At 38.8% G+C, this 113121-nt stretch overlaps 5 protein-coding genes across 10 annotated transcripts; 1 reads left to right on the plus strand and 4 right to left on the minus strand.

The window, feature by feature from the left end:
- Positions 1-25455: 25455 nt before the first annotated feature.
- LOC135468886 (CB1 cannabinoid receptor-interacting protein 1-like) lies at positions 25456-43199 on the minus strand. The gene is made up of 3 exons (XM_064747348.1): positions 42247-43199; positions 26976-27120; positions 25456-26038 (listed from the first exon to the last, which is right to left on the minus strand). The coding sequence occupies exons 1-3, from the start codon at positions 42411-42413 to the stop codon at positions 25874-25876; spliced, it is 477 nt and encodes a 158-aa protein (XP_064603418.1). The 5' UTR covers positions 42414-43199; the 3' UTR covers positions 25456-25873.
- Positions 43200-48114: 4915 nt separating this feature from the next.
- LOC135468403 (kelch domain-containing protein 4-like) lies at positions 48115-54636 on the minus strand. 2 transcript variants are annotated; one of them, XM_064746648.1, is made up of 3 exons: positions 54531-54636; positions 52153-52290; positions 48115-50697 (listed from the first exon to the last, which is right to left on the minus strand). In XM_064746648.1, the coding sequence occupies exons 2-3, from the start codon at positions 52229-52231 to the stop codon at positions 49424-49426; spliced, it is 1353 nt and encodes a 450-aa protein (XP_064602718.1). In that variant the 5' UTR covers positions 52232-52290; positions 54531-54636; the 3' UTR covers positions 48115-49423. The 2 variants fall into 2 exon arrangements, with proteins under 2 accessions (XP_064602718.1, XP_064602719.1); XM_064746649.1 differs by having other exon boundaries at positions 52153-52938; positions 54531-54577.
- A 70-nt stretch (positions 54637-54706) lies between these two features.
- On the plus strand, positions 54707-73107 carry LOC135466816 (zinc finger FYVE domain-containing protein 21-like). 2 transcript variants are annotated; one of them, XM_064744519.1, is made up of 7 exons: positions 54707-54833; positions 55947-56003; positions 57580-57748; positions 59642-59723; positions 60424-60521; positions 64646-64776; positions 66436-73107. In XM_064744519.1, the coding sequence occupies exons 1-7, from the start codon at positions 54714-54716 to the stop codon at positions 66466-66468; spliced, it is 690 nt and encodes a 229-aa protein (XP_064600589.1). In that variant the 5' UTR covers positions 54707-54713; the 3' UTR covers positions 66469-73107. The 2 variants fall into 2 exon arrangements, with proteins under 2 accessions (XP_064600589.1, XP_064600590.1); XM_064744520.1 differs by lacking the exon at positions 54707-54833 and adding an exon at positions 55025-55127 and having other exon boundaries at positions 66436-73106.
- A 7505-nt stretch (positions 73108-80612) lies between these two features.
- LOC135468547 (ectonucleoside triphosphate diphosphohydrolase 8-like) lies at positions 80613-97834 on the minus strand. 4 transcript variants are annotated; one of them, XM_064746863.1, is made up of 7 exons: positions 97742-97828; positions 95824-95960; positions 85724-85897; positions 84616-84958; positions 83582-83771; positions 82058-82299; positions 80613-80772 (listed from the first exon to the last, which is right to left on the minus strand). In XM_064746863.1, the coding sequence occupies exons 3-7, from the start codon at positions 85748-85750 to the stop codon at positions 80747-80749; spliced, it is 828 nt and encodes a 275-aa protein (XP_064602933.1). In that variant the 5' UTR covers positions 85751-85897; positions 95824-95960; positions 97742-97828; the 3' UTR covers positions 80613-80746. The 4 variants fall into 4 exon arrangements, with proteins under 4 accessions (XP_064602933.1, XP_064602934.1, XP_064602932.1 ...); XM_064746864.1 differs by lacking the exon at positions 95824-95960 and having other exon boundaries at positions 97742-97834; XM_064746862.1 differs by lacking the exon at positions 97742-97828 and having other exon boundaries at positions 95824-96337.
- Positions 97835-101364: 3530 nt separating this feature from the next.
- On the minus strand, positions 101365-109500 carry LOC135467818 (uncharacterized). Its single transcript, XM_064745694.1, has 5 exons — positions 109202-109500; positions 107132-107278; positions 106575-106732; positions 104866-105047; positions 101365-102200 (listed from the first exon to the last, which is right to left on the minus strand). The coding sequence occupies exons 2-5, from the start codon at positions 107200-107202 to the stop codon at positions 101577-101579; spliced, it is 1035 nt and encodes a 344-aa protein (XP_064601764.1). The 5' UTR covers positions 107203-107278; positions 109202-109500; the 3' UTR covers positions 101365-101576.
- Between the last annotated feature and the right edge of the window lie 3621 nt (positions 109501-113121).

The raw sequence follows: 113121 nt of genomic DNA on the forward strand, positions 1-113121 counted from the left end.
TATGTAAGTTTGTTTTGATCGGTCTGTGAACTCTCTCTTAACATAAACCTGTCACCTAACAACATGCCTGAATTCAGGACGACCTCCACCCTTCTGGATGTCATACATCAATTTAAGGTGTGGGCATATCACCTTTTTCATGACCAATATCTAAAAGAAACGACTTCTTAACGTCCACTTAGTAAGGAGGTAACAGTAGATTTAATATGATGCTGAATAACAGTGATAACAACCCGGAAATAAACTGACAACGAGTCTGACAATCTCTTAATGGTAAATGTTGCCACTTTAGGCACCCTCATAACTCCAGCTTAATAAACAATTTCACGAGTAGAAACACAGTCATAAGCATGTTATCGCCTTGACAATGAGCCATTTCACGTAAATGATTGCCCATTTAGTGGATTATGTTATTTTTGAGGTTACATTTCGACTATCTACTGATGGTTACTTGATGGACATTCAGGCAATCATTTTCTTTGACCAGGACACGGATTCCCTAAGCCTTGGAGAATAGCTTTAATAAAGGATTCTGCCCGGAAACAATCAATCAAAAACCTTTATTGTTGTCATTGTTATCTGCTGTCATGAATCAGGATGTATAGGAACAGTTCTTTTGGGGATAATTTGGTATGTATAATTCATGTCAAGGATGTAGTATGATAGGTTATTGATTGATCTCAGTTTATAAACGCCTTGTTGTTCTATATGTCGATATACCCGTGACGCTTTCATTTTCCATACAACCAGGGACCGCTTGTACAAAAGTGTATTAAAAGTTTAGCCAGGCTTAAGATTTAATTCTTGTTGTTCTCTTGTTACAAAACTAATTGACTAAACCCAATTCCATACTAAAGCTAATACCAGACTTAACTGCTAGTATGCCATTGAACATCTGGGCCCAGGTCGTTGATGTATACGTTTCATTAACTAAATGAGTACTGTGTACACGAGCATTTATAATGCATGGATATCCTTTCTTGGAAAGAGGAACATTTCCCAGCTTATGTAATTCGGGTACTAGCTGTGTGGTTTATTATTCATTCTACCCTTTGCGATGAGCATTTATGGTTGAGCTAATTAGGTAGTGTACTCATGTATAACTCTAACAAGAGAACAATGGTCACTCCGGCTTCGGCCCAAGTCGTCATTACTGGTGAATCGGAGTTGACCCGCATATATAGTAAATTCTAAGATGCAGTAAGAAAGACACGGGATTTCCCTGGACGCCACTGTGCGTCCTTCCAACCAATGGCCACCACGTCCCGCCAGTTCCATTTCCTGTGGTATAAAGGATCCTTTTCAGACTTGTTCGTCACGTTGGGACTTGTTAGCCGCTTAGATAACAGGGCGTCTCACTGTAAAGTGTGACCTTCACAGGACAATGGAAAAGACAGCTAAGGAAAGGTGGCGTTAACTGGGCCTATCAGGGATATCCTATAGAAAATGCAAATCGATTGGCTTAATCAATCACGTTCTGTCAGCAGAATGGACGTTCATTGGCAGATAGGATCACCGGAAACAGAGTCTAGTTCGCAGGTTAACTGTTTCCCGGCGAGGTTTCGTGTATACCAGATATACTAACCTTTTTGCACACCTCGTCCAAATGGCATGTTCTCCATATTTCTCGCCTGAAGTTACACACGCAGGCTTTAATTTAATATATACGTGAATGGTTGGAAAATACATACACAGATGATGGCCGATTTTGAGGCGAAATAATGACTAATCACATCTTAATCATTTTCAGCACATGCTTGACAAATGCCGATAAAGGCAGGCAATAAAAGCATTCGTTTGCAGACTGTCAATTATTGCAATGAACAAACGTTCTCCAAAAGGCGAAAACAATGTGTATTTCTATGACTATGTTTGCAGCTATTGTAGGGGAGTCCACTGATGCGGATCCGACGCTGTGGCGTTACTAAACCGCAGATACCGAAGCCAGTTTTGTCTGCGTATATGGTGTGTACATATCCGGCCTTGTAGTATTTGTTAGATCTGGTGCGTTATACGTGACGAATTCAACCAAAGTCACAAGTTATTACTGCAAACATTAGTGTGTCACGGTTATTCCATCAAACGCCTTCACTCTATATAAGCTTTTACAAAAAGTAAAATTCATTTGTAAGTAAATATGGACAGTGTTCAGAATCTCTGTGTCGAATTCCGCTTGAACAAGGACTAGGGGCCATTTTGGGTTTTTTGTTTATACTCGTTATCCATATAACGGACATCCCCTGTCCCTGATCACCCTCGGTACTGGTTAGCTATGACGCGCGTGGGATACGTCAAGTTATAATGCTGTTTGTATAATGTCACTGCTTGCCACTCCGTCTGCAGCTATCCTGAAAGGTATCCTGGGCTGGATACGCCGTGTATCTCCTTGTGTGTTCCTGGTCAACAGGGGGTTATTCACGGGACCAGTGAATAAAATTATACACATGAAGACCTCGCCACCACAAATGTGCGAGTTTCGTTCATTTTCCACGCCACAACAGGAAAACGTCAAATATTCAAAGTCACTCACACAATATATAAACTATCATAGTGCATAATTTGCACGCGTATTTAATTCATTCGCTTAGAACATTCTTTGCGCCTTTGTAATAACATTGGAATCTGTTTCTCTTTGCATGAACCCGTCTTATTTTGTACTTTCTTAGACCTTTGGTAGTTTGTGTTGTACGTCGTTTTAGGAATTTTCCATACGATTATTAACCTCGAACGTCCATTTCGGTTGACACCAGGTACGCGAATGTTTAGAAGGTATACGAGTGTCTGTCTGAATTAGACACAGAAATTCTGAACACTGACTAAATAGTCAATTAATTCCCGCAACATGTCATTTAATATGGAATTCAAAGAATGACATAGACAGAAAGAATAATAGACACGAAGAATGACAGCCGGCGACGACTGAAATTATCTGTACCATGAGTAGAGTGGCCCGAAGTAGCGAGTATTCACGGAACACGCCGCCATCATTAAACGCTTTGTTGACGTTACCGGGCATGACTAAACACATGTCTGAAGCCATACTAGGCTCTGATTGTTGCCAAACCTGGAGTAAGTCATTTATGTTACACTATAAGATTTATAGGCAATATCTGGCGCTATAGATTATGGAATCTTATTTTTATAGGAATGGCAAATATAAACATCGAACAAAATTTGTTTTAAGCTCTACTAAAATGTATTATGATAGACTGACGATCCATTAAGCTTAGTACAAGATGTATTAAGTTATATTGAAAGAGTATTTATTACAAAACTGAAAGAAATAAAATGTAATATATAAATAGTATAAATATTCAACCGCTTCAAATGTTTAAATTGCTTATGCTTTTGCAATGAAGAAAAGTCTCACCCACATGGCCCAATGTATCCCTCAAACCATGCGAAAGGCGATAATAATGGGTAATTCACAACTTAACTACTTGTGCATTTGACATTTAAGTTCCATCTAGGGCTCACTACATACTGATTAATACGGACACAATATTCATCTGGAAATACAGTTCCATTTTATCGATCTCATATTTTATTGTACAACTCTCTGTTATTAATCATGTATACACTTGGGTTTCTCAAAAGAGCGTTCAAGACTATGACGTTTACAACCACAAAGTGTAAGCCTATAATTCGTCTTCCATAGAAGAACCAAGAAGGACTTGATTAATTCTTGTTCACACAGACCTGTACAGACTTGATTAGAATATCTCGATCGTATATGAACCTAGGCCATTGTATAACTAACACAGAAACTACCATAATGTGTAGTTCATATCTACTTTGGCACAACTGTTTATATAATATACGGTCCATTGGGAAATGTAGAGCTAATACCGCATGCTGCCTCTGTATAACATTGTTCCTTGATAACTTTCCCAAGTTGTTTAACAACTTTCCTGTGTGGACACATGGTGATATTCTTGGCCAGGGATTTTCTTAATTAAACCTTGCATGCTTCAGCATTAACATCTGTTTACGTTAATAATTTTAGCTCCTTTGATCATTATGTACGTCCTTACACACAAAACCTTCCTATATTGCAACATTCATGGTTAGGTCCAGTTTATATGCCTTCGTCGTTTATCTATACATTAAAACATGTTTCACATAAAGAATGATGACGATCGTGGATGGTTACAAACACATTTACATGGCGATCAGTCATTGCCAGGATCGACCTTGACGACAAAGGGATAACGGTGTGATTGAGGAATATTGAAATTACAAATGAAGAAGGTTGTCCACAACGTAAGTACCCTTCCCAGAGGATCGAACGAGAATCCGAGGGAAGACTTTACCCAGAGGATTATGACAGGATAAAATATCGAACCGAGAGATTCCAAAAAGACTCGGGGAAATGTCTGGGACTGAGTGTTTCGAGGGTGCTCAATGTGCCAACCGACCTTGAGACGCCTGTATGTGGTGTTCACGGCGGGCGCCAATATGGTTTTTGGATCATGTAGAGTGACCAAATGGCGGCTGAGAAATTATTTCAATCTATAGGAGGCGTGCTCAGGGTAAACCACCGATTCAAGTAACTGACAAGCTTTTCCACGTGTGACATAAGGACATGCAGTTCATACTGATGGACGGCAGGAAGCTTCGTGGTGTACTTATTGTCACCGAGGTTCCTAAAAACAGGGTAGGGAAATGGACAAACATCTTGTGGACAGCAGTTTTGGAGTTTTCGCTTTGTGCCAAAAGACGACACCAGAGACACGTTTGTGATGGAGTAAGATAGCGAATAAAAACATGATTACGTGACACAGTAGGGTGTTGGCGTTCATATATAGCCTTATGTATGTCACTGCCGAAGTTAATCATTTATTCAATTGGAAGACATTTAGTTTGATATGTGGAAGAAACCGGAGTGCATAGACTGCACTACTTTCGGCAGTTAAACTGACGATCTTTCGAACATGTGATGCGCAGAATTTTACCCGAAGAATGAGGTCAGTTATGCTGTGTGAAGGTCCCGATATGTGCACGGCATGCGACTCAATAAAAGTGAGTGTTTTACAAATACAGGGGTTGGTCGGTTTCAAGACTAACGGTTAGTCAAATATTAATCATTTTAGGCACATGGGGACGAATGCTGGTAGCATTTGTCGATTAATACGGGCAACAAACCATTTACAAGCTGTCAAGTGTTCTAGTAAACACGTGTTTTCCAAATGGCGAGTAAACGCCTGTCTCACACAAAACTGGTGAATTTTTACCTACAAGGCCTCAGATATGCGTAGATGGCAAATCAAGACATAATTAACTATATTTAATTATTTGATTGCTTTCTGACGCCGTTCTCAAGAATCTTAATTAGCTATACCAAACACGTGATTAATTAAGTACTCAGTTTCAGTGAAATTCCAGTCTTGATGAATTTGTATGATTCTTTACGGCTGGTACGCGAATGTCTGTTTTATAAGAGAAGCCATTGACACAGTTATTTTACCGGCGTTACTGAAACGTAGATACCGAAACTAGTTTTAATTTCAGTGTAGAAAGTACCACTGACTACACAGTCAATGAATTCCCGCAACTAGTCACTGAATGTGGAATTCAAACAACGAAAAAGACATGAAGAATGACAGCCGGTGACAAGTGGGTTACTCGTCACGGCCATTCCGTTGGTAATGTGTCTATTAGAGCCGCGCGATGTAATCGTGGACTTTAAACCGAACTTTCAGGCTAATTACTACGATAATACACGTTCTAATTAAAACAAATCTGTTTTCCATCCTTGAGTAACTCAGTGCTGAAGGATGTTACAGCTATGAGATTCAGTGATTTCTTTTTGCGCCAGAGATTGTGGGATCGGATACGTTAATTATACATGTAGTTTACCATATTGTTGTAATCAATAAACATACGAAGTGAAAATTGCACTTAACTGTATTAAATGTATTAACCTCTATGGGCTAAAGTTTATTTATTTGTTTATTGTAATTCATTGGTGTTTTTCGACGTAGTCAAGAATAGTTTACGTGTGCGACGGCGGCCAGCATCATGATGGGAGGAAACCCGACAGAGCCCGGGGAAAACACCACGACCATCCGCAGGACAATGCCAGACCTGAATAAAATGTATTAAGGTTCGCTAAAAAGGTCACTATTAAGCTTTTCCTTAAAGCCTGTGTCTGAATGAAAACAGGTATAACTCACCATCGTTTTGGATTTTTTTGACTGCTAACATATGTATTTAAAACAAAGGGAATTCTAATTCGTGATCGAAATTGTAACAAACTTTTTTTTACTGAGGTTTAACTCATACTTAGGATTCATAATACATATCATATGGCCACAGACACAATCCAAATCTCAAAGCACATTTCCATTTATCGATTGCACAGTTCATTGTACAACTCCGTGTTTCTCGACATACCCAGCTGGGTCTCTTGAAAGAGCTGGCAAGAATGTGACTTTTTACAACCACAAAGCGTATAATTGGCCTCCCAGAGGACGACTTTGAGGGATTATTAATTCCTGCAAACACAGACCCGTGGACTTAATTATGGAATGTGATGGTCTTCTCCTTACATGATTCTGGGAGAAACTATAACTGTCACGTGACATAATGTGTAATTCATGAATATCCTTCATAAATGTTAGTCGTAGCACAACTATTTTTATAACATGAGTAGATTTCCATGGGATAATTGATCACATCAATATTGCTCATGTAAAACACAACTGATTCATATCTCAAACAGTTTAACACTTTAATTTCAAGCACACATTACCAGCAGTACAGTACAGCCCGATTTCCTCCCACCATAATGCTGGGGGTAGTCATTTAAGTGAAATATTCTTGTATACGGCGTAAAACACCAATCAAATAAATGAATGAATATTTAAGACATATTCCTGTGAATAGGTCTTCCATATTTGTTTATTTGATTTTCCTAGATCTAATGGAAATGTATTTCAAAATTGTCATTTTCTATAAACTTTACCAAACATTTCTTGCTTCTTCTTTAAATTTTTATTCACATTAATAGTTTGAACTGTTCGTTTTTATGTGCTTACTTACAAAACTTCAGTTTAGTGCAGCACCGTGGTCATGGCCAGGTTATTTCACATTGGCTTTGTCCCAAAAGACGGCGTCTCGAAAATACCAACCTAAAAAGTATATTTTTAACATGAAAACTACGGCCTTAAGCATTTTAATGAAGCTAGGAAGTTTTGTGAATCCGGGCCCAGATGGTTTTTGTACACTTTGGATTAGCTATCTGTAAAGGAACATATTAATCCTATGAGTTACGGAGTACGTCAATGTATTCTCTTCGGATAGAGGAACGTTTAGGCACTAAAGTAGTTCGAGTCCAAATTGTGTGGTGTATTATGCATTCCTGTTTTTGGGATATCCAAATTATTTAAAAAGCACCCGTGTATTACATGAGGACAATACTTAACAGTGGTCAGTCCAGCTTGGGCTCGGGTGGCCATTACTCGCCTATTTGACCCATATATACAGTAGCAATCAAAAATTAAGAAGATGCGGTAAAACTGCTACGGGGTTTCCCTGGGCACCCCTGTTCTTTCGACCAATGGCCATCAACTCAGGCCAGTTGGATGTCCTGTAGTATAAAGGATCCTTGTCAGACTCGTTCGTTACGGTGGGACTTGTTAGTCGCTTAGATAACAGATAAGGAGCGTCTCACCATAAAGTGTGACCTTCACCACACAACGGACAAGACATCCAAGGAACGATCCCGCTAACATGACCCTTGTAGGGATATCCTATAGAAATGGAAATCGAGTCACTTAATCAATCACTTTGTGTTAGCCAAGTAGACGTTTCTCGGCAGATCGGAACACCGGAAACACGGTAGTCTGGCTCGAAGGTTAACTGTTTCCCCGGTAAGATTTCGTCTGTATCGTACCAGATATACTAACTCTGTGCATACCGCGTTCAAATTAAGGTTTCACAGGCTTTAATTGATTGAATAAATACGTGAATGTTCTGAGCATACATAATAAACAGGTGTTGGCCGATTTCGAGACGAAATAACGGGTAATCACAAATGCTGATATACGAGCAATGAAAACATTCATCTGCAAACTTCTATTAAACAGGTCTACCCTAGAAGACGAGAAAAAAAATACATAAAAAATAAAAACTTGTGCTTGTACAACAATTACGACAACATAGGACATACAGGCCTTCATCAGCTCTGCAGACAATCAAGAGATAATTATATATAGTTATATATAAAAATGTTTTATTAAAATCTCGATTTCATTTAAGCCATAATCTCTTTGAAACTTATGTATCTGTATGTAGCTATTGTAGGAGAATCCATCGGCACGGCTCTGTTACTGGTGTTGATATACCGCAGATACTGAAGCCAATTTTGGTTTGCCGATAGGAAATACCATTGACTATATAGTCAATACACTCCCGCAACTGGTCATTTAACACGCAATCCGAACAAAGAATGAGACAGGAAGAATGACAGGCCGAGACCATTGGGTGATTCGTCACGGCCATTCAGCCAGTAATTGTATATACAGTGTAGTATTAGAGCGGCCTGATGTGGCCTGTAGCCAGGAAACACCCCAACGTCATTAAACACTATGTTGGAGTTACTAGACACGACTAAACATTTATCTCAAGGTATACGAAATCTTTGTTATGAAAACCTTGAGTAACTCAGTGTTGAAGGGTGTTGCAATGTGGGATTAAGCAGTCTGTTGTGCCAGATTGTGAAATGTTATAGTCCTACCACAGTAATACGCTCATATAAATATGTAGGTGCCCATGGTATAAACGAAGAAACGAAAATTGTATTGGTGATCTAAAGATGTATAGATTATGACTAAAATGAATTATGCTGGACTAATTTGTGTAAAGGTAGGCTAAAATGTGATTATCTATATCACTAATGATTAGACAATGAAAAAGTGTGTGCGAATGAAAATAAAATAGAAATATTCAACCACCTTGAATTTTTTTTACAACTGCTTGTACTTTTACAACGAACGCATTATTCACTCGGCCACATTATGGTTACCAAATTTGCATCTGATGTTTCAAGTTTCACCCAGGGCTCCTTACATATTGATGACTATATAGATACAATCGCCGACATGTTTCCATTTTATCAATCGCGTATAGTTCATTGTACAACCCTCTGTTTTTGGCTGTTACCACTTGGGTCTTCTAAAAAAGCTAGCAAGGATGTGACGTTATACAACCCCCAAAAAACATATCCCCCTGATGTGTGTATAAACTTGTATCTTTTTATTTCTAGATCTTTCTAGATTGAAATGTATCAAAAAATTTTTCATTTCCTATAGATATTCTACCATTTTATCATTAATTTTATTTGCATTAATAATTTTAACTCCATAATCGTTTATTTGCTTATGTACAAATCTCAGTTTATTGTAACATCCATGGTCAGGTTATTTCAATATTCACTGTGCCCCAGACGACACCAGATAGGCGTAAGTCGGAGAGCTGGAGGTCCAGGGTTCAAACCCGAGTCGGGTCACACCTCAGGCGCTGTAATTGACCGCAATCGTGGTACGTTTTGGTGTTAGTGCTCGTGCATCATGAGGTAATAAGTCCCGCAGGTGTCACTGACTCTAACTGTGATGCATGGTATCAAGTCGGCAATAGTACAGATGGAAATAATGTCCAAATCGACGTTGAATTGACCAACAATCTAACCAATTGGCAGCTGCCAGGTATATGGATGAAGGTAAATTAGGAAAATTCGAAAGAAATCCATTTTCCAACATACCTGACAAACCTCCACACGAAACACCAATCTGGAGACTCAAACTGGATTAGACCTCGCAACTTCTTTGATCGCATGCTTGTGGATCGGATCGAGTGAGGCGTCGAACTTACCTAATGAATTATCCGGGGCACTTCGTTTCAAGATTCCCGCTTAATAGGCCTTTCCAAGAGTAGAACTAGATTTTTTGTTATCTTGACAGTGGACCATGTCACATAAATGATTGCACATTATGGGAATAATGTTGTTTTTGAGGTTAAATTTCGACATTTTTTCAACCGATGTTTGCGGTTGCTCAGAAACAATGAATCAATCACAAGCCAATCCGAAAAGTAAATTTTTAACATGCTTACATTGAACAATTGTGCATGCAATACGGCAATCCGTTATTTACAATCAAGAATCAGGATATAGGGATGTTCTATATACAAACAAACTACGTAGTACTCATGAGAACAGTGGTCAATCCAGCTTGGGTCCCGGTGGCCATTACTCGTCTATTCGACGCATACAATAAAAACAGTAGCAATCAAGAGTTAAGAAGATACGGTAAAACTGCCACGGGTTTTCCCCGAACGCTGCTGCTCTTTCGACAAATGACCATAAGGATATCCTATAGAAACGGAAATCGAGTGACTTAATCAGTCACTTTGTGTAAGTCAAGTAGACGTTTCTTGGCAGATCGGAACATCTGGTTCGCAGGTTAACTGCTTTCCCGGAAAGATTTCATCTGGATCGTACCAGGTATACTAAGTCTTTGCATGACTTACTCAGATTAAGGTTTCACGGTCGTTGATGGGTTGAATATATGCGTGAATATTCTGCGCATGTGTTGGCCGATTTCAAGGCGAAATAACGGGTTATCACAAATGCTGATATACGAGCAATGAAAACATTCCTTTACAAACTTCCATTAATCAGATCTTCTCCAGAAGACAAGAAAGAAAAAGTAAAAACTTGTGCTTTGTACAGCAATTACGACAACATATGCCCTTCATCAATTGTGCAAATGATCAAGGGATATCACACCCATTTATATACATAGCTATACATAAGAATATTTCATTAAAATCTCGATTTCATTGAAGCCATAATCTCGTTGAAAGTCCTGTATCTGTTTAAAGCTATTGTAGGAGAATCCACCGGGACGACTCCATCGCTGGTGTTACGACACCGCAGCCAATTTCGGTTTGTCATTGACTATATAGTCAATAAATTCCCAACTAGTCATTTGATGTGGAATGGGAACAATGAAAGAGACATGATGAATGACAGCCGGTGACCATTGGGTGATTCGTCAAGGCCATTCAGGCCGTAACTGTGAGTAGTGCGTGGTAGTGGAGAGGCTGACGTAGCAAGTAGTCTGGGTATACGCCAACATCATTAAACACTATGTTGACTTTACTGGACACGACCAAAGATTTATCTCAAGCTACATGAAATCTTTATTGTGAAACCTTGAAGAGTGTTACAATATGAGATTTAGCAGTCTATGTTGTACCAGATTGTGAAGTGCTATAGTTCTACCACAGCAGTATGGCACTACAAACACGTATAGGTTTCAAACTGTATTGAGATCATCTAAAAATGTACAAATTTAGACTAAACCGATTAAGCGGGACTAAAACTGTGCAAAGCTAGACTATGATGTCATTAGCTATATAACTAATAAGTAGACGAATAAAACGTTTGACTGATATATGGATATATTCAACCGCCTTTATTTATTAAAACTGTTTGTAGTTTTTCACCGAACGAAGTTTCAATCCACCCTAACGTGATTACCAAATTTGCATTTGATGTTTTAAGTAATGGCCCAGGAATCTCTGACCAATGCGAGTTCAAGTCCAGCTCATGCTGGCTTCCTCTCCTTCCATACGCAGGAAGGTCTGACAGCAACCTGCGGATGGTCTTGGGTTTCCCCTGGGCCCTGCCCGGTTTCCACCCACCATAATGCTGAACGCCGTCGTATAAGTGAAATATTCTTGAGTACGGCGTAAAACACCAATCAAATAAATAAATAAATAACTATATAGATACAATCGCCAACATATTTCAATTTCATCAATCGCATGTAGGTCATTAAACAACTCTCTGTTTTTGGATACATCCACGTTGGTCTCCTAAAAGAGCTGTCAATATATTTTATAACCACAAAATGCGTAAATTGGTCTCCCAGAGGTCGACTTCAAGGGATGTTCACACAAACTTGTGAATTTTATTATTGAATGTGATTGACCTCTCCTGTACGCACGATCTGACCAAAAGTCCCATAATGTGTAGTTCATGAATACATTTCATAAATGTCAATCGTGGCATAACTGTTTTTATAACATACAACCCAATGGGATAAATAATGCCTTGCAGTGTTACAGATTGTTTGGACAAAAACGGCCATAATGTTATCAAAATTGGGCGCATGGGTCCGAAACTCGGACAATCTGTAACTTGCTAAGGTAAAGGCGTTTTCCAAGTTCCAGTTCAGTACTATGATCCGTTTTGAAAAAAAGCTGGAAAACTGTGATGAGAATTGTTCATTTTGGTCATAGGTGTACGAACTTGATCTATAACTTGTGATGGTTAAGCCATGTACCGTACAAACTTTCACTTCTGTATGATGAACCGTTTAAAAAAATGCAAAGCATCTCTGACGGACTGACATATAATCTCCCGGGTCTTGGGACTGATAACTAAAGTGCAAAGCACTACAAATACACACAAATACATCAAGTCAATGCATTCAGAAAACCACAGGGAAAGTGAAATAAAATGAAATTATGCATGCAAAACTTCATCACGCAGTAATTTCCGTTCTCTGAGCATCTTGGAATGATTGAACATGGTTAAATAAACCTGTTTTTTTTTTTAATTCTAAAATATTTGAATTATTGTCAATGTGACTTATAAACCTGCCTTAGTTAAACAAAATCCGCAACATTTTAATAATGGCTTTCATTGCAACGCGTGTGGAAATAATTATTTCATTAAGAGTTACAATACAAGCTTATTGAAACAATTATTTCAATAAGGGCAATTCATTTCATTAAGAGTTGCAACTGTCGCAACTGGCGTAAAACATCGAACAGTTCAATAACTTTCGTTGGTATAACACATTTCCATGCTTGAGACCTGTGTACAAACATCTCTCTTTTTCTCCTAAATGTTGATTTTTGCTACTTCAAAAACTTTCGAAAAACGACTTCATACTTCAGTGCCTGGAATATTAGAGTAAATATTATTCCGAGACTAAAGGGGAAATTGGTCTCAAATTCGTCACTTCCAAAATTTGATTAAGCTTTGCTTGTTTCCGGATTAATATTTCTTTGCGTTAATACTTCGAACGCTGTCGATCCTTTACATACTTACACGCGAAACCTTCCTTTATTTCATCATACATGGCCAGATCCAGTGTCCCAGTTCCATTTGTCTACATTATAATGTGTTTCACATAAAAGTGATGACGGCTGTGGATGGCTATATACACATTTACATGACAATCAGTCATTGCCAGGGACGACCTTTTCGGCACCGAGATAATGGTCTTATTGAGGAATACTGAAGTGACAGGTGAAGGACACCTCAGCTGTCCACAACGAAAGAGCCGCACTGAGCGAGACCTCGAGGGGAAAGTTTACCCAGCGGATTATGAGAGAGCAAAATATCGAACCGGTGGATTCCAAGAAGATTCGGAGAAAAGGCTAGGGCTCCGGAGAAATGCACCAACTGACTTTGAGACATGCCGGTATGAGGAATTCACGGCTGAAGCCCTATATGACTCATGGATAACATGTACTTGTGATATGCTAACGAGGACGGTACAGTGCACAATTTGCTTCAGTGTAGCGACAGTGCTCACGGAGATTTTATATTGGATAAACACCGTTATTGCATGGGCACCTGCAGGAACAATACAAGAGCAGGGAGTGCTCATGATCATAGACAATACTGCTGTTTAATTGGCTTTTAACGACGCAGTTAAGAATGTTTTCAGTTTTACTCGTGGATGAGGTCGGAGAGCCCGAAGAGAACCTCCATTGAATGGCAAAAAACCAATGAACTGTTAAACATGTGACGCACTGATGTTTACGAGATTATGTATGCTATATTTGTGGATGACGAGTAATCTCCACTTAACATCACTTTAGCTATGGAGAACTTTTTAAGAGATGCAAGTTAAAGATTGATCCACGGGAAAAGACGACACCGGTATTTTAATTCAGAGTATAGGCTTCTATTGGTTCTACACACAGAACACTGAATATATTGTTGGACGATATTTTGCATTTCTAACACTGGCCACAGTTTTACTGGAAACACATGGACAGACACCGGAGGTGGCAACTTCATACACACATAAGTATTACATTCTTTCAAACTACAAAGCTGAACTTCTCTGAGTAGGCCAATAATATACTTGTAGTTCGAGGAATGTTAATATAACTATAAAGGAAATAATCCCTGCCTTTCGCTTTTCTTCAAAACCGTTCATCCGATCGTCTTCTCATTTGCCGGGTGTTCTGCCGAGGACTTAAGGCCGAGGACTACAGTGAACAGTATTCCGGAAATTGCGCATTGTGCATGCAAATTATAGGCAATTATGGCACCATAAACGGGCACTGAACTGGTTTGAATAATACTAGTCACGATTACTTAGCTTTGTTTTCAATGTTAAGTTTAGAAAGAGCTATTCGTCTAGTCTATAGCTATTAGGTGTTCCGCAGTTTGATCTTTGAATTTATAAATGTCTCCCAGGCAGCAGAATGACTTAGGAGCCTCTCACCAGTACGATCGTTGCGAGTTCAGGTCTCTCCGGTCGTACGCTGGAAGGCCTTCCAGCAATCTGCGGATGGTCGGGGGTTTCCCCCGTTCTTTGCTCGGTTTCCTCCCACAATAATGCTGACCGCCGTCATGGATCAATGTTCTGGAGTATCACGTAAAACACCAATCAAATAAATGAATTGAAATGTCGTGAAATAGAACGACTGTTTCATCTAATACCAGCAAATCAGTAGACGTTTAAGTTTTTTATGAGGCTGTATGTTTCTGGATCAGGAAAATAATGTTCTCTTCCATTAACGGCAAATGCATGGCACAACTCTACCTCGTGTGGAAATGAGAAGCATCAATACTGAGCGCCAAAGATAAAGCCGCACAATCTACAGAAGATCATGTACATGAGAATTTGAGCTTCTCTTGATCTCTGTTACCAATCGCTGCTATGTATTAGCATTTCAGACGTTCTCAGACTGGTGCGTGATCTAATCACGGCCAGCTATGCCAGCCTAACCTCCATTAACACAGCCTTTACACATTGCCACCTCAGCCTAATACGTAACTTCGTCTGAGTCTGCGGTCAAAAAAAATATGGCACGAGCGTGGCATAAATAAATGTCATATCACGGTCTCCATGGCAATTCTATTTATTTTACCCTGGCATAGCCGTGGAGAAAAGGAAAAACTACGCTGACTCAGACATTGGAAATGAAAATCGGCATAACTCGATTATACTACATGCCGTTCCAAATTCCGGTTTATAACAAATCATATTTTAAAGCTCCGCTGAGCATTACCACTGAAGGGAGAAACTTGACATGTAAAGGAGTCCGGTTGCTACATGAGGGATAGCTGTTAAAAGAAATCTAACTGTACAAGCGGCAGATTCACACACACACAAGGATTCTTTCAGGTGAAAAACACGACTTGGTGTAAATTTAAGTGATCTCTTTAGTGTTTTTGTTTGCTTGAATTAGCATTCATTGTATTTTACCACCCATCGAGAATTTGGAGTACTGAATAATTAAACATGACGAAACACGCGTGGATATTTTCTGTTTTGCAGCTTACGTGAGACCAATCTATTCAGCTGTGATGTGTTTTTTGAAACTTTCTTGTTGTAATTTTTTTTACAAGAAAAGGAAACAATGATTACAAATATACGGGTGTACAGAAACTTATTAATGCTTTGAATGAGGATCATGTTACAACCAATTAAGCCAAATGGCAAGCTATATAAACGTGATTATGGCTTCTGAAACATACTGCTTACAGCGCATCTTGACGTTCGTTTTATATCACTGACTCGACCAGCAAAATTTGTATAGAAATCTTGAACAATGCCAAGGACACTGGGCCGGTCGGGTCAAGGTAATGAGGCAGGAAGTGGTGTCAGAAAGCAGAAACCTCTGTCTCAACGGTTGTCTCTGTTTATACTTGATATAGACATGCATTCTCTTTATCTAAAGTAAGCCCAACATGATTCTAACGGACACCTGAAACACTTTTATTGACGAATGCTGATTGTGCGGGAGGGCATAAGTGATGAGGCTATAAGTCTAAACAAGCCCAAGGGTAAATCAAAAAGATTGGTCCAATACATTTAAAACAGGACACAGTCGACTTGTGATATCGTGCAGAACACTGACATCTGGGGAAATATTACTGGCAAAAAAGATTACATCAACATATTTTCTGTATACGACTCTTGAGTTCTCAAATTTGATGTCATACCCATGTCCCTACAGCGCATGTGCCGCTCTCCACGCTAGCTTTACATCACCCCCACAACTAGGCAAGTTTGACTTTTGAGCCTGTATAATGCACGTAGGGCTTGTTTAGGCTTAACCTCACTACTGGTGTCCTCGTGCGGAACTATTTAATCAGCATTTATCGGTAAAAAATGACTCAGGTGTTGGTTAGGATCATGTTGTGAATACTTCAGATAAAGAGAATGCATGTGTATGTATTGTTATATCCAAAGATTGAGTTTTAGTGGTTTCTGACTGTCTTCCTTTCATAACAGAAAACTGTTGATTTCTTCTCTTTTACATATTATCAGCTTTTTAACTATTTATGTATTATTTCTTACATATTCTTCTAGGAATTTGTGTTATAAGTTGTTTTGCAAATGGGTCTTACGATTTTCGACTTGCAACGCCCTGTATACTATATAGGGTATACGAATGTCAGGCTTGACGTATATATCCCGTATTTTTACCTAATTTTATCATTGCAAAAACTTGTTACTAGTAGCTTTAAGATCCCGTTTGAACTTTTGACAATTAGAAGTGACCAAAATGTTTTTGTATGAAACATGAGAAATTCATCTAGATTTAGTTGTCTTCCTTTAAAGTGAACACAAAGTCTGTCACTATATGTACATAGAAAAAAGGATGTAGGACACAGTTATCACAGAAAAATGTGTATGAATTCTATGAAGTTTTGAAAGTCCAGAAGACGAAGTTCAGGACTGGGGATATGGCACTGCCGGACAATTCACTCCAAGTTCCCCTAGCCCTATGTTGTAGAAACCCTTATAAACTTGGTCAATCACTAGCGTTGATAGCGCCACGTGATAATTGGCTGTCACGTCAAAAAAGCTATTAACTCTCGATTGTCAGTGTAATTTCTTATATTGGATAGACAGATTTCAAGGCAATAAACTGGATTTTGCGGTTTGTTTAAGTATTAAACTCATGTATTTTGAACCCACACATTTATGAGCAGGGAACTGGGAACGGCTGCCCGTGTCACAATGCGTACATGTTGATTAGAATACTACAGTACTTGTCAGGGTGAGCTGGCAAGAAAACCGCCTCGGGAGAGTCATTGCTTGAAGAAAAATATTGTGACTTTGTATTATTTTTCCATAGCAATGTCAGATTTATTACGAAAATATATTCCTAAAGTCTGAATGAAAGGGTCTATTGTCAATCAGAAGGTCCTGCAATGTTGGGTAAATTCCCTGAAGTTGGCACAGCCAGCTAGGCCAAATACTTACACCTAAGGAGGACCAGGACGACTAGGGCCGCTAAACACAACGCTTGTGTCCACCAATAGCGCCCTGACCGAGCGCCAAACTAAAAGAAACTTCGGCCCTTTGAACATGGAACAGAGATGATACTCTTTAGCTGGGTATCAGGAGTTTTTGTTTGTATTTTCTCATTGTCACATTGTTTAATACTGATGGTACGGTAGAGCCCCTAGGTTTTGTGACGTCACTCTAGATAGCTATAACATGGCAAAATGGCGTCACCAAATGAGTGACTTGGTACTGACGATTGTTTACTATTTCCATTGTTGATAAGCAATGTAGAATTTTCGAAATAATTTTAGAACATTTCTGGAATACTACTTTATTAATCAATTCAGATTTCGTGGCTGACTTTATGTTCACTTTAACCACTGAAGTCCAAACGTCTGGGATCATTTCAGGGTTATATTCCCTTCATCACCGTTATGTTCCTGGATAGTCTTCTTACTGGTAACTTATTTACATATGTACATGAAACAGATAAGGCCTTTTTTTATTTTCATCACTTTGCTGCTGATTATTAGTGTTCAAAGACTCGCATGTCGTCATTTGCTTGTACACTCCACAACATGTAGGATTCCATTACACGGCTTTTTTACAGTCCACAGCATGTATCCGTTAGATACCCTGCTTTTTAAACTATAGTATCTTAAGTCTAATCCTATATCCAATGCCTTTCCAATACTCTAATGTTAATGTATACCTTTGTTTAAGTACCTGATCTTGGCCATGTGTATGAAATGCCCTAAACTGCCTAAATTCCGGACTTAGTCTAGACAAACCGAAAGTGGTCAGTACAAGGTTCGTATTGATTTCACTGGGCTCAGAGATCTTTAGGGTATTAGACCAGCAATTCTAGAAAGGCTTAGTTTTGCCTCTGTACCTAGTCTTTTTTCTAGACGTACATGGCCTTTCAGATGAAGAATCTTTTTTCAATCTAACCCAAATTACTTTTAAAGCACCACAGTAGAAATTTCCTCCCTCGTGAAACAGAATGATAAGTATAAGGTTGATCACGGCCAACCGTGAGGTACCTAACTCTCACGATTGCATGCAAACGTTATATTTCGGGTGTCCCAAAAGAAGTGAACCGCTTTTCAACAAGTATTTTCTCAGTGATAAATAAACTGAATTCATTGTAAAATTTTCACACAGTAACCATAGGGTATCATCAACAAGTCTGCAAAAATATCTAAATGATCGGACGCACATTATGTCAAAAAATCCAATATGAAAAGAAAACTCAGTTATTTTAATTTACGCTCAATGTGGCCTCCATCTTCCTCCACGACTAAACGAAGCCGTTTCTTCTAAGCAGAAATGCTTTTAAGTATTTCGTCCACCGATATCTCCGCCCATGACATAATTATCCTGTCCTTTAACGCCTGCTCGGTCAATTTGTCTGTCACTCCTCGGTAAACTTTCTCCCTCAGAGAGTCCCATATGGCATCCTCCATTTGGTTACAGTCAGGACTTTGTGGAGGCCATTTATCGTTCTTGATGAATTCTGGTGTAGCCTCTTCCAGATGAGCCTGGGTTACCGTCCTTGTATGTGAAGGAGCCCCATCTTGCTGAAACACCTAATTATTTCTAAGATAAAGGCGCCTACAATCCGGGAAAAGATTGTTATCCAATAACTGAATGTAGCTTTCAGTATTAACCTTGGTCCTCTGTCTGTGTCAATAAAACGAATATTTGTTTTTCCTTTCCAGTGTACTCCAGCTGAAAACATTATCCTGATGATAGAGGCAAGGTGGCTGAATTTATCGTTTCCATTTCCCAAAAAACGCTTTCGTTTTGGCGATTTTTATCTATCTTTAACGTAAAGTCTTTCTCGTCTGTGAAAATAATCTTCTCCACATCAGTGGCCGAGTAGCAGTCATTTAAGTTGCGCCAGAGAGTTTATCTTTTTTCTCTAACATTTGGCCCCTCATTGATATCCATATCCTCTTGAAGGGCTTCAGCTCCAGTCCTTTCGCCATTCTTTGCACAGAAGACTTGCTCATTTGTAACTCGCTTGCAACTTCGCTAAGAGACTTGTGGGTCCCTGGGTTCTCCTGATGTGATTGAATCAGTTCCTCAACACGGTCTAGTTCTCCGACGAACATGCGGTCTTAGGTCTACGAATACGAATTTTACGTGCTACTGACCCTGTGGTGCCTACTTTTAGCAATAAGTTTATAGTTACATGACTCCACCCTTTGCGTGGAAATTCCTTTACAATCCTTCTTCCGCCCCAGCCTTTCTCCTTGAAACAGTTTTCAATGGTAACTTTATCACTTTCACTCAAAGGCATGGTTGATTCTTCCAAACTGAGACTTTTGACAGAATTGACAGACGACAATAAAAAAAAAAATCAATAGAGTTGACAGCCAGACATGCTAATTTTAGACTGACATTGACTGACAGACTATCACCCGGCAGGTGGCGTGAACATAATGAAGGCCACATTGCACAGGTCTGATACTGGATTTTCCACATGCTGTATTGAATTTGACAATACTCACACAATTAGTTTCCGATCTCTTGAGATATTTTGCAAAGTTGTTGATGATACCCTAACGTTCATTTGTTTTTTTCAATGGATTCGTTTATCTATCACTGAGAAAATACTTGTCAAAAAGCAGGTTCACTCTTTGGGGGAACAGCCGATATATTGTGTTTTCTTAATAAAAAATGTTACATATAAATATATTTTCAGTATTCTTTTAGTTTCTTTTAACAACTTATATGTCACCTAATTATTAAGCACAAAATAACACGATTCCATTAGGCTTGTATGATAAAGTCAGGAGTATCGTCATGTACCCAGCGAGGTACTGTGGACTCTCCCGCGCTGTGTTATGTTTCCTTCGCGCTGTGCCAGATAGATCAAAGTATGATTTTACCTGGTGTGTGACCATTTTGGTTGGGTATATATTTATAGTTTGCCATGTGTCCATAAATTTCAGTTTTAAACAAAATCGTCTTTAGACAGGTAGTCAGCTTGTACCCCGTCCAATTAATAGGTGTATCCAGTTATACTGTTAGTTGATAACAACTCACGACTGGCGTGTGTTACGAGTAATCAGGCGTTTTGGACAAGGCAGATGTCAATTTTTTCCATTAATGTCTGGAATGATAAAATTTGGCTTTTCTCTCATATTCTCATATTCGCGTTTAACGTCATTGTTCCTAAGGTATTATTAATCATTGTGTGATCCTGTCATATCCAATTAGGCTATATATCGCCATTATACCATGAAAAGGCCACCTGTGGCTCGTTCATTTAGGGGGATATTAAACACACTGACTGGTTTGGCTGCCACACACAAGGATATTTTATTTATACGACGTTGGCTGTGACGGTTGTTCGACACTTGACCTGTCTGACCCTTGACCAGTGAGGTGGCGTGTTCGAATCCAGCTTCGTTAGGACTCTCCTGACTGCATATTTAATTCAGGAGGTTTGTCAAGTGCCTGACGAAGTGCGATGGTATAGTCCTGGAAGCACAAAACTAACCGTCGGCATATAATTGAGAAATTCTTGAGTACGGCATTAAACACCAATGAAATAAATAAATAAATAAATGATTTTCATCGGTGTAAGAAACCGGAGTACCCGTAGACACCCACTAAACTTTGGCAAGTAAATGACGGACTTTCTCAAGTGATATAGTGTAATTCATTTTGGTGGAAGGCTAGTAACTCCATCGAACTTCATGTTAGACCGCATATATACAGTCATAAGAATCACTGTCACCTTCTTTCTTACCCCTTAACAGACAGTAGCGGAAATTTAGATTCCCCTCTTTGAGGCTGTCTAATAGTAAGTGATAGGTCAGCAAGGTTAGGATAAACACCACAAGTGGGTTTTATCCCGTGTGTTTTCCGACTGTAACGACAACAACCCGAATACATGCGTCGCTGGCAAAAAGTGCGATTGGTGTCATGAAGCTGACACTGGATGTAACGTCAGCCATATAATATTTAATACTCGAACACAGTAATAGCTACCAGCACGTAGCTGTCAATCGGTTACTTGACTCTTCACATTTATTAGGGTTATACATGGGCCATGCACGCAATTTGATCCATGATTTGCCCGGGAGATTAAGAATACTTAGGTGCTGACTGAATAATATATTATATACTCCTGTATTCTCCTTACAGCGCATGTGCCGTTCTCTAGGCTCGCTAGGCTTGTGTAAAAAATTTGCCTGTGGTGGCAGTGGTGTAAAGCGAACGTAATGAGCGACCCATGCGTTTGACAGAGTATTTGGACAATACTGGCGTAAAACAAGAATAAACTGGTAAAACACTATAAATCTGTGTACTATTATTTTGCATCTAGCTAAATATGTCAGAATTTGAACGGTTTACAATTACTACCTACTCCCTGGAGGTTATCATGGTGACAAAATGATAGAACATCACTTCCAACAGCATTGGTGATGTATATATTTTTCAGTTGAAGATTGACAAATTTACTGCATAAATAGGAAGGAAAATCAATGCGCTCTTCCAGCCTTTAGCAAGAACTCCAGTAGATGAAGGTTCCTGTGAGAGGGATATTCCAAAGACTGTGGCTTTGGACATCTTCCAAAGCCTTTCTAATTCCTCGAGGAGTCGGTTCGGATCGTCTGCTTCCATAGATTGTGATTCTGGTTTTGTCCGGTTACAGCGATATGTCAGAAGACATCGATTCGCCTGCTTAAACGGCGACCACAACAAATAAACTAATTTTGAAGGCAATGGCAAGGATAAAGCACTGTAAATAAAGTGATTTCCTTTTCGTGCTAAATCAGTCGGAAGATATTGGCACTGTGAACAGGGATGTCCTTGAATTGACGAGTACACGTTTGCAGGCTAAGATGTGGTATCGCTCGCAGAAAAGAAATCATTCCCTCCAGGCACACATCCTTAAGGGTTATTGGTCCACAGCTTCCGTACATATCATTGTAAGAGCGCTAATTTTCGTGAGTTTACACGCCTGCAGCGTCTCTGGGATCTTACTCTTGGGTCAGTTGTTGAAAGGTGTATTAGAAGTCAAGTCAGATGTAATATATAAAATAAATGGAAACTTAGTCTAGATTCAACGTAATACCAGACAAAATACACTTTGGGAAAATTTGGCCTAGAGCTTCCTTGGGACCTTACTTTGGGGTTAGTTGTTCAAACGTGTGTTAAAAGTTACGTCAGGTACCAGTCTAATAACCGTTATCATTGTAATATATTTAATAAATGGAAATTTAATCCAAATTCAAGTTAATACCAGACTTGATACACTTTGGGAAAACTTGGCCCAGAGCAATATGTTCCCAATTCTCTGAAAACCGATTGGTTCATGTCAGCGGTGATCAAAGCGTTTCAAAAAGTGTGCCCAAGGAAACTGCTCCATAGTTTTCTCCGAATAAATTTCTTGTGACATCGGCTGCCTTAAAACATCTTGGAGATCATTGCTATAATATGAAACCTGAAGACAAAGAGTGACCAACCACGTCTGTGGTCGTGTGTGTAAGGGCGTCTTCCCATGAAGTCCACCATTTCTGGAGTCAAGCTATATGCTTGAAATTCATCCCGAAGTCTGTTTTTCGATTCGTTTGGTTGCAAACGCCTAGTTAGCCCCATTGATCTCTGAAGTGATTGCCAACTATCATAGGTATTTTCAGTCCTCGTGATGTGCTAACTTTTTTCCTGCGCATTGACGCGGTTCTCTTGTAATGCATGGGTATGCGTTACCAGGTTTCCCCCAAATCGTCATAAGCTACAAGAAAGTAGGAGTGAACAATAGACTGCACAGCTTTGACTCGAATAACTACAGACGGGAAAGTCTTCCCCCTTATCACAGAAGACAAATTTTATACCGCCGTCGTATAAGTGAAATGTTTTTGAGTACGGCGTAAACACCAAATAAATAAATAATACAAAAAATGGAAAGTTTAAATAGATTACTGTATATACAGATAATGTCAACGACACATGTCAATGTATGAGCGGAGCCTATATGAGTCGTAAAGGGCGATGTGGGACTACTTTTACAAAACTCCGTATATATGAAGGGTTTGCTCTGTAAATGACGTCACCTTAGGAACCTAAAACATAAACATCATGTATTCACAGAGAAAAAAAAATTCATGAAAGTTTCATGACAGTGGTCCATCGATATATGCTTTAACAACAAAAATGGTTTGCATTGAAAGTGATGTGTTCTTCGATATTTGAAACCATCTACCAATATCTGTGCAAACGCCAAGTACAATCTAAGGCGGTGAGCAAGAATAAAATCAGCATGGGTTCCTCATCAAGATGTACACTGCTCTATCAAGTGCATGTGGAAACATCCAGGCTCTACAACCTTATGTCTCTTTGGCCAACAGTGCACTGATCTGCCGGGCCACTATCCATTGTTTTGGTTTGCCTTTGGTCAATCAAAAGCGACACGGACAGTCCATCAGCTCGGTCTTTGACCGCAGGCGCCGTTATTTGTTTACCAACAAGTCACGTCCAATCTTAATCTGTACTTTGGCGCAGCCTTTCAGAAATCAATGCTTATTAGTTTGAGGTCACAGAGACACGGAATCGGCTGTCCAAGGGAATGGTCGCAAAAGACTGAAAAGCAGTAACTCAACAAACTGGTGCTTTGGTTGATCGATTCACTGATTGAATGACTGGCTACTGGAATGGCTGATGTTTCAGAGATATTTTTTTTTCAGTTTTGCTGATAATATCTATAAAACCACGTTTTTTTCTGTCTGGGGCATGCGCTGTGAGAGGAAGCTTGTCTAGCAGCTTGGCGAATTGCCAAGGTGCTGTGAGGTCTCCTAAGGCCAATCAGGGTATATTTCTGCCAGAAATTCACATGAAGCACACACCGACTTCCGGCCGTTAGCAATTTCATTTAACTAATGAAGCAAAGAGCTTGGCCATATAGCTTTGGGGGAACGGAGTCTTCAGTCTTGGCCTTACAATGTGGCAGTATTTCACCTCTACCTCAGGCCATCAGGAGGATATTCCTTGGGGTAGCCAGTCCCTGAGGGTAATCACAATACATCAGATTTAATCCATATTCCCACGTGTTTTTACTGCCGGTCAATGTTAAGCCTGGAACTGGTGATTGTATCCTGCATCGGACATTTCCAGAATTGTTAAAAGGCTGTGTTTCAAGTTCACAATTGCAAAAGCTCTGCATAGTACACAACGTGGTCTGTAGCGTTATAAATATTTACTGTTGAAGATATATTATTAACGCGTTATCTATAACAAAAAGCCGATGTCATTTTGCATTAAAGCCTTTTGCTGGTTGAATGGTCCATGTCAAAAAATTTAATGTCAAAAATTTTACTTCGACTGACTTACATGTAACGACTTTTAAACCTGCTTGTCACGGCTAAGAAGATGAAAACACAAGCATTAGCGACTTCAGAAAGTATATTTACTGCGTGCAACAAAATACTGACAACATCCAAATATTTTGCAAGGGTCAGCCCAATACCTTTGTTTTACTACTTTCATGGCATGCATTTGAACAGTTCCGCACAATGTCCACATATAAAAGACGTTCAACAGCAATCTTCGTATATATATATACACACACACACACATATATATATATATATATATATATATATATATATATATATATATATATATATATATATATACTATTCCTCACCATGTCTTAGTTAGTACATGTATAACCAACACTGATGACAAACCTGTTTTAATACATCTGTGAATACCACTTTTCTGGCTGAATCACCTAGTATGACCTTAGTGGTATCCATTGTGAGTCACGTGTGCATTTATTCATCTGAATCACTTGTAGTATGCCTTCAGTGGTATTCCAAGTGTAATCCCATGAAGCATGCTGAAATGTTTGCATGATGAAAGTGTTAGATTGAAACCATTTTGCAGACGTCTTTACAGTTCATCGAGTGACATTTGAAGACAGGTCATAATGACACAAGCCAGCAGTTTTTAACGGATAATAACTTCTCATATTTAAGAATAATAACAGCATTTCTATGTCAGTGCCAACTTTTTTCTCCACGTAATAGGAGTCAAGTTTGGTGACAAGGAGGCGATTCCCAAATGGCCCGGCAAGCTGATCCCCGGCGATGATAATGGCACTCCTGTATGAATTCCTTGAATTTGACACATTGTAACTGATATTTAATACGTATAAATCATTTGACACGGGTAAATGAACCTGTGGTTTCATGATAACAGTTCCGGGATAACCAAAATGGAAGGCATAGTTGTTCACAACCCGGACAGTTGTCCTCGCCCACAGATTGTCTCTCGCAGAATATTGTCTCGTGTCAGAGATAGCGTTCCTTGATAATGTCCACGTGACTTCCGGCATCGCCGATTTTACACTCGTACACAATTGACGAAAGATTCTGTCCCCATTTTGAATGTACTTTTTCTTGGTCTTTATACAGCTTGCACTGTAAAGTTGTTTTAAACGGCCCATGGTGCTTCACCTAGAAAACAAAGGATGTAATTAGCTAACCATCATATACTAGTGCTGGAAAGTCAACCTGCGCACACAAACAACTGTGTTAACCATCTATTGAAAACATCAACTTCACCAGGTGCATTGTATAAGTCTCAAGATTATAGAATACCTATATAAAGCATTTTAGGTGGACTAAAAAGCAAATCTAAAGTAATAAAATGAAATATTTCGTTAAATCTACAGTTTGCCTCGAAATGTGAACGCTCAGTCCAATATAGGACGTCGATTTCATTGCTATATCAGGCCTCCCATCAATGCTACTGGGTGGATAGAAGAACCAACAGACGTGCAATGCGACGACAAAATCTAATTCCACAGTAAGACGATCGCCAAGGATAAGTAAATTAAGCTTGAAATGACCTTTACAAGCTGAAATCGGTCAATACACTCCTGTCATTAGAGAAAATGGATAATCAAGAAGGCAAAGTATGTTGCAACTGAACATGTCGCTTCGGGGCTTGGGTTTTGTTTGCTTCATTGTTCTTTTCCGACGTCTCTACCTTTGTGAACACTGATGATTGGAAAAGTTAGGTGGCCCATGGCTAATCTACACTTCATAGAACTAAGAGAACTGAATAACGGAAATTGTTTAGTCCTGGCCTTTTGCAATCTGACGTGTATAGCCAAACTATGAACTTTAATTTTTCACATTCTATTATCAATGTTTCTTTGTTTTCATACAAAACGTGACTTAGCCTCATTGTACTAAGCTTTCTTATATAAGAGTCATGCGCACGTAACTACCATGGCAACCAGGCACCGCGCGCATCACGTCGCCAAAGCAGTCAATTGCTCGTAACTTCATGTGTGCTTCGTGAGAGTGGACCAAGATCAGGGTGTGAATGAAAATGAAAATTGGTTCAGTCCCAGATTCTGTCTTACAAGTGAATATTCATACTAACCTCCAGAACAATAGGAATTTCTATCCGATTTCCCTTTTTATTGAGTTCCAAACCCTGCGTTGACCAGTTCAGGTGATATATTATACCATTCTCGTCCTCTTTGGATAACTTGGGCTCACATCGCTCTCCTCGAATGACCGCCCCTCTGAAACAGACATAGATGATGATGATTATGATGATGATGATGGTGGTTGTGATGATGGTGGTGGTGGTGATGATGACGACGACGACGATGATGATGATTTGTTTTGATGGCGGCCTCATTCCAGCAAAAACACACCCAGAGCTCAAATGCACAAATTATACAGTCAGATCAAATGATATTTGTAACATTTATATGGCAGTGTATCACTGCACATTCCGAATTCAGTTGTCTTGTGTATGACTGTGGTGTTGGTGGGTGTGGATGGGTGGGTGTGGATGGGTGGGTGGGTTTGTGAGCGATTGTTTTACTCATTTAACATTATGCTTAGAAAACCACGCACCTCCGCGTAGACAGAAAGGCATTATTACATGCATTGTATGAGTTGTCTAAGGTGTGGATACTCCCATCGAATTTAAACAGGCGATTGATCATTTGTCTATTCATTTACATCAACAGACCATCAGACCGAATCGGTGATGGCATGCGGTGATATAGATCAACATTGGCTTGTACCCGAGCGTGGGGTCCAAGATTGTCCTTATCGGATATCTTCCCCGAAGAACGCCAGCCTTGTAGATATTGAGGTACAGTTTACCTAATATAAGCAATAACAGACACCTCCGCTGTGTCGGTGGTCATATCGATAACCACTCAGCAAATAAACAAAGCCCAAAATGTCGGCTAAGATTCCCGATAAGGCTCCAACACTTGATAAAGGTCTATCAGGAATTACCATATATAAATATCACCTATATACGACAGGCATGCCCAATATGCCTAATATAAATCATATGGGATAATAAATCAGAACGGCCTATTATCTATGGCTTGTTAGGATCTTGACAAAACAAGTACAATATCTTGTTGCAGATGATAGTGGCAAGCCTTGGTTTGGTAGGATCTTGAAAATGTTTTTTTTTTTTTTGGAGAATGGGTTGCAATAACGTCAAGTACGAAACGCATATCGTTCAGACAGTAAAAAAAAAATTAGAAAAAAGAAAGCTTCCGTCCGTTTAATGGAGGGTCAAGCAGACAGGTATTTATCAGTGTAACTGGTGCTATGTATTTATTCATTTCATTGTATGGATACAGTTTGAATTATGTCTCTTATAGTTATAACTAGAGAGCTCAGAGTAAAACTGTCACAAAACAAAGGTAGTCACTGAGGAATTTTCTCAATTTGATACACGAAATAGCGCAATTTTCTATTGCTTTGCTGATTTCAAGAGTTTGTGCTATAGGATATACAAGGTGACAATAGTAGTTTTGCATTTGTGGCACATTTTCAATTGATTCATTGTGTTTGCCTGTTGAAATCGTGTTCAAGATTATTTCGGCTAGATCACGACGTCGACTACTGACACCCACCTAGTTAAAGTATACTGACACATGGTCGACCAGACACCAGACATTCTAGCCAATCACAGTATACTGACACACGGTCGACCAGACACCAGACATTTTAGCCAATCACAGTATAATGACACCCAGTCAACACCTCCTACGTGTATTATGTTTTCTGCACGAATCATATGACTACTTCCTTGCCTTTACTTTGTTTTAAATGTCTTGTTTACGTTGTGCTTGTCGCTCAATATGCATCGCATATTTATGAACACATATATCGAAATGAATATTGAGCATATGACGCTTTCGTGCATGGACAAAATAACGTGCGTGTTATCTGTGATTTTCAATACATTACATGAATTATGCAATCATATTTACCACGACATTTGTAAATATATAATAAGGCCTTGTGGATTTCCCTTCCACGCGAGCTCTACAGTGGACAATACGCCTTCCCTTTTAGGCTGTATTTATATAGGATAATATCATCTGCTATCCCCGAGGATAATGCTAGTGCCAGATCACATCCCAGTCATCAGCGGATTTCCATTTTAAGGTATTCTTTTCAAAAGTATTCTCCATAATTATCAGCCAAATATGTCACTGGTACGCATTTTTCAAATGCCAGTTTTTCTTAGTGTCTGGGTTAAAGATCGTGCAAAATGGAGAATACATATTGTTTATCGGGCTTCTGGTGTATTTATTTGAATTATTTATTTGACTTGTGTTGTACGTCTCACTCAAGAACATTTCACTTATACGACGACCGTCAGCATTATGATGGGAGGAAACCCGGCACAGACCAGGAGAAATCCACGACCATCCGTAGGTTCTTTTGTATAAGAGGTCGCCATAACATATTAAACACACAGCGATAGGCATTGTAACATACTATTCAAGCTGCAAATGCATTCCCAGTTCACCAATGCACATGGTCTTCGATTACGTGGAATATGGCAACTGTGTGTATGGCAGACATTCTACCCTGCAAGGCGTTTCATATCCACTGACCATTACGTTTGCAACAGATTTCTTGGTGCAAACCAGGGAATTACAGCGTGGAGTGTAAAACCAGAGCATCAAAGACAACGTCGTGAGTGTTGGCAAATGGTCAGACGTAACAGGTGAAATCCGGCTCCATGTCAGTTTACCTCAGTTAGAGCTGCTGTTCAACAAATCGAAGCGCAACGGAGAGATATATTTTGATTGATTGATTTATTTTTTTGATTGGTGTTTTTTAAGAATATTTCACTTCTACGATGGCGGCCAGCATTATGATGGGTGGAAACCGGACAGAATTGGGGGAAACCAACGACCATCCGCAGGTAGCTGGAAGACCTGCCCAGGTATGGCAGGAGAGGACGCCAGCAAGAGCTGGACTTGAACTCATAGCGACCGCATTGGTGAGAGGCCCCGGGTCATTACGCTGATCTACCGCACTAACTAACTGAGCCACATAGGCCCCCTACTTATTTTGATTATCGACAACTTATAAACTGGCATGGTACACGATTTAGATAAAGTACTGCATTCATTCATTCGCCCTGAACATTCATTGTCGTTCCGACGTCATTGTCATTTGTTGACTACTTCTCTTTCTATGAAATCTGTTGTAATTTCGTACTTTGCATACACTTTCCATCTTTGATGGTTTGTGTTAAACGATGTTTTGACGCCAAGATTCTAACTGTTCATGTTAACGTTTGACTTAAATAGTAGCAACTGAAAGCCCCTAACACCATGGCTTAAGCAGAATTAGGTAAAAAAAATGCGTCGATTTTGATTAAGATATATTAGATGTCACCGGTTTAGAAGTACTCAAATGCCAAGTCAAATGACGAAGAAGCAATATTAATCACCGTTCAGCCCATCCCTTCACCCCACAATAAGCTTGGAAATATTTTAGACGTCCATAAATGTACAATAAGCAGTAGAGTAACGTTATACGTCACCTTGCATGTTTGTATAGACTACGTAGTTGGAAGAAAGGTAAAGCTGCCACACTTCAAACATCATTAAGTAAGGTGGAACATATACATACGTAGAATTTGGATAATCATAAGCAACACATAATAACATTATACTGAGTTCACAGATGGTGGTTATAAAGCAAAACACCGCTTTTATTGTGTCTGCCTAAGCTTGCAATAGGAGAAGATTACGACACGTGAGTTGTTTACCGTCCATTACGTAAGCTGGTCCGTGCATACGGTCCGAGTACTAATCATGTTGTACTGGGTATCGATCCAGTATTTCTACTAAACGGACTGAATACGCCTGAAGAGTAGCTGATGTTGTTTACATATGCCAGAGATAGAAGGTATTGTAAGAATTGGAAAGAGGTGTCCACGAATGGCAACTCCAAAGCCAACATAGTCAACTGTTATATATACTTATCTACACAAATAAAATGACAAAAATCCATAAATGCTATGTCTGTCTGTAACGAGGCAGCAATTTACTCTTGTTTCCAAGGAAACGGACATAAGGTTCACAAACAATCTGCGACAATCGCTGAAAAGCGGTCTGCTGCATAAACATTATTCCATGTAAATAATTTGTGACAACAGTTATATTGCGTGCTTGCTGCTATTAAAGAAAGAGCTAGAGAAAAAAGGGGTCGCTTTCACTAGGGACAGATTTTTAAAACTATATTCGGCTTCACCTGAATCTCATGTAAAAAATAAGATAAGCAGGTGCAGGACCAAAAAAAAAAAAAAAACTAACTGTGGCGTCCAGTCAGAAGCTGTATATCTGAATCGAAATGGTGTCATTGGTATTCAGACTGACACCAGATATGTAGCTCATGAGAAAGTCGTGCTTAGGAAATATGTGCCACTTGGCAGCAATCTACATCACGGTCATGGACTATCACATTACTATACAGCACGTGCATGAACCACTTTAACAAGATTATACTTAATTAAAATCATACCTACATTTCTGTAGCCAGCATGCAGCTGTTGATTTAAGAAATAATGACTTTCTATCTAGTCTGTTTCATTTTAGTACAATAAAATGTGGAAGAGTTGAAATTTTAGAACGATGCGCCGCGAGCTATATATCATATTCTAGATTTTATGGAAATCGTTTTGAAATGGGTAAAAAAGAACGATGTTTGAAGGAGATGGCAATGTTATGAATATGGATTTTGGCACTTTTTTATTTTGCAATTATTCAACGATAACTGACGCACGAATCGACGTTCAAATTCACTATCTTCTATTATACCATAACCTGCCAGTATCTCGATCCTAATACAAGTTGAATTCACAGGTTAATTATGGTTAAGTAAAAAATATTGCTCATGATTTGAATATTTTCTGATCTTATATTCTATATGTGCAGCTTATTTCGGAAAATCACATGCAGGTTTCAAACTATAAGTTCCTACCTTGCATAATGCACTTAGCTATCACACTTCAGTGGTACTTGTTTACACCCTTAAGGCAGATCTTCTTGTTCAATATGACCATACCGCCATTGGCTACTAAGTATTTGTCAGCATTCAAAGGCATTGTTTTCCATTAAACATAATATCGACGTTTTACATATCGAAATAGTTCCGTAATGAGTTAAAACAAATTCTCGTTATTTGACAAGAACAGTAAACCCATAAATACGGATTTTTGCAGTTGTTCCACGAGTCCTGATGACAATCCCATAAATCCGATTTTTGAAATAAACAGCAATCTTGCGGGACGCGTTTTTTGGGAGATAGCAATTCCGCGCATTTGGATGTTTGAGTGGACAGTAAACACATGAATTTCCATTCTAAAGAAGACAATAATTCCATGTGGTAATGGTATTGGAGTATAGGCGAATATGACCCAGGACTTCAGTTCGATCTTCGCACATTTCTTACAGCTGACGGTTAAGTGAAGATGGTCGGGTGCGAAGTGCATGGCTAGGCCTTCAACGGCCATTTGATGGAGGCGATAAGGGAACGTCTCCTTCAATCCATCGACCTCATCCAACACTTTACTCGCATTACGCCTAATCCAAAGGTTGCACCAAGCTGCTCCTGTCCGTTCAGATCGATGATTCATTTTGAACCCATCTAACTCTTCTCTTTATGCTCATGAATTAAAGGCGACCAAGGCCATCAATTATCAGTGTTCAATCAAAGTGATTATTAGCCGTGTATAAACAGTCTAGGCCATATGTGGGTTTTTCACTGAAATCCAAGGGTCAGGTCGGACACGACTACCTTCATTATACACTCTCATTCAAACATTACACATGTACAGGATTGTGGGCCTGCGAAAACTAACGGTAAAAGCCAGGCCAGGCTTAGCAACACCCTGAGACTGCTGTTCCACCGAACGCACCATTAAGGGATAATTAACACAGAGTCGCTCTGGGAGGAAAGTATGAAAGACATGCGCAAATGAATACAAAACAAATAATGTCTTTCGGTACGATCAGTATACAATACTACTATTCCAGCCAACGTATGCTTTGAAATCAGATCTTTTATACGCTGTGGACAAAAATTTTTTTTTTTTCAGGAAAACTGATTTACGTTCATTTAAGCCCTTGCACAGGACTGCAGGACAGGCAGAATCGAGTGAGCGACTAGCTCAGTACAAACTACTTTGCAGCACACAGAAAGGTTAGGAACTGTAATTCTTCAAACTTTTCGCAAGTTTGCACGGTGTTTATTCAACATATTCTGAAAGCATTATTCTGTGTTGAATGATAAAATTATACTTTTGATGAAGCCCTGAAACTGAACAATCCAACTAATGTAGTCAATTCCAAATCAAATAAAAATATGCATACACTGGACTGAAGGTTGCTCTTTCAAATGTGAAAAAGTTGAGGAATTAGGGTAAAAAAAAAACAAAAAAAAAAAACAAACAATGTCAGTAGCATCCAAATATTTCATTTTGTCATCCAAAAGGAAGCAGTTTAGAAAATCTTACTGCTTTTGCTTTGGTTAGGATATGGTTTTAATTTGGTTAGGATATTGTATTAATTTGGTTAGGATATCTTATTAACTTGGTTAGGATGTCTTATTAATTTGTTTACGATATATCATTGCATTGGTTACTTTAGTTTGTCAGACATGAAATAGATCGTTAGCCAAAGTAATACTTACATCTACCACAGCAATAAGGATGCAAACAGTTTACGTTTCTAATAAAAAAAGAATATATGAGGTCGTTGGATAAAGTAATACTTAATCTGCAACAAGAAATCAGCATGCAGATTCTATGGAAAGCTTGTACAAACCTATCTTAACTTGAGGCTATCGTACAATCGCTATAGCAACACATGAAGTCATAATAACGCAGGCAACTTTTGACGATCTGGAACGTCCTGTAAACGATCCTATATTTTTCATATGTGATAACAGAGCCATTCTATAATTGTTGTCCCTAACAATATTTATCATTCACTCAGACAGAGACCAGAAACCAATACACTGCCTGAAATCAAACAGAAATTAAAAACTGTTGTTTTGGAAAAGCTCAGCTGTTCTGTATGTGAAGTTCAATCATTTGTAGACGCTGGAGCTTGGATTTCTTAATTCGTATGGAACGAGCCCAAAATAGCAATGATATGGCCACGAATGTCAATGGGGGACGGGGGCATGGGCTTTCCTTGGAGCAGGAAATATATAACTTATTCCAGTATTGACCGCTCTCTCCCGAGGGAAATGTAGCCGGCTGTCTATACAGTCCGAGGCCGTTTCCATTTTGCCACGTGTCAAATAATGTCCGCACGCCAATCCTCACCTCCTTTGCTCTAAACACACATATAGGCCTAACCCTGAAGGTTTAGTCGACAAGAAAGGCTCCCTTGAGATACAAAGACGATGACTTGGAGCCTGTTGCGGCATTACTGCAAGTTTTTCTTCAAGCGCATGAGTTTTGTTTTTTTTTATCTTTGCAGCGAGGTTACGCTAACTGCAGCGAGAGCTTTTCTTGGAGTGAGGATGAAGATTAAAGGCAAATTGGATGTCTTTGAACTTAAATCTTGTCATCACGCGATGCAGCAGCAAAATATGGGATTCAAAAAAAAAAGCAAAGGCAACGGTGAATTTTTACATGAGTAATCTGCGCTAGTTCAATGTAGTATAATTTACTAAAAGCAAAGTTACGTCACAATGAAAAAGTCAGCATGTCAGCAAACATAATCTCAACAGGAGTTCAATCACGATGGCATAAGATCATGAAAACTACGATAGCACATTAAGTGGGAAAATTGATTTAATAAGCTGTCATAAGCTGTAAGAATGTCAGCAATCATAAAACAAGCAACAGGGCCCAGTTGTTCAAAAGAGAATTAGGACGTAATTCTCGTATTAACTTTACTCCAGACATTTTACCTTATATTGGGATGAGACTGATATTAAGAGCTAAGCTTATAATACATGATAACTCTAACAAGCTTTTGAACAACTGGCCCCAGAAGCTCGGTCAACGACGATATAAAGTAAATGGTGGACCTTCATATCAGCACCATAATCTGCCAACTATTTCTTTTTTTTTTCTTGGAAGAGTTATATGACGATACAGTTAAGGAATTCCCAACCTTCGTAAATATAATATGGCAGATATAATCAATGTGACTATTGATTGTGTATTGACTGGATTGAGAATGTGAAATCTCACATAGCCTTTCTTGAGTGCATGTCTATCTGGACATATCTGAATATCACACACAAAAAACACTTGTGTTGAAATCTAACACAACAACCTGTGCTGTATCAGTCGACATAGAAACGTGTTACCCCAACACGAACATGTGTTACCCCAACACAGAAATGTGTTACTCCAACACAAACAAGTGAGGCACACGTTTGTCTAACAAAATAATACAAGAGCTTGTGTTAATTCAACAAAAAATAGAGCTGTTCAAATATGACACAAGACTTTTGTTGGAAAGAAGATAAGGTTGTGTTCAAGTGCTTTTTGCGTGCACAGCCACACAACGGTATCCAAATGACACAGTAATAAGTTACAAACTACCGGCCGCACTTAACAGAGCCATCAACAGAAGCCTTTTATATGAATATGCCACTTATCAAATGAAAAGCTATGTAGTGGAATTTAGAAATGCAGGATATGGAGACTTGTTGCCAGGAGAAAAGTTTGGGTGTGTACACGAGATCGTCTAAGTACTTCCTGTTATAACCTGCGCCTGCGTAAGAACAATTCTGTGGTTTGAGAGTGATGGCAGATTTACGCACGCAGCATATAAAACTGGGTACTTCCCGTTTAAGTATCGTAATGTCAATGTAATAAATAATAGCGGTAACTTTTAGGAGATCAAGGGAAGACGTCTTGTAAAACTACAGACCAGGTAATTCTCATCTGGTTGCACTGTAAAGGTCTTTACACGATAGAAACCAAGGCAACCAATGGTGTAATTAAAGAATAGGAGGGTGGAGAACTGAGAAAACAAGCGACTTTCTAAAGGCTTTGGTCTCGGTGGGATGCCAACTAGTCTAATCAATACCTTGCTACGGTAAACCGGCAGTTCATGGAGCGCTGGAAGCTACTCTAACATGGCACACAAGCTGCGCCGCTTGCGTGGCTTGAGTGACTTGCTGGTCACTTTATCTGTCTTTCTCCCAGAAGATTCTGCAATATTCGACAATACAAAAAGAAAAAAAAACCCAAAAACATGCCATCTCTTCAAGAAATCAAGCTTATTTTCTCTGGAAGCTTTGAGTTCTCTTAGAATAATATGTCGAGCTGGGTGGATAATGTGAAAAAAATTCTCCAGCTCTTTATGGAAAATAGATGCAATAATTAATAGCATTCATGCGGTGAACATCAATCATACACGGCGTTACATCCAGCAATGACACTGCATGAAATCATGGAACTTTTAAATTAGCTCTGTTAGCTTTCTTGAGAAAGATTCGGAGCAGCATTGATGTGACGTATCGTTTTTACAAACACTACACACTCATGACTTTAGTCAATCTTGTCCCAACAGGGACTCGCAATTACATACAGGGTCAGGATAAGAAATCCTTTGGCTCCATTAAGTATTTATAAAACGCTTCCAGCTATAATGTTTGAACTCTCAATAGACAGCACCAAAAACAATTCCATCTCCAGAGGAAGCTCAACGAGTCAGCAGTTTATAAACACAAATGTTTAGTAATATGCGAAAAGTAGCAATATAATAGCTTCGACAATTCCCAAGGATTAGATGTTTATGTAACGCATATATAGCTACATACTGCATATGTCAAAGTTTATACCAGATATATTCATCCAATACTTGGAATGATAAACTTCAGACAGCAGCGTATTTACATGCATATCACAAACTTTCAAGACTTGAAATAAATTTGTTTGTAAACATCGATTTTTCGACCTGTACTGGGTCACCATCAGGAATGTTCAGTCCAGGCCATGACCTGATATACATATTTACCATCCAATGAATTTCAACTCTTGTATATTTGAATAAGAAATAAGCATTTCTTACTCTGCATACACAATATATCTCGATCTTTAATTACAAATACAATTAATCCTCAGCGATTTCTCCGCTTGCCAGATTATTATAGGGTTTCCATGCAGAATCGATTAAACCAAAATGACCAAATCAAGCATGAAAAATCGAAGTGAAAACACTTCATTAGCTGCGTAATTTATTTTTCTTATAGATTCAATCCGGATGCATAATTTGTGAATTAAAGCCATCAAACAGATACAACAGCTCTGTCTTTAATGTCCGTCTCCTTATCCAGTGAAGCTTTCATCAGTGGGAGAAAAACATCCAAGTATGCTACCCGTGGGTAGTAGTACACGGGGCGTTTCTCAACATGGATTCTCACAGAAACACAGAATGCTGGCCATCCATTTTCAAATACAGCTATACAGATGGATCGATCATATTCACAACGTCTGTAGTAGTTAGCCTGCCACAGTGCTGGGGAAACACATGTGGTGAGTTGGTGCAATAACAATGCCAGAACAGAACGTATTGCTGACAATCTCCCCGTGGTTGGCAGGTGCGCGACTGCCAACCACAAGGTACACCAGACGCGGGGTCAAATCCAGGCCTAGGAGAGGGGATTTGTTGACAACCCCGCTGTCTTTTACCCCACTTCAGCGTTGCTGTTAATAAGCACTCGACAGCGGACAATGGGGTCTTTTACGCAGAGTCACGTTCCACGAAGAGCTGCTCGTCTTCCACAAGCATGGCATATAAGCCAGTAAAGGTCGCGCCTGGGAGAGTTGATCAGATAATTGCCAAAATTCTGTGGTTTGCCCCCTGGCATCACAGTTTCTTCCAACCATAAGACAGACCGCTATCATGTAAGTGAAAAGTTCAACATCAATGAAATAAGTAAATAAATAAATAAATCACACGATCAAAATCCTCGCAATTTCGTAGGCACATGTGGGGAAGTGAAAAGGCGGTGTTCTGACTAGCATGCAGCCTTGAAGCATGCCGGTGACAGGCTATATCCTACCTGTATGTTGTTATTTGTGGGCAAGAGAAGCGAGACATATGAACTATATATATCTGAATACCTGCTTAGATCAGAAGGGCATGCACTCTTACCATTTTCTCAAGATGTGACATGATTTACGATAAAATATTGACTAACCAAGTTGTGTGGAATAAGTAGTGCAAAACTGATTGATTATATTGAATGGTGTACTTTATTCGACTGTGATCGTACTGGCTGGGGCAAGCATATTGCACAGGGTCATCAACTTGATCTTGAGGGGTGGTAGAAACATCTGTATATATATACCATGTAGGAATGTCGCCCGTGGTCGTTACCTTGGTTACAATAGTAATTTCATAAATAGGACCATCTGTGTAAGATCAACGGTCAGAGAGAAAACTTTACCTAGCATTCAACAGAGGTAAGACTCTGTTATTCATGGATGTCATGATATCTCTTATCTTTGTAATAACGTAGTAATGCCCGAGATTTCGCGAATGATGACATTTAGGGAGAGTCTGTACTATAGACACACATCATGCACGACGTGCTATGAATACCAGTACACCACATTTATAGGTCACGATTTCTATCGAAAGGTTAAAAAAAATATCCTCTGCTCAGGAACGAATTTAACCAATATTGTCATTAAGGAATATATATGGTCAGATAAAGGTGCACATGAATAAGTCAAATGTTGCAATGCTCATTTGATATTGCTGTTTCAGTTTGGTAGGAGTTCGGTGAACTGATAGAGCCTCTAGATATAATATCCAGTCTGAAATTTCATTTTATTTTCTAAATTATGTGCTGGATGGTGATGATCTGAGAACAGTAATAAAAATAAAATTCCATGATGAAAAGAACTGAAAAACAGGAAAATGAACTATTCTGAAGGGGATAAACACGTAGAACCAAACCCATCAATAAATGGTGGATGAGTATATGGTGAATAGTGGGCTTTACTTATGCAGAAAATATAACGAGTAGGTAATGAACTGGACAGATGGAAATGCATTGGCATTTTGATACAGGACATATTTAATGATAAATCCATTGGCATCACCCTCATAAACGTGAGTCTGGCGCCATGTGCGTTCGGTTAAAAAAACAAAAAACAAAAAACAAAAAAAAAAAATAGAACCTCCCTCCCACCAAACAGGCTGTTGTTTTATGCGATCAATACCACAAATGCAACAGCTGTGAATAGGGAATGAAATAGATGGAAATCGCATTAAAATCAAGCCATACATTTACATCGGTGTCGTTAAATGAAAAATGAATTTTTCAGCCGTTCCGACTATGCCAGGAAAATACTGGACTCGAGGCTTCCCGGGTGTTTCCGGATGTATCTCCGTTAGAGCGGAAGTCATCGCATTCGACGTTCGGAACGCTTCGGTTATTTCCGGAATGCTTGAACGGTCATGTATGGATAAATATTTCTCGAACACCGGTCCGGCTTGCGTGTTATATAGTATCATGATGAATCACGCGTTCCATTTGTATGTAGCCATACGAAACCCAGCTACAGGTCGATAGGCGAATCAATGATGTCAACGCTGTGTAAGTGGAAAATTGGCACTTGCAAAAGGCAACTGAAACCTTCGGAACAGCAAGCTTATCTCCTCCCGGGTACCTCATACATCAATACCACAAAGACATGACACTACTAGGGAACAAGAGTCAGAGTTATAAAGACACAATACTGAAGGCTCCCTAAAATTGGTGATTTTCCTAGTCAGAAATGGCTCTGTAATAAAGTGTGAAACATAGACATAGAAAGAGCCCATCACACTGAGATATAGTTGGCAATGGACGCCAGATTCCACCAGAATTTTCTTTATTCCGCCATTTATAACAGTAAATTCTTGCTCAGATTCCGGCATAGGTAGATCCTTCCTTACAATATCGTCTTAAAGCTGGTACAAATAAGGCCACACAAATTAAGGGTGCTGTGGGCGCCAAAATTACCCCAGCCTCATCATATTGATCATGGTAATATAGAATTGAACTTTCACTGAAATCTTGTAATTTAACGTATATATATATATATATATATATATATATATATATATATATATATATATATATATATATATATCACTGGAGTCAACGTGCTGTCAAAAAGGTAACGTGTTCCACTCCGCGTGGTGCAATGGAGTCTGCCCCGTCTAATGGACACCACCTATCCTAAAGCTCGATGGACACTGAACCATAATTCAATACTGTGCGCTCTACGAATAGCCCTATGAAAAGAGGACATGCATGCAGCGTACCTGTAACAGTTGTGAAGAGGAGTAGACAATGTGGCTGTTTTATTGGGTAGTGGACAGTGTACAGGATGGCATCCTGCCTGGCGCAATGGGTAGCGCGCAGTATACTGGGTGACGTCCTGTCAGGCGCAATGGGTAGTGGACAGTGTACTGGATGCCATCTTTTCCGACGCAATCGGAAGTAGACAGTGTACAGGATGGCATCCTGTCCGGCGCAATGGGTAGTGGACAGTGTACTGGATGGCATCCTGTCCGGCGCAATGGATAGTGGACAGTTTACTGGATGGCATCCTGTCCGGCGCAATGGGTAGTGGACAGTGTACTGGACGGCATCCTCTCCGGTGCAATGGATAGTGGACAGTGTACAGGATGGCATCTTGTCCGACGCAATCGGAAGTACACAGTGTACTGGATGACATCATGTCCGACGCAATCGGAAGTAGACAGTGTACTGGATGGCATCCCGTCCGGCGCAATGGGTAGTGGACAGTGTACCGGATGGCATCCTGTCCGGTGCCATGGATAATAGACAGTTTACAGGATGGCATCTTGTCCGACGCAATCGGAAGTTCACAGTGTACTGGATGGCATTCTGTCCAGCACAATGGATAGTGGACAGTGTACAGGATGGCATCTTGTCCGACGCAATTGGAAGTACACAGTGTACTGGATGGCCTCCTGTCCGATCAATGTGTAGTGGGGAGTGTACTGGATGGCATCCTGTCCGGCGCAATGTGTAGTGGGAAGTGTACTGGATAGCATCCTGTCCGGGTCAATGTGTAGTGGGGAGTGTACTGAATGGCATCCTGTCCGGGGCAATGTGTAGTGGGGAGGGTACTGAATGGCATCCTGTCCGGCGAAATGCGTAGTGGGGAGTGTACTGGTTAGCATGCTGTCCTGGGCAATGCGCAGTGGGGAGTGTACTGGATAGCATCCTGTCCGGCGCAATGGGTAGTGGGGAGTGTACTGAATGGCATCCTGTCTGATGTGTATCAGTCCATTTTGACAGCTCGTGACTGGTAACAATGCAATAATGTATATGCACTATCTTATGCAATGTCAACATTGAAATACATTAATTGGTGTTTTACGCCGTACGCAAGAAGACTTCACGTAAACGACGACGGCCAGAATTATGACGGTAGAAAAGCGAACAGGACCCGGGGGAAACTTCCCACGTATGATCCATAAAATATAATGGACACAGTACAATGTAACAAACATCCTCCACACAGACTTATGGATTAAGTAGTTCAAGAGACGTTGATCAGACTGATCAGAAGTACAGATTGCATATACACAGCCACAAAAAATATGCATCTATATGTAAATTACAGATTTCCTATATACAGGTCGGACAAAAGGTTGCTTCTCAATATACACACGTATCTATTACTTCTTGATACTGGACTCTGTACAAAACGGGATGGTGTATAAAGTCCTAAGTATGAAGGGTTGTCGACAGCTAGTGTAATTCAATCCCACGGTCTAGTAAGCCGATTATTTCGAGATTTCCCAATTGCACAAATACTGAAAGTATAATGGCTTATAGGCCGAATGATTAACTGTTGTTGTCTACCACATATATAGGCATACACGGAATGCTTTACGTCGTCGTTGGAGCACATTAGCTGTCATTTACATGTCATTTAGGCCCGATCTGTGGATAGTTATACAATATATATATATTATATATATATATAGTTTACAAAACGCCTGAGCATGCATAAACAATTAAGTACTGTCTGACACCAGATACATGTGGTTTGTGAGCATATATATACACTCACACACATGTTTACACACATGTATATGTTATGTTTATACATGGCCTATTTATGAATTCTTCCAGATTCACGGTTTTTTTTGTATGACAAACAAATGTACATTTCCAACAGTTAGAGATTAAAGGTCAGATTCATACGGGTATATACACTGACACCCATACCCAACTTCAAGGGTAGTCATCCACGCATTATATGACTCAGCCATAAGCAATGTTCGGCAAATACGACCAGTATCCTTTAAGACATTTAAGTATTTAAGAAGCAAATTTTTGTGCATACTTACACGAGTTCGTGTGCCGGTCTTATGGCAATCTGTACGGTGTAGCTGGTGTTGACATTAAGCTTGACTGTATGCGAGCTAGTGAAGCGTTCCCCATCCTGCTTGAAATAAATCGCATCATGTTCCGGCTCTTTCTTAAGAGTGAGGGACAAGGAAAAACTGGATGCCATGGCGGCAGGGGACGGAGCCCTCTCAAACACTTTTGAACCCCGATTTCGATGCTGGCGTATGCGTCAGTAATCTGGGACGCTCTAAGTCTCGTAGAGGTACCGGTCGAGTACCCCCCGCTAACCACCTCATACGCCGGACTCCTGTAGGCCTCTATGTAGCAAGATCGGCCGGTTCACGCCCCAGTAAAAACAGCCGGTTTCCGAGTATAAACAGTGACTGTACACTGCTGCGGATTACGCAGGCTGTGACAGTGGATAAAAGCGTGTACGTGGTTTTCCAGCACACGTAACTTGGCCTGTGGTTAATGACGACAGCTGCTATGGCAAACGAGACGTGCCCACAGGCACAACGGACAAGCCTTCAACTCTGGCCACACAAACTGAGCTTTGAGAGGCACTCTATTTCCTACACACTGGACAAGCATCTAGCCGCAGTCAAGTACCCACGTCTTCTGCACGAGCTTACTGCTTGCCGAAACCTTTCAGCAGCCTTAAATTCCCCTCAGCAGAGACGGCTATGGCAGGCGGCGGTCTCAGCCAGAACCGTTTTGCTTTCCTCCCCTACACTGATTGAGGCGAGATGCCTTGTGGATTTCACTCAGCTCAGATTTACTACATATCATTCTGATGGAAACCAGGACGATTCTGCCTAAAAAAATGACCACTGTTATTGTAAAACAGTTACACTGAACACGTGGATGAATCGGGCTATATAGGAGCACCGTTCTTTGTAACAGACCTGCATGCAGATCTATGTTATCTGCGTGCATTACGCTACGATACCCGGAAGATTAAGGGATGTGCGGATGTGAGAGTGAGTGAGTGAGTGAGTGCTTGGGGTTTAACGTCGTACGCGGATATGAGAGACAGAGTTAGCTGTAAAGCCATCAATAAAAAAGACTAATGCAGCATTGGGCTGCCTGTCTGGCTTTCGCTTCACGTGAAAAATGATAGTACGCTGTTTACGCAAGCAGTTAGCACAGCAGATTTATTTTGTACTCAACATGCTCACCCAGTAAGGCCGAATCGAAAGCGTATAAGCCGGACAAACGTCTACCTTTGACAAAGTAAATTGATTTCGTATTGATGAAACTTCTGTAGACGTTCATTGTATGTTTACGAAGCCGAGACTGAGAGTCTAGGCAGATTGATCTAGCGCCATGGGATTTATTCACTATTTTCTTTTTTTTGAAGATTTCAGACTATTTAAAACCTACGGATGGTCGTGGGCTTCCCCCGGTTTCCTACCACCATAATGCTGGCCGCTGTCGTATAGGTCAAATATTGTTGAGCACGACGTAAGTAAACATTAATCAAATAAATGGATAAATAAATCAATAAAATAAACTATTTTAAGAGTTTTAAAATTATATATGTGTACAGAGCGTTTTGCAAATAATCGTGAAAGATGTAAAACCACGAATAAATACGTAGCACAGACATAGATAGCTGGGATTTTACACTGATTGATTGTCTGACTGATTTTTTAAGACTAGGCCTACACCAGAATTATTCACGATGGCGGCATTTAAGTTTATATAGATGGAGTAAATCAGTGTGCACGACGTCAGTCACCGATATATATATCTTGCATCAACCATCCATTCGTCATTCTATAGGCCCTATTATATTATTTCTTAAACTCTCTTTAGCCATCAACAACCCTGTTTTTCGGACATTGCACTAGCTAGTACTTGCAGACATTAAGCTTAGAAACAAGTAAACGACGGACTGTATATTATTTGCTTTGTATAAAGCGGTCCATTGTCAAACAGCTCATTTTTGTCGCAAATATCGGTCATTGCTATAGAACCCCATTTTCAGTCGCCTAGGAACACATCCAAGAAAACGTGCACTTTATATGTTTTACATGAGAGCCATTGATTTAATGAATGGTTATACGGGGTGATATTTTGTCTCGTTAGCTATTCCAATTATAAATTTAAAGCATGGTTAGGGCCTATTTAATCGCTATATTTTATCCAGCAACCTGTGGATTGTCGTGGATTTCCCCTGAGCTCTGCCCGGTTTTCCTCCCAGCTTAAAGTGAACATAAAGTCAGCCACGAAAGCTGAATTAATTACTTAAGTAGTATTCCAGAAATGTTCAAAAAATTAAAAAAATTCTACACCGTTTATCAACAAAGTAAATACTAAACAATCAGTGACGCCATTTTGTCATGTTACAGCTATCTAGAGTGACGTCACAAATTCTACGAGCTCTCCGGCACCATTTCGGTGTTAAACAATGTGACAATAAGAAAATATGAACAAAAACGCCTGATACCCATCCACAGAGTATCAGCTCTGTTCTGTGTTCAAAGGGTCGGTGTTTGTGGACAGAAGCGTCGTGTTTTAGCAGTCCTGCTCATTCTTGTCCTGCATGAGGCTTATACCACATGGCTACTCGGTGTGAATTGTCCGTCAGTGCCAACTCCCATTGCTGAATTTCATCTTCTCGGCTTTCAAACATTCTAGCATTTTTATATATTTTTCTGTGATGACTATTCTTAACATTTTTTCTGTTTATATATAATGGCAGACTGTGTTCACTTTCAGACGCCGACGTATAAGTGAAATATCCCTGAGTACGGGCGTAAAATACGAAACAAATAAATAAATAGGCCTATGTTGTTTTATGTGGGTCGGAATAGAACAGAACATATCTGATTAATTTTCTACAAAGAAGCGATTTCACTGTAACATTTCCCCTTAAAATAACTGACTACTCAGTTTCCCCCCACCATAGTGCTGGCAGCTGTCGTATAAATGAAATATTCTTGAGTAGGGCGTGAAACACCAATCAAATAGGAATATATAAATAAAGTAGTTGGTTGCCTTTTGGGAGGGTTGGGGGGAGGGGATGGAAGAGCTGTAGAGAGCCATCGACCATAGGTCCATGTACACTGTAATAATAATTCTACACCAGGCAGTAACGTCTTATGCAGTGCAACTGACATCACTGCATTTTTTTTTTTTACCTAATTCCGCTTAAGCCAAGGTACTAGAGGACGTGCAATTAGCTACTATTTAAGCATTTACATGAACAGTTAGATTTTAACCCTAGCTGAGGTAAATTGACAGGAGACAGTATTCAAATGGTTATACGTGTGTCCATATACTAGCTATGACGCTGTCGCCGCTGCTCTGGTTTTATACTTTACGCTGTAAGTCTTTATAGTAATTACAAGGATCCATCAATGAAAAGAGAGAAGAAGGGTTGGGACACGCTAACCTTCAGTCAAAAAAAAAAAAAAATAGTCTGTTAATTTAGTGATGCTAGAATGCATTCTGTTATTATAGAACAATATTCTGTTAGCCTAACATAACCTATGTTGGATTAATAGAATATGTGTGTTATATTTAACAGAACAATCTGCTGCAATAGTAGAATACACTCTTGCATCGCTCAGACAACAGACTTTCTGTTAAAATTAACACATTCATTCTTTGTCAATGATAACTGAATATTGTAAATCTTGTAAAACTAGTTTCTTAAAATAAACGCAAATATCATTCAAAACTAGAATAACCGTCTTCGGAGAAAACCGAACAAACTGTGCCTAAAAATACTTTTAATTACGCTGTTTGTTTTATACTAAAACAGCGTCCTAGATTATCTTAAATGATTGTCTCATAACTTAATGTCAATTGATGATTTTAATTACTATGTACATGAGAAATATGGGGAGCTAGTCACGATATATATGTTATTTCGTAAAAACCCTAAACCGTTTATGGAGGCGATACGTTTACATTTTCACGGTCCAAGGGAAATAATCCAAGTTGTCAAACGGTCATACACGTATGGGATTGTTCATGTACAATAATTCTTCTAATTTTTGGGCCAGATGTTAGTTGTGTTGTAAGTGGAATATTACATTTCTTTCCCAGCCGTTTGGAAAAGTAAAGCTATGAGTATGCTGTTCATTTGATGGTCTAACCATCTGAGAAAAAAGAAACGCAATATTTCTGCTACAATTGCATATGTATTGACTAAAATGAGTAGACCAGATGTACCAAAAATTAGAAGAAATATGGTATGTAAACTAGCTGAGGAAGCCTGGTAAATCGCAGTTTTTCTTCTTACGTGAACCCTATCATGTACATTTATGATATAACTTACATAATTTTCATTTACTTGATGGTGGTCAGTTATATAGGTGGAGAAAACCCGTGCCCAGGGAAACCTCCCACCATTGGCAAGTTACTGACAAACTTATCCACACGTGACCTACAAATATGCAACATGTTGGTGACCAGTAGACTGATGGTCTTCAGCAAAGGTTAGACTGTGAAACAAGGCCACATGAGCATCGTCAACCAGTCATTATCATCATGGTCCCACAAGCAGTGAAAGCAAGGGAGTCCACAAATCACAAGCCTAAGGCAAGGTTTGAACCCACACCTCTTCACAGTGTGATTTAACAAATGGAAGACAAGCAGCATCTCTTCAATTGGTATATGATATAAGACAATTAAAGTGCGTAGCAGCTAACATTGAAGATGTGGTTGCTCAAGATACAAGTCTCTTACGCAAGGAGAGGTAAGGAATTAAAGTAACTTTCAATTTTATTTTGGTCATAGATGTCTCGGAAAACAACTGGACAGTTGTGTCAGGTCCAAAGAACCTGTGTATGTATTCTGAACAACCACACAATTCAAGTGGTGAAGTACTCCAGTTGATATATTCACAGCGGCTGGGACCGGCTCCAAAAAAGTTGAGTCAATTCTTACGTGTAAGCCAAACTTGACCAAGTCTCTATGTGGATGCTGATATGGAGCTGCCTCGTAGTAACATTATGCCACGGACACCTGATACGACATCCCAGTACCAGTATACTGACACCAGCCCAGTCCTGCAGTGATTTGCCAGTGAGCGTTAAAGGCTAAGAATACACTAAAATGAACTCTATATCAGGTGAAAGACCATTAAGCACTGTCCATGAAAATAGTTCCATTTATTTTTGCTTAACTTTTCCAACCGAGTAGAATGGTTTTAAAACATCAGAATCAACACTGGTCTGTAGTGAGCCAGTGTATCAGTGACGTCACAGACACATTTTTTCCAAGCGATGTATGTGTGCTAAGTGGGAAAACTCTCATGTGACGTGACAAATAAATCCAACTATTTTTGTGGGCAGTTTTTAATGGGCTTTCATCTGACATATACTTAATGTTTTCTTTGCCTTTGCCTAAAGCGATTCAGGTTTGAAACCTGGGTCTACAGCTTTTACAACGATGCATTGTCTTACACATTGCTCCCCAAGCAGAGTTTTCCAAAGGAAAAGCAGAAGATGGATAATTAATATCTAAATACACAAATACTGCTTTCAAATGTTTGCAACTATTTTATTTATAGCCAATGACTATATGTGTAACAGAATGGCAGCAATTAATAACAAGAAATCCACAGCAAAAAATATCAAAGTTATTTGTAAAATATATGGTAGTAAAATTATAAAATTATACAATTTTTGATAGTATCAGAACCATTAAAATTGCAATTAAAAACATGCTAAGGAAGAGAATACCATTCAATCAAAGAAATGCTTGTAATTTACTGCAAGTACATAATGAAATGCTTATAAACTGTCAAATCTATTAAAGTTAACCAATATATATGAAATATATCAAATCTAAACACATCTTAGACAAATGGAACAGAGAAACTGATAAAGATAGAGAAAAAAAAAGGTAAAGTGAGCAAAGATATTGATAGATAATAAGATATAACTACACAAACATACCGATAGACAATCAAATATAACTGAACAATGAAAATCAAATGTAAATGAACATTGATAATGATAGATAATCAAATATAATTGAACAAAGATATTGATGGAAAATCTGGACCAAATTTTCTACATACATATAATTATTTTTTGATCAACAGTTCGTATTTCCATCAACAAATCCCTAACATAAAAAATCTTATCACTGTACATTAGCTAACTCAATATACACTGTTCCTTTGTTTTGACAGATAAAATGGGCGGATATGATGACATAACCAATGAGGTATAATTGAAATATATCGCTTCACATAATGGGCAATACACACATTGTACAAATAAAAAGTGAATAGACTGAAAAGGCAACATTATGGATAGGAAGCATCATTCATGTAAAAACCATACATATTCCCTGTTGGTCTGTGCCCTCAAAATAATAGCTGTCAAAGCCTATCACTGAACATAAACAGCCTTAATTTTGTTCAAAAATGGACATACAGCCCAATACCAAAAAAGGTAGGGATAATTACACTTTATACTTATACATTATTCAAACAATTGGCAATTAACACGCATGTGTTAGCTGGATTCAAAGACATGTCTGGTGGAATCAAGGTAAATACTATCACCATCCTGATAAACCCGTTCCATAAGTTCATGGTCATTAACATTAACAGGTCATTAACAGCATGTAGTTTTACACCTGAGGATATCAACCTTAACAGGCAATTTATAATCCATACAGCAATTAGGGTATGATAAAACTTTGCATAATAAAAACCATCATATATGTGAGATATGTAATATTATGCTGCTACCTCAACATAGGTGCTATTGGAAGATACACAAAATCCTGAAACATGGGTGTAACTTTAATCATCATCAGAAACACATGTATATATAGAAACACATGTATGTATGTATGCTAGGGGTTTAATGTCGTACTTAAAACTTTTTCAGTCTTATGACGATGACCAGTCATCACATGCATCTACTTATATTGTGTCTTCCTGTGGCAGCGAGTTTAAGCTGCCCAAGTGCTGCCTCCACTGAAGTATCCTGCCGAAGACACCAGACATGACACCCAACCAAGTCATGTTTCCTTGCTCTAACCTCTCAGTGCTGAGCGCCAAGCGAGGCAGCAGCAAGTACCATTTTTTACAGCCTTTGGTATGAGCCTGGGTTTGAACTTCAGCCTCCCGACTTCGAGGCGCACGCTTAGAAGCTACTTAAAACCATGGGTCTAACAGTCAAAGACGGTACACATTTCTCGCTAATTACATGAAGCATCAAAGGATGTAGTCTCCATGAGAAGGGAGTATTTTGTGGACTGTGAAAAGTTATCTGTCCCTTTTCTTCTGGCCAGGAGAGCCACTATTATGAGTACACTTACCAGAAGAACTGCGACAATCAGGATCAGCATTACATTGCCCAGTGTAAAATGCTGATCTCCAAATACCTGAAAATACCACAGGTCATTCATGAACAACGCACTCATGCTGGAATGAATGACCCCAGCAAAGAGATAGAACCTGTTCCCTGAGTGCCAAGCTGTACTACCATACCTCGCTCCTGGGGTGAAATGAAAGCCGGAAACCTCGGGAGCAGCTACACTTCTGGCCTTCTCCTCAGAATTTTTACCGGCAATCCAAAACCAGCGATTTTTAGTGGTATCATACACCCAGGTATCTCCAACGAAAACCGCTGACAACTTTGACATCCGACTCCACATCAGTCGTTCCCCACCAAACAGCCACAGATATCCACGAGGGTCAACCCAGGTGGCACTACCTGTACGTCCACCAGGGGTACAATTCACGTAGCTGCAATTGTAATACACAGGTAACTGGTTGTTATCCAATCCATGTAGTAACTGCCACTTTCTGCTCCTCATGCTGTAGCTCCACAGGCAAGAGGAATAAACAAGTTCTTCTGACTGGCTGATATTACCACCAAACATGTATAACGAGTCTTTGAACACCCAGGTCATAGCGGCGTTTCTTTCTGAAGGTGACTCAGAGTTGTGGTCAGTCTGGTTGGCCTCCTCACCTGGTGTGGTCACTGGTGTCCAGGTGAGAGCTTCTAATGAAAACTGCCAGTGGTCGGACTGTAGCTGACCCAAGTGTATCCCCCCAAACACATACATATATCTGTCTGTGCACCATGTAGCTCCTTCACCACGGGCTGAGGGGCGAGTCTGATTCTTCAGTGGTAACCAGGTGTTGTTTGTTATACTGTACACCCAGGTGTCGTCAAATCCATAACCATCAATACCCAGGCCTCCTGACACCACAAACATTAGGTCTGACACCCCGCAGGCTGAGGCCATGTAACGACCAGGGGGAATAACTCCTCTAGGCTGCAACATATTCCAGCGCTCTTCTATCTGACTGAAATACCACAAGTCATTCAAGGGAATTGGATTATCCCCTACGCCTAATCCAGATCCTCCGAACAGCCAGAAGCCCCCCTGTTGGTCTGCCCAGCTGGCTGCCCCTGATCTCGCATCCGGCCACGACTGAGTGTCAGCTTCCGCATAAGCCCAACCTGACAATGAGACGCAACTACATTTAGCTGTGATGAGCAAATCTAAGCGTAAATTTGTATGTGTATGCTCTGACGACAGGTTTGGCAAAATTTTCTTTGGTCAAGGACTGGACCTAAACCAATGTCAAACTGCGTTCCCTTAAAAACCTGATCTGGCAGTTTGATTTATTTATTTTTTTATCTGATTGGTGTTTTACGCCGTACTCAAGAATATTTCACTTATATGAAGGCGGCCAACCTTATGGTGGGCAAAAACCGGGCAGAGCCCGGGTGAAACCCACAGCCATCCGCAGGTTGCTGCAGACCTTCCTGCGTACGACCGGAGAGGAAGTCAGCATGAGCTGGACTTGAACTCACAGCGAGATCTGGCAGTTTAAGACAAGAATTACCCATTAAAAATACGTCTCCATGACCTGAAGTTTGCAGACACTTATGTCCCTTATCTTTTCGTCTATCGATTTATCGAAAGCACAACGTTGATCGCTTATTTCTTCAGGCATTCAACCAATTAACCTGTTGTACTGACAAGGGCAAGTGACTGCATCAGTTTTTTAAATGGAACGTGGTCTGACGTTGAATTGGGATCCATCCTTGCCCGAACAAAATTTTTGCTAAACCTAACATCAGAGCACTCTTGGACTATTTGTATGTCTGTTTTTCGGTTAAGGCTTTCACTGGGAGAGAGTGCATGGCAAAATCGACCATTTGCAGGATGTTGCAACTATTGTGCATTTGTGCTTGTTTTTTCTCAAGGGTATGCTCATGACTGTACATTAATTTAATAAAGCAAACTGTTTGTGATCCAAATCAGTACTTTATATGTACCAGTGGATGTAAAACATCAGCTCAACATACATGTATGCACTCCTTATAGCGATACCACCCTTAACATTTACTTCAACATTGATTCTACTACACAATACACTAAGTCTTGAATTTTGTAATTTACAGTAATTAATATGCACACAGTGCATTCAAGATGAAAGATCCCAGTCAGTCTTGAAGCAGATTTATTATTGAAATAAAAGGAATACCTTAAGCCAAAATAAAAGCTTCAAAACTAGCCAGCCAACTAGATTTTGATAATTTTCTCATCACATACTACACAGAACACTGATCTAATATTTTAAATTTCCATTTCTATTTTTATAGGACTTGAAATGCCATTACAAGAATGGGGCTACACTGAATTACCTCCCTTGAGTCAATTCTTCCATGTAAATGGCACGTTTTAAGAGTAAGCTGTGCTTAGGTGGTACATGTACAGCTGTACATTTGAAAATGGCTACTGGCGAGTTTCAGAGATAAAGAGGCATAAAATTGTTGAAGACCTTCGATCAAGGCAAACTGTTATTTTCTGAAATGATTTGGATAAGCCAAAGATAATTTTTTAAGCCATTCCAAGGAAATTTAAAAATCTTCTGATGAAAATTCCCATAGAATAAAATAAATCACCTAATCTCTCCGCTGCTGTTTCGTGGCAAAGAACAAGAAGGCATGTTACAAGAAAGACTCTTCTGACTGGTTCCTTCATTTTCTTTTCATAGAGATGATCTGTTCAGGGACTTCCATGTAATGGTCTAAATCTTCCAGCTACAAAGAAAAATGTGAATAATTTATTTTTGGATTTAATGCACGATTGGATTGGGAGTATAAACCCTGTTAACACAAGTGGTTACTACATTTAAATGACTTCTACCACTATCATTTATTTCATTACAATAGGGATGTTTCAACTTTGTACTCTTTTATCGATGAAGGTAGAAAAAAGACCAACTGCATCATGTGAACTGTCAAAAAAACAAAACAAAAAAAAAACCTGTCACACTATTTTTGATGACATTCACTATAACATGTGTCATAAAAAGTAATTTAGAGTAGACGAATGATGGAGAAAATTAGTCTGAACCTGTGTGAACTTATGAAGTTCCTTATGAAAAGAACTGAGAGAGGTGGTCAGTAAATTCTTGGGCAAGAAAGGCTGCCTAACATTTTTACAAGTCACATGGCACAGTGCGACTGCTTTTACCTTTCACGACAAAAGAGTTCCAACTCGTAACTCCCCTATTATCAGTACCTACCAAATCAATCATACATCACAGTATATTTCAGATCAGACTACGATAGTGAGTAGGGTAGTCTTTATAATGAATGAATGAATGTCTATGACTCGGTTAACACCACTTATCTTATCACTTGTCAATATTTCAGCCATACATGTTCAGCCATCGTGGCGAGGACCTGTTTAGACCAGATAGTTTTCGTATCACAACATACAAATTCAAACAAAAACAGATGAACTTTAGATGTACTAACATAACAAAAACATCTCATAAAATTAAAAAATATATATATATATATTTCTAAAGTATATAATCTAGAATAAACAGAGGATCTGGGCCCAATATTTCATTGGTTGCAAAAAGATTTTAGCCTAACATATTAAAGGAGCATTTACACAGTCCCAACATGGAATAAAGCTGTGTTCTGGAGATGTGATTTGTTGAACTCTACAAATTGCATGAAACAGCACGTCCTATTTTCATGTGACTAATCAATATAGATGAGTCGAATCAACATTCACTCCATGTGAATGCAGCTTTATCCAAATTAAACTTTCAAATTTACACAAATGAAATTTTGACCCCTTTTTCTGTGCTGTGGTACTACTGGTACAATTTTAACTAAGTTTGATTACCTATATTCGAATATTCTATTTATATAAGATTGGAATTTTAGATTTGAACAAGGCTTTGACTATGAAACAAGCTCCTGTTCACCTTGAACAAAGTGAGAGCTCTATGAGTTAGGCGTCTATTACAGTGAGCTAAAATTATTTGAGGCTGCAGACATCAGTGCAGTTTGCTCATATGAAACTCAGCAACCTGCGGATGGTTGTGGGTTTCCGCTGGGCTCTGCCCGGTGTCCTCCCACCATAATGCCGGCCACCGTCATGAATACAAGTGATATATTCTTGAGTGTGGCATTAAACATCAATCAAATAAATAAATAAATAAATATATTGTATGAAACAGTGACAAGCAGAGGACGAGGTGAAGGTAACATGGGAAGATGTTCATAGTTTTGAAGTGATGTCATAGCTGCTCTGAGCCAATCATATTACCACATGCGCTTTAGAATCACGTGACTAAACTACTGGAGGTTAAAACAAACCAAATTTAACCAGGTGAGATAGGCAATGAATAAGATTTTAGCATGAATAATGAAAAATATAGCCTTTAGACAAGACCTTTTTCTGGAAAAGTAATCAGAATGTGCCTAACCTTCAAATAGGATAGTTTCATTGTCCTGCAGTTCTTTAAACTTTAAGAAAGGCAAAAATCAGTATCTTGCCCATTTACTTCCATGTTATTTATCACCTCCTAGCTGGTCCTTTCGAGGAACCAGGATGCTCAAAGCTACATTGGACGATATTCAGAGAAGTACAGCTGATAATAACCGGAAATTGTAGTATGTAAGATAACAGTACAATGTGCATAGTATATATACATTCAGTCCGAGATTGCTCTGTCGTTATTGGTTTGCAAAATTAGGTTCGGCCACGGATGGCCCCAAACCAAAGTCAGAGCGCGCTCCATTTAAAAACCTGACGCAGTTGCCCTTACAGTGTGTTATGGCGTTTGAGACAACAATAAGCTATCAATTGCGTTTCCTCGGCTTGCCATGTCAGGGCTTGTAGTATTCATCCTGGAGACATGCAGGCCCCACGGGGAGGTCTGTAGTTCAGGAGAGTTTAGCCTTAAAAACATTACATCCGCGAAATGCCAAAAAAAAAAAAGAAGAAATTATGAAGGTACAGAATTACACCGTACAATGCATCAAAACTGTCTGTTCCCAGAAATCCTGTATATAGCGACGACAGTTTAGACAGAAAGTACCACACATCAAACACCCTCCTGTCAAGCTGTCCCATCTTCTGCTCCCAGTATGTCAGCCTCGCTTTCGATCTACAATCTGCGCACAGTGGTTTTTCCTCTGAGTGGAGATTCCGCAAGATGGAGGCCACTGACAAAATGTTAGTTCGGTCCAAAAGTGGCTTGAGAATCATTGCTGCTAATGCCGACAACGCAAGCCCTTTTCTCCTTCAAGAGCCTGAGTGGGTCCCGGACAATACGGTGAGTGAAGTGATGCGATGACTTTAAGTACCATTTTCACGATCCAAAATAGTTACGTCAAGTTCAACATGTAAAGCCCAGTGAGGAAGGTTGACCACCCATTTACATTTACTAGTTCCAGTTGCATACCCTGTTTATCATACTTCTGTCCACCTAGAGGGATGCTGGTGACATTGGTTCTGGGAAGAAGATCTGCTTTTCTTGAACGTTCTCTAATGACGGCTTATAAGATAATGTCTGTTGTATTAGTCTCGTGTTTTTAGTCAGTGGTTCTGGTCCCGTGCACTGTTGTAGGTAGCTCTGGATATTTCCATCTTTGCTTACACTTCCGCGGAGCGATGAATCCTTATACTCCTTTTCTTGGAGTTGTGTTTGCTGTTTCGCACTTCAGGAATTTATTTTGTGTCTTAGAGATATTCAGAACTATGCTGTAGGCTGGTTTGTCTACAAGACATTGCATTTGATAATACTGACATTTTTCATAAGTGTCACAAAGGTGATGAATTCCAGAGTTCATAAGTAACACATAGTCAGTCTAGTTGGACTAGAGCTAGGTCTATGTTCTATGTACACATAAGTTGGCAGTCACATTGCAAAGGTTCTCTGTGTATCCATTCTTTCAAGTTCAGCTTCCTTCTGTCTGACTACAATGGGCCTGCTGAACGCTACTATACACATAGGAACATAGGAAACAAAGTTTTACTGATGTTAGAAATAAGGCATTTCTCTGTTAGTTTTTCATCTTTGCTTTGTCGTGTACCAGGGGGTCTCAAGACACCAATATTTTGTTAGAATTATCCACAATGTATTCATCAAACATCAGCACGTAGATTAGTAATTTATCTGGACATGGCGCCATTGTCTTCTGTCAGTTCTATCCCATAATATGATATATGATATGTAGAGAGTAAACACAAGATTGAAAGTATTGCTGTTCACCTTTCATGTCATGTATAATTGTTGAAGAATGCTGGTTTCTGACATTAATATGTATTAAAGTCAAAGATTTTGCTTTTCAGGTAATTTTACTTGCAATCCTGTATCCAGCTGTATATGCAAACCAGTTGCCTGCTTAAAAAAAAAAAATTAATGAATGACCTTTGTCTGTTTCAGTGTTCTCATTGCATGGCTCCAAACTGCAACACAAAATTTGACTTCATGAAGAGACGGGTAAGAGCATGCCGGTGAAATACATTAGTGTACTGGAAACAGGTTAAGAGTGTAGACAGGCTGTACACTTGCCTTTCCACTTGCGCCTGGTAAAAATATTGCTAAACGTGGATGTAAATACAAGACTCTGCTTAAGGTTTACATAATTCCAAAACAGTGCATGGCTTTTGTTCTCAATTTTCATATGCTGAGCCTGTGCAAAATATGCTTATGTTCAAGCCTAACATAGTTATCGAACAATCACCCATTGTCCAATTCCCTAAACATTAGCAGGTTATCTTTCACCTCGTTGACTGTTAGCAAACTGTGGCAGGGAATTGAACTGTCTGGATGCCTGTGGTCTCTTGTAGTGAAGTCAGCAACAGTTAATGATGGCTTAGGTGCCTTTGTTGTTTTATAGTTATTGAAATTTACACATTTTGTGAGAAAGCACCAGTTTCATATTTGAATGATGTCAGGTGTTAAGTGTTATATTTATGTTGAATTAACCCAGACTAAAGTCTTTCTTTACATTCTACTCCTACACATCATCCCTGGTTAGAGTTACATGCAAATTGTATGAATTACACTATGAGTTCTCACATTACACAGTGGTACAGTGTACTTCATGTCACAGTGACTTGATGGTTAGATAGATAATGAACTAACTTACATGCACATACTCCCGAGCACACAGTGCATAATCTATCTTTGCTCCAGGGGCCAATATTCCCAGTCCTGTTGGGCTATTTCCCAATTTTCAGCCAATGCCCTAATTGTGGACTGATTTCCTAGAAAAGTTTCAGATATGCAAACCCCTCTTTCACTGTATGAACAATGTGAGTAAGGTTTAATATGTTTGATTTTGGTTACTGTAATCCTTATACCTAATGCATGTTTGCAAGGTGTTTATTCAAGCATATTCTGAAGCCTCTGTTCTGTGTTGGCTGATAAAATTAGACTTTTTGTGAAGCCGTTACACTGGCCAATGCAACCAAAGCAAAATTTTGCATCCAAAATCAAACTGAAAATGTGCAAAATTAATTGCACAGAAAGTTGCTCTTTCATTTGCAAAAAGGTTGTTAAATTAGGGTAACATAATTATGCATTCCCAAGTGTTTGTTCAAGGTATGTCACTTAGGTTAAGCGTCAGTTAACTGTGAAACTACACATAAAAATCACAGCTCCTTGGTATACTTTTACCCAGATAATTGGGTTTTTCATTAAAATTTTCCCAATGTTTCAGTCTGTCACAAAACCATTTTCTGGTACTTTTTTCCACAATGATTCATCATTGCGTTGAAACTTGGTGTAGATCCAGTTCAAATTTTTGGACTATTTCATTTATTTGCAACACAATTAGAGCAAATTTAGCTGAAATCCAGATACAAGCTGAATTTTCATTCAAGCCATTTGTTTTATTGTATCTTGGGCTGAGCTTTGCTTCTGTCTTTTTTATTCTGTATATTATTTTTGGTTTGTAACTCAGTATATAGTAATGTATCCGGGGTTCAGTCTGATATCTGCCTAATTGATGATCATGTACATATTGTTTCTCTGTGTGAAGAATGATACTAAATCCAATCGTTTCTTACAGCATCATTGTCGACGATGTGGCCAGTGTTTCTGTAACAGTTGCTGTGAGACGAAAATGTCTTTGCCCCGCATGTGTTTTGTGGACCCAGTTAGGGTGTGTGGGAATTGTGCAGAGGTGACAAAACGGGAAAATGAGTTTTTTGATAAACATCTGAAAGTGCTAATTACAGGTGAGAAAACAGTTTGATACTTTCAAATTTGATATGGCTTGCTAGTTTGAATGTGGTTTTAGATAACCAGGTTTGTCAGGTATGTGCCATTGGGCAGCGGTTTTCACCGAGTACAGTAGTTTCCTCTCTCCATAAACCTGACCATTGTGTAAGGTAAAAAGTATGCCACTAAGCACCAATCAAAAACCAAAATTAAATAAATAGATAAATTAAAAAAAAAAGTCATTTTAAAGTGAAAAATTGTTCAAGTATCAAAATGCTCTTTGTTGATAATTCATTTATGAAAGTAAATTGGTGTCATGTTTTTTTTGAGATGAAATAATTAGGACATGTCCAGCTGTTATACTTTGAATTACTGTACCTACCTAAAATTTGCGTGTAAAAAGCATATAGAGACCTTAATGTTGTATTCTTGATGCCAGCCTAGAAGTTTTTCTAATAAGACGTTAAGCAAACTTCAGAAAAAAAAACAAAAAAAGAACAACAAAAAAAAGAACAACAAAAAAAAAAGCAAACAAACATACACTTAAGTGGCCCTATAAATTAGATGAAGCATTCAGAATCAAGCAAAATGTGTTACTTGAAAAAAGCTAAACTCTAGGTGAAATTCAGGGAAGTGAAATAGGTACATGTTTGGTAATGTTCTTGAGCCAAAGTGGGACCCTTTCTGGTTCAGGAGGTTAAAATGCTACAGTAGACCAGGTATCAGACCTGTCAGACCTGTCAAATTTAATAGTTTTAGCAATGCTTTTGCGATGATACTTTGGTTTATTGTTTTATTGGAAAATTATTCAGTGATAAAAGGTACAAACTATTGGTGAACGTTGACTTTCATGTTTAGATTTTGAGATTGGGTCAGATGTATTCAAAATTCTAAGGTGGGATTTTTGGACTATATTGCAACTGGTTGGGCACTTTGAAATGTACTCTACATGTATGTACACATGTATAGACTGGAGCCAAAAAAAAAAAAAAAACACATAGGTATACAGTCTAGCTCTATGAGCAGTATCAGATAATATGAGGTCAGCAAACTTCACCATGTGAAACCTTGTGCATGTAACTGTCTAGAGGGCAGTGTTAACTGTTATGAAGTAATCATACATGTACATATAGTATATGTATAAAATGAGGTCAGTGTGTAAAAGTGGAGCAAGCAAAGGGCATTTTGTATTATGGTTGTAAGTAGTGATTGGCTTCATATTAGAGTACCAGTTACTGTATTTCACCTATTAAAATGCGCAGTCAGAAGCATGTAAAGGCCTGAAGATGATAGTTTTGGTGCCAACACTTAAGCTTTTCTGATAAGAATAAATAAAACTTGAAAAAAACAACAACTCTTAAGTGACCCTAAATGGTTAAACCAATCAGAATCAAGCAACATTGTTCATGGGAAAAAATTCTAAACTTTAGATGAAATGTAGTATGTACTTGTGCAAGCTTAGGGCTTAACAACAAAGTTTATTTTGGAGTTTTGTTTTAACAGTAGGGGGTGGGGGATGGTAACAATATAATACAGCATGGTCCTTGAAACCCACCATGGAAAACAAATGCTAAGATACCCTATTCCTCAACCTTTTCAATCGCCTCTGCAACTAATATTTTGAAACATTCAGAGAGAACATTGGGGTGTAGAGAAGTAACTGACACAGTGTTGTCTTTAATAACACAAGCAAATCATTTTTAGCATCAATTTCATTTTCATAATAAATGTGTGCATAAATTCCACTAAAACAGTCTTAGTTTTAGTGGCTAAAAAGGTTGAAAATTTACAGTACTTTTGGTTCCATTCATGAAAGGTGTATAAAAGAATGATTCGGTGTATGTTTGTATAGGACTTTGTTTTTGTCTCTTCCCCTCTTAGGGTTGTCTTAAATGCTATTTGTTCTTCAGGAGGTCAGTTTGTGGTGGCTGACTCTGAACCTATAGATGACAATGGACCTTCCTTAGTCTGTAAGCTGTCTTCCAGCCACAGGTGAGGTGACACGTGGACTATCCAGGTGTTCTTACAATAACATGATGTTTGCTGAAAATCGCTAGCCTTATGTAATCTAGTACGGGTTCAGTCACTGCTTTGTAGAGGGATAGAATGTATTTTTTCATTCTCAATGTAACTTGACACAGGCTGGTGGGTTATCTGCTTGGGCACTCCAGTTTCGCCAACTCATAAAGCTGAAAACATGAAAAATTTTTGACTATGGTATTAAACAGAAAAAAAGTGCATGTATCAATGAATAAATTCAGCCAATATAGCATACCTGGATATTGTATAAGGCGTATATTAAGTTAAGTGTTCTCTGGTTTGACATTTAATAATATTCAAGTTAAGAAGTTTAATCACCAGTCATTTTTCACTGTAGTTTACTGTTTGCCTCTTTTCATTTTGAATCTCACAATGCATTGTGAATAAGGCAGTGATGCTCATTATGCTAAAGGGTTATTCAGGTGTCATTGTTCTTGTGCTGATGACACAATTTACATTTACAGCCATACAATTATAATATCCCATATTATTTATTCTGTGACAACTTCTCTGACAGTGTATTTGTGGAAAAATGGTATTGTGCGAAGGTCGTTGTGATGCTAACTACTAGGTCTCTTAAATAACCCTTGTGAAAAGGTGTCATCTACAAGATCTAGATTTCTCTGATACATTCTATTTCATTGACTTCTAGATATATATTCTTTGAAGAGGACATGTCTAAACGAGAAAACATTTACCTGGACAAAATTGAGTCGGTTCAAATCTTAACTTCTGGCACAGATCCCCAAGGTAAGTGTATGAACAAAGAATGGTCAGTGTTCAGTTTGTTCAGTGTGAATTTGATAACTACTGTACTCATATTGCAATTGTCAAACTTGCCAGCAGCTTATGAGAGCAACATAAGCAAAGTTCAGATTGTTGAGTGTGAGTTTGATAATAATGTGTGCTCTACTCACATTGCGATTGTCAAACTGGCCAGTAGCTCATGAGAGCAACGTAGAAAAAGCTCACATTGTTGAGTGTGAATTTGATAATAATGTGTGTTCTACTCACATTGCAATGGTCAAACTGGCCAGTAGCTCATAAGAGCAGCGTAAACAAAGCTAAGATTGTTGAGTGTGAATTTGATAATAATGTGTATTATACTCACATTGTAGTTGACAAACTGGCCAGTAGCTCATGAGAGCAACGTAAACAAAGTTCAGATTGTTGAGTATGAATTTGATAATAATGTGTCTTCTGCTCACATTGCTATTGTCAAACTTGCCAGAAGCTCATGAGAGCAACGTAAACATAGTTCAGATTGTTGAGTGTGAATTTGATAAAACTCCATGCTCTACTCACATTGCAATTGTCAGACGTGCCATAAGTTTATGAGTGCAAAGTTCAGATTGTTGAATGTGAAGTTGATGGTGATCTGTGCTCTGCTCACTTTGCAATTGATTTATTTATTTGATTGGTGTTTTATGCCATACTGAAGAAAATTTCACTAATACGACGTAGGCCAGCATTACAGTGGGTGGAAACCAGACAAAGCCCGGGGGAAACTCATGACCACCAACAGGTTTACTTTGCAATTGTTAAACCTTTATTGGTTTATGAGTGCAATGTAAAGTTCAGATTGTTGAGTGTGAAGTTGATAATAATGCAAGCTCACTCACACTGCAACTGTCAAATTTGCCAGTAGTTTATGAGTGCAGTGTAAAAGTCAGATTGTTGAGCGTAAATTTGATAGTAATGGTTTTTATAATTGAGTGCTTTACTCACATTTCTTTTGTCAAACAGAAAGGTGGACAGTGTACACAAGGTGATAATGGAGGGGGGGGGGGGGGGTCTTTGCTTTGATTAAAAGACCGTGTGTACATAATTATCATACTGACTGTTTGCTCTAACAGTTCAGCTGAATTACAATTTCGTAATTTTAGGTAGTACTTAGGATGCTGTGACTTTTTGTCAGTGGATATTATTATCCTACCTTCAACAAATGTATTACATTATTATCAACTTCACCCTCACCTGTATTAGATGAATAGATCAGTAGTGTTGTGAAAATGCCAGCTGGTTGACAGGATATGTGGTTAATTAAGACAAAGGGCCAGGTGTGAGTAAATGTTGATGTAGTGTAATTAAAGTGGATAATAGTAGATATGATAGCTTAAAGGATACATGAAACACTTTAGTCTTTTTCCTTCATGTGCTGTTTAGTATGGTACAAAAAAAAAATTTCACCGTTCTGGGGGGTAAAACTGGTTTTAAAGTTTAGTTTTCTTGAGGCCTCAGAGCGCTCAGTCTGGAAATTAAATTCCTTGCATTGGTGAGGTCAGCGTTGATCATTGTTAAAAAGAACTCTGAGGCAACAGATCGAATGGAGTGGTGGGTGGTGGTAGGCTGAAGCCATGTGCAGAGTGTGAGCACATTACCTTGTTTACACTGTATATACATGTATAGTGGGCTAGCAGCCAGCTGATAACAAATCATGTGCAGTGCAAGTGACCAGGGACCAATGTAAATTTATCAACCATGGAAGATGTGTCATTCAGCATACAACCCTAACAGTGTGAACCAAGAATCTGTGACTGTTTAATGGAGGAGTTTTACAGTGGCAGCGTAGAGCATTCCGATCCGCTCATTCGAGGAAGTAAATTAAGTTGAATCGTTTCATTTTCCTTGTCCATTCTTGTCCAAATATCACATCAGTTGGAAATTTGAAGACGCTGACACCTGAAACTATCCCATTATTTTGGAAAAACTAAAGCTGGAAACAAGAAACTATTTCTGAATGTATTTTTCTGGATATCTATGAATGAGTGTGTTGTTTGCTTAAACTCGGAAAACCTGAGTGAAAAACGCTTGGGTTCGTCATTTAGTGATCATGAATCACCAGACTCGGGGGCACTTCTGGGGGTGTTCGCTGCAATCCAAGCAAGATCAACACTGATGTAATTTAGGAACAAAAATCTGGTCATGGATGGAAAATATGCGAAAAATAGAGGAATAATTAACAAGTAAAAAAAATACTTCAAAAATGAAAATTGAAAAAAACTTCTGGCATAATTTCCTTCATGTAGCAAAGAAACATGATGTTTGTTTTAGACATCCTTTTCAGGTATCCTTTAGGTGATGTGACTTTCACCAGTTGTACCATAATGATTAATCCGTCATTAGCCCCTGGTACTGGTTTAATCCAGTATGAAAAAATGAATAAAGCAAGAGAAAAAAACAATTAGAAGCTTGTTAAGACGTCAGTTGTTAATATGTCAGTTTACAATCTGTTACAATGGTGAATCCTGTGCTATCTCTTACTCGCCACTGTAGTGGAGGAAGGTATGTTTTCTGTTATCTAGACTGTGTGTGTCACACTCATTTGTCTTAGTTCCACATGTAATTCTGTACTGTAGCAACTCCATGATTTATTCTCTGGTATATTCATGTGCATTGTGACATTTGTGTTGATTTGGTTATTGACCTAGAGATTGGCTGTTGTTTTAGTGCACTGCTTCGTATGATCATCTGTGGTTAAATGCATGAACTTACAAGAATTTTACTATAAAAGTGAAAATTACATGTAGCTATTGTGGCAGTCATTTTTGACTATGTTCGTTGGTAACTTTGGGCTGTGAAAATACCTATGTAAGTAAAAAGCTGCATTTCAAGGTGGTGGTGGATATAGTCTGAAATTCTGTAACGTGCATAGAGTTGGCGCACTAGCGCAGTGTAATGTCCCACGAGGCTCTCACCAATGTGGTCTCTGTGAGTTCAAGTCTTGCTCATCGTGGCTACGTGGGAAGGTCTATCAGCAACCTGTGGATGGTCGTGGGTTTCCCCCCGTGCTCTGCCCGGTTTCCACCTGCCATAATGCTGGCTGCCGTTGTATAAGTGAAATATACTTGAGTACGGGGTAAAACATCAATCAAAAAAATAAATAAATAAAGTAACATGCATAGAATAATGGTAATAATAGTAACACATGGGTCCATGTGTTACTACCAGTAGTAATGTTCCTTGTCAAAATATTTTATTTTGTGAATATCATTTTTCTTTCTGCACATGTATAATGTAATAATCTCTACCTTGTGAATGTGAATATAAGAATAAATTTATTTCTGATGTTGTTTTGCATTTAACTTAATCTGCTAAGGTCTCTCACCAGCTGAGTGATTTAGACTGCTTCATCTTAACCTATGAGATTGCTGGTTCGAATTCAGCTCTCTGATTGGCCTAGGCTTTTACATAAGGAGGTATGTCAGGTAGCTGCACAGGTATACCTTCTCCGAGCCCAGTCTTACATGACTGCCATCATATACTGGTCAGGGAAGCTTTCTTGAGTATGGCATGAAAAAGAAATCAAATCAACCTGTATGGCCTGTATTAATGTACTGTACCTAGATCTTCTGGTTGTAGTAGGCTATCATCATGATCATTAAAAGTATGTTCATTAAGCATAACCCGACTGATCCTCAAAAATACTCTCCTATTGTAAACTTTCTGGTAGAATTTTTGTTTTTATTTTCACACAATGTTAATTTCTATTAAATATTCCTGTTTTTTTTTTCAAATTAGCGAGAATAAAAAGAAAATAGAGAATTTGCCATTGACTGACAATATTTTTACTGATAGGTTAAGGTTATGTCCAACGAAAATTATTTTTAAGGAGGGCCTTATCTTTGTATAAAACGCTTGTGCGTATAAAATTTTTATAGATCTAAACGATTAACTGTTCCCTCAGTGAATTGTAAGAATATCATTGAAATAAAAAAATAGGGGCATCATGAAATGCACCCAAATTGCTTTGACTGAAAATTTGCCATTGGCTGCAAACATTATAGTTCAAACATTATAGTTAAAGTGTTAAAGTATGGCACTTATATGGCCTATCATGAAATGTACATGTTGCTGGTTATTACTACCCACAGGTAACATGATGGGGACAGGGATAGCGATCAAGTACAGACTGGACACTGGGGAGGAGGAGATGATCAAGTTACAGGTAGCCCAGGTGCCTAACAGGAAGCAGGCCATGCTCTGGGTGTCCGCCATGCAGAAGGTAATAGATGAGTCGCATGAAACACACTGGTCACAAGATGGTTTATCTCTGCAATAGTCCTGCTAGACTTACAATTCAAAGGAAGATATACTTACATTACAGTCCAACAGATATACCATTCACAAAATGGTATACATGTACTTACATTCCAGTACCACTGGACATACCATTCACATAATGGTATACTTACATTTCAGTACTAAGGCACGTACCATTTTCAAGATGGTGTGTTTATATTCCAGTCCAACTAGACATACGGTTCACAGGATGGTACACTTATGTTCCAGTTCTAGTAGACATACAGTTCACAGGATGGTACACTTATGTTCCAGTTCTAGTAGACATACAGTTCACAGGATGGTACACTTATGTTCCAGTTCTAGTAGACATACAGTTCACAGGATGGTACACTTATGTTCCAGTTCTAGTGGACCTACAGTTCACAGGATGGTACACTTATGTTCCAGTTCTAGTAGACATACAGTTCACAGGATGGTACACTTCTGTTCCAGTTCTAGTAGACATACAGTTCACAGGATGGTACACTTTATACCCTATTCACACGGCCAAAATTTAATCTGGATATATTCTGAACCGGTTTAAGTGGAAGCCAGTTATAAAAATATGTGTGTTCACACGACAACGAGGCCAAGCTGGTTTTAAGCCAGTTCGGGTATTTGTCCCTTCACATGGTCACATTTAAGCTGGTTTAGTACTTACAACATCATCCTGACCTCCACCTATCTGGGGCATTTAATCCAGTTACCGTTCACACAACACAGATATTGTGGTGGCTTCCTTTCCGGTCATATGTGGGAAGATCTACCAGCAACCTGTGAATGGTCTTGGGTTCCCCTGGGAGCTGGCTGGTTTCCTCCTACCATAATGCATACTGCCGTCGTATAAGTGAAATGTTCTTGAGTACAGTGTAAAACCAAAGCCACTTTCAGATGTAAACTTAATTTTGCCTGTGTGAACAAGGTATTACATACCAATTTTACTAGACATACAATTCAAAGGTTGGTGCACTTACATTCAAGTCCTACAAGAAAGGCAATTCATGAAATGGTATCTGCTATCCAATCTTATTAGGAATATTAGTGATGAGATGCTGTTCTAACTTTCCTGTCCTACTTTACTTCAAATCACGATGTGGTATATTTATATGCCAATCCAATCCTGCAAACTTTAATACGTTTCAATCTTCCTTGACATACAATTTACAGGTTGATCTACTGTAATTCTCCAACCTTCTCGCATGTTTGCAAGGTGTTTATTCAGGCATATTCTGAAGGCATTATTCTGTGTTGTCTTATAAAATTATACTTTTTGTGAAGCCCTAAAACAAGTTCTTCCCCTATAAAGATTTCAACAGTCACTGTCTCACAAGGTTGTTCCCGCTTTTAATAGACAAGATAATGTGAGGGCTACTTACAGACTAAAATATGTGCTAACGGTGCAGTTGAGCTAATAGATCCCCCTATGCAATATGCGTGTACAACCAAGCATTCACAGTAAACACTCATTTTTTTGCCATGTTTTTTATTGTTAGTTTGTTAAATACCTAAGCTACGCTCACCCAAAATCTGGATGAACTGACGAGACTCCTAAAGTGCTGATTCAGCATATTTGTGATTCTTTATATGTTTTGTGTTTCAGGCGACCAAACTGCTGTATGAGAAGCAGAACTGAGTCTGAATTTCGGCTCATGCTGTCGCCTTGATCTTCACCAAGGCGACAAGTCTGATATGACAGCTCAACTTAATATACTTACATTTCCACATGAAAGGAGATGTGTCAGTAATAATAACTGCTATGTTCCCTCCCTCATTTTAGTGCTCTCTATTTTTATGAGTGTCTGAAGCTTTTTCTGTCTTTCATTATAATTATATTTAAATGTTGTAGGGATTTCTGATATTCAAAATCCCCAAACTGCCTGATATGTACCTGCCCACAATTTCTGCTAGGATTGGAGATGCCGTGAGTTATCTCCCCTTACTCAGTTATACCGAAATACATTGGCTTCTAACTGCTTGAGAAATACATCATCAGGTGCATGGATGGATTCTCCTGTGGTTGTTTTCAGTAGAAAATTATGATACAAAATCTTCTGAAATCTCAAAAAGCAAAGATTCATTTCAGCTTAATATTTTGGCTTTTATTTTGCAAGATCAGTAGCAGTGTTTTTCTCTCTACACATATATTCTTGTTAGACCAACATATTTTTATTCTTTTAAGTAGTTAATTCCTGTTGTTTTATGTTTTGTTTTAAGGAATGGATTTCAAAAATGAAGTGTGCCAGCATAGGCAAGCTTTCGCAGGAAAGAATTTCTCTGAATTTCTGACATATATAGAAGTAAGGCTGTGTGGAAACAATGATATCTGGTTTATGTGTTGTGCACTCTTTTAAAATGGAATTCCAAAAGTTTATTTATCAGGATATTTCCCACATTGTGGATGATTAATGTGATCAATTGGCAATAATTAAAAGTTAAAAGTTAATAATACATGTACACAGACCATATTACAGCTTCAGGGTCTTTTGTTACTGTGGGTTCAGTTTAGATCCATGGTAGTAAATTGCCTATAAGGGAGTTTTAAGTTTAAACTCTTTTTATTGCTAATGGTAAAAAAAAAAATGTTCTATTGTACCATGTGACCTGTACGAAATGTTGGGCAACTATTTTTGGGTACATTTACTTCAACATTGTCATCTGAAAAAAAAGTTTCACAAAAAGTTATTTAGATTAAGCCAGCAATGGAGACAATTGAGGAACAGAACGTTTGTGAACGTGAGAAGTCCCTGAAAGAAAAAAGTCTCATTTGTGCTTCAAGGACATGGTGAGACAGGTCTTCAGTAAATTAATTTCAACAAAGTTTGCCTAATATTTTTGACAAGTCAGGTGAGAAGTGGGACTTTTTCACCTTTGGTGACAAAAGAGTTCATTCTCAGAACTTTCCCATTGCATTACAATCCTACAAGATGTCAATTGAATTTGCTTGTTTTTATTTAGTGTAACTGTGCATAGTGACGGTTTACTGTATATTGCATGTGCCTTATTGTGACCATTGGTTTGTGATGTTGTAATGTAACTATGGACTTTGTGTTACAGATCTTGCATTATTATGTGTATATATGTAATTCTAGATTCCCTTTTAAATTTTCCCCTTCTCAGAGTTTAATTGTTGTCATGTGTTTAGAGTACTTCAATATATGTATAAATATTTCAAATGTAATCATTTATTTTAACTTTAAATGTCAGCATTATCAAAAATGTTCATCGAGATGGAGGTGTCCATCAGTTATAACGTGTCTTATTGTATGTGCGTTACGTTGGGCATTGCATTAGCTTAGTGATAAAAAACACAGATTCTGGGATTTCTTTGAATTCTGTACAGATTTCAGTTCTTTTGTTTATAGCACAACGCAGAAGCGTTTTTGGTTCAAAAAGTAGGAATTCAGGTCGCGTGTATCTAGTTACATGTGCAGCTGATAATGGTCATGAGCTACTACTGCTGATATGAAAAAGTAGAGTGAGTGTAACAAATCTTACATGCTGAATTACCTGCAGACAGAAGTTGAAAAGATCCATTTTTTCCACTTGAGCAAGTGCTCCAGTTTGTCCACATAAATCAGTGCATCAGCTGGGAATATGAGTCATGTATGTTGAGGAAGACTAGTACAGTACATACATTAAAAAATGTTGCCTAATGACGTAATTTTATGCAGTATTTAGGAGTTAGAAAAAAGAAAGCTACAGTTTAGCACTTGTACCAGTAATCTTCCTGGTGGTGAGAATATATTTCAGAACATGTAGCAAGATTACTCTAGCTGAAAAACCATACTGTTATGTATGTCCTTTTTATATAATGCAGGTTTTAAATGGATGAAATTCTGGTCTCTTCAGGTTCATTTTGAGAGTTAATATGGTTATGTTTAAACCTTCCCACAGTTTGTTGAGTAACTGCATAAAGCTGAGTGAGTTCAAGGAGCTGCCAGATGTTTGATGGTACAACAGATTTTGACATTGGATATGGCAAAAACTGCTAGCTAATAGACAGAAATTACAGGAAAATAATTTCTTCCAATGGTCCACTTTTAATTTGCTCAAAACTAATGTAATTATGCTTCTGATAGTGTTTATCACTGGGAGCCGATTCAAAATCAGTTTGGACTGAAGGCTTTTCTTCAACAGATTTAAAGTGGACATTTTTATCCAAAGCATGTCACCTCTTTGAGGGAATCCCAGTCTAATACAGCAATGAAAACTGTAAAATTGTGCCTGAACTTTTTTTTTATAGATTTAAATAAAAGGGTTGTAAAATATCTACGAAAACATTCACATATGCTTCATTCTGTAGGGTAGAGCTCTTTATTCAGAAAAAAACATTTTTCAAAGGTTCCAAAGATGTACTGGAATCCTATAGCATAGGGGCTACTTTTTTATTTTTATTTCTTTTCTTTGTGATATCTAGGTTATATTGCGAAAAGGAATTTTAATATTCAATGGAAAACGAAGAAAGAAAATTAGTGTGATGGTAAGCCTGAAAATAAAATTGAGAAGTAAAATAATCGAAGGAATCTTAAAGACCTAATATTTTCATGCAACTGATTTTTATATATTTCTTTTATAAAGTGGCTTTTAGAATATCTGCATCTGGTGAGTAGACTTTGAGACAGCTGGTTTCACAATTGTTTTCATGATTAAAATAAATGTTACCTTTGTGTGAAGGTAATCTGTGACCCATAGAGACAGTCGGACAAAGGCAAGATGTTAGTGTATTTGTATATTTTGATACTTTGTATGTGTATGTTATTTGTAATAAGTGTATTTGTATTTGTCTCTGATTGTAATAAATGATGTGGTTTAGGGACCAACTGTGAAGTCTGTACGTAAATAAGTCATTAGTATTGTGGTGTTTTTTTTTTTTTTTTATTATGTATCATACTTCTCATTTAATCATTCATATACAGTTTGTGAAAAAAAATCATAGAGGTTAAGAGCATTTAAATATGGTGCATAAAATGATAACTGAAATGTTTTATGGCAAGCTAAAATAACCAGTGACTTCTGTACTTTTTTGTAGATTAACTTCAACTAACTGGTCCTCCCATATATAATCTGTATTCTGTTTGTGTACATGAGCACATTACCTTCAGCTTGTACCTATGAACTGGACTGCCACTATAGAAGAAAGTAACTACCAAATCTACACTCACTATGTGCTGTTATTGTTGACTAAAGTAAAAGAAAGCTAAAATATGAAGTAAGGTTCATCATACAGACAACTGAAAACTGTGGGTAAAATACTTTCATGACTTTTTTCAGATTTTGGAAGAGTGTTGAAAGGCATCCAAGTATTTGAATACTATGATGTGCTTTATGAGCCATACTGACAGTATCTAGGAACTCTGACGTCACATCACGTTTTTTTTTTGTTGTTGTTCAACAGAAGGAAGGAATTTTTTGGAACATTATTTCAGTAATCTTTTACTCATGGGTAAAAAGAGTTATTCCAACATACAGTGTTGTGATTAGAGTTGAAAAAACTTCCTGTGACATCAGAGTTCCTAAACTCGGATAGTATGGTCCATAAAACCTACCTTAAAATGTAAATGTTTCAACGCCTCTAACTCTTTTCACAAAGATCTAAAAAAATAAAAGAGATTATATTTATGCATAGTTTTAAGTGGTCTGTTTAGTGATGTCTACTTCGATTTTTAGAGATCTTTTCCTTTAAAGGATTGCAAAAAATCTCTCTGTGGAGATTTAATAGATTGCTGACGTGTCTGTGGGCTTTCCTGTTGTTGAAATAATACCTAGTGGAATTCTAGAATTTAAAGCTATTTTAATTGTTCTGTGAGATTAGGTCAAATACATTTATATACTTGTGTATTATTATTGGGAATGAAATATCAACCCCCATAGTGCGGCTGTTCACAATTCAGACTGTTCTGTTTTACAATATTGTGTGTAAGGTGTTTTTTTGGGGGTGGGTTTGTGGAACGGGGGATATAACTATTGATTTATGTGTTGTGCACTCCTGTAAAACTGTTTTCTATCAGTAGAATTCACACTGTTATTTTTCCAGGTTTACTTTATTTTTCTTCACTGAGGATGAGAAATAATTTGTGTAATGTCTGAGATGTATATTACATGGCCAGAATATGTAACAGCGTCAGAAATGTTGAACAAATGTCATCACGGCTTAAAGCCTGGTTGTTGCTGTGAACATGGAAGTGTATATGGCATATGTACACATGGAGGTACATGTGACATATATATACCTCCATGTTGTGAACAAGCTAACTTTCCTGTCTTTCGAGAATATCTGTTCAATTTTGATTTCACCTGTGTAAACTGTTTGAAAGGTTAAACTGAGTACTAAGGAATATGTGGATGCTTGCAGTTGTGGTAATGACCAGAAAATGTGGATTAAACTTATGTTAGCTGAATTCTTCCTGAAGCCCATTTTCATACCAAACATACACAAGTAATTTTATATCCCGAGGCCTAGCTTAAAAGTCTGTTTTGTAATGTGTAAACAGTTTTGAATAGAACAGTCTAATCAGTGTTTTACTGTGCTATATGCAGGGCTTAAAATTAAGAAGAATAAAGCTTTCATTGTTTTGTCGGGACTGTTAAATTGTTTACGTAAGGTACTCCAAGACTATTAATGTTTCCGAGAAGCTCACGCATGTATAGTGGAATTGTGGAATGTACAAATTGTTAATTGTGTATCTGAATTACCCAAGTATTTACTGTTAAATAGTGTTAAAAATCCAAGTCCAAGTGTTCTGTTGGGGCCAATGTTACTTACATAGAACCGCCCATAGAACCTGTCTATGCAAGCAGTCTCAATCTCTGGTTGGTATATTTCTGCTTTAGCAATCTCCTTTTGTCGTTTTCTGTATTTGTTTCATACACTGGCCGTTTTTGCTGTTAGAAATACGTTAAAATTTGATCGGAAATGAAAAGGAAAGTTAAATATCCAGAATGAGTTTAGGGTATATACCTGTGACCTGCTAAATATGAATTGTAGTTTAGACATTGTGTTTTGGTCAAGGTGCCAAGAAAGCTTTGGTGTGCCTTGCTTGCAGTGTGATGATGTGAAGCCAGTCAGCTGAATATAATTCTCTGTGCATTGAATATTTACTATGCGCATCCTTCAAGGTTTACTTGTTACTATATAGATGTATATATGTTTTATTCTCTTAACCAATTGAAAATCGTTGCCTTGCATTCTGCCTTCCTTGTTAAGCTTATCCTCTGGGAACTGTGCTATTTTCGGAGGACATTTTTCTGTTGCATATCTTGTAAAACACGAGATATCGCTTCTTGTTGACCAGTGTTATAATCATTTCAAGAAAGTGATTTTCTCCAAGAGCATGTATATAGGGATGTTTTCGCTATATGACTTTCACAGCAAACGTATTAGACACACATCCCATAACCTGGGATCTTCCATCGCTAGTGCGAACAGAGATTTTCGACTGTGACAAATTAAATTGAATTATTAACTCTTGCCAGACGTTTTATCTCCTCAAAGACGCACAAAATACCAAACGTGGAACAGGATCTGTTCCCTAATTTTCCTCGCAGATATTGTGTGCTTTAAATCAACAGTGCCGTGAAGTAATTTCATTTACTGAAAAAGAATTTGCGTACGAAGTTACGGGATAACCCCCATTGGCATTACCGGGATTATATAGAAAGCAAAGGGCTTAAAAATTACTGTCAGGACTGAATTGTAGTAGTACTTGTGATATTCCATCCAAAAGTTTTCTGTGTGTATTCATTTACTTGTTTGAGCGGTGTTTTACGCAGTACTTAAGACAATTTCACTTATAAAATGGCGGCCTTCTTTGTGTAAATTGTATAAGAATTTTTGTGCTGGCATTTACAAAAGTGCTACATGATTTTTTTGTAAAGTATAGCCCTCTAATGTTCCGAATAGAGCAAAGAGTGGAGTAGTCATCTGTCATGAGCTATTGGCATTGTTAGTGTTTCCAAGCATGTTTTGATATTTCGCAGAAGGCAAGTAAACGTGTACAACAGATGGAATATTTTAATGCTAGTCATTTAGCGTGAAAACAACCGGTTCCATCGCGAGTTCTTCCAATCTCTGTGTTTTTCTTATAGTATATTATTCATTCATAATCATCTGTATATACTTTGTCATGTATTACCCATACATACATACATATGTATATTATTATCGGCTTTCATATATCATGGTCTGCATATATTGATCATGTATATACACAAGCTATTCTCAATGTAATAAACCGAAAAGTTTTCGTAGAATGTTTGATTTTGTGTTAATTTTTTTTTTACCTAGCAATAAAACCTGAAAAAAAGTGAGCAAGTACGCTTTATTGTTTGAAGTTAGGCCACTTCTATAAAAGTGTGAACCTAATTTACATAATTAACTGAAGAAATCGATATGTTCCCGCGAGTTGAGTACCAAATGCTGGGTTTGCTTTTCTCGCGGAATTGCGACTCGGGTCCAAGCTGGATTTACCATAATTTTCTTGCTATACATAAGTAATACGTCATCAGTTTGCCCACAAAGCATCATTTTAAAGACAGGAATGAACTATTAACTGAATAGATTAGGTCGGAATTCCTCTTGGCGAGAAACGTTCGCTAATCGCAGAGACAGTTGGCTTGTGATAACACCTCTGTCTATGTCCTGTTTGATTGCATGGATCGGACATTGCCAATATGGCGTAGAGCCATAGCCATATATGCATTCGAGGTTGAATGCTTGAGCTACAGAGCGGTGTGTTGCCCCATCTCTTCCAAACATAAAAACCAATTCAACTCTTTCTTGTACTGTTAGTTTATTAGCCATAATTATCTCTGAAAGAGAGAAAAAAAATTTAAAATCAGTATTAAATCCGAAACACAGAAAAACAATGAAAATTAGGATGGTGCACGATTTCTGGGACACCCTGTATATATCAATCAAAATCTGGCAGGAGGGTAGATTCTCCCTCTGCCACAGCTCGTTGAAATGTGGTGACAAAATTAAAGCGGGTGACGGCTCTCTTGTTACTGTTTGCTCACTCGATCTATCTGCAATTGACGACTCTCTTGTCACCTTTTTGCGCACCCTATATATCTGCGATTGACGGTTCTCTTGTTACTGTTTGCGCACTCTGTCTGCAATTAACGACTCTCTTGTCACCTTTTTGTGCACTCTATATATCTGGGGTTGACGGCTCCCTTGTTACTGTTTGCGCACTTTATATATCTGCGGTTGACGACTCTCTTGTTACTGTTTGCGCACTCTGTATATCTGCGGTTGACGGATCTCTTGTTGCTGTTTGCGCACTCTATATCTGCGGTTGACGACTCTCTTGTTACTGTTTGCGCACTCTATATATCTGCGATTGACGACTCTCTTGTTACTGTTTGCACACTCTATATATCTGCGGTTGACTGCTCTCTTGTTACTGTTTGCGCACTCTTTATATCTGCGGTTGACGACTTTCTTGTTACTGTTTGCGCACTCTATATATCTGAGGTTTAAGACCACTTGTTTTTCACCAATATGTCGTTCAGATGTGTTCGTAGCACGGGGGAAAGTTCTGTTGTAACTTGCTAAAGGTCGATTTTCTCCACCATCATATAAGTCAAAAAGTTTTGAGAATGGTGTTAAACAAAAATCAAGCATAAATCCAGGTTTATACGGAACTTGCACCGCAAACATGGGGAAGAATTCTATTCATTTTCACTGCCCTTGGCGTTCAAGATCATTGGGTTTATTTACGTTACATTTTTTGACCGTTTGTAAACGTGATACCTCTTGAATCTTCAATTCTCTTCAAACTTGCATTCTTAGTCATGTGGAAGAACCTTATTTTGACCTTGACCTATTTTTTTAAGGTCGTTGGTCTTGAACCTTCACTGCCGCCCTTGTCACTCATCCTGTCCTACAGTCACAGTAAGTCAGGCCTCAGGATCACGAAGTTGTTTGAGACTAATTCAGACTTTGTCTTAAAATAAAAAGACTTCAGGTGAATTACGATTTCAGTGCAGTAAACACATTTGAAGTTACGACTAAGTCTAAGAGAGCTGCGTGATCGTGGGACAGTGTCCACAAAGTGCGACTATTGTGGCAAGAAATACCAGTAAGTAGTCATGGTGGTTAAAATCATCTTAGCCAACACGATCGCTGTGGGGAACAGGATCCAGGCTTTTGTATATATAGGTACATGTAATGTACATGTAGCCTAGCTGGAAGAGATCTCTCAGGTGATATGCCATTTTTTTCCTCCGGAATTCGGTAAGTGACAACAAATCGACGTGAGTTGGTTTGCTAATGACTTCCCCTTAAACGAATTCTAAAACAGACGTGGTCGAGATCTCTGAAAAAAAACCTGTGCCCGCTTGGGTATCATGTCTATACTGTACAAAAAGATAGAACCTAAACATGCACACCAAGTGTACATAAAGCAAAAAAATGTTGTGTGCTTCAAATGAAAGACAAATAGAGAGCTGTGTCCTGAAATAGTTTAAATTATTCGTTTACATTTTGCTTCTAAACCATGCTGAAATGGTTTTGAAATTATTTTCTATTCCATATTTTCGAAAGGATTTTCACTTTTTTGGGGCGCCTAACCCATTCAAACGTATTAATATAACCCTAAGGGAGTTTTCCAGAGGATTTCATCTAAAAGCTTCGAAATGTTACGTAGACAACTAAGGGAAATTGTTTATATGAAGAAAGTGATCTGACATAATATCAATTAGATGTGGTCCGAAAAGGTCCCCATATGCTGTTTTAAATATTTTTTTTTATAGTTCAAAAAAATTTTGAAAAATTAATTAAATAGCTTTGGAGATCATTTTGCCTGGCATCATAGACCTAGTCCCATCGTTTATGTTCACTTTAAATTGTGCACTGAAAAATGGCATAAATGATGTGTGAGATTACCGCCAAACTGATCTTGCAGAAGCGAATGTGATCCGCAAGGGCAACACACTAACCATACACCTTTACATCACTGGCACAGCTGGCAAATTTTGTACAAAAATTTGGACAACGCGAAAATCGTTGGGGTCAGAGATGAGACAGGAAGTGATGTCAGAAAATCCAAAAACCAACCTTTGTTTCTAATTATACTTTATAGCAAATTATATACACATGAAGATACAAAATGATTTTCGTAACCAAAATTTGAGACAATTTTTTGATAAATGCTGATTAAATAGTTCGGTACCAGGACACAAGTGGTGCGTCTCTGAGGCTCCAAAGGTTGAGCTTGTAGTGGTGGCAGAAATGTTAAGCCAGTGTAGAGATCGGCACATGCGTTGTAAGAAGTATGCACCAGGCAGCAACAAAACACTTACAAATGTCATTACAGTTTAGCATTTAATCATGGTACTGTCACACAATATAGTGTGTTGTTTCCACATGAAATATCATGCCTTGTATACATTATAAGAGTTCATAAGGGCACATCAGGTGTATATATTTGGTGAAAATGTCACTTCAAGTTCACAGCGTGTGTCACGTCAATGTGTCCAGATAAGGGTTTCCGCGCTGCGTCTCATATAACAGCAATAACGTCATTTGTCAGTCCCAAATTTCAGGGCGTTGTTTAACTTGTTCCAGCTTTGTTTACGTGTTGGCGTTCATCCGGTTTTAACCTATCGTTTGTCAATTTGTATATACATATTTAACCGCACGAATCTTCCATACGCTTACATTTGCATGGTAAAAATATGTACACTACATAAACAGTAACATATAAGTATTACAATCACACGATGTGTATTATATTTATTTTAAATTTTCCCAGTGATGTAAAATTATGTTAATGTTGTATGTAAATTCGCAAATGGAAAACTTTAACCATCGAATACATAGTTTTCTTTTTTCCAGGTCAAAAACAGTACGCAGATAATAGCAACAAGATGAGAGAGAAAAAAATATGAATTCCACATAAACTATACGTTTCACTTGGATCTAAATGTTGTACTGAGAATCACGAGAAACTTGTCACCATAGCATTTATTACCTTGAGAAAATGCATGCAAATGCATGCATTTTGGCTGTAAGTTGTTTGCCGTGTATATATAAAGGACACTGCGAGGAAGCATTATGAATTTTGAAGTCATTTGAGCAACTTTCTTGGTTGTCGAATAATTCCACATTTTACCATCCGATTATAACCAAATGTTATAATTCACCTGGATGCGGGAATATGGACGTCAACAAATGAACTCCCGATTTATTTATTTGGTTGGTGTTTTACGACGTACAAAAGGATATTTCACTTATTAACGCCAGCATTATGGTGTGAGGAAACCTGGCAGGGGACGGGGGAAACTCACGACTATGCACTGTTGAAAACAGAAATTCCCACGTACCACATACACTCCGACACTGAACGTTTAATGATATGGTATCAAGTCAAATCCTATTAGAAATCACGTCCAATTGTTATCCTTAGCTGGACTTCCTTACTTCGCTGTTGTCCCTGACTGAATAGTACTTATTCTATTAATATCAAAGGCACGGGTGTAATTCTAACTGTTGTGACAACCAGCAACGGGTATCACAGCATGCTTGATTCTGTGTTATTGCATGGAAACAATTAAGAAGACATAATCCGTGAATTTCTATATATCCAGTGTTTTGTGAGAGCGCTTTGAGATGTCCATATGTTAGAGACAGTTTGATATGACGCATTAAGAATAAACCAGGAGGCACCTTCTTAACAAGAGAAAATGTCTTATATTTAAACAAAGGCATAAAAGAAGACTTCATGAATCTCAGAACTAATGTACGTCAAGAAATCCAACAGTGACAACTGAAAACAAACCATCTCTCATTATACATGAGCACCGGTACACTACGCTAGTGGGAACACTGTCCATCTAACACCAGTCCACCACAGCGGTATTTTCTTTTGTTTTTTTTCCCCTGTTTTGTGATGCGTAACTTTTTCTGTACAGTTAAGATCGTAAAGCAAACATGAATTTCACAAGCACTGCAGAGTGACAGCAGAGAATGATGTATTTTTACACAACTTGGACCCGACCATTTAGGTGGAAAGTGTTGTGAGATCACGGCAAGTGGCAAATACAGGGCCAATGTTGGGAACAACGCTGAACATTTTAATGTTTGAGTTAGTATCAACGATTCGTAACAATCAGCCAGGGACAGGATAAAGACGCTTGACGTCGATCAATCTGTTTTCAGCTTTGATCACTGTTTTATGTTCATTTTATGACTTTTGTAATGAACCACATGTTACTGCATGTACCATTTCCCGAGCAATAACGACTCAGGTCCAAGCTGAACTGGCCACTGCCCTCTTGCAATGCATGGGTGGTATGTTATTAGTTTGCCCACAAAACCTCATTGCAAAGGCATAAATAAACAAAAGACAACTTATACGCCAGAATTACGTCAAGCAGGATAACCCACTGCCCTGACTGAATTTTAACCCTCATGGCACTGGCCCCACTTTGCCTGTGTGGTGAAACATATTATTGTCTTTATTAATGAAGAAGATGGAGTTTCAAGAAGGCCTACAAAATAACAAGGCTGTGACATTTGCAATGAGCTATATATAAAATCTAGTTCAGGATAAGAATATCTTAAAACCCCTAATATAACTTTTGTTGTTATTTTTGTTATTGCTGTATTTCCAGAGATTTGCACGGCATTCTTCACCACTTCACGTTCATCTCGAAGTTACTGGCCTACCTCACAGCCGATAATTTTAAACTGAACGCTAGCTTTCAGTTCAGAGACAAAACAAGACAGGGTGATTCCATCATTGTAGCTGTCGCATAACGATTACAGATCACGTGGCCACTTTCCAACCCGTCGTCTGCTCAATGAAAAAACACTAGGCAGATGACATCATAAAAGGTCGGCGACTGGGTTTCATATAACACTTGTGTTTTGAGCGTTGTGGGTTGCAGTTTCAGACAAAAGTATGGAAGGAAAGTAACACAGAAAGGCAAATGAGCCCAAACATATCCCGACAGATTCAGGGCTGCCACAAAACGGAGCTTCTACGTAACTATCAGGGTTTGGAACAAACTCCAGCCGCTCTATTTCGTACAACATGGCTCCCATTGACCCCACGCTGAAAGATAAAAGGAATTAGTTCTCAAATGGTAATCGTACATATAGAGAGTATGCAATGGAAGATGGACAACTGATGGCTGGGGAATTACAACATAGAGTAAGAATCCTGTTTCCAATGGGCAGGCCCAATATTACTGGCACATATAGGCAGCATATTTCTCCTCGCACAGACTTGTATTCTTCGTTATGGCGTTAAAACAACCAATGAATCAATCGTTTCACATACTGCATGGTAGAATGGCAGATTGCAATAACTTTCAGGTAACTTCATGAAAATTTGCAGGTAACAGGCTTATAAAATATGTGTACACACTAAAAATAAGTCTTCGTAACATTTCTGTTACAATTAAGAAACCCGTCTTGGAGACGGGTTGAGATGTGTTTGATATAGTATGTGACATGTGACATGTTTACATAGTAATTTGGTGGATATTTTTAATAAACACAAACAGTCCAGTAAACATGACTTTGTGTTTATATTTGTGCAAAATGCAGATAAACATGCAAACATGTTTACTATAGGCTAATAGTTAACACGCGATATGTTTACATAGCAAACATGCGATATTTACTATGCGATATTTTACTACAGTAAACATTTTTACATGTGCACTAGCTTTCTACACTTAATATTAAGACAGCAATCTTTACTGGATTATCCAGTGTTTAATGAAAATATCCAAACATTACAATGTAGGCCTAAGATTGTCACATGCTTACTATAATAAACACATAGATTTTTTATGAATGAACATAGAGACGAGTTTGTAAACTATAACAGAAATGTGTTTAAAAACTAAACACTTACATTTAGTGTGTATATGTATTTCTGTACTTTGCACTAGTCTCAGACAGTACAGACTGAGTGGTACGGGAGTAATACATGTAACATACCAATCTTGTTATCACCAACTGTGTTGGACGCCGTGATGGCCCTGGTCACTGGAGGAAATCGTACGCCTCCGTCAGCAACATCGGGATATAAAGTCCCATCAGGCACAAGGAGGAGGCGAACTTACTAGATATACCCATAACTTCAGCTTCGTCAAGCGTCTAGAAAAAATATAACAAACCAATATATTATATTAGAATGGTACAGGGTTAAATGCGGTTCCAGTCTAATGGATTTCATGATGAATCTGTTGAGAAATGTGCACTATGACTATGTAGGAGGCTTTTGACATCACCACGTTCTTTGCTTACACGTTCGGGTAAGACAAGACTAGTAAGGTCAGCAAGGATGTGTGTGCAGTTTCAGTATATGTTTTCATATTTTGTATCTATGACGAATCCAGTCATGCTTGCAGAGATTAACCGATTGACTCTGTGTCGCAGCTTATGCACTTGAATGCTGACTCATTATCGGTCATGGCAGAGATGTGCATTCATTTTAACCTGAAAGATCACATTTATAGAAGCTACATATTGGAACTTTTTACGTAGGTGCTAAAAAAAGGGCTCCGTTTCACCGCTTTTACCGCACTTTGATTTCCAGCAAGTCTTCAACGAGAACCATTCAATGTTTTTTAGTATATAATATATTCATAAGGTGAAGTTTCGATACAATCGTACAATGTTTGGAAACGAGTACCGTATAAATACACACCTTATGGCAATACGCTATGGCTTTTTTCTCTTAACTCCATAGGTATTAACGTTGGTCCTACACCGAGATCTTTAGAGGAATACACAAAGCCCGCTATGGCTTGAAACATCTTCCCTTTGACGCTCGGCTGGTACGTCCGACCAATGGCACAGGGTTTCGGAAAGCACCAGTTATCGGCAGCGCTTTTTAGGAAGTAGGCTAGTAAAGTTTCACATTTCATATAATCACCAGAGCCAACGATAGTCACTCAAAGTCATCCCGGGAATCTCCTGAAAATGATGTACACTTAAATGTGAGTATGACGAAAGTACTGAGCCAAATTAATGAATTTGTCTAGTCGAGTAACTGACAGAGCCTTGACAAAACTACGGCCATTCGCCAGGAACCTGACAGCTCTTTGGCATTAAGAAATAAATTCTCATTTATATAGCATGCAAATTTGTGACATGATGTCCTCAGTAATTACAAAGTTACTTTTTTTTACTTTGCCAGACCTTTACATTAAATTTATATTTTTCTGCCACTTTTCTTCATGAAGTATATAATTCGAATGAAAATGGCAAAATTTACGAAAGTCGTAATAGCCAGATAGTTCAAGGTGAACCTATGTTTTGCAATTTCGTTACAAGCTTTGTTTCACCTGACGTCCTTCCAGAGAAGGAATATTTATTTATTTATTTATTTATTTGATTGGTGTTTTACGCCGTACTCAAGAACATTTCACTTATACTACGGAGGCCAGCTTATGGTGGGAGGAAACCCGGCAGAGCCTTGGGGAAACCCACGACCATCCGCAGGTTGCTGCAAGACCTTCCCACGTATGGCCGGAGAGGAAGCCAGCATGAGCTGGACTTAAACTCACAGCGACCGCATTGGTGAGAGAAACTCCTGGGTCACTACGCTGCGCTAGCGCGCTAACCAACTGAGTCACGGAGGTTCCCACGAAGGAATATAACATTCATAAAATGTTATACAGCTTAAAAGATGGACCACCTCAGTGAAGAGTCAAACACCTCATGCAGTCTACACAGGGCGCCATACACATGTTAACGACTGACTGATTGATCAATTAGTGTTTAATGCCGTGGTCAAGGATTTTTCACTTGTATAAGGGCAGTCAAGGTATAAAACAGAAAATGCAGGCACCTAAAAACCTCCTGACTTAAGCCGCAGCCAAAATGTGAAAGCTGGATTCGAACACGCTGCCTCGCTGGTCAAAGATCTGATAGTTGCAGCGAGCTAGCTCTGTGACCAATCTCTGAAACTGAACCAAACTGTACAAAAACATGTTGACAACTTTTCCTCCTGTGAGTCATGAACATTACAGAAATCTCGAAGGGCAGATAACCCAAACATTTTGCAGACAGACTGTCGGAGATTTGACTGGGAATCTAAGGGCCATTCCCAATTCCCATAATGTTTCTGTTCTATATAGATATACATGGTGGTGATCACTAGACGCGTCAATTAGCATAATAAGCAAAGTAAGTATTAAGGTGTCTCCCAAAAGCATATACATATATGCCGTGCATGACTCTTCATACTGATACCTACCCTTAAGCATGCATGGGTTGTAGACCCCCTTGGCCCCCGGGGACTGGGTGGTCAAATGATTGTTGACTCTCTTAATCATGTAGTTTTGTCCATACATCAAGTAACTATGGGTATAGAGCGGGTAAATCCGACCAGCGATCTGAACGGGAAATTTCCCGGCGTAAATCGGTCCCCCTGGTAAGAATGTTATCTGCGTGGAGCCTCCACCCATTTCCAGCACACCCGTGAACTGTGAGGGTAAACTGTGGAAACAGTCAGAACTGGCAAATTCACAAATGATTAGTCTGTATAGAGGTATTATCTTTAGTGTATAAGCATTACTCTGCAGATCATGCTGGCTTCCTCTCCGGCCGTACGTGCGAAGGTCTGCCGTAACCTGCGGATGGTCGTGGGTTTCTCCAACCATAATGTTGGTCGAAGTCTCGTGAGTGAAACATTCATGAGTACGACGTAAAACACCAATCAAATAAATAAATAAATCAATCAATCAAAACAGACTCTGAACGTGATTCCGTCTAATTACTTCAGGCTTTATAAAGCGTACGTATATATACAAATAAATAAATAAATAAAAAATAAGTAAATAAATCCTGTTCCTCTATTGTGTTTAACACATACCTGTTGATGGTCAGTGAGTACTATTGAACTATTTAACGCCATAACGAAATTTCATTTTCCCCCTTTACCAGTGAGAAGCATGATCGCTTATTCAGTGAAATGGACGTTCTAATTTTAGCAATTATCATTCTTGTTTTCTTTCTATCTACACAGCATGCTAAAATATTTTCTGAGGGGCCTCCGTGGCTCAGTCGGTTAGCGCGCTAGCGCAGCGTAATGACCCAGAAGCCTATCACCAATGCGGTCGCTGTGAGTTCAAGTCCAGCTCATGCTGGCTTCCTCTCCGGCCGTAAGTGGGAAGGTCTGGCACCAACCTGCGGATGGTCGTGGCTTTCCCCCGGGCTCTGCCCGGTTTCGTCCCACCATAATGCTGGCCGCCGTCGTATAAGTGAAATATTCTTGAGTATTATAAAATACATAGTATATATATAGTATATATCAAATAAATAAAATAAATAAACATTTTCTGAATTAGCGACCTGAAGGACACAAGAAATCTGTGTGTACAGCTTTAAGGGCTGGAAAGCTGCTGTCACCAAAAACGTGTGGAAAATCTCTCCGAGATGGTCACCCAAAGCTGAGTGATTATAAAAGCTATAAGAGCCGATAAACAAAGACTTTCCCCATCGTCACAGATTGTAGCCATTCCCTTGCCTATGGTTCTTAGGATCTACGTAGCACTAGCTCCGATATGCTGTTTGGGACGTCTTACATGAAATTCTTATATGATATTCTTTTGAGATCACTTAATTTCTACCAATATTATACAAAACCTTGTCATAAATTTGAAGAAAGTTCATTAATCACCTACCAAAGATTGCTTTCAACCACATACAGGTGAAATATCCTTAAGTTGGAAATGACCGAATAGATGAGAAATAAAAAAATCATAAATAAAAAACTCACGTTTTCTTTCCGGAGAATGCCCCTTTGAGGTAATTAACACTGATCCAGGCGAATACCCCCTCTTCTTCCCCGGAAGAGATCCGAGCTTGTCGTGGGTAGAAGAGGAAGGGGGAGAGCGAGGTGTTAGCCAAGTGAGTGCGTACAGTGCTAAAAACCCGACTGGAAGCGGTGGCGTTCAAGATGCGCATTCCTGTTGGCAAATACCACGGGATTATTTCAAGTATACATCGGGTTCAAAAATAAATTTAAAGAAAATTGATATATGAATTTTTAAATGATAAATCTGATTTAGTTCAAAGTATAAGTAAGGTTACTAGTTTAATACGCTGCGATGTTCACCCAAGTCACACAATGTGCATTTCAGAATCTCTGTAATCGCAAAAATAACCAACAAGCCCTGGAATGACAAAGCGATCTTAGCCTTAAATCAAAATTTCAATCATTAAAATTGTGTTAATTTGTGTTACGATATCTTTGCCAGAATTCAAGTTGTCAAGCAGTATTTTGACCTTGTTACGTGAGAAATAACAGTTTTAGAGTTATTTGAAATTTTGACTTAAGTCTAAGCTCGGTTCGTGATCCGGGGGCCTGATGCTCATTCCGCGATTGCATGAGGTCACACGAGGGCTTTCATTTCAGCATCTGGTATCACTGGCATGTGCAATCTAAGTCTTTTGGGGAGAGGTTATTTTACGTCACAGTGAAAATAACGCATTACTACTTCAACGAATCAGTCTTGAAAATGCTAGAGACAGATCATAAATTCCTGGAGTTTTTTGCCTTTTAGTGGATTATTATGGCGAATCCCTCTGAAGAACAAACATTGGAAGAAGACTCTACGTAACAGAAATGAACAAGCTGATATAGCTATGTTAGAAATCGAAGTTTTCCTGCAGATGTGATTGTTTTCATTTAATGACAGTTTTATTGTACAATTTATTTGTCATGAAACACGTGTCGGTAATCGACATAGAACCATTTATACCCGGGATACCTGCGCCTGGGATGACAGGTTTACCTTAGTAAGTTCTAACCTGCTGTTGCTATAGCGTAAATGGGCGTTTCCGCATGCATATCGACAGGGATGACATCCTTGGCTCGGTCGATGATTGGCTGGAGGTAAGCGGAGATCGCCTCCGGATCATTAGCATAAGACGTCAGACTCGGTTTGTACCTTTTGTCGTAAAAATCATGTATGTTTGGAAGTTCAGTTTTACTGTTTCTCTTGGGCCATTTGTACAGACGTAACTTGGTGCTCGTGCTTCCCACATCGAGCATGACGCCATAGCGGTAATTCGGCTTAACCGAGTACCTTTCCACTGAGCCAACACCGGTGTACAGCATCAGATCTTGCATTAGTAACACCAAATGTGCGACCTGCCAATCAAAAATAAAGAGGACTCTTTCAAAGTGCATATTAATTTTGAAAAGTCACATATGATAATTGATTTAAATACTTCAGGACATGTCGTATTTACACGCCTGTGACAAAATATAACTTAAAATCACCCCCATTAACTTTAAAAGAATTGGCCAAGGTCACCGAAATTGAAAAGGTTTCCCAAGTGTACATGTAGTATAAGTTTGGGAAACATGGCTACAAGCATTCAAGAGAAAAATTGTTTGAAGTGTGATGAAGGCATAGCCCCAACGGCTTGTGAAAAATAGGACAAGGTAAATCAAAAGCAATATGTTTTTTTTAATATGACTAGGTGAACATGTAATACACGTTTGATGAAATTATTTTAAAAGATATTGTCTTTAAAAGTCTGCCACAAAATATAACTTAAATAAGTTGAAAAACTTGGCCAAGGTCAATGTAAGTGAATAGAGTTCTTCCGGTGCGACAACCCCCTCGTCAATTTGTGAAAAGGGGAAAAAAGAGATCTTAAATGTTAAATCTACCCCAAGCATAGGATGTATTTTGAAACGAAATACATAAAGCTGGAACTGGCGCAGACTGCATCAATTATACAGTATACGTATGTACACTGTAGTTCTTACTATCTTAAACTACAAATTGGCAAAATAAAACTGTAGTCAACATTAATTGTTGACTGCAGATTTCTGTCCCAGTATTCAGAACCATTGCTTGGTGTGATTCGTTATGTAGAGTTTGGAGTTAAAAGAAAAACAACTTACCCTGCCGAGGCTCCAGATGCCATCCATGACTGACAGGTCCAGTTAAAGTTCACAAGGTGATTTTCAACGTAAAAGTAAAGTCCATCCGTTTTAGTTTTTCGAAGCCATTGCCACACACAACTCACTAACTCCTGCCAGAAGCCCGCGTGTTTGAGGTCACGTGACAAGTGTCATCTGCAACATAAACACAAATGCCACGTTAAGCCCCTTAGTTGACAAACTTAACTCAAACGAACCGACATGTTCATTAAATATTCATGACCTGTAAAGGTCAAAAGTTTCCATCAAATCCAAGTGCAATCTCTATAGTTTTAGCCACCTGTCCTAAAAGAGTACCACAGACTAAAGTTCCTTATGCATATTAGGAATAACGTCAGCCACCTAGCTTATGAGTTTTGATATGACGGTGGCGGGCCATGAAAAAAAATTTGAACGGAAGGTAACATATGTAAAGAATCTCAGCCGTTGTAAACCGGCATTTTTTTTTTTTTGCCTGATTACGGAAGGAAAACACCTGTTCTGCACCGGTTAGCTATACTAGCGCTGGCACGTAAGGCTATCATTAGCTGGGGCGTCTTACGGTGTAGAATACCGTAATTTTCATACACATTCAGTAACAGATGTAGAGTTTTACCGAGGAGGCCTTTATTGGTATATTCACACCTAAATATTACACCCTCTATTACGATTAATATTTACGGGTCGTCCAGAAGTACGTGACAAATATTTCTGAAATGGGTTGATGTTCTAATGCTCTTCTGCACACGACCAGAAAATTACCATGACTTATGCTTAACAAAACTCTGCATGCCTTTATAATTTGTTCGATGGAAGACCATTTGCATAAGGAACATTATGGTGTACTCATAGCGTTACTTATGCAAATGACATTCCATTTACCACAGAGTAAACAATGTCTAGAAGGCTTGATTTTAACCAGCTATAAAACATAGACTATGGAATAATCCATTACCACCTGCGTGGTGAACATAACCTTAATTTACCCATTTACGGTCATTTCAGAAAATAAAAACCGTCAAAAAGTCTCTAGTAACAGACGCATTGACAAACAGTAGATCACTAGCTGAGTACTTAAAACAGGGTGTTACCCAGGCACAGCAAACATAAGTATCCTATTTGGATGACACGTTTTTCTCATCTAGTACCGTAATTTGACAGGACCATCACACCCCATCTGCGCACACTCAGTATTCGGTGACCCAATTACTGCCCACCTGCATTCCTACCAGTGTGTTAACGTCAGAAATGTCACGTGATTAGACAATGACCTGTGTGAGGTAAACATTAAACAACCACTAAAATCCTAAAAAAATGATGTTAAAAAAAGGTAATTTGGCAATCTCCAAAACATAGTCCCAAGCTTTCAGCTACATCTATTACGAACCTTCCAATGCTTATGTATACGTGTTTATGAAAGTTTCTTCTTAACTATAAATCTTAGTGCCTATATTGGCCACAGATGACGCCACATATATTTTTATCACTTCATAAATACAGGCTGCTAGACGTCTGCATACGTTCTTCTGTAAGTTTGTTTTTGTAAGCCACGGTTTGATAGCGGGACGTGTAAGGTGCCGGTATGTAAGCATATACGTGAAGAGAAATAAAACCTTAACTGAAGTAAATTGACACGAGACCAGATTCCACCGGTTACATGTGACCTGGGACTAGTATAACAGTAGTATTAGTTCAGGGTGCGACCATTTGTCAACTATTCCACTGTTGTCGCAGCTCTGGTTTTACTGTTCACACTGTAGTCTTATATATGGAAAATGCATATACATATAGAGCTAAGATAGCTGGGAATGCATTCACCGAATAGATCTTGAAACGAACTTTTTCAACCACGGAAAGACGCCATTAATACCCACTGGATCCCAACAACAATCATGAGCATAACTTTTATTTTAGTCCCAGCAACAAACTTGTAAAGAAAAACATGCTTCAAAAGCATTTTACTTGGTTGAAAAAATTGCAATAAAAAAATCGGTCAGTTTCACAGGACAGTGTTTCTGTTATATTAGCCGCGTCAGCTTGCGAGAGCCCCTTATCTCTTCCAAGCCTGCGTGAACTGCGAGAGTTTAGAAATACCTCGGCTTATACTGAACACGGATTATATATAATAATATATAATTATATGTAATACAAAACAGATTCTCAGTACTTGATTACCCCATTACAAAAGGAAGTGTTAGCTATCTCAGTGTCATTACTAAATGCCGTTATGCAGTATCAGTACAGTGGTTGTATTTACAGAATGCATGCATGTGCAATACTTTCAAATTTATTCAAATAGGAAATAAGTACATCGATCCACAATACTTTTATAATTGTGTTATATTCAAAATACAGTCAAAAGGCTTGGTCAGCTCATTAGAGAAGGAAATGTTATCTCAATGGCAATAATGAATACTGGTTAGGTACAGTATTATTATCGCCGTGAATAGCATACGCAAAATACAGTCGCAATATTATCTTGAGTACCATATTCGAACAGGAAATATATATATACAATTTTAATACATTTTATAGTCGTGGTATACACAGAATACATCCACAATACTTGACTATCATTCGAAAAAGTAATGTAGGTTATTTTAATGGTAATAATGAATACGGGTCTTGAGGTATGAACATGGCAGCGGTAAACTTAATAGTGATGATGTTATATCTGATGATCGTAAGCTTTCCTCATTGTGGGGGGAGGGGGCATTGACCTTTTAGATCCAGGACATAAGATAGGGCTGCATCCGGCAGTTGTAATACATTTATCTCACTGTATAAAGTAAATATAAACATTTATGTAATAATTGATGTCCCAATTAAGTAATGAACACATTTTTACCACAGCAATTAAGTGCGTACACATATATACTACCAGAATGGGCAAATCTATACCATGTGTATCAATGGACTTTTCCCCGGTTATAACATCTGGTCATGATTCACTTCAAGACCAAACTGATATAGCCTGCTGTCGACATAAATTACACTTGCATGTTACAGTATCAGCTTAGATAAATCGGGGAATAACAGCTTGAAATTATACACTTGACGCGGTATTAGTAAATTCGTGTTACAGTATCAAGTGAACTATAACTGAGTGCAACTGCACGTCATGTTACGCTTTATTCGGTATCAGTTGACATAAATCCTGGTACAAGATCAATTGACCTACACACAAATGCAGGAATAACATCTCGTCATGTTACACATGACACGGTATAAGCTGATTTAAATTCGTGTTACAATATCAAATGACTTACATCTGAGTCTATGTGCTTGTCATCTTACGTTTTTCACGGTATCGGTTGACCTGAAAATCCGGGTTTAGCAGCATGATATTACAATACACCGATATCGTTAATCCTTGTTACAGTATCAGGTGATGTAATCCTGGGTCAAAGAGTTTATCATGTTACGCTTGTTACACTGTCAAGTGCTCTAAACCCGGCCTTGTCATGCAACACTTGGTATGCTGTCATCTGACCCTAATTCGTGTCACAAAAATAGCTGATCTACAGCCGGTTATATTTATTTATTTGATTGGTGTTTTACGCCGTACTCAAGAATATTTCACTTATACGACGGCGGCCAGCATTATGGTGGGAGGAAACAGGGCAGAGCCCTTGGGGAAACCCACGACCATCCGCATGTTGCTGCCAGACCTTCCCACGTGCGGCCGGAGAGGAATCCATGAGTTGGACTTGAACTCACAGCGACCGCATTGGTGAGAGACTCCTGGGTCATTACGCTACGCTAGCGAGCTGACCGACTGAGCCACGGAGGCCTCCCAGCCCGTTATAAGAGATGTGCAGATTATATCCTGCATATCATCAACTGACCTATAACAAGACATATGGGTTTATTTATTTATTTGATTGGTGTTTTACTCTGTACTCAAGAATATTTCACTGATACGACGGCGGCTAGCATTATGGCGGGGAAACCATCCGTAGGTTATTAACAGATCTTCCCACGTAGTTTTACTATAGCCTGGAACAAGGACTGGGAAAAGGGATGCTGTCAGTTCAAAGAGAATTTTATTCGGTTCTAATTATTCTAGAAGTATGGCTGTGCTATCGACGGCTGTGTGAAATATGTCAAGAGAAATTTAAGAAATATCACACTAAATGTTGTACGTCACTACACTTCTATATACACATCCAATTGTGAGTTCTCCATGGCCGAGGGGTTAGCACGCCAGCACGGCGCAATGACCCAGAAGCATCCCACCATGCAATGTGGTCGCTTTGTGCTTAAGTCCAGCTCATGCTGGCTTCCTCTCTGGCCGTACATTTAAGGTCTGCAGCAACTTGCGGACGGTCGTGGGTGTCCCTAGGCCCTGCTCGGTTTCCTTCCACCATAATGCTGGCCGCCGTCGTATAAGTGAAATAATCTTACCTCCCGTAAGAGTACGGTGTAAAAACACCAATCAAATAAATAAATAAATAAATTGTGAGCTAAATCTAGAAGCAGTGAATTATACCATTTATTGTTTGGTAATATCACACGCAAAGTCCACTTTAGGCTTGTACCAATGTATCTTGGATATACTCTAGATTTAGGCGAGGTCAAACTACGCTGAACCAGATTGGTTTCTCACATCATCATTTTAGTTTCAGAAGTTTGTTTCAGATACTTTTGATGTGAATGTGTTTAGCGTAAACCTAACACTATCGCGGTGTGTGACCCGCAACCAAAGCCTAGCATACTAAGCCCAGACTCAGGTATAACGAAATCTGTTGGCGGATGTCTGATACGGTGTGTATACAAAATGTACCAAAGTCTGTCAGTGGTTGGCATGGTAACGATTAATCCCAATTAACACCTACTTCGCCCGCACTTGGCACGAGACACTTACCAACATTTATTTCTTTTGCGTAAACAAATTCAAGCCAGTTTATCGTTAAAGTCTGATCTATAAAGCATCACCAAAAATGAGATATTCTGAAGGTTTATTGGGCCCTCTACATGCTCTGCATACAAGACTCGTTATAAATGTTTTAAATTTACAACAGTTTATAAATGCTTTAGTAAAATACTGCACTATAGTAACTATAGGGGCCAGGTCATAAGTCAGCAATAGTAACTTGGTGATAATATATATGCTACTCCTAACCAAGAGGAATTCATGGTGCAGGGTTCAAACCTCGGTCAAACCTCAGATTTGCCAGTCTAGATTGTATAAGGCTTTTGTGAGAAAAGTGATCGATGGCGATGGTGACCGTTGGACGACTTGGCCCCCATACACAAATAGGAGGTGCAAGTCTGTACGACACACGTTGAAAAGTTCGTCAATATAACTTGCCAAATTTAATCGGTGATTTACCTCGAGTATTGACCGCGATCGTATATAAGTGTTTCGAGACATGTCAGTATATCTGTGAATGTTTAATTAAAACTTCCACGGATATTGGTTTCAGAACATGCATGGTAACGCATACAAAGGAGCTGGTGGGAGACGACCAATGGAGTGTGTGTATGATTTGGGTTCACGTCGTTCGTAACAGTTTTTTTTAACAATGGGATTTCACATCACGACGAGAAGTCATTAGGTTTATGTACATATATGATCTATTCTCGTGTCACATTATACTGACACCTGACCAACAAGTCGTGTTTTCTCGCTCTAACCTCTCAGAGCTGCAGAGCGAGGCAGCAACAAGTACCATTTTAAAAATCTTTCGTCTCTGGCGAACGCTCTTACCATCAGGCCACTGATGCGGTACCGATAGTCAGTGGTATCGCGCATGGCTTGAGTTTACACAGATGTATTTATCTGGTGTGTTTGAATAGGGCTTAAACTCGCATTATTTATATCACCATCACCGCACGTGAATTTGTACGAGTTTAGACCCTTGTCCTATGCTTATAACAGTGCTATACAAGGATATCTGTTTTGACGTGGACTTCAAAAGGGATTATAAGTAGGCCTAATCAAAGAAACCAGCCTGGTGCATGTGTGAAAGTCCAGTTAGTTATACATGTACAGTTTTTCTATGTTCAACCAGAAGATGAAGTTTTCGAAATACTCTTTCAAATGCTGGTATTTCTGAAGTAATGTAAGGTCTTGCCGTGCATCCATTCATTGCAGTGATACCTCAAATTGTTTGTAAGTATATTTCTTCAACAGTGATAAAAAAGGTTATATATAAACACCTTCGACATGTTCGTGGTGTTGATTTCAAAAGCAACAAAGATAACAAATTTTGACGTTTCTAAAAATATTTAACGTATAACTATGACTACCCTTACACCTGCACTAATCAACTCAATTAGACTAATGGGCATCAGACCCAGGAGTCAGACAAGCTGAAGGCGATTTGGAGAAACGTCTTATCGTACCTCGGAGAGGACTTATCAGCCATCAAGATAACAGTAACGCCACTAACTCATGACCAGGTTAATGCTTTCACGTACAAAGGCGTGGTGTTGTCTTAGTCTTTGACATTTTGGGAAGCAATTATTAACTGATGAGAATCATCACCAACATTTTCATTGAAACGTTAACGGACAGATAACATAAAAATGACGTCATGACATAACAGCCTGTATGTGTAATTGCAGGTGAAGAATATCGCGTTGTATAACTTTCTTTTATAACCCAACTTTCAGGGGCCATGATGGCCTAGGCTTAAGTACACTAACCCATCATACTGACCCAGAAGCCTCTCACTAATGCGATCGCTGTGAGTTAAAGTCCAGTTCATGTTGGCCTCCTCTCCGGTCGGACGTGGGAATATCTACAGCAACGTCGCGGATGGTCGCGGGTTTCCTCTGGGCTCTGCCTGGTTTTCTCCCACTGTATAATGCTGACCGCCGTCGTATAAGTGAAATATTCTTCAGTATGGCGTTAGACTCCAGTAAAATAAATAAATAAATAAATAAATAAATAAATAAATAAATAAATAAAAATAAAGCCAATTTGTCAAAAGAAAAGTATTACTACCTTGAAGAATATACTAGTCCTCCCATATTGAAGCCAAAAACGTGCTTAACAGTAAAATTATCCAAGAATGTTGAAGAGTCGCCACAGGCGCTCTCGAGAGCATCCCAGGAGTGGAATTAAAAAAAAATTCCACAACATTTTGAAGTACCTCAGCGTACAAGATAAGCGTGATTTACTGGCTAATATAATATTTAGTGTGTTAAGACTCCACACTTCACCATACATGAACTGACAAGTAACATTAATCAAGGGCCGGCGATGAAATTCCTTGTCTCATGTGGGTGACAAATGAGAAACGGAATTTTAAGCGAACTGTTCCAGGAGATGTGTTTTTGCTGGTGTCAGAAAGACTCGTGAAAGACACGTGTCATGCAATATTGTTATTCCGAAGAAAATTCACGTTGGGAAATGGGTTTTACCGTTACATGAACGGTTTTTTATATACTGTTTTAGTTCTTCGGTGATTTGTGTTAAACCTCGTATTGAATTATTGACCTGCGACGACGGCTGGTATAAGAATCTGTGTTTCGACTGCATAGATTCCCCACATATGAGTTTCTACAAGTCTTGCTATCATGCTATATACTTTGAAGCATGAACTACATTTTACAATTAAATATATACATACTGAGCATACAGGTATCAACACAGGCATACATTCGCAGTATCGCTGCGACATCTCACAGGAATTCAATGTCATCTTCCACTCCGACACCCTCGTTAAGTCAATGGTTTATGTTAAAAGATAAGATGTTAAAAAACTGACCAACAGGCCCATATTAGAAGATAAGTTGTAAAAAATCGTACCATCCGTCGTCGGCATGATACTTCAGAGGCGGAAGCAATTTGGCCGCACGGACTCACCCTGCCATAAGGGGGCGCAATATATGTACACACATCTATTGACTCCTCGTCGTCATATGACTGAAATATTGCTAAGTACGAGGTAAAACCCACCGTATACATATACACATAACATCGTCGCGTAACCTAGAGACAGACAAAATAAAAAAGAATATACAACACGTAATTCTTTCAGTACACCACCCATTTAAAGAATAATAATTACATTATACACAGACTATTATTACAAGACTCAGCGATTGGTTTCACTGGCTTTTAATGTTTTAGATTACAACGAAATTTTCATTACATTAAACTGAGGGTGTAAAACACTAGTGTATTATAACACGTGTAACATTACTCGTGTATTATTACAAGTGTAACATTACTGTTGTAATATTACACGTGTAGCATTACTCGTGTAATATTTCATGTGTAACATCACTGGGTGTAAAACTGTTCTTTCTAGTTAGAAATACGTGTATTGTACACACATATATAGGTCTAGTCCGGGATTTTGAACAGTATATAATTCTCACTCAGTTTGTAGGTTTTGACGGCTAATCTTCTCTCACAGCTTGATGCAGCTTTCTGATAGCTAAGAACACGTGTCAAATGATACTCAAGTAGTATATGGAAACCAGATGAGAACGATTAGGCCGAAGGGCCAGTGTATACGTGATCCGCTCAGAGGGATCAAAATACCACATGAAGTGAAGAAATAGATGGATTGGATACCCTAGTAATAAGAAAAGCTTTTAGTGTAGGCTTTCAAAGTGAAATTTTTTTTCTTCTGTTCTGGCTTTGATTTTGATTCCTCTCGAAGTATTATTGGCGGTTCGTGAGATTTGAATTTGCGTGACGTATAAAATGGGCTTATGCACACATGATTGACTAGGTCATAGCGCGATTTATAGTTGTGAGAAACCACGCAACACACGTGGCTGATGTAAGATACTACATACAGTGTCCCTTTGTGACGTCACCACAGCTTATTTGCATTCCACTTCCTTAGGCCATCAGCATTACGTCCAGCAAGTTTGATTAGCAGTCGATTAGATGAACGGTTGTGGATAAAATGTCCTTTTTACCAAATCTAAAAGGCCACCAAAGACACGGCAAAAGTCAATCTGTGTATATTTATTTATTTATTTATTTATTTATTTGATTGGTGTTTTACGCCGTACTCAACAATATTTCACTGATACGATGGCGGTAGTATTATGGTGGGAGCAAACGATTCTATCCACAGCTTCCTATACCCGTAAATACACGCTTACGTTTGGGTTTCATCTAGCCAATTTTTTTAACATTATATAAAGATTGCTTATTAAAGCTGATAGCTGGAAGGATGGAATGTCAACACTGCGTTGACACTGGTGTCAGATACGTCTGTGGTCATATCTATGAAGAATCGTCCACATTAGTCTACATCAATTTGGGTTAAAACTCTGACAACTGTTAAACACACACTTGACAGGTTTGTTTGGTTTACGGTGTCAAACCTTTGGATCTTAAAGAAACGACTCACGTGACAAACTAAGATAAGCCTTTGCTAAAAGTGCTTACACATAATATGACGTCAACCAAACCATATATACATTCCATTTCTATGACCACAGTCCGGGCAACGGGTGACTCTTGCCCTATGGTCTTCCCCTTCAGGAAATGCCTGTACCTTTATTAGATGTACTTATGCTGTTCAACAGACCTACATAAATAAGTACACAGTCAGATCAATTATGATAACGTGATTTGCATGACGTAAATGCTTGCACAACTGTACACGTGCCGCAATCGCATGCGGGGTATAAGACATACATGTATATAATATAAGCAGTTGTGCAGTTGCTTATTTTCAGTCTTCATGCTGTAACTCAACTTATGGGAATAACAGGAAAAAAAAAAAACAAAAAAACAGGGCGAGATGTTTAAAAGTGTATGGCAATAACCTTTCATACGTATTCAGATTACACTACGCATAATGCGATTTGAAGTGTTTGCAGTCTAACATACAACCATATTGAAAAATTTGTCACGCAGCGGTATTGTCAGTCGCTTTATTGGAGCAACAATGTCAAGCTTTTGAAAATCATATAAAAACTAGTACAGTAGCCTACTTTAACACTGACTTAGAGTAAACAACGTTTTTCATACTTCATCAAATTGCAGTATGTGGTGAGACTTCTGGTATACGAGCATTATGCAACATGCAAACATTTATCCAATTTGAAAGTTTCGAGTTTCTTCCGTTTGGTTTTAACGGTATATAGTCACGTCTTACCTTTTCTTTGGCGCACAGTATCGAATTCAGACTCTTCGTATTTGAAGTGGAGTTAAGCTGTTGGTGAAGTTCCTTGAGAGAGGGCTGAAGCGCCGTGTACAGAGGAATCATCAGATGGAGAGGTTGTAAGAACAGCGCTGAACAGATGTGGAAGTTGGTCAGCGTAGCGGTACATGCGCTCGCTCTACTCACCGACGGAATGTGTCCCGTCTGACAAGACTGCTGCGCTGTACGTAATTTATTGAACCAAAACTACGGAAGACCGTTACGGCCTTATTACCTTTTTGCTTAAGTGCCCTTTGATGACAAAAAATAGTCAATTGTAATATTTAAATTAAATTCTTAGAAGTATTACGTGTACATTTATAACCAAAGCGCTAAGCCGTGAACTAGATCAGAATTTTCAGCAGAACAGAATATTACCCTCATAAATTCGCTATGGAAAATAAATGTAAGTGATTGATATTTTGTGATGTGGCAAAGAACATATCAGTTATACATGAAAAAGATCAGGTTTTTATGAAATGAGGAATTTTGAAGCTAAAGCTCCGCAAATAGTCTCTCGAACTTAGCCCTGCGGTTGCGAGATTTCTTCCCATATCCTTCCTCTCCGGCCGTAAGTGGGAAGGTCTGCCAACAACCTGCGGATGGTCGAGGGTTTCCCCCGGGCTCTGCCCGGTTTCTTCCCACCATAATGCTGGCTTCCGTCGTATAAGTGAAATATTCTTGAGTACGGCGTAAAACACCAACCAAATAAATAAATATATAAATAAATAAATAAATAAATAAATAAATAAATAAATGACCATATCTGTCCAGATCGCTCCACTACGCCAGTCAGACTCTCGAAACAGATTCTGCAGAATATACAGGCTCATTTCAGGGCGTAACACATGATTTAGCAAAGTTATATTGTTATAGTACGGTATGCCAAAACAATACGGTTCACGTTCACATTGGAAATCATAATATCTCCCATATTACTGACGAAAAACTGCAATTGCATAGTTGTCCTGTTCTTTCATATGTTTTAACGGGCTTCACAAAGCTATGTTGACAGATGACTATGATCTGTCCATATCTTACCATTAAGATATGCATATATTTGATAAAATAACAAACAGCAAATATGCTCTAAAATGCCTTGATAAATAGGAGAGAATTGATGATACTCACATGGCTTACATTGAATATAAGCCGATATCTTCGGGCTTTATCTCATCGCTGTTCTATTAATTACATTGTTGCTCTATAATTGCAGCTCAGAAAATGACTCTGTTATCGTGCAGCAATCTGGCGCCAAGATATATCTGTATACTAATTGTTTGTTGACAATGACGAGTGGAGATGCTAACACGCTCAAACTGTGAGACTACAATCATTTTATACAGCAAAACCTTTGTGTGTAAACATTATACACCAAAACAAAGATAAATCATCTCTTTGACGTTATTTTTTTATTGGATATGATGGCAACACAGCACTTATGGTAATTTTAGACCAGTGAAGTCTAATAAATTGTTTTTAACATCACTGCATGTTGTCACGTATAATTCTTATTAACTCGTGTATGATGCTATCGAGTGTAAAAGTAGCTACTATTAAAACACTTGTATAAAATGTTAGAATAAAACCATAACTGATGTCAGTTGAGAGGAGGCCAGATTTGCACCGTTACGTTTGACCATGTGCCAGCGATGACACTGTTTCGTCGCTCCTCTCGTTTTACTCGCCATACGGCTATCCTTGATATTGGGTGCTTTGAAAGGGGGGGGGGGGGGCTGGGCGTTCACAGGAGATACATTCACAACTACTAACCACTGGACGACAATGGAACAGCTTAAGAAACCAAGATTCAGTTCTTATGCAAATTTAGATGAATGCGCGAAAGATTCAAGTATAATGATATTTTACCTACCGGTATCAGTTTATCGGCGTCGACTGTGCTCAGGGAAGCAGTGTATACAGCGGGACTCGGCCTACACCAGCACTAATACATAGTGATACCGATCTATAGTATAGTCGGCCCCCACATCAAATCACGGATTATATACTGACTTCATATGTAGCCTATTTCGACACTAGAGGGAGAGTATAAGAGACAACCGTCCCGGGAGCATACGGATAAACAGATCGCACACACTGGGGAACAATTAACCGGCTTCCATCCTTACTTTGCACAATTAACACGTCCAACAAAAGTATAAATATGTAATGAATATTCCCCCGCAATTATAGCTGGCTGTTTGCTCTTCGAGTGGACAGCATGGGACCACGTGATGACTGTAGGCTGGTCACCGAATATACAGCTTCTCCCATCTCTCCGGTACCATCATATGACCGAGTTAAAAACCTTAGCAAATATAACAGTTAAGTGGCTTTCATTGGGAATAGAATTTCTCCATATCCATTCCCCTCATCTTGTTCCACAATTTCATTGTTACAGAACATATCATTTCACGTCTGTATTCCGATAAAGAAAACATCGTGGTGTTTTGCTAACATTAAATATATTGATCTTCATATATAAATATTTACCTCCGCCACAAGAAAGTTATGTTTTTGCTATTGTTTATTTCTCCGCCTGTCTTTCTGTGTGTTTGTCACCAGCTATACGGAAAAAATTATTGACAGATTTGGAAGAAAATTTTTATACAGAGTTTTGCCCATATAATGTTCGCTGTGATCTGCATAAAAGAATATTTTAAATAGTTCTTCGCCATTGCAAGTCATCACTCAACAGTTCGCGACCTTTAGGGTGTCTTCTGGTTTCATCTTCGACGACCAGACCCATGACATTACGTTGTTGTCGTCCTTATTCGTGATCACGGGGGTCCATCTTTTGACGCACAAGGCGTTGGTTCAATCCCAGCCTCAGACACAGAATCTTCGATTTATTTCTTTCTTTATATGATTAGTTTTTTACGCGTACTCAAAAATATTTCACTTATACGACGGCGCCCCAGCATTATGGTGGGAAGAAACAGGGCAGAGCCCGGGGGGAAACCCATGACCATCCGCAGGTTGTTGACAGACCTTCACACGTACGGCCGAGAGGAAGCCAGCATGAGCTGGACTTGAACTCACAACGACCGCATTGGTGAGGGGCTCCTGGGCCATTACGCTGCGCTAGCGCGCTAACCAACTGAGCCACGGAGGCCCCAGAATCTTCGAGGTTATCTTACTTCTGGGGACTTGAATCCAATACATTGCTTTACAACATTGGCTTTGACATCTAGATGGGCTGTAGTCTGTGAGAAATGCCTCTCTATTCACACTGAGCTCGCTTGGCGGATGAAAATCTCACAGAAGGGAGAGTTTTGTCCTGGAAGGTTCTTGCCAAAGGCCGATGGTTTACTCTGTAGGTCCTCTGTTTCCTCAATCAATACGACAGTATAACTATAGACGTACAACATGGAAAGTAAAATCAGATAAGCGATGACTGGGGTTCTTGCGTATGGTGTTAAGCATCAATCAATCAATCAATCGATCAGCTGCCAAGACCAGGCACTAGAACATAAATAATATAAGTACGTAGGAAAGGTCTTCCAGCAACCTGCGGAAGGTCGTGGGTTTCCCCCGGTCTCTGCCCAGTTTCCTCCCACCACAATGCTGGCCGCCGTCGTATAAGTGAAATATTCTTGAGTACAGAGTAAAACACCAATCAAATAAATAAATAAATAACGTAATGTACGTGAAACAGTGATTTTATATGAAACTTAACATAACTGCAGTCGAACTAGACTATATTTGTGAAAGGGGAAGCGGGCGTGACGTGGTGGCTAGGGCCCTTGCATTCAGAGTTGCGGGTTCAAATCCGGTTTTGAACATGGGATTTCAGATTCCCTCTTTCTCACTATTCGTTGGAAAACTTCCGCTTCAGTATAACTCGGCAAAGGTCTGTGGTGTCCCTTTGCCGTCCAACTTTCTCCAACCATGATTTATTGATCGTCATATGAGTGAAAATATTTGCGAAAGTATAAGGCTTTTGGAGGCTTAGCCATCAGGGATGATTTTATTTATCAGTATATTGTATATGCAGCTGTAACCATCTTCTTATATTTTCAGAAAAAAAACTTTTGGAAAGGAGGCAGTGAACAGCTTTACTTAGCCTGCGTAACATGGAATTTAATCACAGATCATTAGGTTCTGCGCACGTCTGTTGGATCATCAGCCCTCCATCAACTACTCTAGAAACACATCTTGATAGATTACAAGCTCAAAAAGCTCTACGATACGATATGATGCACCGAGTCAGCTGTTGCACATTTTTACCGAATCCGATACTCCTTATCTTTCCAACTTCAACTCCCACGTGGTTTACGTAAGGGACGGATAACCGATGCCATGTTTTTCTCATTAAAATCTAATAACGTAAACATTCTTTACTCAGATAGCTTTTGGGACATGCTGGTTATATAATTTCTGGTATAGAGGCACGCGTAAGAAGTTATATATATGGCATAGATTTTCATATATAGTTTCTTTCAAAACGAATAGCATAGCGTCAAAACCAGAAGACATAAAAGTATTACGTTTTAGCTCCAGCGTCGTCAAATGAGAAATCTGAAAAAAGCCTGAATTAACATTTAAAACAAAATGGCATTATAGTTCTTTGTCGGTGGCCTGAAAGATTGTACCACGGGTATACTCAGGCGGTCAACGGGACCAAAACCTTCAACATGCTTCACCACTGAGCCTACAACATGCAATAAAAGAGCTTTAATATTTGTATTCGAATTTCGAAATTTCTTGATTTCGAAATTTTAAATTATTCACGGAGTGCGATCAAATTTGATTTGCATATCATGTGTAGAATATCGACTGTCTTCCCTGATTCACTGAAGTTTTTGGAATTCCCTTTTTGTTACAAATCACCAGCTTTATTTACTTTTTATATTTCTTGCTCAGGAAATCAGTCTTTAGATTATTGGCACGCCATTTAATGAGTGCTTATACAAACCTAAGCTAGTCTATGTAGACACATATCATCAGGACGAAATAGTTACAGAATCATGGGTTTGATTCTGACAAGAAAGTGTGGATATGTCTTCTTCGAAGAAGCTTGCCAGCTGCGTAAATTCGTTGAAAAAGCATTCTGACGGCTTTAAATCAGTTTTGAATGCTAAGATATTCGAATCCTTCTCGCTGATATATACCGGTTGCATAACTACATGGCAAAACCAGGATGCTGTAAGCTGTATACGAGGTACTGTGCTTAACCCGCTTACCATCTGCCATTAGTATTTACGAGTCAAAGGTTTGACTGCCAGGAAGCCAAACCGCAAAGAGCTGGAACAAATCATTATGGAACTATTATAGGCAACCCTATTATTAGGGTAAGTTATACTATAAATAGTTAAAGGCTGCAGTGCCCGCTATGACGCTCAGCAAATGGCGTCGACATCACGTAAAGGTGCCTTGCGCCAGAATGTCAGAGTTGCATAACATCATGACGCTTTTCACTTTGCTGAAGTCTGATCCAACGGGAATTCGCAATCGCTCAAATGCATTTATGCAAGCTTAACCGTTCAACCCATCTGATAAATATTTTATTTAAAAATGCCATTTTCGCGATATTACAGTACTATATCACAGATATATCCGTAGAATTATCCCTCGAAACATTCCCCTTTATTCATTACGTGAGTGTGGCATATACTCTTCCCATGAAATATGCATGGTAATCTACACATCTATGAAATGGTATCATTACAACACAAACTTCAAAGGCCATCAATTGGGAATATAGGTCACAGGATGCTGCAAGCTTTGGACTTTTTAGACCCGCCACTTGGCCGTCGCTTGTGGATGTGAGGTGAGTTTTCGTTCAGTTTGCCATCATCATTTGATGGTGATTGTCCTATTTCAGAGGTTTCCTTGGCAGTTTTCAGTAATGTTACTTGCTCTTCGGAAGTCCTTAACAAGGGGCTCTTTTCTTTTTCTATGCCTTCACCATCATTCTTCTGTTTAGCAGTGTTTGTATTTTCACTCGTTTTTATGGTTTCTCTGGCTACTACTTCCGGTTCTGGGGCATTGTCATTTTCGTCCTGCACGATATTCACATCAGGCCGCTCCCCAGATTCTTCAACGGTTGTCACGGTGAGTAAGCTGCTGCGTCTGGAAGAAGATGGCTGTCTGGCACTCGTCGCTGAGCGATGCCGGCTACTGATCACGGGTTGGTCAATACTGTTGACCCCTGACCTGACTCGGCCACTCACAGACGGAGGAGCACTGGCTAGTTTCTGGTACTCAGCACTTTGCATAGCCAGTTGCATCATGATCTCTTCGTCTTTGGCCTTCTGTTGAGATGAAGACAATGCGGCCGGAGATGGGGCAGTTTTGCGGGGGCTACTAACACGCCACGAATCTTCTTTCTGCAAAGACACGGGAAAATATTGACGTTATAAAACTGTTGACATTTAATATATATCCAATCAGAATCACATTAACAAGTTTATGAAAGTAAGTTTGAACTCACAAATGTAATGACTGACTATTTAACATAGTTACTTATTTGATTCCTGTTTTACGCATTTACTCACTTTCATGACTATGTCCATAATATATTAACGCTGACGTATATTAGCAATGCATGTGTGAAAAGTAGACATGAGACAAAATTGTCACTCGATAATTGTCCGCGATAGAATGTCTGTACAAATCGAAAAATTTTTTCCCGCTGTATTAGAATGGGCTTCTGGAACACTAAGCTGAAGCGCGTTAACAAATATTGTTTTCAGTTTACATTTAACTAATTTGTCACAAAATAGCCAGGTGTGTCCGTGATACAGTGATGTTTAGTACATGACAAGGACAATCTTGCCTTGCGCTGCAGTATTTACAAAGCAATTCATTTGCAGACAAATTAGCAAAGAAAACCAAACGCAAGCAGTTTGAGCAATGACAACAACATACATTGTAAAAGCAAATGGCTGCACAATGTTGGCACCCGTTGTGAACGCATCCTGACAAAGACGCTGCTGGCTAATCGAAGCTGAACACACATCATCCAAAATAAAGACCCTGTTTATTTTGTCGGAATGTGCAGAAGGTATAGGTGTGCGTTTTCGCGTTAAGTGGTGATCACGTACATCAAGATGTTTCTGTAGGAGCGTTCTTCATGTGATTAAGATGAAGAAGGTATTTTCGTGTCGGAACTCGTTGGTGTGTTCACATCTGTGAGTTCTGCTTATCAGTGTACCTATAATTGACTCTAAAAGAGGTATACCGTGAGGCGGTTCGTAGGAAATCTGGTGCAAGGATAAAAAGCTGTACAAACAGGCCTACACACCGAGCTGGGAGAATGTCCATGGAAAAGTGCTTATCGTAAGATGATTATAGACCTGAGAGAAAGCTGAGATGTATGAAAGACTATCGGCTCTTATTGAGAAAACATGAGGATTGTATGAATAACTGTACACCATTCAGCACCACCTTCACTATTGTTCCGTAGGTCTGTGTAAAATGGCTCTAGAAAACCCAATATTTGCTTTCAAATTGTCTGTTTCCCCCTTTTTTGTTTGTTTTTTTAGATTGCATTCAGTTTAGCGTCACTTTCAACACGACTTCGATCGCATTCCTACGGCGTGTCCTCATAGGATGACGGTTCAAATGGCGTAACTTCTCATACCGTACCGAAGACGCCGGACATGATGCTTCGTTCAGCCACAGTTTACTGATCCCGGGACCACCAATGCTTTACCTACATAGTAACATCCCGTAATTAATGTATTGTGCCAAGAGAAGAGATACCTTAGATGTTTGCCGACATCATATTCTCTTCAGACTCGACCCTTTCTTGGCTTGAATATTTGGCGCAGTATATACATTCGTGGGCTAATCCAATGGCCAAATTACACGAAGTCATGGGCAAAACTGTAATATTTGCTTGGTTTATTTTGGAAATAAAGTTCGCCTATACAGTGTCGATAATCAGAGAGATGTTAAGTTTTCTTATGCATAAAACAGGATTTTCCTGCTGGACTACGCATTTCCGAGGCATGGGACTAAGCATCCCCGAGGTACTGAATTAAACATCCCCACTGTCCCGAGCCATTATTTTCTTGTGATTGTTTACTAAATTAGACGACGACAGAACACAATGAGTAATTCTACCCCAGAGACGTCTAATAAATTGCAGTTAAAATCACTGCATTTTTTTTACCTAATTCTGCTTAAACCAAGGAGCTATAGAGGAATGCGAAGGTTACTACTTAGGGAGCACATACATAAACAGTTAAGATGTAACCCTAAGTGAGGTAGATTGTCAAGATGACGTATTTCATGGGTTACGAGTGACCATATGTCCACAATTACGCAGTCGTCACTGCTCTTGTTTTACTCTCTACGCTATAGTGGAATGCCGTGTCAATGAGATCAAGGAATGCAGAGTATGGGGTATATCACCAATCACTGGAATATTGTAGAGGTCAGTATGGTTAAGGAATAAAGAGCACTACGAAAAGCATCAACCATTGGAATGTCGTCAAGGTTAATTAGATCCAGGAATAAAAACTACTGCGTAAAGCACCAAAAAAATTGCAACACTATACGTTAAACGAGTACTACGAGAAGCACAAATCAATGGAATGTCGTAGAGATCAAGATGGTCAAGGAATAAAGAATATCGCGTAAAGCATTAATCATTAAAATGTCGTACAGGTCAATTAGGTCAAGGAATAACGAGTACAGCCTAAAACATCAATCACCGGAATGTCGCAGAGATCAATTAGATCAAGGAATAAAGACTGCTGCATATAGAACCAATGAAAGTTTTACAAATACAGTGTAGCACCATGTGTTAAACGTAACCTCCATGGCGGTGTATCGTAGCACTATAGTATGTGCTATGACCGTTACATCTGACAGGGAACGCCCTGTTTGTGAAAACGAGTCCCAGAACTCTTACTAGATTGTCTTAGGAATGAAGACACCACTCTCAGGCAACTTCTCGCTATTTCCCTTTTGGCATTCCAGGGCCACCTGCAGAGCATTGTTATATACAACAGGCTTAGGCCGTCAGTGTTCAAAAACAGTCACCTCATCGTCTGTAATACCCAGGGCTGTGTTTAGACGAGGCACTAATCGGTGCCCGCTGTTCTGCTCATCCGTCAGGTCCAGCATGAGGGAAGTGAGATTCCAGAAGAAGTCCCGGTGGATGAAGAGGTTATCTCCCGGCGGCCAGGAGACCGAATCCAGCACTACTGGCACCAACGGCTTCTCTGTACAACAAACAAATGGGAAATTAGCCTTAAACGTCAAGTCTGCTAACACACCTATACATCATATACTCTCTGAAGGTCTACATAGTTGCCCTTGTAGAGGTTAGTACATATAAGTTCATCAATACAATGTATTATTGTGTTATATATTCTATTCCATGGTTAAAGCCATTGATTTTAGCTTCGACAAATGTTGTGTAAGTCGCTCTGTCATGCAGTCGGTCTATCATCAGTGGGTCTGTTGGTCGGTCTGTCATTGCTGGGTCTGTTGGTCGGTCTGTCATCGCTGGGACTGTTGGTCGGTCTGTCATCTCTGGGTCTGTTGGTCGGTCTGTCATCAGTGGGTCTTTTGGTCGTTAAAACTACTGGCATACATGTTTTAATAGCAGCCATTTACAAAACGAAGAAGTTTGAGTGCAAGACTACATCGGTGTTTTGCAGAATGTTGTAGTTATTGCAAATTTGAGCATGTGTTTAAATGATGCCTAGCGCACCAAAAGTCCAGGATTATATTTCGTTTAAGTGGAATGATTAGATGTCTCTGCCATAATTTTTTATTATGACAAGATGACACATTGTCACACTAACAATTCACTTCAGACATTAAAAATGTGACACGTATATTATCGCAACATTCGACAAATTTCAGTATTGCTTCCTTGTCACAGTAACATTTTGTCTTTATTACTAAGATGCTGATATTTTATTTATTTACTGCATTAGTCTTTTACGCCGTACTGTGCATGTAGATTGTATTACCACAGGAGGAAAATATTTATTTATTTATTTGATTGGTGTTTTTACCCCATTCTCAAGAATATTTCAATTATACGACCCCGACCAGCCTTATGGCAATTGGAGGAAACCCGGTAGAGCCCGACGGGGAAACCCGCGACCGTCTGCCAGGTTGCTGACAGACTTTCTCACTTACGGCCGAAGAGGTTTAGCCGGCATGAGCTGGACTTGAACTCACAGCTACTACATTGGTGAGAGGCCCCAGGAGGAAAGTACAAGTATACACATAATATACGAATATATACAAGTATATACGCAATTTTACAATAACTGTGTATACTTAATATGATATATTTAACATTTTATCACAAATACTGTATGAATTTTATATGATTTTATACAACCATAAGTTTAAATTGTAGAAACATACACAGCTCCATCTTGACTCATGGCTTCAGCAAAATTGGGTAAAAATAATACGGTGATGCTAACTGCCATGTATTAGGCGTCAGTTATCTATAATAATATTTTAACTTTTAGATTCCAGATCAATAACATCCAAAATTAATTCTTAAAGTATTATTACATTTTATTTCTAAGAAAATATGATAGATGAACCACTCAATCACCTGCATCGTTTCAATATTTCTGTTCTACTGATTTAAAATTATTTATTATTATGCAAGAATTTTTTACTTTCAAGCAATATTTTTCCTGAAATTTAATCACAGGGCACGGTAGAATATATTATTATGATGATATGCCTGGGATAGGTCAACTGTACATATATACCTTGCCAGTGAATCATCAGGAACTCGTTGTGACAAGCATCGTCCGTGCTGTAATGGGCAGACAGACAGACAACAAAGGCGCATGCTCTGTCTAAGTGTGACGTATCCATTTCCTCCTTATGGCTGCTATTTGTGACGTCAAAGTGACCCGCCCTTAACCTGACACAGACAAAACCAATAATGCCTTAGTGCAAAGCATAGACATGAAAATGGTGAAATGAATTGCTATACCTGAAAATCATTTATAATTATTCCATTTTATCAATATTTGCTTTTAAAATATTGAAGCGCCAAAAAGTCAGAAGAAGGCCTTCGACAGTTACTGTGCTGTGTCCTGAGTAAACCGTGTTATTTGTTGTGATGTATTTTTTTACTTTCCGAAAACTGACAAAGTTTCCTCTCCTTGATCCGGGATTTGAACACACAACCTCACTGGTGAGGTACAACAAAGGCTGGTAAATGGCATCACCACCTGCAATCGATTTAACCGAACAAGACTAAACAAATGGTATTTATAATTAATAATTCTATATACAAGAATATAATATCGAAACTTACTCTTGTAGGAGTCTATTTACTTTAGTAGCATCCTTCTTCGAGTGGCTAACGAACACAACTTTTTTGTCCATTATCAGCGCTATTGTGCTCAACTGATTACATTCATCGCCACGTCACTGAACTGGGTCGCAGCAATATGATGGTTAACTGCAACGGGAAAAGACAATTTCCATGAGCATAAGTGTGTTTCTTGCCTGGCAGATGCATTTGGATAAAGAAGGTGGGTGGTTTACTTAGGGCACTCCCGTTTAGCCCGCCAATAAATTTATATTTATTTATTTGATTGGTGTTTTACGACGTACTCAAGAATATTTTACTTACTCGACGGCTGCCAGCGTTATGGTAGGAAGAAACCGGACAGAGCCCGGGAGAAACCCGCGACCATCTGCAGATTGCTGGCAGACCTTTCCTACGTACTTATATTATTTATGTTCTAGTGCCTGGTCTTGGCGATTGATTGATTGATTGATTGATGGTTAACACCGTACGCAAGAATGCATCACTCGTACGACGACGGCCAACGACTACATGTGACAAATTGCCAACTATCACCCCAGTCATCGCTTATCTGGTTTTACTTTCTATGCTGTACGTCTATAGTTATACTGTCGTATTGATTGAGGAAACAGAGGACCTACAGAGTAGAAATAAAAATGACCTACCTATAACATCATTAATATGCATTAAACACAGTTCCAGACCAGTGGCTTTTCACAAATTGCAATTAACATAACTAAATGTTTTTCACCTATTTCTGTTTCAGCTTTGGTGCTAAGACGATTATAATTTGCTACTATTTAAGCATTTACACAGTTAGAATAAAACTCTATGAGAGGTATCTATGCGTGGAAACATACATTCGTATAGCAGCCGTCAACCAATATGGACGTTCCAGGTCAATAATCGCTACGCCGTATTTCATCGGTTGCGTTCGAACATTTGCCAACCACCACATTATCGTCGCTGCTCTGGCTTTATTCTTTATGCTGGAAGTGTTCCATTATGGCCTTCCAGTCTATGATTTAAAATTTTTACTCTCATGGGAGGTTAAACAATGTTATACAAATTGTCTACCGCGAGATGACCCACACAGCATCAAACACCACAGTTTGTCTACTGTGGTAATGTATTTATCTATTTATTCCTTTATTTATTTATTTATTTATTTTTTTAATTGAATTGTTTTTACGCCGTACTCAAGAATATTTCACTTATGCGAGGGCAGTCATCATTATTGTGGGAGGAGACCTTGTTCTGAAAATTCACGGCCACCCGTAGGCCGCTGGAAGACCTTCACACATATACGATCGGAGGGGAAGTGAGTATAAGCTCGACATGAACTCACTCTTCTGTTTCATTGCGCTGCGCTAATCACTAGGCCCTGAGGCCCCCGTGTGGTGATTGATCGTGTGTAAATCTACAGTATTACATGCACAGGGGACTCCATATTTGAATTGTTTGATGACATTGTTGTTTATATTGTCTACGCTCTCAAAAAATGTGTCTGTGGTCTGAGCGATGTCTGTGCGATGTCTAAATGATGCCAGAATGTCTCTTCTATTCTGTTAAATATTGCAGACGTATTCTATTAATTTAACATAAATATTGGATCAAATAATCGGCTTTCTGTTAAATTAACAGATTATTGTTTGGAGTGTAGATAATTAAGGATTATTAGCTTGCACGATGAGGTATTAATTTTACTATGAAATTGTTTTAATGTTGTATACTAGGCGGTCATAACGTAAGGTGTTTGTATTTTAAGTGTTGTTTTGATTTTAAATGATTCTGCTGGTTTTTAAGAGAATCAACATGATCCTTGTTCATTTACTTTTCCTTCCTCAGAATCTAAAACCATATTCATTCATACTCACTTATGTAACAAATTATCAGAGGCAAACTGTGTATTCCAAAAATACAAAAACTTCCTAATTTGAAAGCTTCAAGACTAAAACACCTTCTCAATAAAATGAATATCAGAAACGAATGTTTCTGTGAAAGTAACCACAACGATAACATTTAACCAATCTGTATAAACTTCTAATTCTTATTCCGTTTCATTACCCTTACCTGTCTCACTTGCATTTTTAACGCTTTCATCATAGCACACTCTGGTAACTGCCATTTGTCATTCAGCTTTTATGCACTGCGCCCCTTTCGTTCCGACCAAGACAACAACAACAACACTATCCAGGTTCTGCTAAAGCGAATGTCCTTAAATGTCTCTTAAGACCCCTCCAGCAGCTTGGTGATGAGCTTCAAGAATGGATCTAAGGTTTTCCCCTAAGTTAGGATCTGTAAAGTCATATCTACTTAGTGTTATTGTAGTCGGCTACCTCTCCTTCCAATACAGGTTAAGTTTAGCTCTGTTTAGTAATTCTCAAAGATACGGGTCTTAAAATGTCACCTGTTCATGTTTTGTAAACTTAACAACACAAACCTTGAACAAGTCTGAACAGAGTTTGTCAGAAAGTCGTTTAGAGTTACTTCCCTTTGTCCAAAGAGTCGCTAAATGTGTCCCCCCACTCCCCCGGTACTCTGCAACTAACCTTTCGAATATTACATGTCATTGAGGTAAAGGGAAACATATCAGTGGCATTTATTATATTATATATTACCATAGTTACATATTGCATGTATTAAATTGAAATGTATTAATTTGCTTACTGCATGCAACTCTTTCTGTTCAATTAGCTAACATACCAATCAGGTGGATGATCTTGAGAAAATACGGCCTTCAGCTTTGTGCTCTTCAAACCATCGTTCATCTGATTTTTCCTGTCCCTGTTCACATTTCCTTTTCGCATTTTATGAGGTCATGTTACTCATATGTGCTAGCCGTGTTTTCCATATTTTTCTTGTCTGTGAAATTCTAAATATCATATAAATGTTTTGGGAGATATTTGCCCCCACTGACCCAGTGGTACGGGACGTCTATGCATCGTGTTGAATAAAAACGCTACGTTGGATATATAAACAGTTGCAAGCAAAGCGTTAACTGATAGGTATATTTTAAATAAGGACAGCTGATAAACTACATTCGCACACGATCTGGATAATTGATTAAAATTTTGCGCCTAGAACATTCATTGCGTCTTTCACAGACTGGTTCTTTATATAGGAATCCATCCTAATGTCTTACTTTGTGTGAAGTCGTGGTTCTTCCGAACGTTGTGTTGAATTAAACCTTGTTTGGGAAAATAATCTTGCGATTGTTGACCGGATTGTCTATTCTAATTGGCAATTGGTTTATGAATGTCTACTGTGACGCCTGGATATGCTAGTTGGGGCCCCATATTTCGAAACGCTCGGAACATGCCCGCATTACGTCTTCCATCCATGCAAGACATAAGTAACCATTGGTGAATCCGCTTGATGTAACACTGCAACAGATTTGCTAAGGGCTAGCTGAAACCATCGCATATAGAGTTTTTTCTGGCTGGAGAACTGACAGTTTACATGTAAAACTGTCTTGTTTTTCATGGAAAATAAAAACCAACAACTAAATACAACTCTCGCTGCTCAGCTACGACTTTAAACAAGGATTTTTGGGTACCTGAAGAAGGGCGGTGGTTAACTTCGGACAGCCCGAGGTCCTTAACCCATAGATCTGACTGCCTTCATTGTAAGTGAAAATTTTGCGGAACTCGCCTACAATAGAGCCCTACAACAGAGTTTGTGAATTTGTTTCATAACTTTAAGACATTTTCGCTTTTCGTCGGTCAAATTTTCCACACTATACAACACCTGGAAAGAAACCTATCCCGTTTTAAACCGCTCTAACCGCTGCTGTTCAACTGTCCGTTAACACTGTGGCTATCAGGCCATGTAGATAGTTAGAGGGCATAAAAAAAATTCCTAATGATATGATATAATCATATGAATTGTTTTTCATAGCTGCATGTATGAGATTATATGACGAATACGTATGTATAAATTTCTTTGCATTCTCTTGAATGACAAACAGTTCTTTGAACGGAGAGCGCTAGTGAGTTTATAAAACACACGCACACACAACAAAAAAAAAATCACGACCACACACTATGACACAACTGTAATAAAATTCTTACTTGGAGGATACATTAATAACAGTCAGAAAATAGGCGTTCTTGCACATTTGATAACTGCTACGGGAGAAGCGGGTAAGCCACAGATGGGCTTTCCAAACGGAGGGAATAATGAAATGTGCGGTACTGAGTGAAAGTCTTGTATAAACACACTGATGCATGTTTGATTGCTTGTAGTTTTGATGTTTGAAATTGCTTTTTAAACATTGTTTTGGTGATACACAACAACGAACCATTTAAGCTATTGAAGAGAAGCCGATTTTGCAGAATACAGATCCAAGCCATCCGTATGCAGTAAACATAAGATATGCTATTAGGGTACAAATTGCCATATATGCGAATCAAGCTTTAGTGTGGTCGTCTGTTTTACAGACAAACATTCTGTACCGCGGAGACATGAAAACCTCAGCCAAATTTAATTAGTTTCATTCACTTGGAAGGCGTCCTCCAGTTTCTAACGTAGTGTAGGCCAATGTCTGCTTTGCATGTTCCAATGTATGGTTTAATCAACGTATTGGCAAGTTTACATACATAAGGGAGAAAGTACGAGTAACAGTATTTTCTTAAAAACGAATCGCGTCGAATCAAGGAAAGTACTGTTACGAGTGCTTTCTCCGTCTTAAACGACAGTCACTGACAATACTAATGTACCTGAGTGACTTTTTACATTACTTAAATGATAGCTGGAGTAACCATTTGACATAAATTGTCCTATTTTATGCAGTGAATTTGGACTATATATATCTACAAGGTTGAAAACTTTATTACCGTCCTTTATGTAAGACATTCGTGAATTTACAACCGGTTGCTTTACACATGCAGGTCCAGTTAAATTGTGTCAGATATCTGCGTGCATATATCTTGGACCTTTGAACACATGCGCCAACTGAATAGGACAGCGTCGCGGTAGAGCTTGCTGCGGCATTTGCAGGGCAAAGGTAGTAGTTTACATTGGTGTCTTATACAAGGTTGGGGTGGCACAGTTCGAGACCAGGCCAGACATAGCACTGTGCATTATTTCATCATCTAATGCTGATTTTGGTGTCTCTGTACACTAAGTTCTCCGTCGTACACTATCTGTAGTTGCCGTATAACTACAGTTTGATAATAGGGTGACGTCACAACTATCGTTTAAAGACGGATACACGATATCGGTCGAAACGTTGTGGAAACATCGTGCGGACCAAGGTAAGAGTCAAAACAATAGAACTGAATAACAAAAGGCATTTTATTCATATCGTATACACGACCAAGGTAATATATCCTTTCACACGGCACAAAGACAGGACAGATTTCACAGTGAATATTACATCCGTTTCTATACAACCAAATTACAAACTGACAACGCAACACCACTCTCTTTCAAGTCTACACGCAGACAAAGTATTTGTTTAAATGATTCCTACACAAGTCTGTTCACGACTCTTCGGAAACGTTAACATGTGTTTACTCGTAGCTGGTTTTGTTTCAATAATTTCCAATACAAACAAGACACATTTCAGTTCTGCCCTACAGAGGTAACCGCTATAAAAGTTGTCCCCCTTGATCTGACTTAATCGTTAGGGTTATCTCCACATTTTTTTGTGACTTTCAGCAGTATACCTTTAACCTGGAGTTACATTTAGGCTTATGTGATACGGTTAGCAATAAGGAAATTCCTGTCATTCGTTTCGTCTTATATGTGCTTGGTTTCTCACAACCGTTTCACAACCCAATACCAAAATGGACTATAATACTTTTTAACTCATACTGTTATGGTGAAAATATGTTAAGGACAGAAAAGCGATTGGACTACCACACATCTATAATAGCAGGAAGCAGTAACTTGAATAAACCTGTAAATAAAACTGTTGTTGTAATAATGACATGATATGCGTTTTTATTTTAGTATTGTAATGCTCAGTTTACATTTTGAAGAAATAC

This window comes from Liolophura sinensis, chromosome 6 (genome assembly GCF_032854445.1).
Source record: "Liolophura sinensis isolate JHLJ2023 chromosome 6, CUHK_Ljap_v2, whole genome shotgun sequence".
Lineage (NCBI taxonomy): Eukaryota > Metazoa > Mollusca > Polyplacophora > Chitonida > Chitonidae > Liolophura > Liolophura sinensis.

Coding starts and splice junctions, on each gene's coding strand:
- LOC135468886 (XM_064747348.1), bottom strand. CDS start 42,413: ATGGCATCCAGTTTTTCCTTGTCCCTCACTCTTAAGAAAGAGCCGGAA. Junction 27,121..42,246: donor AGACCGGCACACGAACTCGT/GTAAGTATGCAC, acceptor TGTCTGTTTCAG/AGGGGCGGTCATTCGAGGAG. Junction 26,039..26,975: donor AAATTCCTATTGTTCTGGAG/GTTAGTATGAAT, acceptor TTTGTTTTCTAG/GTGAAGCACCATGGGCCGTT.
- LOC135468403 (XM_064746648.1), bottom strand. CDS start 52,231: ATGAAGGAACCAGTCAGAAGAGTCTTTCTTGTAACATGCCTTCTTGTT. Junction 50,698..52,152: donor AACAGCAGCGGAGAGATTAG/GTGATTTATTTT, acceptor TCTCATTGTCAG/GTTGGGCTTATGCGGAAGCT.
- LOC135466816 (XM_064744519.1), top strand. CDS start 54,714: ATGGAGGCCACTGACAAAATGTTAGTTCGGTCCAAAAGTGGCTTGAGA. Junction 59,724..60,423: donor AAGCTGTCTTCCAGCCACAG/GTGAGGTGACAC, acceptor ATTGACTTCTAG/ATATATATTCTTTGAAGAGG. Junction 60,522..64,645: donor TTCTGGCACAGATCCCCAAG/GTAAGTGTATGA, acceptor TACTACCCACAG/GTAACATGATGGGGACAGGG.
- LOC135468547 (XM_064746864.1), bottom strand. CDS start 85,750: ATGGATGGCATCTGGAGCCTCGGCAGG. Junction 84,959..85,723: donor GCATCTGGAGCCTCGGCAGG/GTAAGTTGTTTT, acceptor TTTGATTGGCAG/GTCGCACATTTGGTGTTACT. Junction 82,300..83,581: donor GCATTCTCCGGAAAGAAAAC/GTGAGTTTTTTA, acceptor CTGTTTCCACAG/TTTACCCTCACAGTTCACGG.
- LOC135467818 (XM_064745694.1), bottom strand. CDS start 107,202: ATGGACAAAAAAGTTGTGTTCGTTAGCCACTCGAAGAAGGATGCTACT. Junction 106,733..107,131: donor GTAAATAGACTCCTACAAGA/GTAAGTTTCGAT, acceptor TGTCTGTGTCAG/GTTAAGGGCGGGTCACTTTG. Junction 105,048..106,574: donor CCTGATGATTCACTGGCAAG/GTATATATGTAC, acceptor TTTGTTGTACAG/AGAAGCCGTTGGTGCCAGTA.